Raw genomic sequence first — 126651 nt, 5'->3', positions numbered from 1 at the left:
AAAAGGAGTCATTTTACCTTTAGTTCTTCCATTTCATGAAAGGGTTTTCAAGGTCATATCAGGAAAGGGAAGGAGCAAAGTGCTTATGGGAGTAAACAGCTCCAGTAATTTTCATAGTATTTATGAACGTTAGATTGAGTTGAAGTTTTGTAGTTTCGCAGCAGCAAACAGCATCTGGCTAAACTTTAATTTTGCTGCTGGTTAAAAGAAAATTATGAGTAGTAGCTGAAGCAATGGAAAACTGCAGAGCATTACAGCACGCTTCTCTTTAGCAAGAGTTGTTCTACATGCACAAGGCCAACTACAGTTTAAAAAATGAAACACAGGATTCACTGGGATTTGGAGGCTGCAGAAGCAAAGACTTTAAATGCATCATTTCAAATGCTTCATTGCCCTAATACAACACTTTGTTAGGAACCTGTCAGCTCCCCAGGTTTACAACTCAGTGGTCATATCTGTTAGCTGGTGTTGAAAATAATTCCCCTCAGAACACTTGAAGTTTAATCAGACTTTTTTTTTTTTCTCAAAACCCTTCACTGAAGCTCAGATAATCAGAGAAGAAATGTTTCTAGGTGTAAGCTCTTAGAAATGAAAGAGAGAAACTATATTTATATGTTTACTCTTTCTTGCCCAAGGGTATAATCAATTTCAGTTGCTTCAGTCTGCAGATAGTAATGATATTTAGGCAAGAGCTACACTAATGCTGTCTGGTTTATTTTACAGGAACTTTCTGAGATACAGCGCCAACAAGCAGTCTTTTGGCTTACAGTACCAGGCTGAGAGTACCAGGCTGCTCTCAGGCAGCAATCAGCATCAGCAGCTCTCACTGCTTTTTCTCAGAACTTTTTTTGGCTGAACAAAGTTTCTGGGCTTCCTTGCATTTTAGTTTTTTGGTGATGCTTCTGTTTCTCTCTCCTCTTGCTTGCATGCATCTTCAGCCAACATCAGTGCTCTGCCTGTATGTATATTCAGCCTATTAAATGACTTGTCCATCCTCAGAGTTAAAATTTCTGAGTAACTTTGCACCTGTAAGGAAAAGGCTTAAACTCCTTCCTTCATTTTTTTTCTCTTTTCCTTTTATCTCTTCAGCCATGTTCCATTCAAAAATAAACGCAGAGGCTGATGGCCTTCCTTGTACCTCTCAGCCTGGTCTAGCACACCTTCTGGTCCAGGGAGAAACTCGCATCTATTGCTGCCTGCCTGGTGTTACCTTTTTACAATTGTTTTCAGAAATTCAATGCTGCTGTTTTCAGCTCAGTGCCAGTTTAGTGTCATAAATCAGCTGTCAGTCTCGTACCATACTCCATTTGGCTACCGTCTCTCCTGGAAGAACCATCCTCCTTTTGACAAAACATTTCATGAGCAAGAAGGAAACCAATGAAAAAACCTGTTGAAGCCTCTTTTCCAAAGCATTTGAATCCTTTCCATTCCAACAGACGCACACCCATGAATCAGCTCTCTGAGTTCTTCCTGCTGCTCTAGTTGAGCAGCACTCAGCAATGGCTGGTGCACAGCTGCATACTGCTGGTTGCATAAAGGCTCACTTATGCTTTATTTTCCTACCTGGGCACACTGATTTGAGAGTACAATCTCACTTACTCAGCTATTCAGCCTCACAGAACTTGGGAACATTTACTGGTTTGTATCCCTTTGGATGTACCTGGCCTCTGGGCAAGAAAGTTGGTAAAGCAGGGAAGACAAACACACCTTTTCCTCCTAAAAAAAAAAAAAAAGGAAAAAAAAAGAAAAAACACTACAAATCAAAAAAAAAAAAAAAAAAAAAAAACCAGCCAAGCAAAACAAACAAAAAAAACCACTGAAAGTCTTCCCTAGCTGAATTCTTCTTTTTCATTATTAAAGAGTTCGCTTTAGGGCTGGTGATTTATTCCTGAGGAGAAGTTCAAGCTCCTGTTACAGTTCCTAGATCCAGTTGGGTAAAGTTCACGTCATCTTATTAATTTACAGTTGTTAGCCGAAATGCTGCTCCATTAGTTCTGCCTCCCTCAGCTGTTTACGGTGGATGACAGCCAGGAGAAACTCAAGTTACACAGCACGTTTCACACCCTCACCAACCATCTGTGACCTCCTTTCACTAATCTTAATCGGAAAATCAAAGTCCCACTGTGGGTATATGGATTTCTGCACAGGACAGTTTCTGTGAAGCCCAACACTGGCGTCCCTCTGGACAGGGAGAGCGTACTTCATTTGCGGAAAAACATGGCATTGAGTTTCTGGAATAAAACATTAAAAAAAATCCCAATGAAGGTAATCTTAATCCTGAAGTTTATAAAAACTGCACCCTACAGATGGCTTTCCCCCTAGTTAGTCTAATTTTTAACCCTTGCATTCTTTTTCAAACTAATTTTTCCATTTACACAGTTTGCAGCTTTCACTCTTACGGTTTTATGGTGGTGGTGTTTTTTTTGTTTAAACATACACTGATGTATATGTAAAATCATTTCTCATTGCCTTCTAAAGCTAAAGCTTCTTGCAAACCCAGTTCCTATGCAGCAGTTCCAGCACACTCCTTGAAAAAGTTTATATTTTCCAGAGTACTGAAAAAACTAAGCTTAATGGGAGGAAGGGATAAACAATTGATGTTTTCATCCAAAAATACCTTTACTTATATGGGAGGAATTACAAATAAGTAACAAATCTTCTCATTTCCAATAAACAGTTTTAGTGTCACCTATGCTTGCTTAAATTATAATTTATGCAATTATTATTTGCTCATCTTTGATTAGTGAATTTTGATACATAGCATACGTAAGTCTAGAACTACAGCTTGTAAATGCTGATTTATTCCACTGAGGTTATAATGTGAGTTGCAAAGGTATGAAGATATCGGATCTATTATGGCCAGAGCTTTTTTTTTTTTTTATATATATATATATATATATATACTAAAGACTGCCAGCATATTCAGATCGTTAGTAGCAACTACAATTAAGCAATTAAGTAAACAAGCAAACAAATTTTCCACAAGTTTTCACCCTTATCAGAGCTATGCTGAGCTAACCAAGCAGTTTTCCTGCAATGTTTCTAATCAGCAGTTTCAACACTGGCAACCTGAAAGCAACTACGAAGAATAAACTGATTTTTTATTAACGTCTACTGCCCAACAGTTGTTTTACAATTCAGGAACTGTTGGGCATTTAAAAAAATGCATTTCAGATAACTTCAGCTGTTTCTGGTTACATTAGACAACTATTTATGTAAGGAGTTCAGCTGTTTCCATTATCTGCTCCTTTGACTGCTTTTCTTTTTATTCAGTAACAGCATAAATAAGTTGCTTGCAATTATTATTAATAATTAATTACCTTTGGATGCTTTCTGTCCTGTCATAACTAGTTATGGTGATACCACCTCCAAAAAGAAAATGCTTGGATGTTGTGTGCCATGAACCACAAATACAACAATCAAACCCTCTGTCCTTTGAGGCAAATGATATATTTGTAACCCATTAAGTGGTTTTCTTCTAATACCACTCCTGTTAGCAACGTTTAATTTAGGTTTCCAGAAGATCAGTTCCACAAGTTATTTTAATTAAAATCAGACATTAAACATTTGTTTTTCCCCCTTCTCAGCATTTTTTAATCTTAGTTTCAAATTACTAATGGCCAAGACATCAATATGCTAAAATTACAAGCTGGTAAAGTTTCAGTTTGGTGCCTAGTTAGGTGCTTTGGGCTCTAATCCCAAAATAAAGATGCAAAATGTAACTGAGTCATAACACATCTAATGTATTAAGTCCCACATTACAACTCTAGAAACTAGTCAATCATTCTTCTGCTTAATTACTGAAGTTTGTTTAGCATCATCTATATGAAGAATTACTTCTCCAAAAGAAAAGCTGCACACTGTCACAACACAATCATTAAGACAATTCTGGAGGAAAAAAAAAATCTAGTTGGTATATTTCCCATATGCTGGTGCAAATGGATCTTCTGCAATGCTTCCTTCAAAAAATGTTCCCATAAACCCATGTCAATGGACACTATCACGCTTCTTTCATTATCAGGCAATGGTGTCTTGTGTTGGCTTATTTTGCTTAGGATTGATAATTGCAAGATATCAGTTTGCAATTCTCTATACTGTTCCAATCAAGATTTTTTTTCAGAGAAAGCAAATCCCAAAACAAACTCAGACTGACATAAAGATACTAATTACTGTGAACGCCAATAAAAGGTCCTCATTTAATAGGATGCTGAACACTTGTAAGTGCACTTTAAAAGGCCAACAAATTACTGAAACATTCTTAGAATTACTTTCTGCCATTACTTGTTTGCATGCTATTGCTGCTGAGAGAAACAGAAACATGAAAACAAGCAATGTTAGGTTTAAAGATGACTAAATATTTCCATACTGAACTTGGCAGTCCAGACGGAGGACTTAAAAGGTATGAGAAGATTTCTATCAAGACACAATTTAAAAACAATGTAGTAAGAGTGTAAACAGAATTTGATCTTTTTTAAGAAGAACACTACTCACTACTGAGTTAGCAGGCCACATGAAGTTAAGTGAGACTATCTGCAAGAATGAAACAAATTCCTTGCTGTGAGGTATTCAATTTACAGTTCAACATTAATCTTTCCAATTTAAATACCCTTAAAAACATAACATTGTTGCTTTACCTGGCTCCATTTTGTCCTACTGTTAAGTTTCCATCATTATTTTTATAAAAGCACCATTTTGAGGTTTACAATTAAGATGTTAAAGAAAGTTGTTACAGTAATGATGCATACTGAGTGCCAGTTTTAAGGTGGAAACAGAAGCACGTATCAAGTCAAAGACAATGCATCTTCAGACAATATGGTAATTTTCCTTCTTGCTGTTAACTAGCTTGTGATCTTAAAAGTAATGAGAATGACATGCACGTATTAATCCTTAAACTGTTTGCGCACAAACATTACAGATGGCTTTCTGAAAAATTAAGAAGTAAACAAGCATTAGCCATATAACATTTTTATTTTACTATATTGACATTTTCTGCACAAATATTTTAGAGTAAAAATAGAAAATAATTGTTTCGTGTAAAATTACCAAAAAAATGCAAAACAGAAGAAATACATAATTTTAGCAGAGTATAAGTGTCTTTATTTAAAGAGTAAAAAGTATGCAAAAAACCTTCTGTTTTACAAAAAAATGGGAATATTCTTTCTGTGTTTTCCTTCTGGCAGCAACAGAACAACTCTTGACAATATATCCTACATCTTTTATTTCATTGAAGACATCAAGTTAGTCACAGGTTTTTCCCTCAGCTGCAGAAAATGTGACTGATTTTATAATTGTTTAAAAGATTTCTTCTTTACCAATTAGAACAAGGTGGAAAAGCAGATGATCCCACAATAAAGAACCAAAGGACTGTATCATACCCACTGAAAAGCTTCAAAATAATAATCAGATGTATTTACAAAGAAAGTGTGATATCAGAACTTCTCCCTAGAGGGCTTATCATGTAATAAGAACATTCAGGGGGATAAAGTATTGATATTACATTTCAACTTTGCTATCAGTTTATCCTACTGCAGTCCAGTTCTATTTAGTAAAAATATTTTAAGCTCTTCTTTTTGTACTGTATTTTAACTTTAAAAGGCCTTTCATGAACTCTGCTAAATATAACTAGTTACTTGTTTTGGACTTTTGTTTAGTAATGGAGCAGTGTTATATACATCATTGCTGCCACTGAACTATCAGCTTTATCTTATTATTAGTAAGCAAATCTACATCTATTTGCGCAAGTCACCTCAAACACTTGCCAACTGGTGGAATTAGACTATTTTAACAGTAAGAAGTGGATTGACAATTGACCTCTTGTGACAGACACATACTTTGCTCAGGGTTTAAAAAAACTATTAAAAAAAAAAAGCCAACATGCTTAGCAGATGGAGTGCTTTAAGCACCCAAGAAAGAAAACAATATTAAGAGTTATTGAAAGAATCTGTCAAGAAAATGTTATTGTCAAGAAAATGTTATAACTGTGGAGGTAACGAAAAAAGTAGACTAGAAATGCATGCAAGATTTCTAACGTATCAAAAGCTATCTGCAGATGAACATCCACCTATAAAACAAAACAAGTCTGTCCTCAATACATTTTTAAAATAACCATAAAGAAGAGTATTCTGTATTTCCTGCCTTCTGACTGCAAGCATGACCATTCCTTTTCAGATCAAGAGCAACAGCCCAGTGCTCTCACTACTCAGTATAAAGAAATTTTATGTTTAGAAACTCTCTGTACAAGCACTTTTGATTTAAGGTTTAAGGGTAGCTCACTCTCACAGAATTAAAGGCTTTCCCTTAACCATTTTCATTTTAATTAACTGTGAAGTGTTGGGAAGGGGGGGGGGGGGGCGTCAATTATGAAAAGTTGCAAAATATGCCTTGTGATGTAAATATTTACACTGTTTAATAACATGAAGGGGCAAAACCAAAACAAAACCATGCTATTTTCAGACATCAAAAGAAAGTCCAATCGGCATCAGTATAGAAGCTCAAACATTGCAGCCTACTTTTTACTGCACATTTGCATGAACTACTCTCTATACTAGTGTCTCAGAATTCAGATTACATTCCAACTATTTCTATTCATCATCCAGACTTCGAATTGCACCCAGCTCTGGAGCATGCATTTGGCTTATGAAGCTTCAAAAACATCATTTGAAGTTCAGAAAGAAATTAATTTTAAATAAAAGTTACACATCTTTGTATTTCTATATATGTCAGACTGTACAATAATTTGGAAATCGAACTTCAGTTCTCTTTAAAACTATTTCCAATTTGCATTTTGTTTCTAAACAGGAAGGGACTACTGACTGTGATTAACTTAGGTCTTCAGTTACTAAGGTTGACTACCATGCAGGTATAAGCACCTTGCAGAACAGAGCATTAAAAAAAAACCACCAAAGCAAACTACTCTTTGGGCAAGGGATATTTTTTCAAGTTTTTGAATCACCTGATGGGGGGGGGGGGGGGGGGAGTTGTTTTTTTGTTAAATGTCTAGCATCAACAATGTCTTTCAAAACAGGTAAGTACTTGCCCTCATATACGCATATTATCTACATATTACAACGAATACTCATAATTGGCTTTTCACCTAAGCCAGATCTAAACCTGGATCTCCTTCTTCAGCACAGATCTTCAGTTCGGTCTAGTCTTAGTTTGCTTTGCTTATAAACACGGAAGTCATTTTAAGAACCTAATGCTTTGTAATGTTTAATATGTCTTTCAACTCTGCTTGATTAAATGAGAATAATGAACATGTTTAACTTTGAAAGCATCAAATTCCATTTAGTAGTTCAGCAGAGAACAAAAGACTGGAAAGAACTGAATCCAGACAAACTGATCAGCCTGCTTACTGTATGTACTTCATTTTTGTTAAAAGCACTGCAAAAAATATTTCGTAGAGCTGTGGGCACAGAACACTGACCAGTTCGACTTCTCTCCCCAATTTCAGACTGTATACCACAGAGGCCCTGACTCAAAGTTGCAGAAGCTGCAATGATCCCTTAACTTACACTGAAACATATGCTGTTAAAAGATCCAAATTTATGGCAATCCCAGTTCTTTGTAGAAAATCATGCACTGTATTGTACTGTGAAGAAACAGAAGAAGCTTCAAATTCTGATAAAACTAAGAGCAACTGCTCTGGTTATACAGGAAAGGCCTCAGGCTCCCACTTTTAGGTCCTAGTGCTTAATTATCTTTCTCTGTTTGCAGGGATGCTGTAGCTAGTGCTACTGCTGTAACTGGCTGAGCAATGCCGTGAAGCTGCATCTTGGCCAGTTTCTTTTGCTCACATTCTGTTACCAACCGATTCAACTCTGCTGCGCTGTATCCAATGAGAGTTTTCAAGTCGCAGACAAATTTGTAGACAAACCTCTTGCCTTGCACTTTGCAGATCATGTCTCCATCATAGTAATATCTGTAAAAAGAAAAAAAAATCAAGTTAAGTTTTCAGCATCTCTAACTTCCATAAACAGTCACTTACTTAGCGACACTTGGACGCTAAAACATGAATCCTTTGGACATCAATATTCTCATGTGATTTCATATGCTGAGATATCATTTAGTCTTTTTTTTTTCCTCCCATAAGAAAAGGGAAGAAGGTTGAAAGTTTTCCCTGCACCTTGATATGTTAGGTGGAAACAAACCACAATAATTATATTATAAACTGTAGAAAGCACCAAGACCATTTTTAAGCTGGAGAAATTCAAAACAGCTTACAGGGATAAGGGGGTAAAGTTTATATAGCGCTTTGCCTTAATAAAAAAATGTTATCTCCTCCCTCATTATTGTCCTTTGCCTTCTTTATTCACCTCTGCTTTTCCGAGACAAACTGTTTATGTTGGAAACAGCTTGAAAATTAGCATTGTGGTTTTTACACTACTAAAAACAAGTGAGAGAGTGACTTTTAAAGACAGAACTATAAAAGCACACTTTTTTTTTTTATAGTTAATACTTGCTAAACAACATCCTCTGCTTTTACTTACAACTAAAAATCATTTCTCTAACTATGAACACTTTTTACCTTATGTCACAGAAGAGTTATCACACTGAACAGAGATGCAGAAAAGATAACAAACCCTATATGACTCATTGCACTCAAGACACATTACAGTATAAGTATTTGGTTAATACCAATAAAATAAAGAAGCCAGCATTTACAGTTTTGTTGCTGTTCTTGTCTGACTGCAGGGATTAATTGAATGCACATTTTATTTCTCATTAGGAAAACCTAAGTGGTTAGGACATAACTTGGACTTGATGAGCTTAACAAACTTGTGATAAATTTGAAACAAAACAAAACAAAACAAAAAAACCACCACACAATTTAGTTTCCTCAAAACCATCACCCAGATGTTGTATAAGATAGCCCAGATTTCTTGACTGCCTAAAACTCAACCCTCTGAGTGACATGCTGGTACAGTAAAGATATTTCTCATTTACCATCAAAATCGAGTCAAGTAAAAGACTAACTTCAGTTTCCGAGGTCTAGGGGAAAGTAGGTAAGTTACTAAGAAAGAAACTATATTTTTTTGGACACTTCAAATTCAGTATTTATGCAAAGGGCCAAAACCACTCAAGAATCCCACATCTCGTGATAGAAACAATCCAATTAGGATTGAAGCTATACAATATATATATCTGGTATATATATTAGTATTATGTTGAATTAGTATTACATAATATATTAGTATTATGTTGAATACACTTCTGGTTACAGCATTTGCCTGTTCAAAACCACAAACAAAGAGCTAAAATACCCATGCAAGTTTAGAAATTCTTAGTTGCTGGATCTTTTGGAGTTGCACGAGCACTTTGTTTCAGAATAATAGAGGAGATGAATTCTTTCTCTTCAAGTCTCACTTCCCTACTGGGTAATTAAGCAGATGCTGATTTTAGAACATTCACCGACTTGTATGTAACAAAAAAAGCTGCTATTCCTTTTTTTCAGGAAGATACTGCCTGATTTTCCTGCAGCTGGGCAGAAAATTTAGCACATTTAATATCAACATCATTTCTGGTACTAATCAAAATTGACATAATGATTTCAGTACATTAGTAAACAAAACATATTACCATTTTTGTTTTAATAAAAGTTTGGCTTGACAACAGTGTTTATCTCAGTAGTAGTAAGAGGCATTAAATATCCCTTCAGACTTTCAAGTGTTAGAAAACATGTCAATATTGACGCAGCTGCCAAAATGGCAAAACTTTGTGGAATGTGATTTTTGTAATTCTGACTGAAATATAAATGCAAAACTTCTCTAATAGTGATTTATGCAAATTACTATGCAGACATCTGTTTAATATCCCAGCGAAAAGAGTATTATCCCAGAGTTCTTCAGCTGCCTTTGAGATCTTCTGCATAGTTTGGTGACAAAACCCCAAAACCATTAGCATCATTTATACGATCTGATGTTCCAGAAAGTTTTGAGTATACCTTTAGTGCATAAATGAATAGATTCAGAAAAGCAAGCAGGAAATATGGGAATGGTATTGGAATGATAGAGGCTGGGGACTGTCTGTCTGGGGAGCAGCTCTACCTACCAGGGGAAAGGCCCTGGGCACATGCACTGACTGCAAGCTGAGCACGGACCAGTAGCATGTCCTGGGGGTGGAGACAGCCCAAAGTGGCCTGGGCTGCACAAATAAAAGTGCGGCTAAGAGGTGAAGGGAAGTCACTACCCTTCAGTTGGCACTCATGAGAGCATATCTAGAATACCACGTTCAGTTTTGAGTTACCCAGTACAAGAAAAACAGACAAACTGAAGCAAGTTCTGTCAAGGGCCCTCGTGATAGTTGGGGCTGGAGCACTTCCACTGCACAAAGGTTGAAGGAACGGGGCTATTTAGCTCAGAGATGGCTTCAAAGGGACCTACCAGTTAGACAGGTCCCAATACCTACAGAGAGGTCACTGAGAAGAAAAAGCCACACTCCTCATAATGGCACACAGCAGAAGGACAAGAAAAAACAGAAAAAGAACAGCATGAACTGAAACAGGAGAGGTTGAGACTGGATATGAGGACTTTTTCCCCCAGAGGACAGGCAAGTAGTGGGAGAGGTTGCCCAGTGAGGTTGTGGAGGCTTGTGGAGGATTCCAGATCTGCCCAGAAATAGGCCCTGAGCAGCCTTGTGCCAGGTTGGACAACAAGCCTCCTGAGGCCCTTCCCAGTCACAGGATTCTGTGATCCTATGAAAAAAGTAATGCTCTAATTTAAAATATAAATATTAAGATTGCAAGGACAGCCATACAAGTGCAGACTTAAGATCTAATCTATCTAGAACAGAATAATTACTCCAACGAACCAAAAGCAAATGCCTAAGGAAAAGCATAAAAGTAGAGAAGATATATAATGCTCTTCCTTGCTTTCAAAGACCTGGGGCTCAAGAACTTCTAGGAGTTCCACCTTTCTGTATTTAATAACCCTCAAGGTATTTTTTTTTCATTAATTTGTCCACCTGCCTCAAACTCATACAATCATTTAGACATCTACAATAATGCGCCTAAAGGAGTTAAAAGACAAATAAAAGGTATAGGCTATATATTTGCTGCTTGCCAATTTCTTTTCATGCCTCCTGTTCATGTAAATGAGATAGGGAGCAGTCATTCTTTATAAAACCATGAATGGCATAGTCAGTAGCTTCCAACCTCCCCCAGTATTAGCATCATTTCTTACAGAGGTATATTTAAAGAGAATTTGATATTTTTTTAAACAATGATAGATGAGTTTACTTCCTTCTAGAAGGATAATGTAGCCAAAAGTGTAAATAATTAAAAGTAAATCTTGCATCTGACTTCAACCGATATACAACTTTACTCATATAAAGAGAGTTCTTAAAACTGCTTAAATATTTATTGCTTAATGCCGCAAATACCTTTCTTGAAAACTGATCAAGAGAAATAGATTTAGCCATATCTGAATACGAAACTCAATCTTAACTATTTAAGAGAACTCGGATGAATTTTCCAGTGCTTCCAGAGACCAAATTAACTGGGAAAAAGGTATAAAATTCATCTATTCGCATTCTTCCGCACTCCCCAGCTACACTGTCTACAGTGATTCAGAAATACAAATTCTTTTCACCAATGTCAAACTACAGAAATCACGATGGAATGAAGACAGCCTGAAACAAATCATTACAGAAGAATATCTGCTTTATACCATAACACAAGCAAGAGGAACATGAACAAATAAACTGCAAAATATAAATCAATAATTCAGAGTATTCACATATTACGCATCTTTCCCCATTAATGAGCATAGTTTGGCATGCTAGTGAAAGCATAAATGCTGAAGATGCATCAGAAAAATAAATATATTTGTGAGCTGCACAAATTGACTGTCATGTCAGAGTTCAATAATCTTGAAAAAAAGTTTTCAAATGTTCAAGAAATCATTGCACTAGCTGCTACAAAGAAAAGTATGATCTAATAGGAAGGAGTATCTTCAAAGGATCTGTTTATCCCCTTAAAAAAAACGCACCCAAGACTTGCATTATGATACTTGGAGAAAAAGTAGTCAAGAGGAAACAAAACATTTTAGACCTGATCAGTTTCTAAAGTTTCTTACCTCAAAGCCCGACTAAGCTTCTCATAGTTCATTGTGGGTTTGTTTTTGCGCTGACCCCATTTTTGTGCAACCAGTTCAGGTTGGTTCAATTTAAACTCTCCTTCATCACCAACCCAAGAAATACAGTCCCGAGCATCCTTGTCAGTGAGAAGTTCTAATAAAAACTGCCACAACTGGATCTGGCCATTGTTTCCTGTTGAAAGAGGAATAAAAAGTACTACTTGAAATGGATCTTGTTATGTTCCCATCAAGGCTAAAAGTTTTCAACCAACATATTAAAGCAAATAAGCACAAAACGTATGATGGAAGGAAAATTTCTTCTCCTCTACAATAAAAACACCACAGTACTTCCTTGCAAAGTCACCAATATTAGTCTATGCAAAAAGAAACTGAGTATTATGCAAAACAAGACTTCTCATATACTTGTTTCTATAACTTAGGGAAAAAAATTATGAAAACAAAGTGACAAATAGTCATTTAGGCACACATCCGTCCCTGAAATAGAACAGATTTAGCACAATCTGTTTATTCCTCTTCAGGCATACATACAAATACATATATTTTTTTCCAATGATCGTTTATTCTCTAACTTTCTACGTGACATATTAGCGATAGGAAAACAAAAAATACCCACAAACCACAGCTTAAGTCAATATAACATCCTTCGCGTACAATCACTACATTTCTTTTTAACTCAAGTATATGCAATTAAATTTCTGAATTCTCAATGAGATATAGATAGCAGACCTAATGCCTAAAAGAAGAAACCCAGAGTGTTTCCCACTGATGTAAGATAATAAATTCTGGGCCTAAAAATCGTGAACAACAAAATAGACTTCCAAATAGACTTTCTCAAAAAAAAAATTTAAAAAAAAAGGCTAAAAAAAGAAAAGGATTTAACAGAACAAAGGATTTAACAGATCTGCAGCAGTGGAGAGAATCAAAGCAAAAATGATAGCAAGAAACAAGAATTACATGAGTTATTAATGATCAGAGGGTATATATGAATACCAGTAATTCTGAAAATAAACTACAGATTTAGCTTGCCATTTTCCAAAAGGTGCATTCACTTAACAGAACAGACATCTGAAGCTTGCTAGATTCTGAGGCCATCAAAAAGGAGGAAGGTCAGAGCTGGACAGGGGGAGGCAAACAGATCAAGCAGTAGCTAGGCTAGGTTTCTGCAACATACAGTTTATTTTCTCCCCTTTCTGCAAATGGAAGGTGGAAAAGTTAAATGCTGGAGTAAGTGCCATGCAATGGTTTGAGAGGACAGACCGTTAAGCTACAGGAAGAGAAACAATTGTGGGCATTTTATTTACTATGGCTAGCTCTATCTGCTCCATGTCAGGAAGATTCAAAAGCTGCGGGACCACGTTAACAGCGTCTGTTAGAGCTAACGAACCTGCCGAGTTTGCATGTGCTTGAGATATGTTTTGTAGGTAACAGTCCCTTTTTTGTATCTATATGGATTTTTCTACAAACATAACCAAAGTGACAAGGATGCATCCTACAAAACTATAATTCAAATTAATGAGCATTTAGCTCATTTGCATTTTAAAAATAATGTAGACAATACCTGTTCTGTTCCCAGGGGAACTTCTATCTTCCCCAGAGATCCTTGGAGCTCTCTGTACTTTAGCTGCCTTTGCACTGCTGTTTATTACTTTAATGGTGGTCGGGGTTGCAGGCTGTACAGATGCTGGAATAATCTGCACAGCTGTAAAGCAGAAAACATTGCAGAACATCAATTATAAATTGCTGACAAAGAAACGTCAGATGCATAGGCATGTATTATTTATTATCTACATTATAATATTAGGAGCTAGGTTTTTTTTCCATTGTTAAAAAGATACATGCTGTATAAATCACAATGCTAAGAATTAAAAAAAAAATTCCACTTAAAGTGGAAACTCTGGTTTTAGAGTTGTAGTAAAGATGCTACATTGTAAATATAACATTATAGATGTGTCCATTAAAAAAATCTCATGTTTTTAATTTAAATTTTATGCTGTTCCCATATGAATTACCTTAATGCAATCTTCTCTACAGTCACTGTGCAATCCTTCACATTTGCTATTCAAACAGCAATGAAATAACCTGCTATGGCAATGGTGTAAGAGGACTCAAATGCCCCACCTTAGGTGGACAAACCCAGGACACAAACCCAGGAGAGAATACATAGTCCATCTATGTAATATGTAAGCTGCTTACAAGTCTTCTGAAAACTGATCAATTTTAATAATTGACGACACTGTATTACAACTAGAAGAAAATTTCAAATATTTTTTTCCTTGTATTGCTTTCCATACAAGTCCTCTCTTTCATACACTTTCAATTCTTTTTGGAAATGCTTTATTTTGAAATCAGAATTGATAAATTTTAATTTATCCATTCAGTAATGCAATATATAACCTAAAATACCAAAACCTCTCAAGTCCTCAAATATGTATCCCTAGACCACAAATCCTACCGTACAAAATAGGTTAGAAACTTCCATAGTTCACGTCATACAACATCTTTCAGCCAGTAACAACATACTGAGAAACCAAAAATTTTGCTTTTTAGTTTGATGAGAGGAGAAGGGGGGTGCATTTTAAAGAAAACTACTCTCTTTAGTGATTTTCTGACTGTTGTACCATTATGGTGTGGAACCAAAGCATAGTGCCAAACTTGCAAACGGTTAATTGTATAAACTAACTGCTGGCAGAAATACTTACGCTGATCAATAGTAACGGTTGCTATTTCTCCAGAGTGTTCTTGGCTAGCCAACACATCTGCAGATCAGAAAGAAGAACAGTTAAGTTCTTATTCAACCCACAAACTTCAAGTCTACCTTCATCTTCACTTGAATATCAAAAACTTTCATATTTCACAGAGGGAAAAAAAGCTAACACTTTGTATTAGTTTGCAAGAGACATGCACAGCTCATGGTCTTATAAGTATGTACAAACATTTAATGTTTGTTATTCAACTTTCAGAAATAAGTACGTCCATGATGAATTTCAAAATATCTTTTTCATTCTTCATCCCCTAAAGCCATTAGCTATTTAATGTAAATTGAGATTGAAATAGTTTATTCTGCCAAGTTATATTCAAGCATGGTAAATCTAAAAGCATACTAATGCACGTACAAATGCATCGCTTATCAGTCAGGCTGTGCACAGTCTAAGGATTTCATTGCCTATGCTTAATACTCTTCAATTCTATGTGAGACAGAGATGTACATTAAATAACTCACAATCAATATTTAATTATAAAACTGTCCAATTCAGGAGAAGCACGAATTAAGAATCTTACAAAAAAAAAAAAAAGGACTCCGTCACTACTTCCTCCCTCCTAGTTATGAAGTTTAATGAAAAATGGGGAAACTGTTTAGTATGCAGACATGCTTTGTAACAGCAGACATTCTCAGTAATACCTCCTGTTATCTTGTGTTGATGCCCTCATTTATACTGCTAATATGAAGCGGAGAAAAAAGAGCTGCTCACAGCTCATTTCATTTTAAGCAAAAATAAAAGAAGAGGGAAAATGAATTAAGTAAAGTCAGTTACAGAAAAATATCCCATACACTTTCGAAGAAGTTCCAAATGACTCCAGAGAATTTCTCCACGTGGGACTCGCTGGAAGAAGTCCTCTTGAGTGAGGCTGCAGAGTTCACGCCCAGGAATGCTGAGTGCATTAAGGTCAATGTCTGACATGCTGAACTCCTTCATCACCCACACCACCCAGTGGAGCACCTGGTCTGTTGACCACTGCACAGGGTCTGGAAAAAAAGAGGGAAATGAAACTGAAATACATCCCATTGCATAGCACACAGTTCCTCAGCACTGAGGGTACAGAGGCAGTCCTTACTGTAATTTACAAGAATGAAATATGCATGGCTATCGACCCACAGGGTTCAAACAAGAGTAACCTAGCGCTTGTTTTTTCCATGTGACCATCTCTGAAGACCTTTTTCAACCTTTATGTAGGTGTTTCTTGTTATCTTCCTTTTTTTTTTTTTTTTTTAAATTAAAGGGCCTGCTTCTACACCAGTCAGTGCTTATATTCAGTCAAAGTCCTGCGATGGTATGTTTTCAATTATAAAATAACTTCCATAAAAGTAAATATGTAACATCAAGGAGATACACAGTTATCATGACCCAATCTGACTGGGTAGAAAGTTGACTACCCTTAAAATGCTGATGGAGTGGTGTGGCTTGGTGGACAGATGGAAGGGATAAAAAATGGGATTTTCTTTAGCAAAAGCTTCTACATCAGAACTACACATGACATTCCTCAAAACACAAAATGACATGTTTTCTTTTTTCCATGGGTCTTCAGTTTCAAAAGAAGAGTAGGTGTCTCTCATATCAGGATGGTCCTCCTCCAATACATTGATCTGCTTGGCATTACAATTAAATATTAAGTTCTAAACTCATTCAACATTATTCCAGTTCCTATACTATTTAAAATCACAGTACTTTTGTTCAAGACACTGGAGAGCTAGCTACATGTCCTGCACAGTCCTGTGACTTCACTGGAATTTTTAAACACTTTCAAGCACCTTCCTTTTCAAACACACTCCAGTTCTGCAAGTCTGCTTACAGAGTACAATTCAACTTCAGACGTGTGAAGAGCTTTATCACTAACATACACATTTTTAAGGAGAAGGAAGAAAGACTGCTTTCTGAAAACTGCAACAACAAGAAGGTTCTGGAGCAAAAAGCATCATTTTAATCAAAGTATTTGAAGCTTTGATGATGATTCTCTTTAGCTTTCTCCTGTGCAGAGATATTTGTATTGCACTTACCCACACCATAACAAGCCTCCTCAGAGGTACCAGAACACTTTAATTATATAAGTAAAGTTAATTATCATTTATGAAAAATACGTGCAACCCCCCCCCCAATATAACCTCTCCCCCAAATATAAAACCAACAAACCCCAGTAGAACCACTCCCTACCCCAACATATGCCCACCTCACAACCAAACATTATTACCATAGGGTATCCCAAGGTGCTCCTGCTCCTTTCTGTAGCCTTCCAGTGCTGCGGCCCATCGTGTCACCTGTTCGGACGTCTCATCTGAAATTGTTGTGATGTGTTTTGTTCCATCTAAGGTTATCACTTGAGCTTCCTCAACAAGGTGAGCTTCAGCCTCTGCATGATGAGCATCTGGATCAATCACTACCTCCACAGTTTCCACAGGCTTCACAATTTCAAGGATGTTTAACTTGGGCTCTATCCCTAGGCGTAGATAGAACAAACAAAATGATAATAATGCAAATACAACGAAAATTGTTTAAAAGCTTTGCAATTAGTAAGTGTGAGAATCCTTAGGAAAGAAGCGTGATTGAAAAGAATGATCACTGTATTTCTGCAAGTCTCCTAAATGAGAATTATGTAGTCCATTATACAGAATATAAAGCAAATATAAAGCTGTCCCTCTTTTCTCCTCTGGTATTACAGTTTCATCTTTTTTCATAATTCTGTATGGATGAGCATGTGGGCATATACATAAAAATTTGTGTTTTTTGAGAAACATATGGAGCCAAAACCAACCAACCCAACCCCCCAAACAAACAAAAAAACACAAGCATCTGCTTCCTTCCCCCCACCAACAGGTATTACTTTCAACCTTTACAGTACTTCCCCACCATCTACGTAAGTGTTAACATTTTCTCTCAAAGTGTCCTGCAGGAAGCAGTGCATTTGACAGCAAGTTAAAAGAAAATTTAAAAAAAATCTTCCAATTTTTAGTTTTATCAGCTATTCATTTTTGTTTTGTTTTAGTTCTGTCACTTAAGAAGTTTGACTGCGGAGTTGGAAGATATGCCTGCACTCTGCAACAAAGAACTCACTCAGTAATGCCACTAATGCTTTGTGTCACCATCCCTTCTGTGGTCTCCCGAGAATGCATTTTGTCCAACTTGTACCTCACCAAATTTCTGATGTTGTATAGAAGATTTTGCCCATCATAATATGCTAAACTAACTTCTTTTCATTTTTCTGATGTATCATTTCCATGATAACAACAAAAACAAATGCACTTCTTTAGAAGATTTACATCAAACATGTCTGCACATTCCTTCACCACTTCCAGGGGTGTGTGGATCTGTAAAACTCTATTTTATTGTTTTATTTTGACTTTAAAGACATTGACTAGAGTTAGGTAGTTGACGAGGAGGATTCACAGAACGTCACACTGTTAGGATAACCTCAGCATTTTGTGCCATGAGGTACTACTTGGTGTCCCTCCTAATTGATACTAAAGCTTAATGTGACATGTTGATTCTGTATGTGACACTGCCTTAAAATCTAAAACCACAATTTACTCAGTTTGTAAAGAAGAATAAATGGAACACTTACCCATAGTGTAGGTGAGAACAAACTAAATCTTTTTGATAAGTGTAGACTTTAACAGCAATTTAACTTGAGACAAATGTTAGAAAGGGAAAACTACAAAGACCATAAGTACATCTTATTCAGCTGCAAGGTTTAATGAAAACTTGTGAAGACATACAAAGTCAGTTATATTTGCCCTCCCCCCCCCCCCCCACTTTTTTAACCCTACGCCACTTGGGGTAAAACCATAGTTTTGCTGTTAAAATGACTGTCTGGTGCGTTTCATTGTGCTCATGAACATTAAATATACTTTCTTCTCCCACTGCGTGATTTTAGATTCAAAATCAACTGAGAAAATTACAATTAGAAAACATGGTACTTTTTGGTACTCTGATTCAAGAAAGGGTTTATTTTTCTCCTTTATCAGAAAGTTACTGTGGATGCAAGACAAATACTACCCTTTGTAGTAAAGGAATGAGGTACTCCTCCTCTTGGTGATTTGATCATTGTCACATTCTGAAAAAACTGACAACTGTGCTGCTGACAACCTTGCTGTCTGTTACCTGTTATTTGCCAAGATAGATTTTGTTCGTAGTGCTGTCAATTCAGCATCTTTTCCAAGCGCTAAAATAGCTTAAGAAAAGTCTCCTTAAGTATGATAAACTTCTGGTATTATTCCTCTATAAACCTAATTAAAACTGTACAATAATCTCTGCTGAAAAGTACTGTTTCTCCTTTAAAGAAATTCATTTTAAGTGTATTTAAAACATGGACCCACATGCTGAGCAGTCTACCCTGAAGTGACACTCAAACTTAAAGCTCCTTATTATATTTACTACTTATGAATGTACTTTTAGCTATGTAGAAATAACTTATTATTTCAAATCATTTTTTGCAGGCCTACTTCTGCTTTTGATTACCAGACTGCAAATATCAGAGCTACTCTGTTTTAATGTTTATGCAACGGATTCACACCAAAAAGTTCTAAGGCCCAGTGAAGCAAAGAAAATAAATTAACGGGTACAACATACAGCAATATGAAATTACGGAAGTGAAAAGAGATGTACACAACCAGTAAGCGATGGATTAGATGAAGAAACAAACATGAACATAAAGCAAACAAGGACCTCACTTAGGACAGTAAGTGTTTAAAGTAGGCCATCTAAGCTTAAGGTTCAGCACAGGCTTGTTTGAAAGTAAGATAGACGCGGGTACGGGAAACACTAAGGGTTACGGTTCTATTTTTGATCTTCAAAAGAGAAGAAAAAAGCTTCTAGAGAGGAACAGTTCACTATTGCTCCACAAAATAACTCCCTATCTGTCAAATAACTACATGTCAAAAGAACTGTGAATCTACTGCTTTATCCACAATACAAACATGGAGATCAGTGATAAATTTCTGTAGAGGAATAGGCTTAGAAGTGTTGTGAAGTAACAGTATGCCATGTAATCTAATGCAACATGAGATCAAAATGAATTCACTGGTTTTGTCTGCATGTTTTCACATCTCTCCCTTTATCAGCTTTATAAGAAAGTATGTCCAGTCTTTATGTCTTCTCTTCTGTGGACAGCATGTAAATTGTGGGACACAATGGTATACAATGTCACATCTCAGAAGTATAAATTGGTTGAAAAATACAAGAACTCATGGAGTTCAGCTATCAAGACGTCTAAATGTTGCCTCCAATACAAGCCCCTTCACTGCAACCTAGGGTAGGACTGATCTGCAGGCAACCTGGTTTAGTTCTCTACATGCCTGGTATTAACTACAGCCAGAGAGAGGGCATTAGCCAAACTGCACCTTTAAACTAAATCAGCACGGTTCACGCTACCCTTACGAATCCTTCTTTTTCATACTAAAAATAATAAAAGTCCAGTTATTGCTAAAACAGTTTAGAAAACATGGTCACATGAGGAGTTACACACTTAAAACAGGACTCAGTCTTCAGGTACCTAAATGCACAGGACCTCCCATCCTTATCACTGCTTAGTCCTAAATCTCTGTAAATACAGCACAGCTACGTGCATACACTTGCTCAGAAATTCCGGGAGCAGCTGAACACTAACTTCTTACGTCAAGCATTCAGAAAGTCTGTGGAGCAGCATCTGTTCAGAAAAATGTTAATCTTGCAGGTGTGCTTCGGGCATACGTAAAAGAATTGTGCTCAAAGAGCAGCTACAGATACTTTCATTCACAAATACTCCCTTGACCTGTTCAAGTTTGTACTTGGTATGTGAACAATTCGAATGCCAAGTTAACTGAACTACCCGTTTGTATACCTCACAAACAAGAAACAAAGCAAAACGACATTGCCCAGATACATAATACAGGTCTCTCTTCTCCTATTGCTTAAACCAATCTGACAGATTGCCATTCCCTGCTGCCACTGTTAACTCCTTCAATCTTAGGACCTGTCCCCCACAGATCATCACCGAGCAACAAGTGTGATGAGTATTCCTATTCTACCTTGCCTCTACTCCGGTGATTAAGGAGGTAGAAAACGAAAGAAAGATTTCACCCTGCACCATACCAAGCACTGGAATTCACCACTTTTTTTCCCCCCTTTTCTCCTCCTTTCCTTTCCAAAAAAAAAAAAAAAAAAGGGGGGGGGGGGATAAGCAAAATAAAAGGTCAGAATCAATTTTAGCATATCTCAAGAAAAAACACCAATCAACCTTTACAGTTTAAGGTTGGCAAAACGTTAATCTGATATTATCCACAGTCAGACAAGCAGGAGAAATCCTTGATCTGGTATTACTCGTGTCTACATAAAAGAAAGTCAAAAATATTCTCTATGGAGGCCTTCAAAATTAAAGATTCTTTCATATTCTTTGATATATGATGCAATGTGGTTACTTATCTCTCCATAGACTTGCAAGAAGCTTACTTGACAGAAGAACAGAACAGGGCTACACTCGAAAATAGCTGTTCCCACAATTGTAGGAAAACCACATACATATCCATTCTTCAAAATAGGAGAAAGTAGTTAAAACAAGGTGGAATGAAAGAACGGCCTTTTTAGTAAAAAGATTAAACAGGGGAAGTAAAAAAAACCACAACCTTAAACATTATGCAGTAGTGGCAATGCCAATCTATTAAGTGCACTGCAACCTTTTTGCATTTATGCTAATATTTCATCTGCCATAACTTATTATAAGATATCTTTGTATGAAATACTACAGAAGAGCTACAACAGACTAGATTCCAGTTGGTGTTTATTTCTTTGAATTTACAGATGTATAACCAAAATCTGATAAAACATGTGAACTGACATAACAGCTTGTCTCTTAAGAAATATGAGTCCACTCCAGAGCAAGGATTAACATCAGTGAATATCACTAGCTTAATTCTATAAAATGACACAAGCTGGGGGAAAAATAAATAAATAGCCAAAAAAATCTTTCAGTGAGACCTCATTTGTAGAGCAGAAGACAAATACAGGAATGGCACAAGAATCGTTTTTTTCCCCTCTAGCTCAAAGGGACACTGCAGTCAGAGTAACAAGTTCATCTCCTCTACATTACTTATATCCATACCATTTATTTTGTCATTTTCTGCTATACTTAACCACATTCAATAGGCAGATTTCTTAAAAGTTGCTCACATATCAAGTATCATGACCTGAAAAACAACATTGAGGACTGTTCTGATGTTATACAAAAGTACTTAATACTAAGATGTTGCTTTTAACAAGGGGAAAAAAAAAAGCTCCTTTACATATATGGACATGCACCTCACGTTTATGTTAAAATAAAAAAAGAAAGCACAGGAAGAAAATAGAAGCTAGTAGTGAGAAGATACGTATCACCTGCATCCTTCTGAAATTGGAAGGCTGAGCACTGCATACTACGAGCTACTGGACTTGAATTAAGAGCAGTTATTCTAATACAATAACTGAAGAATATTTCTATTTATTTTTAAAACAAAGAAACAAGAAAGATACTTCAATCCCTATTACATATGGGGAACTGAAGATTCAATCTAGCACTTGACACCTGACACTTAGCATTAAATACAAATCCTCAGTCCTAGCGAACACTGTTTGAGTACAGTTTAAACAGACAGGCTTTCTTCTGTCTCATCTGTGCTGAAGTAACAGCAAAACAAAATGTGATCCCCAAATTTTGCTAATGTACTCTGATGTCATTAATTCAAGAACAGATAATCAAAGATACCCTACTGCAATAGGAACTTGTTTCCACTGATGACTTCAAAATACAGCAACATCCATAGCTGTTTCCCAGAGCCCAGTATGGACACTGTTCTCAGCAAGTGGCGGCAGTCCTTCGACCCAGGCACATCGAGGGGGCAAAGGAGAAGAACAGGACACGAAGAACAGTAAAGCTACTAATTGCTGGGGATTCAACAACGGGAAATCCTGGTGCAATTGGTGCTACAAACAGCTAGAGACATGCATCAACAGATACCTACCAACCTGTTAAATGCCCCTCCGTCTTAGTGGTTTACCCCAAGCTCCCATCCAAAGAAAACAGCTGATAGTGATCCTAGCCTTTCATACTCATTTTCAGTTAACTACATATACTCTCATAATCTAATAATTCACAAGATACACGAGCTCGTACTCTTCACAGAGATGACACCATTGCCTACCTAGACGAAAATCCTTTGCTTGCTTAGATACTTTGTCTGATATGAGTGACTACTAACCTTTAATGAAAGCCTTATACCTTAGGTAATGATAGCTATTTGATCCATATATTTTGCTTTGAAATTGATACAAAGTTTCCTAAGACATTTTGCATGGAATCAGTTCATGACATTTATTTTAATTACTTCTACGTATGGCCACAGCACACAATGAAAAAGACATTCTGAAAATATATTACCATCAATTTACAACTAGAAAGAGTAGAGGATTGGGTTTGCTCACAAGCACTCCTACAGTATTAACCAGTCTGTAACACAGACAAATGTAACTGCTTACCTTGCCTAGATATTACTTGCACACTGAGCTGTACCGTTCCATCTGTTTTTACTCCTTGGTCAAAAAGGCTTCGATCTGGGTCCAGCTTGATAAAAGCAAACAAACAAACAAAAGTATTAGTCTTAATGTTATAACAAACTCTTATTCAGTTAAACCTTGGGCAGTTATACTGTCTAATATATGGTGATGCTTGTAGAAATAGGTGGGCAGGGAATTTTTTCAAATATTGTGCTACCTATGCGCCTGACTACCATAAAAATCTTCCTGCTTTATTCAGATTCAAAACAAGATTAGACTCTCAGATGTTCGGACAGCAACAAATGATGTGGGATACATCAAGTCTTTGCTTATACAGGTATTGTCATTGCCCTCACACATCTTTCACTTAGTGCCTTTTTTTCTTTTCAGGTTATATTATAAAATATAAGCCCCCAAAGTTTTTTTGATGTTATTCATACTGAATTATAGCATGTACATATTAAATGATTTGATGATAAGGAAGCTGACATAAAATTAAACACTATATTGCAATGTACAAAATTAAGTGTGAATTCTGTGAACAACGGAAGAAGGGGACAAAGTAAAATGTTTCTCTGGTAAGAGTTGAAATCTGCCATAACCTCTCAATTTACCTGGATATCTTGCAGGCAAATTTCATGTGCATCCAAGGAACACTGCAACCTGGGTTCCAACAACTTCTTAAGATTTCCAATTGGTTCATTGATATCAATAGCTTGACTCACAAATTCTGCTGTGGTGTAGGTTTGCTCAACGATGCTTAAGTACCAAAAGAAAACAATAAATCATTACCTATATGTTAACAAAACATGCACAATACAGACAGTATAGGATAGCTTAAAAAAATAAAGGTAGAAATAAGCTACATAAAACAATGTAATATTATGAAATCTTAATACCACACAAGGAAACTCCTAGTTTGGGTAGAGTGTAAATTGCCAAATTTGGTCCCATTGATTTTACAACTGTGTAACTCTTCCTTTTTTTAAAAAAAAAAAATCATGTCATGGTTCCAAAGCTAGGCTAAATTCTTTTCAAAACAGTGTTTTCAAGATACAAAGCTATGATTAATTGTACATTGTACATTGTTAACCTGCATGTAGAGTAAAATAATTCTAGTACCTTCCGTAGTCTGTATTTAAAAGATCCATGTTAAAAAACAAATACAAAAACTTAACAGGTAGGGAACAAAGAAAATATCCCCTCTCATACAGAATAACCATCCACATCTTTTAACCAATCAGCATAAGGATAAGCTTAAGACCTACAAGAGATGCCAGAAAGAACTACAGCAACATGTAACCTTGAAGGAAACATTATTTAGATATCATGGTTGTCTTGCATTAAATTGATGACACTATTGGCATAGGCATTCCGAAATAACAATTTACAGAGAGGAAATCTGAAAGTATATGGACACAGTCAGGTCATATGTAATAAAAATACACAAGGAGCTCAGAATAAGGAAAAAATAATGAATGGTTTTGAAACAGTTCTCCAGAAAAGGTTCTTACAGAGCAGGTCATCTACCAGCCTCAGTTATTTCTTCCAAATGCATTAACTGCATCTCTGTATTTTCAAGAACAGTTGTGAAAATTAGGAGGGAAGCTCTCAGAAGAAAAAACTAGGCTGAGGTAACTACAGCAAAGTCAACTTTCATATCTACAGTTTACAGGGCCCTGTTAACAATACAGTCACAATATACAGCATATCATTTCTGCTCCTTTAAAAAAGGGATGCTGAATAACAGTAAAGCAATGGACTGGAGAAACTGAAAATTTTTCAGTATGTGTAAACACACTCTACAGACACGAAAGTCGCAGAAAGAAAGAGAACTATTAAGAACATAGGAAAAGATAAATAAAATGGTTTGGGATTTAGGCAATTAAGATTATAATAGAATGGGGGATGAGAGGCTGGAGTGCAGCCCTGCAGAAAGGGATTTGGGGGTTCTGGTTGATGGCACTTTGAATAGCAGTCAGCAGCTTGTCCTGGCAGCCAGGAAGGCCAACCGTACTCTGGGGTGCATCAGGCATGGCACGGCTAGCCAGTTGAGGGAAGGGATTGTCCTGCTCTGCTCTGTGCAGTTTTGCGACCCACAGTACAAATAGGACATAAAACTATCAGAGAGTGTCCAAAGGAGGGATACAAAGATGGTGAAGGGTCTGGAGGACAAGACATATGAGGAGCAGCTGAGGTCCCTTGGTTTGCTCAGCCCAGAGCAGAGCAGGCTGAGGGGGGGCCTCATGGCAGCCTGCAGCTCCCTCACGAGGGGAGCGGAGGGGCAGACGCTGAGCTCTGCTCTCTGGGGACAGTGACAGGACCCGAGGGAATGGCATGGGGCTGGGACAGGAGAGGGTCAGGCTGGGAGTTAGGGAAAGGTTCTGCACCCAGAGGGTGGTCGGGCACTTGAACAGGCTGCTCAGGGTAGTGGTCACAGCACCAAGCCTGCTGGAGCTCAAGGAGTGTTTGGATAACGCTCTCAGACACATGGTCTGATTTTTGGGTGGTCCTGTATGGAGCCAGGAGTTGGACTTGATGATCTTTTGTGGGTCTTTTCCAACTCAGAACATTCTACGATTCTATGAAAGCACTATACTGGTTTCCAATAGTGGCTACACTTCCACTTCAAGAAACCACCACTTAATTGCATAAGAAAAATTGAAGAGAGCACAAGCAAAATGACAAGCTTTGTATCCAGCAAGAAAGCTGAAAAACTATGGAAGTGATCAAGTGCAGAAATGTGGAGATAACAGCGATCCTGTTACTTCGGCCAGTTTCAAGTTACTTCTTTTTCCTAGCTAGAAACACTTGCACTTATTTCATAATCATGGCCATCTCTGAAGCATTACACAATACCTAATAATAAATCTGAATAACTGAACTTAGTGTGTGCAACCACAGATCTGAAATCAATAAAATAAACCAAATAAATAAATCATAGCCTAATGATCCCCCAAAAGTGAAGACAGTACCTACCTTTCTTCAGTGCATTCCTGTTTCTCAGTTCCATCAATTTCTATTTCTATCAGCTCTTCTGCATCTCTCTTAGTCATGGCTAAAACGTCTTGAAAACAGACCTATGAACAGAAAAGATTTTTTTTCGTTAAGTCATAGACAAACAAAACTAGACAATGTTTTGTGTACTATCCTAAATTCTTAAACCAAATACCTAGGCAGCTTTTTAAATATAAGAATTCACCTAAAAAAAAAAAAAGAAAGGAAAAACAAAACCTAATACAGATTTCACAAAGTATATGACAATACCCGTTTCTCATACGAATGTTCCAGGGGACAAATTCAGGACTCTAAACAGAGATAAACACAAAGTGCAAAGCTTTGTTTCCTTGGAAGCATCCCTACTTACTGAATGCTTTTGGAATAAGCCAAAGAACTTATTAAAGTTCTTTGAAAGTTAATGCATATTTTTATGCTATGTATTATCTTCGTCTTCACAACAGCTAGAAGAGGCTAGCAAGGTTTCAGTCCTGGAGTCATTCTTTCTGATGGACTCATTTATCCCAAATCCAACTGTTAATATGAGACTTAAATTCTTCTCAAAATGAATAGTGAACAAGTCATGCAGTTTTACAGAGGTTTAAAAAAAAAAATTCAAACTGCGCATCTCATCATGCCCTTTGAACACTATTATGTAAAATTAGTTTTGTTACCAGAAGAAATCAAGTGCTGTATCTGGTGTCGATCTGTAAGAAGCTATGAGGGCTAGACAGGAAGTAAACAGCACCTCATTAACATCTCACCACCAAAACCAGAATCTGTTCCACTCTCACATCTAGCTCTGTGAAAACCCCCTGAGCTGTAAGGGATAGGTTCACTGAACTTTCCATATCACCTAACTTCGTATATCATCCTCATGCTAAATGGGAAAGAATGAAACACCGTTTCTGAAGAATGTAGACAAGCTTAACCAAATCTCTGAAGGAACCGATGCTACAGGTGAGCTGGTCAACCGTTAAGATTTTTGGAAATTAACGTTTGAGCAAAGTACCTTACTGAAATCTCCCAGGGAAGCTAACTGGTACTACATACAAAACAAAACAAACAAACCTCTCATGTGTTAACAATCAAATTCGAAAAAAAAGAAGTAAAAGTCCAAAACAACAGGAATAAGTTTTTTTTTTGTGAGGAAGGGAGTTTACCAGCAAGGCCGCAAAAACGGCTGGGTTATAATTTCTGCTCTTTGACATGTTCATGAGTTATTTATTAGGAATCTGAAGAACTCTTGAAAGAACTCAAGATCTAGAATGACTGATGAAAGAAAATATTCAAGATTGGTAAATGCAAAGTCATACGCATTGAGTAAATGTTACAGGAACCCTGTAACTGGAACTGTATAGAATTAGGTAATACATTTTGGAGTCCCTGTGGACTGGACTCTGAATTGGCAGCTGGACTAGCAGCAGTTCACTCAATCTCCAAAGGCAGGTTGCCTTTTTACGTTACGCAGTTGCATCTTGCATGCTATGCAACAGCCTAACTTCTACACTGGGGAGGTAGAAAAGGTGAGCGCAGGCACAGACAGCAGGTAGCAGAAGAGGAAAAAAGATGGCTCCATTGAGCACAAATGCAAGAAAGGGAGATGGCAGGGTGGAAAGAGGAAGAATAACATTAACAAAATATGTGAAGTCATAGAACAATTTGGAGAAGACTAGTGGGGAAAATTATTCACTCGCTTAAAGAGCGAATAATAGACTCCTGATAACATTACCAAGCAGCACATTTAGAACAAAACAAACGTCTCACAAGAAGTCCAGTGAAACGTGTTGCTACAGGACTGTGCAGAGGCTGAAAGCACGCATATGTTCAGATGGGACTACACAAATACACGCAGACTAGCTTGCCAGAAATAACTACAAAGAAGAGAAGGCTATCATGCCAAGAGTCAGCTTAGAGACTCTCCACAAGAAAGATGCACAGCTAGACATCTAGTACAGCAACTGCCTAAATCACTAAAAAAATAGAAGCAAAACATGCAAGAACCACTGCTTGCGTTACTTTTTTTGAAAGCACTGATAGCATACACTGTCCTTGGTAAGCCTCCTGAGCCTTCTCTAAGGAATAATACTGAGTTCTCAAGTTCAATACAAGGGAACTCAAACAGCCTGGCTTGCTAGGAGGGTCAAAGTGGAAGCAATACTGCAGCAGTAGCACTTATTTGGAGGAATACACAAGGTGGTACTCGCAGCCTTCTGACTGCTGCAGTTCTGTTTGTGCTCCCCAGCCCGTAAGGCTGTGAGACCTACCCGTTAGCAGGCCGGAACGCGTCCGCAGCGCCAGCCGCCGACCTGCGCCGAGACAAGGGCGGACACCTGTTAGCAGCGGCTCTCCCCCTCCGACACACACCGGCGCCTTCCCCGGCTCGGCTTCCGCGGTCAGGGGCGAAGCTCCATTGTCCCCCCGGGGCGGCCTCTCCTCTCCCGGCCCTGTAACGCCCGGTACGCTCGGTGAGCACACCGCCACGGCGGGGCGCGCACCCCACAGCCGCCGGAGCCCCCATGCACGGCCGGAGCCCCCCTGCGGAGGACATCTGCGCTCGGCTCCGAGGGCACCGGGCGCCCCCAAAGCCCCATCGCGCCCCCATCGCCCCGCTTCTCCTCCGTGTCCCCCCCCCCCTCCCCGGCGCCGTTTGAACCCGAAACGGAAATGAGGCCGGCGGCACCGCGGAGAAACGGAAACAAAACACGGGGCGGCCCCGCGGCGCGGCACGGCTCGGGGCAGGCCGCCCTTACCCACCGCCGCTCCCCCGTGCCCGGCCCGGCCCGGCCCGGCCCGGCCGCACGTTGCTGCCGCCGCCTCCTCGCCTCGGCTCCCCCCCCGCCGGGTCCCGCCGCCCTGCGGAGGCCGCGGCGCGCGCTCGCGATTGGGCAGCGCGGGGAGGGCGCGCGCGCGCGCGCCGAGGCACCGCCGCCACCCCCTAGGCCCGGCGGGAACTACAACTCCCGGCGGCCCCCGCGCACAGCCCGGCCGGGCCCCGCTCCCAGCAGACCCCGCGCGGCGGCGGTGGAGGGGCCGAGGCAAGGTGACCGCGGCGGGCGCTGGCATCGTAGGGGCGCCGGGGGGGGGGGGCGTTAATTAACGGCTAATTACCCCGTGTACGCACCAAATACCGTATTTACGTGTTTATATCAGCGGCGGGTGTAGGTAACTGTGCGTTTTTGTCCCGTTTTTCAGCCCAAACGGCAGCGCCGCCATGGTTCTGCGCCAGCTGCTGCGCGTCCCGGCCCTCCTGCGCGCGGCCGTCCGGGTGCAGCTGCGGAGGAACGTGGGGCTCTCGGCTGTGGCCTTCAACAGGGCGAAGGAGCTCGACCCGGTGCAGAAGCTGTTCGTGGACAAGATCCGGGAGTACAACACGAAGAGCAAGTGAGTGGTGGTGGTGGTGGGGGGCTTAAGACAGGGGGCAAAAGTGGGGGAAAAGGTGATTTTAACAAATTATGACATAGGTTAACGTTGTAGTTGGGCCTTGCATCCTGCAGGTGTGCTCCTCTGTCAGCAGGCAACACCTTGGTAGGTGCTGAGATCACTGGGAGCAGACTGAATTCATTCAAATGGCATCCACTTTAATTCATACTCAAAACTTGTCTCCCTCTGGTAATGGAATCAGAATACCCCAAGCTGGAAGGGATCCACAAGGATCAGCCAAACCAACTCCAGCTATGCTTCTCTTGTCTTACCTAGTCTTACCTCTTGCACACTTCCTTATGCAACCAACCACTGATTAACAACCCTTTGACGGCATGAAAGACTGTAATAGGCATAATGCAGGGAAACTGTGAATAGCAGTCTCTTGTCAAGTTTCTCTTTAAACAACCTATGAGACCCCACATAAAGCTGGATAAAAGCATTTCACGTAATATACTTAGATTTAAAATTGGAAGGCTGGCATAATGATTTGTTTTCTTTGTAGAATATAATACTCCAGTGCAGTTTTTGCCGACAGACTTCTTTGGTACAGAATGGTAGTTTCAGCAGGATGTATTCCCAGGTTTAAAGCTAAGTTTAGAGCAAGGGTTTAAGTTTAGTTTTTGCATTTTGAAAGAACACCTGAAACCACTGACATATTGGCTGATACTTGGTGATATTTCTTCTCTGTTGGTGGTATATCTTGCTTTAAGAATACATTTGGAAGGTGGTGTTGACTGTGTTGAAAACAAGATTTAAGTCCTTTCCTCTAGTTCAGGAGAAAGTTGCCGTATTAGTGCATTGACCATACTGAAAGAGGTTTTTGCTTGCTTACAAAAAATAAAAAATAAAATTGAGTGGCTTTAACTCTGCTCTGAGACTCTTCTGAATGACAGTTCTTGCTTTCCTGCAACACTTATTGATACTGTCATGAGCAAGAGAAGGCTTGCAGTTGGAAAGCTAACAGAAAAGGTACACCTTTTTCTCCCCCTTAAAGAACAACTAATGTCTTCCTTCGTAGGGAGTTAAGGCACTCAATAGTTTCTTGCACGCTGTGGAGCATGAGTAATCTGTGGATGTACTATTTTAACTACTTTATACATGGATCCCAAGAAATTCCTTTCTGAATCTGTATGAATTCATGGTGCCCTGTCTCTTGTTCTTTTTGCTTGTTTAATATTTAAATCATGTTCTCTTTGCAAAACTGAAGTTAAGCTTTTCTAAGATCACTAATTCAGAAATAGTAGAGGTACAAATCACAGTTTTGTCAAGAAGTCACACCTGGCACAAGTGAAATGCCAGAGCCCTGCAAGTCTGGATATTCATTGTAGTTTTGTGTCTCGAAAGGCTGCCTCTGTAGCTTGGATTTTCACTATTTGTAGCAGAAAGCCTGCACTTACCCCTGAGAATGTTCTTTATCTGTAAGATCAGTAGGCCCTAAGGTGTGTCTCATCTCGATTTTTGGAAATGCTCTAAATTATTTACTTTAGTTGATTGTCAAAATGGTAATTCATAAATTGCCATGAAAATGTAGAACTTCCACATAAAATTTCAGAACTGAGCTGTGTATCAGAATTTCTATTTATTTTTTTTTTTTTTAGGCAAGCTGGAGGGCCTGTTGATGTAGGCCCTGAGTTCCAGAAAGACATGAACGAATCGCTTGCTAGACTTCAACGGATGTACGGTGAGGGAGATCTAACCAAGTTCCCAGAATTTAAATTTGAGGGTGAGTTAACAATCTTACTGAACTTCTGATTGCAAATAAAGCAATGCTCACTAACTGGTCTTCACATAGTTAATTCCCTTTTAGTTTTTATCTGGGCCATTAATCTCACTGAGATACCCTCAGTGAATATCGTTATTTTTCCAGTTCGGATGTGAACTTACACTGAGGCTTGACCAGACTTGCAGGCAAAGTGAAGTATCTTAATTACCTTTCACAGGCCCTAAGGAAATAGCCCCAAATGGCCTGTTGTTGGCATCTTTATTTCTCCCCAAAGAGGTCAGCAGACTGTAATTTGAAAACCAGTCTGTATCATCCGAACTGTGGTTCATAAACTTTGTAACCTTAGGATGTAAAGGCAAACTTTTTGTTTTATGACAGACTCATTTTTGTTGTTTCTTTTACTTTAAGAACACCTCAAAATCCCCATTGCTCTCAAGCAGCCTTACCTACAGTCAGGTTGGGAAGGGGGGTAAGACATCTTTCCCATAATCAGTAAACAGCCGGCAGCTGGGATTCCACAATATTTTGTAGGGGGCAGTGTGTTGGGTTTACATGGTGAGGTTTGGGTAGCAGGGGGCTGCTGGTGTGGCCTCTGTGAGAGGAGACCAGGGGCTGTCCCCACATCAGGCACAGCAAGTTGCAGCAGGCTCACTGCAGGGCAAGGCTCAGCCCATCAATGGCACTGGTGGCACCTCTGTGGTTTAAGGAAGGGTTAAAAAAAAAACTTGCATAGCAGCTGTGAAAGGAGTGAGGAAAATATGTGAGATAAAAAATTCCTGCAGACACCAAGGTCAGTGAAGGAGGGGGATGCAGACAAGTCAGAAACAAAGGAGTGAAGTTGAGCCTGGAAGACAGTGGATCTGTAGGAAAGGTGTTTTTATTTTTTTGTTACTCCCTGTCCTATTCCATTTTTCATCGGCAATAAATTAATCTTGCACAGGTTGAGTCTGTTTTGCATATGAGGGCAACTGATAAATGATCTTCTCTTTATCTTGAGTTCGCTTTCCGATGAACTCTTTCATCTTATTTTCTTCTCCTGTTAAGGAGGAAGAGAGTGAGCAGCTTGGGGGGTACCTGGCAGCCAGCCATGGCTAACCCCACCACAATCAGTGACCTGTAATTCTGATCAGACTAACCAGGAATTGTGGTTTAGACCAGGAACTCACCTTAATTTTTTTTGGTGGTATTTCAGTTGGATTGAGGAAGAATTTGGTGTCAAATTCTTACCGGTGCAAATAAAACAGAGCATCTGTCAAGTAGGATCTATGGTGTTTCTTTTTTTCCCCCACAGAAAAAAAGGTGTTTCTTTTTTTTCCGTTCCCAGTTTTAGGGATTTGGTTTATTTATATTCAGCTTTATTTCTATGTGATATGTGAAACAATACATATTAAAGTTCAGGATTGTTTTTCTTTTGTAATGAAACAATTTATGTGGCAGTAGGAACAGATCAAATAAATAGGGGGACACCATGTTACCCATTCTTTTATCACTGTTCTCTGTCCTTTAATCAACTTCAACACGTTCTCAAGACCGTGGCTAGATGCTTTGTTTTTTCCTTTAGTGAAGATCCCTATAAACTGAGTCTTACCTTTCAGACTCCTTGTAGCAAAGAGAACAGGCATTAATAGCCGCTGTGTCAAAACTCTTACTACTTTGAGTTTGTGCCTTTGGCATCAAGAATTTGTTCCTCATATTTTTTGTATAACGTGGAAATTATCTTTTGCTGAGTGGAGTTGACGTTGTGCACTCCATTCACTTAATTAGCTATGAGACAAGAACCAAGAGGACAGAAGAGCTTGGTTGCTTCTTCTTGTATCAGAGCTAAGTTGGAAGTAGTAGTCATGTTGTCTAGTAACATTCTGGTTGATTTCTTAAGTTCCCCGTCTGCCTTTTTCCCCCACCTCACCTGTTGCTAAAAGGTGTTGCAGTAGAGTGTTACGAGGGGGCACGTCTGTCTTAAACCACACTATATGCAACTGTAAGGTGGTAAGCCCTGCCTCAAGTGTAGTTTGTTCTTTAATGCTACTGTGGTGGTTTAACAGCTGATGGGCAGCTAAGCACCACTGCACAGCTCTTTAACTGCCCTCTCCTCAGAAGGACAGAAGAGAAAGAGAGCTTGTGGGTTGAGATGAGGACAGGGAGATCCCTCTCCATGTAAGTGGAGGTGTCGACTACAATGTACAAGTCTTGGCCTGCCAGCTGAAAGTTTAGTTGTCTTTAAATAGCAGATGAATGGTGGTATTTTAGGCTGGAATAAAAAGAAACTAACGTGGCTTCTCCCTTTCTCTGCCCTGCTTCTTCCTCCTTTAGAGCCCAACTTTGAGGAGACTCCGAAGTGATCTCTGCCGGTTGTACTCCAGACAGCAGTGTACATCCAAGGAGTTGCTGAACATGGCATCAGTTGTAATTTAATAAATGTGATGTTTAAGTTTGATTTAAGAAGTGTGAAGTTCTTACGTGTATGGGGATCCTAGTTAGCTTTGCTTATCAACTCCTACAGTTACGGAGGCAGCAAGTAGCGCTTCTCACTGTTAACTGCTGAACTCTTTTGGCAAATACTGGTTTAGTGCTGATAAGATTATAATCCCAATGGTGATGCACCTGGAATAAACTATTTTTTTTCTCCTGAGTTTGTGATATGTCAAGCTTCTGCAAGGAAAAAAAATAATCACAAGAGAACCCTAAATCTGTAGCGAAGTCCAAGGGAGGTGAAGGACCTGCAGAGCCAAAAAGATAGGTACAAATGTGCTCATTTTACACTGCATCAATGAACGTGAGTGATGAAGGGTTACCCTTATAGAAATGACTGAAACCTGTAAATGAGGTTGTGGTGTTTAAGCTTCAGTCACTAAACTACTGACACACACACATTTCAGGTTCTTAAGAACTATTTATTTGTAACACTTCAGTAATTAGGGTCCAGATACTACAGCTTCAGTTGTGCTGGTATGGTTCTTTTCATAATGCAAGTTACATATGCAGTCCACAGAAAGAGACGCTTCCTCGAAGAAGAGATGCTGTAGGCATTTTATATTAGACAATAAAACAATGTTTGGGCCTCCATTACAAAGCAGCTTTGTTCTCCTAGGATAATGAGTTAAGGTTTGAGCAACTACTTACACGCTTCTAGATGGCTCTGGCAAACCCGGTACATTGTCAAAGTACTTGTAAGAACAGAATCAGAACTGGGGGACAGTTTGAGACCTTGACAGGGCTGGAGATCTGAGTAGTAAAAGTACTGGTAACAAGGTCATCTGTCAAAATTATTTGGATAGACTATGCCAAGCTCCAAGCGTGAATCCTTTGTTGCTGCACGTGTACATCAACAGAATAAGAAGTCATCCCACAAATTGACTTATATGTTCAACTTAGCTGTATCTTTAAGTTAAGGGTTTGTTTTTTGTTTGTTTTTATTTTTTATTAAAAAAAACAATTAGGTTGACTAGATTTAAACAATAGCAATTCCTACTTTCCGTGTGTTGTACATGGAAGCAATATTTACAGAGTAGAGGTCAAAAATCCCTTTGATATTTTTGTATAACAAGTAGTCATTTGATGTCCCTCACAGAGGCTGAATCTTCTAGATAACAAAGGACTTGGTATGCTTGAAATCCTAAATGAAGGAAGGTAATAGATAAGTAATGGTTCAAATATTTTAACCACATTAACATTTAATGTGCATTTCAGAAGAAACTCAGTCATGCAGGCTGACAATAAGCACACCTGAAACACTGTCAGTATATGCTCTTTCTATAAAGGAAAGCCTATAGAATGTACTGTTACACAGAACAGAAGTAATACCCTATTAAAAGGTAAAAGTATCATCATTCTTCAGCATGCTCTGTTTTGATTAAAGGATTGGGGTAGCTTTCAGAGAGCTTTTAAGCCTACTAGTGTAGCCTTAAACTGTAGATAGTGAAATTTTCTAGTTGAAGCTTTAGTTGGAGCTTCATTCTTTTTGCACCAGTTTGGAAAGCTGGAACAATGTATATGCAATTAAATCATTTGAGCTCTTTCACTGAGCAAACAGGAAAAAAAAAAAACAAAACACAATTTTAGCTTCCATATTTAATCAAGCCTTTTTAACCAATATTAGTCTTAAGAGGAACTAAGGCCCCAAATTTCTGTCACTGCTGCCTTGGTGCTTGTTTGACTTTCAGTTTCTTTGGTTAACTAATATGCACAAGCACATCAGAGTGGAACTCTTCCTCACAACAAATGGCATGCTTAATGGACAATAACTATTGTTACTTCCCTTTCCCCAGGTGTTAGTGGCATGTAGGGTTTTGAGTGCATGCAAAAACATCACAGATCTAAGGAATTTTGATGGAACCTGAAAATGTAAACACACTACTGAATGCAAAATACTTGCCTTTTCACTCATAGCTTGAGAGTTGGACTTCTTTCTGTTAATAGAACAGGAAAGGAAATTAGGTTAAACAGTGACTTTTTTGGTGTTTGTTTTAGCCCTTCGACAACTTTATTTATGAATGCATTTGTCCTGATTTCCAGTAATGCTTAGTTTTTTTTCTCTTAGGAAAAAAAATAAATTACAAAATCTCTAACAAATCCACTGAATGCTTTTAGACAGCTGTCATTATCTCATGAACCACTGCCAAATTACCTTCCCTAGGCTGACCCTTGAAGGCTTCCAGTTATGCTTTCTCTAATTCATGACAAGTATCACAGTATTTTAAAATAGTATTTTTCCTTACTGTATTGCTTTTTACCTGCCGTTACCTAAAAGCAGTAAGATAAACTTTAAAATCAACAAATAAAAAATGTGGAGGCCACCCAACCTCCAAGAGAACATGATTTTAGTCTCATGTGGGAGCACTAAAATAGATTGAGGAATTCTGACCTGCTAATAAGAATTACCTAGTGGCAATTTAAGTGCATTAAATAAATTCATTCAAATTCAAAAGGAGTAGACCTTACAATATCTCTTCCAGTCATATTTTTACAAAACTGAAGTAATCTGTAGTTATGGTTCAATTTGGCCCTGAGCACCTTTTATCAGGTTTTGATGAGAAAAAAACTATGCCTCTAGCTGAGTTAAGGGTGTACACCATAACTACAAAAAAATACTTGTCTCTGCACATTTATCACAATAATAATAATTCATTTTCTGACCAGCACATTGGTTCAAATGAGGAAACGAGTTGGTGTGCCAGATCAGGTTTATTTCAGCGTTCAAAAAAGCCACTGTATGAGAATCAGAACAGAAAGACCTTAAGCATCACAGTTACTAAGTCATCAGAAATGTAAATGAAATTTACGGTGACTTGCATATAATTTGTATAAAAAAAATTAAGATACTTACTGGGAAGAACTTTCCTCTGCGGGGGGGAAAAAAGAAAAATTAGCACAACAGTAGTTTCCTTAAACTTGTTTGAAATATTAACTCATAGCTTCAGTTTCTAAATGAAATTTCTCATGTTGATGTACTGAGTTTGAACAGAAAAAGATTAGGTTGCTTTCAAAGGTAAATGTTCTAAGTGAGCGTGGATTCTAACATCAGCTCTGTTACCCTGTTACTTTCAGGCAGTGGCCTTTCTCACTCTGGCATTTGGGATCCCTTTTTGCTGTGCTGAACTCTACAGGCACTAACACAAATGCTATGGAGACGTTGCTTGATGTCAAGCTTTTGCGAGAAATCCTCAAAAGCAAGTTTTCGCCATGTGCACTTTCACCGCAAACCAGAAGAGGGAGCCAGTAAATTACTTCATCAGAACTCAACTGCTCAAAAAACTGCTTTTGTACTCCAAGTAAGCTTGTACAGCTTGTTTTCATGGTGCCTTTCTTTTCCATGCCCTCTCGAAACTAGAGCAAAGAGGCTCTGGAAACCAGGGTTCTGTTCGTTGCTTTACCTAGACTGCTGTCTGGTGGACTTGTGCAACTGTACAAACATCTTCATTCTTACAGTATCTTTTATGGTAGAAGTAGGCAGAACAAAACTGCACAGTAAAGTTGCTGTTGTGCTAAAGAGTACTTTAGCTTAGGACCATGGAGCTACAGTCTTCATGAAAAGGAGGATGTTACAATCAGCAGAATTACAGCCCTATATTTTGAAACAAAGAGTGATTTTACTGTACTTACTTGTAAAATAACCCTTTTTTTGGGCATAAAATACTCCAAGGCCACATAATGCCATTACCAGTGCCACGAATACTACAGCAGCGATGATACCACTTACATTAAGGTCATCTGTAATTATAAAAGAGAAATCCAATGCTATAAATTTTAAAAAGTTCCATTAGCTGTTGTTTTTTGTTTGTTTGTTTGTTTTCCTAATTAATGCAGGTTCCTTTTATATTTATGGGTGGATTTGGCCCAAGGTTTATAAATTAGTTACCAACATGCAGATGTGGATAAACTGTCTAAAAGCATTGCTGTATCACAGCCACAGTAAGAGGAGCGCTTCATACACTTCAAATCCTTACTCTGACACAAAAGTAAGGGAACAATAACAGAGGTCAAAGGATACCAATTTCTTTTTATATCTACCCACAGTAAGTATTCAAGTCGTATGTCTCAAAGACTTCAAGATATTTTGCCTTAGTCTATTTAAACAAGTGTTTTCATACACAGTTTGCCTAAAATAACTGAAACAGCTGGTGAGTGTTGCGTCAGTCCTGAAGAACTCTTCAGGTGAATTATTTAAAATTTAATGTTTTTTAAAATTGTTTTTAAACAGCAAGGCTTTTCAATTAAACACACTGAAGGCCAAAAAAAAAAAATTAGCACATATACCTGAAGTTAAATTTTACACTGGGCTACTGAAAAGTGCAGCCATTTCTATTTTGAAGATGACAGCCTATGCCCATTTCCCAATATAATCCCTAAATGCTTCAGACAATCATCCATTTTAGCAAAAAGAAAACACCAACAAGCAGAAAAAAATTTTTTGTTGTTATTTGATCTGTTTTTGTTATATGATGAATTACTTATTTGGATCCTGACTTTAAGCATATGTTAATACATAGTTGGGAATTTTTCCACCAAACCTATCAATTTTTGTGCGCTGGTTGACAGCAGTTCAGGACTTGGGTGAATATTTCCACAGTAGAGGAATTCTCTCTTGGTAGCTTGTAGAATACTTGCTTATAATCAACCAGGAATTCATTAAAAGCTTTAATACAGTGATTTTCAACTAAGTTATAAGAAAGCACCAGACAACTTCTTTATGGAGTACTAGCAGGAAATAGTAAAGCTTTTGTGCGGTATTTGTTAGGACCTTTTAGAAACTTTAAACATCTCATTATCATTTTTTTTTTCATAGCAAATTTGTAACAGCTAATTTTATATTTTGCAAAAACATTCACACATTTTGGATTATTATAGATTCTGGCCTTCCAACCTTTGCAAAGTAACTGTATTAGTTAACCAATATTACAATTCACCTACACTGCTCAAGTAGAAAAGAAAAAGGCAGCAGGACTTTTTTTTTTTTTTTTTTTTAAGTCAGTGTACATTCCATGTTCCTCTGGCAGGTATGAATGAGTTTTTTTTCAGCTAAAGCTCTGATCTGTTACACAACAATCTCACATAAATGCATCTCAAAAGGGAGGCTATTCATTTAAAACAAACAAACACCATGTAACAACAAAAGCCCCACAACACACACACAAAAAACCATCCCAGAAACAAACAAACAAAAAGACAGTGAGCGGACTGGTACATTAATTATGCTGTACAACATCCACAAAACCATTCTGAAGCGTTAAGGACCTCGTATGAATACTGCTGCTCTGTGACATTCAGTGTTTCGCAACCTTAATTCTGGGTACTGCAGTAATTGTAAAGTACTCAACTAGGTGCTTTTTTTTGTGAAACTCAGTGAGACATATTGCTGCTAAAAAGGAATGCTTTAGGTAGCCACCATAACTATGTATAAGGTGCTCTAATATATGAATATTATTCCTCCCCTAAAATGCCATTATCAAACAGTAGTCTGTAATTCAGTCTTGTCTTCGTTTCTCAGCCGCATCATGCAATGAAATCATTCCAACTGCAAGACTGCTTTCTGCCCCTCTACGCTCTGACACATACCGACTTGCATTCGCCTCACTGAGCATTTCTGAGGTAATCCAATCCCATTGGAGGCTTCGCAGAAATACTCTCCAGTGTCATTCTTTGTAACGGTGTTAAACAGCTGTTAAGACAGAGTCCAAAACCATTATGAGAATGGGGAAAAACACAAAAAACTGAATTTCCTACAGCACAGAAAATTTGACATATCAACAGTTAATATTTTTCCAAAAATACGAAAGACAGAATTTCAGTCTCACATTCCTTTTGATTCTGCTCTCTAGTCACATCCCCTAATACTTAATTTCAGATACTGGTCCAAGTGGGCATTTTAAATTGATATTTTAACTAGATAGAGCATATCTAAAAGGAGATTCTTTTTCACTGATTAACACTTTCCAGTAAAGTGTATTTTCTTAGACATGCTCCCATTTCAGAATCCCTGAAATCAAAACATTGTGTTCGTTTTACAAAATAAATAAATACCTAATAAATACTTAACATGGTAAGTATTAATAAATATTAATAAATACTTAACATAGTACAAAATATATTTTCCAAGTTTTTTTCCCCCAGAAATGCCAGTTTCTCTGTGATTCCAATGGAGAAATGCTGAACTGCTTTACTTATGAAATACTATTGATGTAAAAATTCAAGTGAGAAAGCAAAAAATGGATGCTGACCTCATGTCAGTTCCTGTGCTTCTCTGTATTTATTTTTGTAATTAGGCCTGTTACATCTTCTCCCTTTAATATATCCCATACATTAAAACTAAGATTTTTCAGAAGCGATTAGTAATTTTGAGTAGCCCACTGAATTTCCACAGTGTACTGAAAGATCCACAGCACCTCTGAATGATTAGACACACCGCAGTTTCTGAATTTGATCATGCACAAGAGCAGGATGTCCATAGAATGACCCTTCCAAAAAAAAACATCAGCTTACATTGCACAGTAAGTGGTATGTAATTTTTATTTTTAGAAGGATCAGCTATAATGCCGCGCAGGGGTAGAATGGAATGAGAAAAAGATGGCTAGTTCTCGGGGGGAACATAACAGAAAACACAGCTTACTTAAAGCCACTACTCATTCCCCTTGACAACAGAAGTACAAGAAGACTGGAACCTTTAAATGCCACTGGATTACTGAGATTCTGGACTGCCCTTGGTGCTGCTGCACTTCCCACTGAAGTGAATGAAGTTGCTATTTTAGATTTTAAGGTGCTATCAAATACAACTCCGTTGACATACTAAGAGATCATTCTCACCTCACATGGGCTGACTAACTGACAAGGTGAAATTTGTCATTTATTTGCTAGATTCTGCTCATTTATCATTACTACAACCTTATAATTCACCCAGCTTGCCTATTACACTCAATCTCTATGGCTTGTCATTGATCTGAGGCAGAAACTGTACCTTATACACGTTAGCACATTTCAGCATGACATTGATCTCTGACAGAGACCTTGTGCCTTGGATTAAGCCAAGGAGCATCACTGTACAAAACAGTAAATTTGGTCTTCATAGCTGGTTATTACAGAGTTGTTATGACACTTACCAGAGTGCCGGACTTTTTATTCATGGTGTAAGTTATGTTTGCTGTTCTAGCACTGCCTGTTCCTGTCTTACCCAGTAAGGCAACCCCGTTCTTGTACCACTGGTACTCAGACGGAGGGGACCCCTCAGTTTCCTTACAGCTCAGTTCCACCACTGTTCCCGTCATTGCAGAGCTGGGTACCTCACATACTGGAGTAGTTGGAGCAACTAGAAAATTAAATTGCACTTGTTACACAGTCTTATCACTACTGCCTATCTCACAACAGTTTGAGAGTCACAGAGGAGGTGAACTTGTGCACGTGCTTAACAACTACCACAGCAATGAACAGAGAGGCTCTGGAGACAGGATGGAAGGCAGAGTCCTGCTACTTGAAGAGCACTGTAAAATTCGTGAGTTGCCAAAAGCAGTGGAAGGCAGAGGTTTGCTCCCAGCCTCCCCCACCACATGCTGTGTCATCCTGTCTCCGATCTATGCATATTCACCCAAACCCTCAGGAGCTTGTTCCACTCCTCTGCGGAGGCCTCTGTGGGACCTCCTGCTCCCAGACAGAGGAGGGATGTCTCAGTGAATCTGGAGTCCAGCAATTTTTTTTTTCCTCACTAATATTTAAAAACAGAAGTGGAGAAAAGTAAAAAGATTTTTGTATTAAAAAAAGTCTACTGTGTTTTGAAAAGCACTTGTCAGAAAGAATTAACAAGACTGGCCATCATCACAGCCACAGTGTGAATCTTAAATAGAAGATGAAAAGCAATTGTCTACCAATTTCATTTTAAATTAAAAAAAAAAAAAAGCATACTCCTCCCCCTGCTCCCTATCAAGTACCTGTTTAGCATTTTTCTTTCATAGTTCTCTGAGCAGTGAAAATCAGTGTGGAAAGCGTTCAAATGCTTTCCTTAGGTTTTGCTGGAGTATTCAGAGAAATTTCTGTCAGGTTCTGCATCACAGATGCAGGACAGCTCTGTCATTAATATGAAGGTCTTTTTTTCCAATTTTTATTACGTCAACAGAAAAGGAACTTGATTTTATTTTGGTACCTTGACTATCCAGAAGAAAACTAATGGTGACAAGGAATGCATGTTACATTAAAGGAATGAGTAGCACTTTAACAAGTATTCATAATTTCTTCTTGGTTGACTTTAAAATAAAAAGCAAAAATTCTAAAAACAAAACAAGACACACCTAACTCCCATAAACTTTCAAAAAGTTTTGTGCACAAGACGCACTAACACCCACCACTCTCTTCAGGCTCCAAGATCTCAACTTTAAGTTAAGAAGCTACATTTTAAAAAGGCAATCTGTTGAGAGAGTGGAAGAAGGAAGGAAAAAGCGTGGTTACCTCATTGGAGTAAAGCAAAAGTTTGTGAATTTATTATATTTTATGAAGAAATTTGAGACAGTTTTTAAATATCAATTATTTTTCTAATAAGAAATACAGAAACTTCCGAAACAAATACTTACTTTCCTCCCTATAAGGAAAAAAAAAGAAAACTACCCACCAACCATTAATTGACTGGGAAAAAATAGGAGGGACAATGGAAGAACAATGTGCTCAGTATTCAGTTTTCCCTCCCTTCCTCAAATGGGGAAAAAAACAAGAAAAAAACCACAAATAATAATAATAAAAAATAATAACTTCTGTCCTGTAAATAAAGTCCACAGATTGGTAGCTGGCATTATGCAGACACTGCAGCAGTTTCTCCTTCCAAAAACAGGAGGAGATTGTAGCATTGGAACGAACTGCTGCTTTGGAATATTTGATAAGTGTTGACAGATGCTGACTTTCCGGTGCCAAACATCATGATCAGCTTATCTAGATTCTCAGCCACTGAGTGACTTCAGTTTTTGTAGAAACAGATATTTCACCATCACATGAATCAGCATACTTGCTAACTTCTGACAACAAAAATACACATTTATATCAATAAAGAAACTAGTTACATTCTTTGAACTACGTTACAGAATATGAATCCATGCATGAACATATGTTTATAACCCAACCCAAGGAAGACCCAAAAATCCTACAGGCACACACTATACGGACAACCCTGCACGCAACACCTCTTGCCATCATTCAATTTCTTTACGGAAGCCCAAATAAAAAAAGTTTCTTTCTACCCAATACTGTGAGAGTAATGGTAGCCTCTCCTAGGCGTTGCCCCTCTTCACTCTTTGCGCTGATTTCACAGCGGTAGGTCCCAGAATCCTTTCTAGTCACATTTCTAATACGGATTCCTGTATTCAGCATCTCTGCTCGGTCTTTAAGATCACCTTTAAGAGAGAACAAACAGCGGTTTCTGGTCATCGCTTACAGAAACCATCTATGTCTCATTGGCTTGCTCTGAAATCACATACAGTTTATGCACTGTTGCTCATTTATTCAGTGTTAGTCATCTATCACCAAGGAGCAGCACGTAATCCCCCTCCCATGACATTAAGAACCTTCCATAAACTTGTCCACTTAGTCCAAAAAAACACCAACAACCTCAGTTCAAAAACCTATGTCATTTTTTTGTTGGAAGATGGAATACTTTTTTTTGGTAAACTGTGAACATTTCAAGAAATCATGTATAGATGTAGTCATGTGACAAAAAAAAAGATAATTTTCCACTTGGAGGGATGGCAATCACTAACTTATTTCTCTTACAGAAATGATTCTTACCACAGCAAAGTATTTGACATTTTAACTTGGCAAGAAAAAAACTGAAGGAATTAGCAAAAGATATTGCCATCAGACTTCCTACAATGAGATTTTCTTCATTTTACATCTTGTTATGAAATTAAACTTACTTGCACAAACAGAATCATGAGTTCCAGCATCTTTTAAAATGACATATATGCAGAAAAAAACAAGTTCATCAACAAGATCAACACATCTTGCGAGCTCTACAAACTAACAAAATTGCTGTGGCTTTGTTTTACTTCTCAAGTAATATAAATATGTCTTTATTTACTTCTCTTTATTTGTCGTGTACCAGAGACCCGTATTTTCTTCAATACATAAAGCTGTGGTATGTCTTTTAAAGAACATATAAGCAGAAATTCTACTTCTGAAAAGTAGATACAAATAATTTAAAAGGTACTGCTGAGTTTATATTTTAATGTATATAAAAAATGTTGCATTATTCATATCTAAGCTCCCAGATCTACAGGAGGTTTCAGAAACCTCTTTGTAAGATAGGAGTGCAGAGCTTTCAACAGTTTTAAAGGAGTTTATGTTTGAATGTAACTTCATTTTTGAAAAAATTCAATAAACGTGCAGGATCATTTTTCTTAGTCTCCAGTTTTATTTAACTTCATTCAAAATGTAACTAACCACTGAAGATTTTATTAAGAAAAGCTTTGTTTTCCCCTGAGGAAATATTCTTTTCCTCAGAAAGACTGATGTTCAGTTCAGTACAAGAGTCATGAGCATCCTCTTTCAGTCATTTTCCTATTATTATTCCCCAAGAAACAGTTGATATATATGCTAGAGAAGGGCATGTTAAATGATCAGTATAAGCTTGCATTGTCTTACCTGTAAATTCACCATTGTAGTACACAAATGAAACTCCTTGAGACTGGATTTTCTTCCATTCTACTCTTAGACTCATCCCTTTTGAAAATTTGTGCTTGCAACTCAGAATAGCCTCTAAGGAGGAAACAAACAAACGAACAAACAACAACAAAGGAACAAAAAGCAAAAGAGAAAGTTAGAGCTTTCAGCATTGTATTGGTACACAATCAGGTTCCATGGAATTAACATTCCCCCTTCATATATCTTGAGCAGTCAGCAAGGCCCAGATCTACTCCTCACAGCGATGTCATCAGACTGTCTCCAGATTTATGCAACTACACAGGGGAAACAAAAACTACTAATTTCCCCATTAATTAGGTGGCCTTTGGATCAAAATTCACACGTTGGATGAGCAGAGATTCTGTACTACTACCCTCATTTTATGTTTCAATATTTTTGTCAGTGAGCAAACCACCATTAAAAAAGGACGCTGACCCAGTTATCGTCTATATTGCGAATTACCATTCCGAGTTCATTATCAGTAGTTTACCCAGTTAAATATGTAACTTAATGCATATGAAAAACATACCAGTAAGATGGTTAAATGTTCTAAGTAACTTGTGTATTTAGTTACAACTTCATGTTGGTTATTTTAAGGGTACATGGAAGGTGAGAGTCTGCTTCATTAAGGTTATCCAGTCAAGGACTTTTTCAATGCAAAGGTGATAATAATAAGGGGGCAGCAACAGACAAAAACACAGACACAAATATGACAGACAGAACACAATGACAAAGACCATCTGTCTCCAATTAAACTGATGGGCCTGTGGTGCCAGCGAGTGCAGTCTCTGTGTCAGCAGTAGGAAAGCCATGGATCTAAGGAGTGTGTGTTGGCGAGTCCAGAAGCACATGTGCCTGGAGTGCCAGGCTGGAAGGGATGGAGGGGAGGGGACTGAGTGAACTTGGGGCCAGCAACTGGGGTCACACTGGGGGTGTAGGCACCCCCGAGCCTATGGCACTGGCTGCTGGAAGTGGAGGTGTGTGGTGTATGTGCCATGTTTGTATCTTTCCCCAAACCTGGTGTGCCTGGGGGTACGTAGCTCACTAGCAAACCTCAGGCTGGGTGAACTGGCAAGTAGGAAGCACAGGGTCCAGGCAGGGGTAGCAGGGCTATCCATGCCAGGACTCAGGAGATCCAAGAACGTGCATGTGCTTCTGAACCCAGAGAGTGTTGTATGAGCACTTCCACCAGTGAACTCCAAACTCCAAAGTGGAGGAATGATGCTTGGTCTTCTACACTTAATGTTTTACATGAGCCCAGGTAGTACTACATGTGGGTGCTGCTGAAAGCAGTGCTTTGTATGTGGCAGTCTGCACATGCATCTCTGGTATACACACTGAGCCTTGCTACTGACTGAACCTGCAAAAGGAAAAGCAGCAAATGCATTTGTCAGTTTGGGACAAAGACCCCCAGGACTCCAGGCACACTGGGCTGGGCTCCAGCAGCCAGGCAGTAAGACACCATTGTACACCGAGGCTGAGATTTCAAGAGTTACTGATTTTTACTATAGTTGCCATAGCTGGGTAGAAACCAGGCCAAACAGGTCAATTGTTCTTTCTCCCTCGCAGCAGGGCATAAGCACATGCCATCTCTAATACGGAGCTTACATCATAATAACTGTGGCCTATGGTCAATGCTAGAGTTACGGGCGAACTGAAGAGAGAGAGAAGATGTGAGCTGTATAGGCGAATTATCAGGAGAAACTCAGCATTTCAGTAGTTCCACTGTCAGTGGAACAGCATGCTGGAAAATATATATATATTTTTTCTTTCCTCCAGCAAATACTTTAAGTCAAAGTATTATTAAGAATTGTCTGGAATCTTTCCTCTGATACTGTTTCCAGCCACACATCTGACTGGCTCTGAATCTGTTAATAAAGTGAAATTTAGCATCTCCCAGGAGTTTTTGCAAAAGAAACAAATACACCATTGATCTCAACTGCTCATCGTCCAATACAGGTCAGAGCATCACGGATCAAAGGCCTTCAAAGTTTTGGCAGTGCCTCTCTAGTTTTCAGGAAGCAAACATCCACTGACCAAACACACAGTCCATCTGCATTAACTGTCACCCTCATTTCCAACCTCATTAAAAAGGGCTGCAGTGTGATTAAGAGGTACCAGCAGATCTACCCCTTCACCCCTTTGTCTCATTTCCCAGGTCTGTTCTGTGGAGAAACAAAATGTTTCAAAGGGACCAGGCTGGTGGCCTTGAGAATCTCCCACGGGGAAAAATTGTCCAGACTTGAAAGAAAAATTGGGGCAGGAGTGCATTCTTTGCCAGAAACGTGTTACACATGCGCTGGCTGCTACGAAAAACATGCTGTGCACTCAGGAAGCCTGAGGTTCCTGACTTCAGGTTGTGTGGATGGGTGGAGGCTTCCTGAATCTTAAGATTTGCAAAAGTTTCCTTTCCATTTTGTTTTTGTATCCTTCTAACAAAGAAAAGCCATCACTCAAGCTCAGCTTGCTTTTGCTACTGACCTTGTGACAGCTGGCCCCATGAGCTAGTCTGTATTAGCTGACACAGAGACAACTCAGCTGAAGTGTTCTCAGCTTAACAAGTCACCTCTGTCCTGAAGGAGCTGCCCCTGCCTTGCATGCCACATTATCTTCCTCTCAGAAGATGCTAGTATTAATGCCCTTCCACTGATCTTATCCAGATAAAAGGTATAGAATGGAAGATGAAGAATAAACATGGAACAGAGACATCATAATAAAATCCCTCTTTGGTTATAGTTCCCTTCTCCTGCCCTTTTTTTTTTTTTTTCATACTAATGGTATCAGTGAGAAGTATTTTCCAGAACAGGTCTACTTGATTTTTATTATGGTGGACCCACAGGAAGCTGTGCATCAGCACACGATCTACCAGTCTGGGAAGAACCATCTGGGATCTTGGAGAGGTCTGGACAATGTTTACTTTGGATATACGTCTGGTTCAGGCCTATCATTTGATTAGCCCTCCTCAACTGTACCAGGAGTTGGAAGAGAAAACAAAAACGCATTTCAGATCAGCTGCATTTAGATGAATAGCTAAGTCTATCAGCTGCTACCGTTCCCTTGGTGCTGCTACATATAAAGAAAAGAGCATAGCTTTTAGTTATCTTAAACTGATCTCACTCTATTGTAGAAATAAGAAAAGAACAAAGTACAAGCCACACATTTTTTAAAAAAAGAGAAGACAAAGAGAGATCGTGAAGCCAATCAAGCTCCTCTCTCCTCTGTCCTGTACTAAGCTCTAAATGTATTCATTTTTCTTCCTCAAAAGTGACAAAAATACTTAACACAGCTGACAGTTTCAGAGATCACTATTTCATTATTATCTCAGACGGATGAATAAAGCCTAAACCTCAGCAAACAGTTCTTTTGATTCCCAAATTCCCTTCTCTCTGCATTCCAAACAAATGCAATAAAAACAAAGAAACCCGTAGCCTACAAACCTCACATACCTACACACTACTAGCATCTCTTTCTCACCTATCCAAACATCAGGTTTTCTTCCCTGCATCCTTAACTTCAGTATCTGATTATTGAAAGTGATTGTCTTTATAGATAATAAAATACATATGTATATTTTAAAACAGACATTCTAGTCATTGGCAATTAAAAATAATCATTAAATCACATATACCAAGAATAGCTGATTTACAATTGTTCTCCCTCTATCTCCTTTTTTTTTTTAAAGACATTAGTCTTTAAAAAGATAATTAATGCATCTCTTTTCTATCATTTCTCAGCACTTTACATGGAAGGAAACCAGACAGATGTTATAGAGTGGAATATCAGGACTGAGAAACAAGTCACAGAATCATAGAATAGGTAGAGAAGGACCTCTGGAGAGCATCTAGTCCAACTCCACAGGTAACCTAAAGTGGGGACAAAACTAAGGTTACAATAAAAGCCAACAGAGAGAGTAGAAGCAATACTCCCCAGGAAAAAGGAAGACAATCTTAACTGCCCAGCTGTCTACATAGCTTGCATGTATTTATCCCATGTATTTTTAATCAGAGCAATATGCATACTGTACCCTTAAATTCCTCTGCTTTTACATTTTTGTTATCCGTTTCAATAGAAATTCCAGTCGCCTTACGATCTGCAAGGGGACAGAAAAAAAAAGACAATTCAGTAATAAACTTGTACTTTCATAGGTGCTTCACTAGTTACAAGCAATGTTTTTGAGACTTCCTTACACAGGACGGATTAGATATTCTCTGCTAGGGAGAGCATGGGGACTAAGAGTTAGAACAGGACTGGCCACATGGGTGGCCTTGAACAATTTGTATCTTTCTCTCTCTGTCCTGGCACCTGTAAAAAAAATAGTAATATTTCTCTTTTACAACGGCATGATAATATTTACATGTGAGAAATACTACATAAACAATAGATGTTGTTTTATACTGTGGCAACATCTCAGTCTGTTTTTAACTCTGGAGACTTTATTAACCTATGAGCATATTTTCCATGGTATTTCTATTACAAGGCAGGCTTGTTTACTGAAGAATACCATGTACTACTTCTCCAGGATAACAAATGCAAGCAGTAACTGGAGGTTACCTTGAATTCTCCTTAAACTGAGAAGAAAACATAAGTCAACATTTCTATAGTTTTATATGAAACAGATAAAAACAAAAACAAAAACAAACAAACAAAAAAAAACAACAAGAAAAGCATACATTTTTGGAATTTCAGTATACTCAATACAAGAGAGACCCAGACAAAATGCATGAAATCACCATTAGCCCTGCATTGATCCCCACCAAGCTACCCTCTCCCTCGCTGCATCTCATTATACATCTTCTCTTGAGAGCTGCTCTCCTCAAGAAAGGACACCAGTGTGCATTCCCTCATGATTCAGAAGTATTCCTACAGGGCAGAACAGTCCATCAGTTTTTCTGGTTACTCCATGGCAGGCAACAAGTCTACCAAGTGGTTAAAACTGCTCATTAATAGATAAATACAGTTCCTTACACAAGTTTACATTAACATTCTTTTCAAAAGCATCTCAAGTTCCAGTGGTTTAGACTGGTTTTGAAGACAGCATGGACACTCATTTCATATCCCATTTCCTATGTCTGCATCAGCCAACTGAACAATTGCTACAGAGGGTATGAACAACAACTGTGTCCCTCTCGCCATGAACAACATTTAGAAATATGGCTTGTTCAAAATAAGAGTATAATGTTCTCTGACTGACAGAAACTAGTTTAGCCTTACTCCATTTAATCTAATCTCATCTCACTATTTGCCTCTCTTGTGTGTACAGACCTCCTTTATTCAAGAATCAGTTTCTCGCCCCCCCATTATGCATACCCAGGACATCCAATGTTGATCTGAAGACATGAACAGATGAAGAATCCTCTGCTTCTTACTATTTTATTTTGATTGTTCATTACTTCTGTTAAAGTATGTTCCTCATTTCTCACTTGTGTGAGTTTATTTGGCTTTCAGCTAGGGGTTCTCAAACCTCTGAGTATGCCATTTTCTCTACATACAAAGATACTGTCAATGAGTCATTTCATGGTTTTCTTCTCAATTAGAGATCATCCCCTGTTCAAGTGTGTCACTGCAGATGGAGTTCTCCATCCAAACTGTTCCTGTGGCCATCTGAGTCACGGAGCAGTGATTAGAATAGCTATCTGAGTCCCCACCACTAAAGCAGTTGCTCATTCATGGCATCCTGTAGTGGTGGGTTGACCTTACTTAGCTTGCTGCCAGGCATCCACCCAGCCGCTCTCACTCCACCTCCTTAACTGGACAGAGGGATGAAAAAAATATGAAAAAGCTCATGGGTTGTGATAAAGGCGGAGACATCACTTGCCCATTACACTGCTCCCCTCACCGCCCCCTGCTGTGCGGTGTTTGCGGTCCCTTCCCCAGGCTGCCCCCGAGGCGAGGCACCGCCATCTTGGCTGCGGGGCCCGGCCATGCCCTGCGGTGAGGCTGTTGGGGCCAGCACGGGGCAGCTCTGGCATCACCTCATGCAGCGGCCCCACAGCACCCCACTGCCAGCACCTCGGCACCCATACCCAGTACACCTGTATTTCTACTCAGAGATGCTGCTTCCTACACATCTCACCACCTTCCTCCAAATGAAACCCCAACATTTCTCATTTCTACAAGAATATAGCTTCATACTTAGCAACAAAAAGTGAATTTTCACATGTACAGATTACCAACGGATCCAAATTTGTGTGTTAACTATGCTGTCCTACAATACTCTTTAATTGTATTGTCATCTTTGTGTCACCCCAAAATAGTTACAGCAGAGTCTGTAATATGAAAGTATAATATGAAAGTAAATACAAAGTGTAGATGACAATTTAAGCAATGCCATTTATGTTCACTTATAATACTAAAATAGAGAAAAAATATTTCCATTACAAATAGTGCGTGCAAATTTTTTCCACTCGATCCAGAAAGGAAACTTTCTTGTTAGACTTTTAAAAAAAGAACACAAACCACAGAAGGAACCCTGCTTACACCAGAGGAGGGAAGCCCTCCTCTCCTCCAGCACCTCCCAGAGTAACAGCTGCTCCTGCACATACACACAGAGCACATCTCTTTGATTTTGTCTAAGCTTGGTCTAGAATAAGGGCTGAAATAATTTTCCTTTTTGCCTATTAAGCCTTATTTAGGTTTATGGGAAGAAAATTCTCTTTTTATTTTTACCCAAACTATACTGTTTCCAGAACAATTAAAAAAACAACATGTCCTATACACCAACAGATAACAAATCATGTTATCTACTGAAAGAATATCTTCCTTCACATTCTCATGATGGGGGGGACAATTTTGTTCTGAGGCCCTGACAGCAGGTAATGCTTTGGATGCATTTCTAGGACTTGTTGGGGGGAGGATTAAAGCCATTTATAAATTACTGGCACATCAACCATCTCTTTCTGGACACAAAACAGCTTGAACACATGCAGTCCAACACTTTATTACATCCACAGTTTCATAAACCTGAAAATTCTCTCTCTTCCTCCATAATACAGAAGTCATGAAGCTCATCAATGTGCTTTAAGTATTCATGAGTTAGAATACACAATAAGAAATGTTTTATGACTTCTGGGGCAGGATCATGGCACTTATTTGTATGGAAGTTATCATTAAATTACTTTGTGTAGCTTGTATCATGAGCTTGCAATTGTACCAAGTCTGTATAATTCCTCTTATATCAAGGGAATTACAAATGTACAAGGACTCTAGCATGCAGTGTAATACATACAAAATATGCCAGAAAAACGAAACGAAAAAAAAGAAATTCATACTCAGCATGCACACAGCCCTCCTCATCACACACAAACCACACATATACATGCTCCTCTTCAAGCGGTGCTTGAGTCTGAACTGTAAATTAAGCTGGTGCAGAGACGGGTGACAATTAAAGCTTGATCGAGCAGAAAAACAGAAGAGGTCTTCAAAGCTAGAGTACCTCTTCCTTAAAATGTCCTTTCAGAAGTGTCTGCCAATTATTCAGAATCCAAGACTTAAGCATTGCATTTTAATTCACCATATAAAGAGCAATAGAGAAAAGATAACAGATTACTGTACCACCAAACTTTTTGTTCATCAGATGCTTTTATACACAGATTGACGCCACCCCCCCCCACACACACTCTTACATGGGAGCAGCTTCATTTGTTTAGAAGTAGGCCCACAAAATGCACGCTTTCCATTTGATAATCCCTCACAGAGCTGTAAACTGACGCTTGGGGAATCAAAGAAAAGCACATTAGTCAAACCAAATCAAAGGAAACAGTGGTGCCTGGAGGAAATTACATGAGAACAGAATCAAAACAAAGTTATAAGTACAAGAGAAAACACAGCCTCTTGGTATTTGTTTTGCCAACTTCTAAGTAACAGGTGGCCTAGGGCAAAGCTGAACAAAGGATTTCAGAGGATACTGAAGGTTTAGGAAGTCCGATGTCCCGAGAATAAAGCGATAATGCAGACAGTTCTCTTACCGTACTCAACCACAGAACAGGAAGCCAGCCGTTACTTAATCAAATGACACCTTGAGTCTTGCCATGATCTTGTCATTTAAACACTCCCATGGGGCTTGGCTCTTCTGTTGCCGAATTTTTCCCTATGAGAAGTACCCATAGATGGCATAGTCCCTAAATGGGGGACAGGAGAAGAGAAGCTACCTAACTGTGGACAGAATTTGTTTATCAACTCAGAAGAGAGTAACTCCCATTCTCCTTAGGAGTCCAAAATATGGTCGCTACAAGCAAAAGGCTGCCATCCAGCTCAGGATATCGGCAGGCTAGAACAGTGTTACCCGGAGGTGGGCGAAAAACAGGCATCCAGGGCTCACACCACAGGTCTGACCCAGACATGTTGCTGTCACCATTTGAGTGTTTAAGCTGCTTTTGTCTTCCATCCATTTTGCTTGGTGAATGCTAGCCTCCATCAAAAATGTTGGAGGGAGCTCTGGAGTAGTAACAGCCTCCATGACTGCAAGAGTCTCCAGAATGCGTGCCAGAGTCCTTAACTAATCTCTGAAATCAGTGATTTATGCACCAAAATGTAGCCGGAACTGAGTGAAGTAGCCTCATTAGGAAATATAAATAGGGCATTAAGTGCTCAAACTTCAGACAAGGGCTAGAAGAAATTACCAGACATGATGGGAAAAAAAAGAAAGAAAGAAAAAATCTCCACTTCCGTCCTTCATTTATCTTGAGTTACAAATATTCTTGAATCTTAATAATGACAGAGCAGGGTTTACTTTGGGCAGAGTTTATATGTTTCACAAAAAAAACACCCTGCACACCTTTAGCCACAGAAAACAAATAAGGTAGCAGTCTCAATTCAGGCAGAGGCTGTAAAGTGGTAATAAAGAGTCCACTAAAATCCAGATGCAGATTGCAAGTTTGTATTTTACTAGGTGTGTTGTGACTGCATAAAGCATAGTAATCCAGGGAAGAAGGCACATTTTTGGGTTGACAAACTGGGTCTAAAACATAAAAGGAACCTAAGGGGTTTCTCAGCCACCCCTGTGCTTATGCGGTAGCTGTCAGCAGCACTGTTGTAGTGTTTTGGAAACTGCTGGACTTAACCACGGCAAGTTTTAGTCATTCAGGCACTGGAGCTGGTGGTAATACATACAGTTCCTGAGAGTATCTTAACACACTGTGAAATACGTGGCAAGATTTTAAACACTCTTATTGGCTAATTAGGACATAGCCCTTGCTGATGTTTTTAACCACGAAAAAATACAAACTAGAGATCCTACTTCATGTACATGTGTTATCCACGCGTCAGTGGCAAACGAGAAGTTCTTCTACTAGCTTGAAGAAACTGCTTTTAATTTAGTAAAGTTTCTAAGACTCTACAATTATACGGAAAACTGCTCCTCAGTATGATGCAGTGCTGGTTTCCTGGCACTACAAAGAAGTTGTTCTAGTTGCATCTGTGCTCTGCTAGTGTTTCGAGCTGAAGGAAAAACATATGACTAGTTATTTTCACTCCTTAAACAGTACTAGAAATGCAGTATCTTGGCCTTGACTCTTGGGATGACAGAGGTACAGAAGCAGCAAGCTTTTAGTTATTCAGAAGGCACAGAGAATAAGGGGATAGGGAAAGAAATTCATAGGCAGAGTAACAGCCTAACTTTTATGCCATAGAAAGTGCCTTTTCCATAACTATATCAATAATCTTATGAAAAGCCTTATAAGGTACTTTGATTTGTGCACATAAATACCTGATAGCCTTCCCTCCTTCCCACACCTCCCCCTTTTCTACAAGTCCTCTTCTAATTCCTGATGAATTTCTTATTCATGGAGAAATGGACTAGTTTCTCAGAGCATGGGAAGAGAGTTGGGAACTAAAACCAAAAAAACTGCTAAATCCAGTTATTTGGTTTGGCTTCTCTTTTGGAAGAGCAACTATTAGAAAATTAAAATTCCAACTCTATAGCTGAGTAGTATATGACACACAAAAATTGACCTTTCCCCCAATCCCTGCAAAACAACAACAAAAAATTTCCCCAAGCCCTAAGGCATTTTTTCCCCCTTCCAGACCAGGCTCAGAGCCATGCACTGAGTAACGGAGTAATCCTCCCCTCTGTCTGCTCCCATGAGCAAAGCCATACATTTGAAGCTGATAACAAGGCCAGCATCCAGATGGTAGGGTAGTTAGCAATCTAACATGCAGACACATTACGTGTCTTGCTGGGTAAATCATCAGACACTCTCTTCACTCTTTTTCATTAAAAGCTCTCAAATTCACAGCAAAGGCAGTCAGATTCAGAAGAAAAAATTGTCTACAGATACCCAGGTGAGACAAAGCAGTCAAGTTTTCAGGTGCCTTGCCTGCAAAACCTGTATCATAACAAAGCAAAGTGTACTTTAGGCTGGTTTCTCAAAACATTTCAGAGTAGTAGGTTGTTTCAGAAGACAACTTAGGTTAAAGTGACAAAGGGTTTAAATGGCCAAGCTGCTCAACTTCTAGTTTTCCTTGGATTTACTACTTATTGTACATCCAGAGGTATAGAACTTAATACAGAAATTTGCTGTTTTATTTAATATAGCATAAAAATAAAAACGAAAACAATTCTTCGCACTCATCTGTTAGCAAAGTCATTTGTTTCATCAGTGTCAGTAAAACTCTGCCTTTGTGATGGAAATCACATGAGAAGCAGAACAGAGAACCCTGCGTTCATCCAGCTGCGAGTTATCACACAGGGCAGTAACAGCGTTGTCAGAAAGTGCCTCGGAGTGGGATTTCTACCTGCATTGAAAGCTGGTATTGGATGATCTCAGGAGCTCTCAGTCCCACAGGAGGGGGAAGAGCTCTTGTTATAATGCCTCAATTATAGAGCAGACTAGCAAAGAAGTTTTCATCATGATGCCAGCCTAGGGATGATTTAATGCTCAGCTTCGTGTGAACTGCTCAGTACAATATGAAAGGCTAGCACACCAGCTGATGATGCCTTTACTTTTACTTTAGAGATATTTTTACTTATCTAGAAGGTCAAGAATAAAAAGAGACTGTAGTTTTCAGAGTGAACTATCTGAATTTACCAGCAGTAGTCCCAAGATTTTAAGATCACGTTAATGATCATTTCGGAGCACAGCCCCAAGGACAGTCGGCCCTGGCAAGACTGAACTGGAAGTGCTTGTAGAGGAAAAAGCAAGGAGTAACAAACAAGTGGCATGGGACAAAAAAGTAGGAGATTATTTAGGTCAGCCTTTCCAAAGAAACTGAACACCAAAGTAAATGAATTCCAGAGAAACTAAACAGCCTCCTAAGTGCTTTCAGCAGACCCGACACAAATTACTGTGTGACACGGTGTGGGAAATTAAAAAAAAAAAAAAGAGAATGTTTTTATTTATAATCAAAATGTAAAATTCCATTCCATTCAAAGTTTTTTCTTTTTTTTTTTTTTTTGCCTCCTCTTCTCCTCATGTTCGAATTCACAGCTTGCACAGGTTCAACGCAGCACAGACTGTATCCCAGCAGACAGACAATCCAGAAAGCCTGTGTTATTAACCAAGCATTTATAGCTCTCACTTTCACAAGACTCAAACCCGCTGCTCCCCCTGTCTCCATGGAGCCTGTGACAACAGGGTATGGGGTTTTGTCCCAGCCAGGCCCCACAACAGGGCTGGTTTCTCGCTCGCTGGTGCTGCTCCACAGCGGTTTCCACAGCAACTGGGCAGGGCGCACAGGCAGGCCGCAGGCAGGGCCCCGGCTGGCTCCCAATGCTTGCTTTGAGGTGGATCCGGATGCTGAAGACTTGTGTCTGGTGCCATTGGGTTAAAAAAGACCATTAGAAGGGGCTACGCGAGGAGATGTCTCTTTGCCACTGCTGTTGCACATGCCTCATGTAACACAGAGCAGCGGAGTTGAAGAAACAGGTCTCCAGCTGCACTGCTGGGTGCAACGCTTCAGCTGAACACCAGCCTGTGCAAATACCTCAAGAAGTTGTCATAGCATGATGACCGAGTATACGAAACAAAGCTGGGTCCCCGGTGCAAACTGGCGCGATCCTCTGAAGTCAATAGTACCAGGCTGATTTACATCAACCGTAAAATCAGCCCTGAAACACACGAGAGACGAGGAAGTGGAGAAAACAAACAACCCCCACCAAAAACAAACCGCAACAATTACAACAAAAAAAACTAACACAACAGAAAACCAACATAAACAACCCACAACCATTCAGGCAACATTTCCAGTCAAATTTCATGACAGATTTCAAGGGTCTGCACCAGGCTCAAGTGACTTTTGCTGGAACTGCTGGGCAATTTCAAAAGGATAAACACTTTCAAGAAGTTGAGCATTTATATACCTGCAAATACACACAAACCTAAAAAAGCCTGAAAACAAATTTAATTTGCTTTCCAACTGTGACAGCCAGCATTAGTTATGATTCCAGTATACACCATGTAAAACTGGAGTTCCTGCTTGCTCAGAGCCAGAGGAGTCATTTAACTCCCTGAGCGTAGGATCCTATTTCCAGATTCAAGGAAAACCATCAGGCCTCTGGGATTTCCAAGCATGGAAGTAGACTCCACATTGTTCCAGTGCGGGAATGTCTCTTTCCATAGGTAGTCTCATCCATATATTCCGGAACCAAATTTCCTGTGCAACTTCAGTCCTTTCTCAAGTTTATAACAGTTTTTCCCAGTAGGTCTTCTCAACCCCTTTTTGATTAACCTAAGCATTTCTACAAACTGCACTGCAGGGGATGTGTACATATTAAGTTCTGGCTTTTAATGGTAAAGGAGCACATAATGAGCCAGAACTGTGCACTGCAGAGATCCCAAGTAGCAGGTGGGATAGCTCATTAGACCAACTACACCCAAACGTCTCATTTTCAGAAAAGTGTAATAATCAAAACCAAGTCAGCATTGTCACATGTGCCCCACTGAAAGAGATGATCCATCTGAAAACTGGTAGCTTAAAAAAAAGTTTGTCTCTGAAGGAAGCATTCACCCAGAATATACTTCTATGCTAATAGGGAATGGATGCAAGAACAGCTCCTTGGGGTGAGTTTTTAAAGAGGGCTTTGCACAGGCTTCCTTCCATTCAATTTTTGCTGATTGGGATATACCATGACTTCATTCTAGCTTGTGTGCCCATTAAAAAAAAAAATCAAAGTCTCACCAAAAACAGTAGAATACTCTTTAAATGGATATACTCTCTGAGAAGCTGTGTAATGCTTTGTGAATTTGGGATTGAGACATTTCCAATAGGTGGGGGTGGGGTGCCACTTGACTGAATTTCATTTGAACCATGAGTTTTAGGACTGCATCATGCCTTGATCAGCAGCACAGAGCTATGTATTCTTTTTTTTTTTTTTTTCCTCCAGACTACAAACCAGACTCTGCTAATATGAGCTGCAAGCACAACGGCCTCTTCTCTCTTGGCCAAAAGAATCTGGTGAACCCTTCCTAATTATCTGCACACAGTTTGCCAAATTAGCTCATCCCGTTTTCATTCACACATGATCCCTTACGCTGCCAAGTTTGCTCAATTGTCTCTTCCTGCCAGAAGCAGCTAACGGTCATGTTTGATGGCTATTACTTTCAACCAACATTGTGGTTTACAGTACAAATACACATCTTTAGCCTTAATTCTGCAGGCCTTTAATAGACAGATTAGTTCTTCAATATCTGATTTTATAGGAGCACCTTCTGGCATATTTATCTGAACAGGACTGAAGCCACTCCTTTGACTCAATTAAGGCTGTTACATATCAAGAGGAGCTAGAACAAACAGAAGATGTTTTGCACACTGAAAGGAGAAGGGTGATTAGAAGAAATCCTCCGGAAGCCAGAGCTAGGAACAATAGGTCACAGTATAATAGGTGCCAAATTTTCCTTAAAGGGGATGAAGAGAGTAAAAAGCAAACAAAAAACCACCTTAAAGTCTTCATCACATTAAAAGCTATACAAGCAAAACAACACATGGATATTCAGATTAGAAAACACTATTAGAAAACACTAGAAGAACACTGGAAAGTTACACAGGAAACAGGAATAAACACAGTCACTCTGTGCTTTATTTATTTTTAAACCAAGCGTAAATGTTAACTCAGTAATCATCCCAGCTTTTCAACAGAAGAGATGTGTCAGGAGGCACATCCTTGAGAATATTTGGGTAAGGTTAGTTAACAAACAATTCTGCTGCTTTCGTCAGAAGAAGGGCAAGCTTAGGAAGCAAGCTATCATTCACAATTCACTAGTTCGAAGCTTCACGTAATATGTTTTGATTATCTTGTCAGCCAATACTTAAACTAAGAAAGTACCAGCTGTTTCACTGTCACAAAAGTAGAATGAAAAAAGATGTCAGGAATTCTGTAATATAAAATAAATAAATAAATAAATCCAGGGCACAGAATAATTGTATAGAAGACAAATAGTCTTGTCAGAATCAAATAGACAATCTTATCATAATTCAAAGACAAAGATAATACCAGGAACCCACAGAAATAGGAATTCCGTATTATCTATGCCATTAGATATTTTTAGAATAGAAAGTATCTGATTAATGATTCAGCCCCCTGGCCCATCTTCTCAAGTGCAACAAGTGCTTAAAAATCTGGTGGTTACAACAGCTGTATCTGGAATGCTCTATAGTTCACATAAGGTATATACTGTCAAAACCCCGTATTACATTTCTAAAATGCCTGCTAGAGTCAATAGATCGATACGTTTCATGGAATCATGACTTCCAGATAGGCACATCAGCTGCCCTAAATTGTTTTGCCATTTGCTTTGCCTACTTCTGCCCTGTATTATCTTTATAACCAACTCCTCCTGAGATATTGATACTCATGTGACACTATTTTTTCCTAAACTTAACTTTCCAGTAGAAATAAGACTAAATAATACCAGTCTGGAGTACTCAACTCCAGCTAACTGATTTCAGTTCAAGGACCTCTCTTTTTGAGAAAGGTATCTGAGGAACAGTCCAAGGACTATGCTGGCATAAAGATTATACAGGCAGGCGCACATCAGCACGAGCACTGCAATCACATGGAATCCAAACACAAAATGAAGTCTTCAGATTTCAGATCTAAAGTCACAGAACAATATTTTAGTCAGGTGAGGATCTAGCACATTTACCTATTTATTTCCACTGTTGTTGCAAGGCTGCGCATCTTGCATCAAGCCCGCACTGTACAGAACTAGCATCAGCAGAGAGAGCTCTGAATGGTCAGGAAGCCAAGAAAGGGAACAAGATGGTTTGTTGAACAATAGATAGCTACCTGCATTTCTCTCCTAGAAAGGGAACTCATCACCACCTAAGTTCCGCTCAAAGCACCTCTGTTAAAATAAGCCTATAAGCTTTTATGCTTTGTGTTGCTATGCTGTGAGTGCCAAGTTATGTTTTAAGGCAGCTAAGGGCCAGGTTCCTTACAAGACAAAATGAATTACTCTTTCACAGAAAAAAGAGCATCCACTTCAGAGCTTACAGCTATGTGAATCCTTATAGCCAAGTCTACATATACCTTCCACTTAAACAGTCTGATTACTTAGCCAAGCCCCTTGACATATTCGGCTGTATGAGATTTTTGGAAACTTTCTGTCCACCCTGCATGCTTCCCATCCCAAAGCAGAGGCAGCTAAAGGTCACGGACTATCTACTTTTCAGTCACTGCAATTAGCAATTTAAAATAATCAGATTTCATAGTACATTTCTGCTTATAAGTCTTTGGCCCTATGGACAGCACTCCATACATTTATAGGGATTCAAATGCAGCATCTAGCCACAGGATTGGAACCTTAACAGCAAAATCATGCTGTATTTTCTTCTGATTTTCAGATTTTTTACCCCATCCCAAAACTGAAAGGGATTTATATATGTACAACTTCTATATATGTACATATTGGCCACAAGCTACACTGTTAGTTCTACTGATATTATTGATATTATATTGGTATTATCTCACTGTCTTTGTATTCCATGAAACATGAAGATAATTCAGCTTCAAAAGAAGGGCAAATTCCTCCCTACCCCCTCCCAGTATTTCCTTAAACGCTCGCAACAACTGATCTCTGCTGGAAGCCATAGATACAGCATTGCTTCAGAATCCCACTCTGCCTCCAAGTTGATCTTTTGTTTTGTGAGCAAAATAAAATAAAATAAATCATACATTAACATAGAATCATTTGTTAAAGGTGCCAATAGGATCCAAAATTCAACTTTGCCCGCCCCCCCCAATAACTAGATGAAATTAAAAACTGTTTTGTTCTGAGTTTGTCAAATACTAGGCTAATCATAAATACTACCTCATTCCCAGTTTTACAAAGTAGTGTAAAACAATCTTTTGGTTTTAGTATACTGTTACATAGTTACTAGATTCAACTGTTTTTCCACTAAAAAAAAAAAAGTATCTGCCTTAAACTTTTATGATATTTTCCTAAGAGAATACAAGCTTTCTGGGACTTTTTTTGTGGGACTGAAGACTAGCTTAAAAAGATAAGAAAAATCCTTCTGCACTGCTTTGTTGTTCCCTAGAAGACATTAAGTTTGCTTTAACTCGAGAAAAATACTCTGCACCTGCAAGTCTCTCAGCTGCATATGTAAGAACTGGCCATACCAACTCCTCTTTCTCTATTTACATAGCTTTAAAAACTTTGCAGAAACTTTGTTTAAAAGCTTATAAACAGACATCACTTCATTATTCTCTCACAAAAGTCAGTGTGTTCTCCCAACAGCTATTTATGTTAGAAAACTAATGCATATTGCAAAACCTGGACAAAACCTTTGTAGCAGTGTATTCTCTTCCCTTCCTCCTCCTCCTCAAAAAAAGGAGACTAAAAATTTGAACACAGCTGGAAAGCAAACAGCAACTGTGTGGGCTGTTGAGAGTTGAGGACTTGGCTAGACATGCAACTGGAACACAACTGAAACATATAAAGTATTCGGCAACAGGGGAAATGCAGAGCTGAAAACAATTTTTAGTTATGTCTCAATATATGCTGCTGATTCCCTGTCGACAATCAGCTTCCCCAGATGCCTTGTATGTCCTGGAACATTATTTACTGAAAGGCTCCAAAGACAAGTGCTGTAAGTACGTTATCTTCTGGAAGTACCCGTCATTTCAACAACGCTTGAACCCAACACAGAGAGAACTACATTTACTTTTCATACTTGATACAGAAGTCTCCTGAAATGTTTTAATTAGTACTGTTTGAATCAAGGAATCAAGTGATGTCCAGGATGTAGGTCTTATATAGAAAAGGGAAAGAAGAAGAAATTGACTTAAAATGGAATTATGTGAAGGTCTCAGACTGTACTGCAAGAAGCAAAACCTTAACACACATTGCTTTGTGATGTCTAAGCATACTTCTGCTATGGTGCGCATCTGCATACTGCTCTTTATCTCCTCTCCTGGGCACCAACTTTGATGCTACCTATAAATCTGGAGTCCCTGAATTTGTTTGCTTTACTAGTCACTCCAATACTACAAATGCAGTATCTTAAAAACCTTATGGGCTCTTACTATTACCTGGCTGTCCCAATCTCCCCCTCCTCCTGCCCTTTTAACATTTTCAACTGCTGTATTCAATATTGAAATATTGGTTTCCTTCAATATCGATTTCCTTTCAGGACCATCTCAAATGATTACAACATTTTTGTGCATCAGTAAATCACATTACACCTGGGAGGACCATTATGTTGGTCAGCAGAAAGCAGTAGGGGCATTCACTGCAAGACACAAAGAAAACTCAGATACTGACTGAAAATAAAATACATTTCATTCATTCACATACAAATATTTACTGGCATTTAAATGGAAAGTTGTTAAGTCTACTCATACAATACAGACCTTTTCTGCACAAACTCTTCCAATGTCTAAGCATTGCTATTAACAAACTTTTAATTGGACTTTATGTGGACACTGGGGGAGGAAGATTCCCCCCTCTCCCCCCTTGTCTTGCTTTGGTATTCTACAACTTGTGTTTTTGAGATAATCCTCCTCTGTCTAACAACTCCTACAGAGTTAGGTGTTTCAAACATCCGAAATGAGCCAGAGTTGTTTGTGTGTACTATAAGTCCCTGACCAGTTATAATCTTCTACATCTCAAGCAATGAAATATACATGTTTATCTACTCGAGGTTGCAAAAATTTGTAACTCAAGATTTAGAAGAGGGTATAACATCTTAATTGGCAAGACATCCTCATAAAAATTGTTTAATTGAGCAGTATTTGAAGTCTTTAGTCATTGTTACGTGTATCAGAGAAAGCACGCATTACTGTCTGTAATTAACTTTCAGGACTTTAATTTAATTAAGAATTAACTTGCACACCTGTCACATACCGTGGGTCAGCTGGGTGCTTTACTCTCGGCAGGGCCTGACTTACTCCCCAACCTACCTTTCAAAGTCAGTATCTCAGGTTTGCAGGCAGGCTCAACCTGGTAAGACCAGCAAGCGGGGCTTGGCAAAGCCCTGTAGCGCCATGCACAAGGCCCCCGGTGCCCCGGACACACGCAGGCCTTGGCATGGCAGGGCCTGTGCGCCTCGTCCCCGGGCACTGAGTGCTGTCAGAAAGGCTCCTCCATCATTACCTGGGCAAGCAGCCTTCCCAAATACAGACATACAGCCCATGGTTATTAAATACACAGGACAGCCCGCCTGAATCACATTTTCAGAAGTGTTTACCACCAACAGTTTGAACAATACCAAAGTTGTGTTAGTGCCTTGTCACGCTACCCAAAACCCCAGTCAGTCTGGAGTAAGGGAACATGAAACAAGAGCCACAAACAAGAAGCCACAAATTTAAGAAAAAAAAATCTCATCTTTGTGGTTTACCAGCTTCAAGACTAGGAGAAGGGTCAGAAAAATCAGTCTAGATGCCCCAGTACTCAAATGGCAAAACCCAAGTGTTTGCTTACGACATTTTATAGAAACAGGGTACTTGAGCACAAAAGATAGCCATAACATGAGCCTGAACACACCTACACACACTAAAGATATCATTCCAGATGATGCGTTTTGGCTTATTTTTGCCACTACAGCTACTAGAAAGCTTCAGTTATGAACCAGTGACAGGTACTGTCCATACACTCAAGTGGTAAGTTGCTGTCTAACTCACATAGTATTATTCAAGCTCTGGTCTTCTATGCATCACTCCCTCATATGTTTACAAGTATGCCAAGCATGAACATCTCTCCAACTCCAACCCAACTCCGGTCAGCATACACTAGCCCTTACCATACTGCCCCCAAGAACTTCTCCCAATTCATACCGGACACTCAGGTATGCCTTATATAAACATTTTGGTTTCTGAATTATATATTAATTTGAGCAAGAATGCATGTTCCATCACTACCTCCAGTACTATGTTAGCAGTTTGCAAACAGCAAATATAGCTGCTATTGTTAACATTATCTGGTGCCAAAACAACCCTATAATCCATCACTTCCCATCCGGACCACGTTTTGTTTCACCTTAAGCCTGATCCAGTGGTTTGGACTGACTTGAGTGTCTGTTAAACCCTTACAAAGTTAATCCTAACAAGCTAAGTAAATATCTATCTTTTGAAACTTCATACCTGTAGGAACTGTTCTTTCTAACTCAACTCTGACCATTTCTTACTTTTTTAAACAGTCAGGATCAAGTTATTGCTATTACAATGCAAGTTGGAGATTCTTACTGAAAACTGCTGAGTTTAGAACTCGCAGAAAGTAATCATTCAAAAACAGCTTATTACCATATTTTCCCAGCATGTTTTCCCCTGCGAATAACCTTTGAGAGAAACTGGATGCCTCCTTAAATTCCTGTTAACCAAGGGGGGCTACGCTCATCAGTGGTTCAACAACTACTGCTGTTGTGTTGCTTGCTGTTGTTCAGAAGTGGCTATTTTTCCCTTCTTGCCTCTCCAAAAGCTCCTTCACCTTCCAGTGTATGTTAGGAAGTGACAAGTGAATGGGACCAGATGTTCAGCTGCCAAGCTTACCTTCTGCCTGTTTTAAAAAATCATATCCAAGCACTCAAGTGCTCCACAGTATGCTGTGAGCGTAAAGGTGACATAAGTCATTAGAGCTTTCCAGAAAAAGTGACTTTGGAAATGCAGGTGAGCACAAGTGCTGCCGATCATCCAAATGCTGCTCCACTTTCATTTTCTATCCCATTCTTTGGGATACTCATTTCCCAAAGACTACTATTTAGATGAAGGAAACGTATCATTTGTCTTGATTACAAGACACCATAATATTTGCTTTAAGCTTCCTGTGGTAGTATTACAACACAGTAATGTCCAGCACTTCAAGAAAGATGTGGCGGGCTTTTCTGATGAAGTGTTTTGTTAAAACTGATAGTTCTTAGAGAATTAATCAGGCTGGAAAAGGACACGTCAGAAAGTAAAACTGTAAGAAAAATAGTCTTGCAAAATTAGTTTTCCTTGAGAGGAAGAGATGAGCTAACAGTAAGAGAATTACCAGTAAAATAACTGCCTTTCAGTTTCCACATAACATTTCCCTCAGTTTCCATTAAAGCATTCACACCATTGGATATTAGCCACTAAATGGGAAAGTAAGAACTTAACCCATCTATCTTCCCAAATATCCAATGGTGGTGTAATGTTATCATGGTGGAGGAAGAAATCTCAACCAACCAAACAAAAAAGCAGCAATAATTTAGGGTCCCTGTGGATATATGTGAAAGACTATCTATTTTAAGCAAGTGTCCTTGTTTTACATTGTTCCATAACTTCAAGGGAACCTTAATTTAGCCATTCCATATGGCCCTCGCAAATAGCCTGCAATGACAAATATGAATGTCTATCTCACACTTTAATTGTTTTGATGAACAAAATATTTATATTGCTGTGTGGATACATCTTACTAATCTTCCTTTACCTAAGTTTTCACACTGGACTGACCTCTAGCATTGTTATGAGAAAGCATGACACCACACTTTACTTACTCTGAGAGAAGTAAATGGGATTGCCTCTTGTGAGGAACTGATTACAAATAGACTGTCTTCAGAAATGCTCTGAGAGAAAGATGACATTTTAGAGTTATGGTGGAATCTAAGTAGATTGCAACAAACTTTTAGATCCTGATTTCAGAACTAAACTAATAATTGTTTCTGCCCCTGCAAATGCACTGACAGCCTAAACCTACACCTCCCCATCTAACAAGGGAAGCTTGCTTACTGCTACTGCAGAAGATTTACATGGATGTCACTATGTCAATGTCTGGCTTCGGTGAATAAGCACCACTATTATACACTCGTGAAATGGTATGAGAGCTGAATTTTCTTTAGCATTAGTTGTACAAGAAGATTCTCCCGTATGTAAAAAGAGTTGTCTCTTTTGTGACCACCAGCACTTGAAAAGAAACAAGAGAACTTGGGGTACCCTTTGAGGAAGCCATACGTAAAAAAACTCTAACAATTTCAGTGTATTTCTTTAAAAACAGGTCTGTACATGTGTCTCCCCAATAACATTTGGGGTTAGGCGGTGGCCTCAGACAAGCTTGGTAGCTCTAAGTCATGAAAGATGAGCCCACAAGTTTTAAGTCAGTTAACTAAAGAGAAAAGATGAAGTCAAAGTTCAAGTACTTGTGAGTTCTTACTCATTTGCTATGTCATCTGCCAATTCCTGCAGCAGAACCTGGCAGCCAGCACGCTGCTGCCAAAATACTCTATAGTAGGGAATTCAGATATCATAGAGGAAATATATTAAAAAAAAAGTAATAATACTTGGTGTAATTCAGTTAAATAGTCAACAAGAAGACCTCATCCAGGCTCAATCAGATTTGCTAATAACAGTGGTAATTTTAACTCTCATCATGGATGCCAGATGCCCTGTGGTCATCACAATTACCAGAAATACATGTCCTATGACATGAACAAAGAATTGTTGCAGCATTAAAGCCGAGAGAACAGGACCATGAAGGCCAAGCAACAGCAAAAGCAAGTCCACCACCTGCATACAGTCACCTTAAACAGAAGAAAATAAGGGGAATTGTGACTGTCTTGACTTGACAGGTGCATTTCCTGCTTCCCATATGCAATGAAGGAAGGCATTCATCTTCATTTTTTCTTCTGCACATCCAGTAGCAGGCTGTGGGGCCAGTAACCTGAACTAAGGATACTGCAGGGTAAGCCAGGACCCAACTCTCTCTGCTGGCCGAGAAGAGGGAGACAAAACCTTACCACAGAACATCACTGCTTCTGGGTGAGTCCTGTCTGAAATGGAGATCCCTTCCCAAGTAGAGTGCCTAGATTTTAAGGGAGATAGTCTGGCTTGTTCAAATGCAATGAAAGCCATGATTTCTGAAAGACTTTCCAATAAGGTCACAGACAAACTTTCCTCTGAGCCCTGAAGATCTAACCAAGAGGCTGGAATTGTGAAGACAGTAACAGAGGGAGGAACCTGTCTCCTTTCCAAAGGCAGTGAAGGTCTTCCAACCAAGTCCTCAATTTTTATCTTTTTTGGGAGCACTCTATTATCTTGTGCAGTGTCACCACAGTTCTAAGTGGGGAAAAAAAAAAAAAAAAGTTAGGCTGAACATTTGAAACAAATGCCACCTTCTACAGTTAATTTTCATTTGCTTCTTGGTATTTAAAGCCATCTGACACCCTATATTATGGTGCCTAAGAGTCTGTGCAGGTTTGTAGACCACTAGCCATCTATAGCAAAGAAATGTCACTTCTTAACTAAAGAGCAAGAGAAGGAACCATCCTTGAATGTCTCTTCTGGGGTCACCCCTGCTCCCTCTCCAAATAAAAAAAAAAAAAGGCAACATGGTTCATAGCCTTATTTTGTAGAGATCTTAGAGAAGTATGCAGCCTTGCAAATTTAAGAAATCCCATCTCACCCAAATACGGACTCTAATTTAGAAATCATAACTCCCTACAGAAGTTAATCCAGCAAACACAGAGGGTTCAATAGAAGACTGGGGGCTGATAATATTCTCAACATTGAGAGAATATTATCATGTGTAATATGGAAAGCATACTTTAAAGACTTCTAGCTCCGCTGTCATTTCCTACAACTAATACAGTCATGCTTTGTAAGTTCTTGGAGGAGACTGAGGGTGGAGACGTGACTTTTTTGACCTAGAAACCTCTGTATTTGGCTGAAAGATTCCTGAGCACTAAGGAATGTTTGTTTTAAAGCCAAAATAAGGTGAGGTTTTATTTTATTTTTTTTTATTTATTGCTGAATCGAACTATCCCCGTGAGCTCCATCAAATGTTTATGTAAGACTATTTATCGCCTCTGCATTGTCCTCGCACAGACACGCTGTACTGAATTTGTTTTCAGCATCACCAGCTTAAACTTAATTTCTCACTTAAAGTAATGCAGGAAAAAGTCAGCCCTAGAAGATTCACAAAAGGGCTAGTTTATCAGTATATACCATCTCCTCAACAGTAGCCATGACTATTAATAGCAATCATTTCTGTAGATTTTCTAACTCTCTCATCAACAGAACTCACAAGTCTTACCCTGCTGCACCTTTTAAAACTTTCACAGATAACACCAGTTTATTGATCTCACACAGACTGAGACTATGATTGATGATCTCAAACTCCCTAACTTTTCCCTAAATTAAAGGTCAAAGATAGGCTTTAACTCAAAAGAAACCACTACTTCTACAGGTCAATGGTATTTCTTAGCAGGTTCTCTCTATAAAGACGTAATCTACCTCAGCACTGTTCTTGGCTATGCTGATTTCCTATGATCAACTTACACGGCTCTTAATTTCTACAGCTGAATTACCAAGCGAGCTCTCTACACCTGCTCCACAATATAATGCTCACACGCTTCAGGTATCAACCCACTTCTTTCTTTTCCTCCTTAGTGGGGAATGGGCAGAACCCCAGTCCTGCATGAGAAACTACTCAATGCATACGTCTGACTGGGATGCCGGTATTACTCAGTCTTATTGTTCATGTGAACGTACTGCAGCCACAGGAGGAGCAGCAGACTCCTGACTGCCTTTTCTGCCTGCATTTCCTCCAACTCACACAAACAATCAGCATTTGCACACCCACCTACGGTTGCTTTCTTCACGTAGCAACTTCTTATCAGCACCTTGCTGGTAAACTGAGTTCGCCCCATCTGGCATTTTCTTGAGAATAGCGAGAAGAAGAGTGAAAAAAACATGAGCCTGCCAACAATTTAGGCACCAGATCCACTGTACTGCTTCCAAATCATCCTGTAACATTTCCACACTGGTCAAAGCCAACACCATCAGGGGACACAATAAATCCAACAGCTGAGCAGCCTGAACACGCTGAAACCAGTCACCAAAAAAAAAAAAAAAAAACATAGCAGCCTTATTCAGTCACATATACCCCATGAAATGAGGAAAAGATCAAAAAAAAACTTCAAAAAAATTCATTATATGAAAGAGAAAGTCTGCACCAGCTGCCCATCTAAATAAACCAAGTTTTCCATAAGGTCTTGTGTAAGTGAAGAGAAAGGAAAAGAAAAATTGCCACCAAACTGAAACTGTAGCAGTGTATATGTCATTTAAAAGTCTGTCCTCTTAGGACTCGTTCCTCCTCTGCAAAGGATTTTCCACACACACAGGTTTCTGCTAGGTGCAGAGTTAAATACAAAAACGCCCAGCATCAGCACCGTCCCACATCCACAACAGACTGAGCACCATTCGGGGCTCAGGTCTTACCAAGACCGTGCCACACAGTTCTTTTCAAAACATTATTTCCACGTACAGCCTCTTTCGCTATTGCAACAGCGGGACACGAGAATACAAGAGGAGTACGGTGAAATGTGACTTGAAAGCGACAGTCTCATCACAGGCAGGACTGCCACTGGTAACGCTGTGTATCGATTCACCACCTCAGTGCAGCTATTTTTCACTCACTTCCACGTGCTTTCTGAGCGGGGCAGCTTTTGCCAACTTATTTTAACGCTTCCTCTCGCTGTTTTTAACGAGTTAGACAACAGGACCACAGAAACACTGCAAACGCAAGCCTGCTCTGGAGCTGCACCAGCCCGTGCCGCCAACAGACACCGCTCTCCCCGTCCCTCAGGGGCCAGGAGGGGAGCGCAGCCCCAGTCCTAGCAGCCGAGCAGAGATGCGGGGGGCTCCTGGCGGCGGCTTTGGCGTCCCCCTCGCCCTGCCCGTGGCGCCCCCTGCTGCCTGCCAGCACTGGTCCGGAGCCGGGGCCAGGGCCGCTGCCCCCCTCCCTCCCGCTGCCACCTCGCACGCCCGGGGGTGACCGTGCCGCCGGGGCGACGAGCCCCAAGGCACAACAACGCGGGCAGACGGGCGGACCGACGGACGGACAGACGGACAGAGCGCGTACGTGCTCCCAGGGGAAGGGGCGCGGCGACTTACAGCAAAGGACCCCCAAGTAGCCGAGGAGCAGCAGGCGGAGGCTGCGGCTCGCCATCTTCCCAGCAGCGGCCGCTCCCCCCCACACCCCCGGGCGCCAGCGGACGATCGCCGCGGGGCGACGCCGGCTGCGGCGGGGCGTGGGGCGGAGGGGGCGGCACGGCACGGCACGGACCGGCCTCGCCTCGCCTCGCCTCCCCTCAGCCGGCGCCCGGCGGGGGAGAGCGGAGCGGGGGCTCTGCCCTCGCCCAGGCGAGGCGGTGCCAGGCTCTGGGCGTAGCCCGCGGGAGAGGCGGCTCCGAGCCGGTCCCCCTCGGCCACAAAACGGAGGCGGCTTGGGGCTCGGGGGTCCGCTGGGAAGGACGGGGCAGCAGGTGGGAGCGGGCGGGGAGGTGCTCGGTGGCAGGGCACCGAACCTTGAACCCGCAGGGCACCGAACCTTGAACCCGCAGGGCACCGAGCTGTCAGACCCACAGGGACAGGGACGGTACCAGGACGCCTGGCTCCCAACCCCGGCTCCAGCACACACGCATACAAACACACACAAAGGTGTGAGCTCTTCATGAGCTCAAGGACGTTTCTTGCCACAGAATAAACGATAAACTTTTCGTAATCGAAGCCAAACTTCCTAAAAGCTTATACTTGTCGCAGGAGAGGTTCCCAGTCCCTGCCTGCATTCGCTTCCCCCAACGAAACCCACCTTGCATGGAGAGGAGCTGGATAGAAGCAGCCCTAACAGGGTGAAATTGTGAAACAAAACTGCAACGGGGATGCTGCTGACAATGTGGTGGTGAGGTAGCGCTTGTCAGAGTCACAGTGAGCCCTGCTACTTGTGCAGCTGGGCTGGCCGAAATACCGTGTACTGTAGGGTGCATCCCTAAACCAACAGAAGATGAACCACGCGGTCACCTTCAAAGCCTTCTTTATTGGGAGTTTGTATTAGTTTAGGAAATTATTCATTAAACATACACGAGCTGCAATGGCCCTTTAAATTTACGAATCAGGGAAAATTCCTCATCGTGACAGTTAGTGGTGTATCTGAGTCGTTTCTAATGATATCTCCAAATATATTACTATGGATGTAATATGGTTCTCTAACAGGAAAAGTATTATAAGTATTTGATAATCAGAGTAGCAACACTGGCTATATTTTTAGACTATAGCAAAATGAGGAAAGATTATTTATAAAGCATCTAGCAGCTATTTTAATGGAGACCAAACAAGTAGGATGCCATGATACTCTTTAAATCTTCTTAGCTTATTTATCACCTGCAAAAATGTATATAGAATACAAGTAATATTTCTGAAAAATAAAAGACCATATATATGTATATATCAAGTATGTATCACCACTGTATGGGAGGAGCATGGGGGAAAAGTTATAGAGGTGGGGAATATTAGGAAAGAGAAGTGTGGAATTAAGTTAAGGGGTAGCTTATAGGATAGCTACTGAAGTGAATATAATGGCAATGATTTGATAACGAGAATGAAGAGGGAAGGTATCCTGTTAGACATCAGGATGAAGTTTAGCTACAGTAGTGTTTCCACCCCAGTAAATATTCAGTTATAATTGCCCAAATACATGGAGTCATATATAGCATTTAATTTGGATTTCATTAGCATGACTCATACCACAGTAAATCCACTTAAATGCTTTGGGTTTATATAAGCATGAGGTCAGAGTAAAATTCCTTTTTTTTTTTTCTTCACTATTTTGTTTCTCTTGGAAGAAAAAGAAATATCTAGTGTACAAGATTGTCTCCTCAACATTTCTCTGTCTTTCTAGTACAGTTTCACAGTGTTTTCACAGTTTCTTTGCATTCCCCTCTTTTATTTCAGCAATAACTGGATCATGGCTTCTCTGCTTGCTTTATACAATTGCTGGAAATACAAACAATTAAATATGAGTATTTTGAATGCATTTACAGAATGTTTTGGAAAAAAAAACACACTTACAATGCATATAGTTCACTTAATGTATATACTTTTTCTGTATTTGCTGAAAATGGTATTCTTAAAAAATCTGTAAATACTTTGTTAGAAGAGTACAAGACTGCTATCAATATACTTAATCTTTTAAAGTTAAAAGCAGTAAAACAGTAAAAATAGTTTCATTAAAACAACACAGAGAGCCCAACATGAAACAGTTTGTTCAAAATATTCCATTTAACAGTTATTCTGGGAGAGCTTTCCATGCAGACTCCTTTTTAGAATAATAAAAATAGTCTATAATTAGCATCTGCACAGAGAATGCAGGTCAGATAGCTATCTTATTTTGTAATAACTATTCTAGTCAAGTTCTTTGCATACAAAAGCCTTTAAGAATTGTGTGGAAGTGTAATATGATTTCAAACTTAGCTGCTTCTTAATGATTTTAGTAATTCATAAACCAAAAGTTTACACCTATTTCATTAGATGACGTGTTAGAGTAATCCACATTCTTACATTACAATGGAATTCCTTCTCCATTTAATGAAACTATAGTACAACTGACTGCTGACAATAACTTGCTCTAACATTACAAGTTTACCTCTTCTGTTAGGATATCACCACTGTGTTAAAGAGCTCTGTGGAAAAAAAAAAAATAGGGTTTCAAAAGTTAATTTGCAAAAACTCTCTGAAATAGCATAAGCCAAAACTCATTATTTTCATCTTAAGAGTGTTTAACATTTTCTAGTTGCATGATGATAAAATCAAATACAGAGAAATTAATCTATATTTAAAAAGACTCCTTTTTGTGATTTCTCCATTCAGAATGTCTTGTTGTTGTTTTTGTTGTTGTTTTTCCTTTTTTTTTTTCCAGTAGGAACAAAACCACCCTATATTTATTTTGCTGTGCTGATTTCTAGAATAACTTTGAGTTATAATGAAAAAATGAATACAACAACTTAGAAATGCTGAATTTGGCTTAAAGGCATTGCAATGCAAATAATCACATTACAGATATGTAAGAGAGGTAGATGATTATGATTCCTCATCTTAAAAAAAAACAAACTTGTAATTGGGGAAAAGTACCGTGCTACAAGAAGAGAACTGGCTGTTTAATTAACAGAAGAGTAAGATTTAATTCCTGTGTAATCACTCATTTATCATGGCTTACAAATACCAAACTAGAAGACAGTCATGGAAGAACTAATGAATATTCATCCTTGTACTGCCATCAAAAATAAAAGTTTAATGGAAAGCCGTTCTTCCCCACTATACCATATTCAGGCATAAACCTGACATATTTCAAGTTTACTTCTTGACTTTAAGTAGACCAGCTGCTGTAACCATAGTTTCATGCAAGCAACTACTTATTTTTAATCTGGTGATGGTAGTATTGCTGTATCTGTGAGTAGGTCATCTCTTGTTTGCGGAGTGAAACATCAGGGAAAGCACAGAGGATTATAGGTCTGCACTGCCTTTCCCTTTTCTTCCTGTGCTTTCCTAAGCCCATTTTCTTTAAACTTCTTTGTGTCTCTAAGCTAAGCTATGGTAGGCCACTGAGACTGCTGTTAACTGGAAGGACTAAGGGGAAAGATTTAGGATATGGAGCCACTGAGGACAAGAGGGAAAGACATGCAAAAAAAAGTGCTCCTATGCAAAAGCATATCCGTATCTTCATATGGACAGTAGCAGGGATGATTGTTATTGCAATTTACATTACTTAAGTTTTGATCAAGAAGATCTGTTTGAATATAATTCCATACTTAGAGATAGAAATGTTATGTTTGAGGTGGTCAGAGATGCCATAGCATATGTATGGGTTGAATCTATGTGTACACCAAATTGTTGTCATGTATGTTCTCCTAAGTGCTGAAGACTGGAGCAGACAGCTGTAGAGTGATTGTTCTGGTGTGATCGGGGCACAGCAATGAGACAAGTTGATGGAAATCTATTTTGTAAAACTGCTAAAGCAGATTCCAGTTAATTAATGAGCTTAATCACCAAAACACATATTTCACACTCCATGTAACAAATTTTAGTTCTGGAAAACATTGATCAATATGCTATGTATTTTAGTTTGTGCCCAGACTAACAGCCTGGACTACATTGAATCAATCAGTTTGAAAGCTTTGCTCTAAGTATGAAGAAATATTAGCAAACGTGTAAGTATGTGATAGCTACACTTTAAGGAGTAAGCTTTTTCTTGTGCAATTTTAAATGTCACCACACCTAGTTTTTTATAATGTTCTGAGTATTGCTCTAACAGCTGTCCATCCTCCAGATACAGTAGGCCTTGTCTCCTTTCTAATTCTGTGGCATTTTGTTAATTTGTTTTGCTGCTTCATGTTAATTGCTTTAACTGCTGTCTGGAAAAAAAAAACTGATTTAGCTGGCGGATTATCTTCTTGTTTTGCACTTTGAAACTGAAAACTGCAAGTAGAGTTTTGAGAAAAGAAGAAAAACAAAACAAAACAAGCAAAAAACAAATACTTTTGTTTTCAATGAAGCTGTCGCTGATGGCTGTTTAGAGACAGAGTATGCTGTAAATTACTTGCCTTGCTATAATGGAAGAGATTAAAGCGAGCGTTGTGATACAACATAATATCTCTATGAGATTGTCAAAATGTTGCATATCTAATGTGGCAGCCAAGCTAGAATCAGGAAAGAGAGAAAATGTGAGGCTAAAAGAAGAAAACAGTAATACATTTTACTTGTTCTCAATATATTTTTTTTTTCCTGAATATCCCCCCAATCTGTTGTATAGTTTTATCTTTGACTTGCAGAGTACAGTATTAATGCTGTTTTTTCAACTGAACTTGAAAGATTACTGTCACTGAGCAAGCAGCTCAGTAGCAATCAAAGGTACATTTCTAAAAAAAATCCACCAAAGTAGGTGGCATTGTCGGATGTTTCGTGATTCAGCTTAAGCAACAGTGGAGAACATGATAGCAAGGATGCTGATGACGGTAGATTCAGAATTGTATTTAAAATATTTTGCAAGAACATGTAGTTATACACGACACTGTCTTGCAAAGAAATTGCTGCCTCCAGCCATGAATTACTGCTACCACCTCAGTTGTGCACAGGCATGTGTATATGAAGCTGTACTTTAAGACAGGTCACTGAAATAACACAAATAAAACCCAAATCCCTCAGAAATACTCATTCTGTAACGTGTATCTGTTGAGTGATCTTGTGTTCAGCAAATTGTAGGGCTCTGCTGCACTGGTCTGCCCAGAGGGTGAGTGGTAAGAAGTGAGGGAGATGGGCACACAAAGGGGCAGGCTTTGTTAGGGCCATGCTGCTCCTGGAGTGGTCTGTCAGCAAGCCCAGGACTGGGCTGGGAGCCACGGGGCCAGCAGCAGCCATGGTTTGTCACGTACAAATTGCCTCTGGGTCACACATGGTGGTGTAAGAGCACCAACAGGATTCCCATTGCCTCATAGGGCAATCTCCCATTTTCTGCATGCTATGAAATACTATTCATGGTTTCCCTGAAAGTCAAACAGTTTTATGAAGACTTATGCCTTACAATTATTTTTGGCCAGTTTTTCTCTGCTTCTATTACCTGTCCCTCCTCCATACCACAGACATGCTTAGTGTTGTGACATGCTAAAAGCCTCTGGCCTTCAGCCAAACCCTTCCCAGCGTACTTTTCAGTCGGAAGGCCTTAGTTTTGGGGCACTGACAGACAGATCAATAGCTCGGGGATTAAAGCAGGCCCGTAAGCCCCCCGCTGGCTGCTGGCAGGGCCATGCTGGGCAGCTGAGCATAATCCCCAGCCAGGCCTCAGCTCAGGCCCCAGCATTGTGGTGGGTTTGTGATTTTTTTTTTCTATCACAGAAGTCTCAAGTAAATACACAGAAGTAAATGATGTTACAGTTGTGAGCCAGCTGTGGCGTCATGTATCAAAAATGAGCTTGAAGACTGAACTTTGTAATTAACCCCAGATTGATGCCAATGTTCTTCCTCTTTTCTGCTTTTGTCCAGGGGCTGTAGATTTGGCAGGTGAGCCCTGAGTGAAATTTCCAGCAGCTTCAGATGTCTTTTGATTTCCACTGGGGGGTAAAGCTTTGCACTGTCACTCTGAGGCCAGGGATTACCAGAACACAGAGGGCTATGGCCATGCTCCTCCCAAAGCCTGCAGCGTGCTACAAGGCCCAGGAGGCTTTTCGTCCTCATTGTACTTCCATAGCGGCACCAAGCAAGTGGAAGCAGGGAACAGATATGCTACCACCATTTTCCTGAACTTTAATAAAGAGTTGCATATATTCATACAAAAGATTTAGAGATTAGAATTTAAGTTAGAGAGACTGTCAAAGTAAAGAAATGTGCAGTATCAAATGGAATTTTACTCTAGTCATTCAAGTCAAGTGAACAGCACATTCAAGAGTGACAGAATAGAGCTTATTTCTTTTTCATTCTCCAGACATTTCAAATTGACATCCTCAGAAACTAGAATATTCTTCTTTCTATATTCTTATTATACTGTACGTTGAAAACGTTTTTTTTTTTCAATTAAAAAAAGATTATGTGATGTAATCAGTGACTGCATATGAATCCTCAAGCCATAGAATAAAAAGTTAATAGAACTGGCAGAGTTGAGCTATAGTGGTGTAAGTACTAATAGCATCTTTGTGTTTTCTGAGGACCTTTCACCTCAAGACTATAAACTGTTATATACACACAACTGTGTAGCCTACAATATGCTCACTGCGCTAAAAAATAACTTGCATTTAACTTGTTTCAAAAAGTGAGGAAGCACGATGTTTGACTTGCCAAAAATCTGCCTCTATCAAATAACATGATGAAGGGCAGCACAACCACCGTACACTCACACCTGGTTTTCTGGATGACAGCCTTGGCGAGTAGGGCTGCCAGCACCAGGTGCCGCAGCAGCAGGAGCCGGCAGCCCTGGGGCTCACCTGGCTGCAGCCGATTGCGGTTGCAGTGGAAAATTCCCTGCCCATTACTGTCCGTGGCCGGTATTAGCACATTTAATTTTTTGGATGCCGAGTTTAATTACAGCTTTTTATTTATTTATTTTTTGATGGCACTATGTCAGTGTAGCTGTTTTGACGCTTGCATTCTTGGTGGCTGTTTTGTCTTTGCCACTGGGGGATCTGGCTGACAACCATCAGAATTTTAAGACATGGGAACAAATCCTGAGTTATTTCACAAATTTTAACTTTGCCTGGGCCTCGCTCCCGGCCCCGCGGTGCCGCCTGGCGGCCGAGGGCGGAGCGGCGCCCGGAACCGAGCCGCCGCTGCCGCCGTTTCCGGCGGAGCCGGGTGGAAGCGGCACCGGGGCGGCGGGGCTCGGCCGCAAAATGGCGGCGCGCTGGGTCGCGCGCTGCCTGCGGGTCGGGCGGGAGGGACGCCGTGAGTGGAGTCGGGGGGGCCGGGCCGGGCCGGGCCGGGCCGGGCCGTGTCGTGTCGTGTCGTGTCGTGTCGTGTCGTGTCGGCTGCGGGCGTGTCCCGCGCCCGTCGCTTTCAGGGGTCGTGCTCGGGGCGGCCGTGCACGGCCGGGTTACCCCTTTACGCTTATAACGCCAAATTAAGCCTTCGCTGCTTAAGAGGGTTGCTTCCCTTTGCTTGTTTGTTTTGTGACTTTAGGCATGCTCGTTAGCAAGAGTTGCTGAATGCTCACCTTTCTGCAGAAACTGGCTTATAAGGAGGTTTCAAAAACTGTTTATTGCTCACTTTAGATCATTTCTTCTACCAGGGTTGATCTCCACACCAGCAGCTTCTCGACTGACATCGGAGGAAATCATTCAGATGCGCAATGAGCTCTTTACCAAAGAGAAGGAGAGACAGCTATCTCTTTATCCACGAATTGAGAAAATAGAAGTAAAGTACACTGGAAAATCTCACCCTGGTAGTTTGCTTATAATGAACAAAGCCTTGTCTACTCCATACAACTGTGCCATGCGTAAGTGAACGGGTTCTTAAGCTAATGTGCCACTGAGGATGAAAATTATGCTGCCTGTTGAAGTATTTGCCTTCCAGATTTGAAATGTTAATATTATAGGCATTGTAATGGCCAAGGTAGGGGACGTGCATTCAGAGTATTTGTATTTAAGTTTACAGTACATTTGTACTGTGAACTTCGTGACCTAAAATACATCAGCATAAAATGATTAATTTTTCTAGACTCTATCTGCAGCTTATCCTTCTAAGTCATTTACAGTAGTAAAACACTTGCAGATTGTTGTTACAAATGCAGGGGAATAATTTGCTGACTCTGAAGAGTAACATTAATAACGGTGCAATATGTTTTTCACTTTTTTCAGACTTAAGTGAATGGCACTGCAAGAAATCTGTGCTAGCTCTTGTGGATGGTGAAGTCTGGGATATTTATAGACCCTTGACCAAATCATGTGAAATTCAGTTCCTTACGTTCAAAGATGAAGATCCAGAGGAAGTAAACAAGGTAAACTTTCATCTTAACCTCATTGCAGGTGACCCCGATTGCTGCTCCTTGATTTTGTATGCCCCTTTTAGTTCCATGTCCATCTGCCTCCTTGAACTTTGTTGTTGTGAAAGTTTCAATATTTTTAATGGTTGGTTGGCACCTCACAGTTACTGTTAGTTGGACCACAGTGCGGGCTAGCTGATGTGTGGACATTCTTTTCAACCTATATTCTTGCATGATTCTATGATTTGAGGTTTAAATATCCCAAGGGAAACATCTGGCTTGCCTTTCAAGTGCAATTTTGATTATCTTGATCATCTTTAATCATCTCCAAATAGAAGTCTACATTCTAAAGAAAGTAATGGTAGGGTAGACATCTAGGTTTGTGCCTAATTCAATGAAATGTTGGTGGGTTTTTTTGGATAGCTGATGTTCATCTGGTATAGGTTGCTAGGTTCTAAGTAATACCTCTGTGTTTTGTAATCCTCTTTATAGGCCTACTGGCGTTCCTGTGCCATGATCATGGCGTGTGTGTTAAAGCGGGCATTCAAGGATGAGTACTCTGTGAATCTGGTTAAAGCTCCAGAAGTGCCAGGTGATATAAATGTTTTACTGTTGATCATCTTGTCTTTCACTGCTTCTTAAGTGAGTGTGTAATTATGTTACAAAAGAAAATCAGAGGCTCTTTTTCTAGTGTTTGAAGGTACTTAGCATTTTTATGTATATTAGATGCTGTTGTTGCAGCCTTTATTTGTATTTGATGTGATGGGTGCATTGAAGTAATACAGAATTTGTATTTGATTATGTTAAGTAGCTGGGCTTTAAACTGTGACAACTGAGTGGTCTCTACATAACTGCTAAGCTGTGTGTCCGCTTTGAAGGCCATCGAATGGATTGGAGAAAAGACAGGAGCCTATCTTCTGAAACTGTTTTTCTATATCATTTGATATACTGAGGATTAAATCTTAGATCTTTGCACTCTTTCCAGATTTCTTTTCTAAAGTTTTAGCTTTGCACTTTTAAAATGTCCAGAGTCTTACTTGGCCAGAAATTATCAGTGGGGAGAGGGAAGAAGTTGCAAGGGAGTCTGTGGTCCTGGGTGCTCCATTGGAAGAGTAATTATTAGAACAAGAATCTGATGTACCAGGATTTCTTTAATTTAGATTAATCAGGCTGAAAACAATTTATTCATTAATGTACGGAAGATTGGTCTGTAAGGTAACTGGATTTCAAACCACTTTGGACCACATAGATTAAGTTAGTAACTTAATGGCACAGTCTTTTGATTATGAAGTTACATGAGTAATATATTTAGAAGATTTGATATGTTTCTGTGAAATTTGCCTTAATAACTATGTAACCTTATGATTTGATTAATATGATTAATAACTTGAGTTATTAAAAGTCACCATTTATACATCAAGCTGTAAGATTATTGAAGTTGGTTGCTAACAATTTCTGTTCACCTGTGACCTAAGATTCACTAAAATTAGAAAACACACTAGAAAGGAGGTTACGTGGACTTGATGACTCTTGTGGGACCCTTCCAACTTGGGATATTTTTTCTTTTAAGTAAGAGAGCCTACCACACAATTATATATTTGATATATAAGAATGTGGTTTGTTGTTTGGAGTCTTCCTACGATTCATTCCTTTTTTAGTCTTTTCAGCACTTGTCTTGATTGGTAGGTTTAGAGTGGATATTTCAATTCTACCAGGATTTGGAATAATCTTGCATACACTAATTTGTGTCATTACAGTGTATGTGTAGAAATAGCATTGGCTTACTAGGTTCATAAGCTTGATTTTTTTAATATGTCAGTAGCTTGATAAATATACACAAAAAGCACTCTAACGACTACCACAGAAATTTGTGTTAAATGCATGTCATGGATAAACATCTTAGTTTAGCTCTAATATTGTCTGATTTATCTATGCAATAAATTCCTCTTTACAGTTGAATGGTGCAAATTTAGTATATGATGTGAAAATACTGTGAAATATTTTCAAAGTCCGTTGTCTTTTTCAGTGTTTGTGAGAAGCAGTTTTGGGAAGCAGTATAGTTTTTTTTGTTTGTTTGTTTCCTTTAATGGGTGTATATTATATAAACATTAAATTAAAGCACATTTAAAATGAATATTTCTCATTCAGTGAAATTAAAATGATACAGATTTAGTCTGCTGGTTGACTGTATAATCACAGCTGAAAATTTATACTTTATCGATTTCTTAAGATTGTGTTTTTCTTACTAATTTTCTTACATCTGTAAGACTATAATATGGCAATGAAATATGTACTTCATTACAAATATGAGTATTTTTCTTTTTGGAATTGGAATTGCAGTGATCTCTGGAGCTTTCTGTTATGATGTAATTTTGGATAACAGACTGAATGACTGGCAACCAACAAAAGTAAGCACAATAACTTCATGCTCAAAAAGTTCTGTAGCTTACATTTTTGTCCAGTGTTTTCTTGGCAGGGGGAGAGGTTAGTGGGGGGTTTGTTCTTTTTTTTTCTTTTTTTTCCTCCATTCTTTTCATAGGGTATGTCTACACCAGTATTTTATTTTACATGAGGAATACACTTCAGAAACTAAATCTCTTCATTTATCATATACTGGCTCTTGCTGAAGAGTGCTCTCAGCTCACAAACTGCATTTCTTTCAGATGCAATTAAATACAGAGCTGTCCTCCAGATACTTACAGGTTTTAGGCCTATAGGGCTAGAGTAGCTGTGATCTGAAATACAATTCCAAAAACAGTTGGTGTGGCTCTTGGGACCTGAGTGCCATCCATGTTACTGTACAGATCCACTCCTGCTTAACCACTCTTGCCTGGTAATGGAGATGTGACCATAGGCTTATAGACTTTATATGAGTAGAACCCTCTGACAGTAAGGATGTATTTTCATCTATTAGTTTACAGCATAATCAAGTCATTGTTGTAAAAGAACCGTGAGCACATTCAGCTGAAACTCTTCTTAATAGTTTGCTTATATTTCATGCTCTCTGCTAAATCTAATCAGCTACAAACTTCTATAAAATCTAATCATGTACAGACTTATAACAGTTTTGTAGCTGGTGTGATCACAAATGTTTTACTTGTCTGGTGCCTATTCTTGTTCTCATGATGAAGCATCAGCAGAGGTGTGTGTGGCTAACAAAGCAGTGTTAGTCCAGTACAGATTTTCTTTTTCTTCAATATGATCTTGTAGTTAAAATATTTCAGACTAAGTTACTTTATAAGTGACGTAGTAAATGCAATTTCTTCTAATAACAGTTTCTTATTTATCAACAAATCTGAGTGTGCAAAGCTTTGGTTTTTGGATCAAAGCAGTGAATTTCATAGTTACTCCGTAGTTTTTTCTTTTGATTCCACCAGATTGGAGGTTGTTTATAACTGGGGTCATGACTATGGGAAACAGGATACACAACTGAATATTGACCATTGGCAAGACCCCACTTGCATATATCATGTTAGGAAAAAACAAGATGTTTAACTCCGATTAATGTATATTGTTTCTGATGGAAGAATGCATATTGATTTGTTCCTTAGCAATATGTTGCTGATAAATAGTAAGCATTACAATCCTACAGCTGTATTCTTATATTTAGGATTAATACTAGATGGTCCTTATCATTTTGACTAATATTTAGTGTTTCCTATGCTCTATCTATTCAGTACAGCTGTGAAACAGTGGTGACAATTTTATATGTTTCAATTACTTTTTAGGACAACTTCAATTCTCTTACAAAGGATGCTAGTAAGCTAATTTATAAAGACCTGCCGTTCGAAACACTGCAAGTTGAAGCAAAAGTAGCACGTGAAATGTTTCAGCATAACAAGTAAGTGTATAAATTTGCCTTTCTTTTAGAAAGGTAATTATAAATTCATTTAAATCTCTGCATAAGATGTGATAGGTGAAGTAAGAAGGTACACGTCCCACTGCTCTGATTGCACTCAAACACGTCTCCATTGTCTTTGTTCCGCTAGCTGATTACATTTTTAATGTTCTCTCCAGAGGCCAACACCTTTACTGGAGGTAGTTTTGTGAGAAATGGAAAGGTTGTAGACTTCTAAGTTTAATATTGAGCTTCAAGATTTCATTACTTTTAAACTGGAGCTCTGGTGATTAGACCTTTTGCATGCTAGCTACCTTAAGCTTTTGCTGAAAGGCTTTCATATTCAAGTTTTTTCATATCTTGGTATCTTGAAATGCAGATTTAATGAAATGCAGTTTTTGAGCTCTACAGAAGGAAAATGGGTAAAATACAGAATCGTCTAGGTTGGAAGAGACCTCCAAGATCATCTAGTCCAACCTCTGTCCTAACACTAACAAGACCTCCACTAAACCATATCACTAAGGACTACATCTAAATGTCTTTTAAAGACCTCCAGGGATGGCGACTCAACCACTTCCCTGGGCAGCCCATTCCAGTGCCTAACAACCCTTTCAGTAAAGAAGTTCTTCCTAATATCCAACCTAAACCTCCCCTGGCACAACTTTAGCCCATTCCCCCTCGTCCTGCCACCAGGCACGTGGGAGAATAGACCAACCCCCACCTCTCTACAGCCTCCTTTAAGGTACCTATAGAGAGCGATGAGGTCTCCCCTGAGCCTCCTCTTCTCCAGGCTAAACAACCCCAGCTCCCTCAGCCGCTCCTCGTAAGACTTGTTCTCCAGACCCCACACCAGCTTCGTTGCCCTTCTCTGGACTCTCTCGAGCACACGCTGCACTGTTATAGAAAGGCATGTTCAAAACACTTTTTTTAGCTGACAGACCACTTAAGCAATGTTTTGGAAAAATTAACTGGTCCACAGCTTTTCAGTGGTTGGAGAGAAGTAGGGGAAAATGACAAATAATTTGACACTTTGTGAACCAAAATAAAATTTTGCTTGAAGCTAAAGTTATTACCAAAATAAATAGTACTTTTAGCTTAATAATATTTATGTGATGTACCAACTAACTTCTCTTAATGATGTTGGTTGACAAGCATTTACAGCAGGTAGGAGCTGAGCGGACTTCAGATAACAACTTTAGACATTGTATTTATGTTTGTAGAAAGAGCAGAGACTGCTTTTTGCCATCTTGCAGATGACCAGTTGTTGGTGTCCACACATTGCATAAGACCAGTTTAGGTGATGAGATAGTTTCTTCTGGACTTATATATGATTTAGAAAAAAATTTATTTTTCTATGTAGTAGTAGGTTCATTTTATCTTTCTGAAAAAAACTCTGAGAGAGCATGAACCTCTGAAAACATATATGCTTTATGAAACATATCAATACACACTGGCATATAAACTTAAGAGTTTAAATTTCTTTCAGTGCTCTCATAAATAAGAACGTAACTTTAAGAAATGCTCCCTAAATCAATCTGTTAAGTATTCTTACAAGAACTTGGTGTTAAAGGCTAGAAATTTTAATCTTTTTTTTTTGTCTTGATCAGATACAAAATCGAGACGATAGAACAGAAAGCTTCTCGGAACATGGAAGGAATTGTAACATTACATAGGTGAGCAAAACTGAACTCATTCTGTAATATTTCACTGAAAAGTTTAGTTGTATTGCAAGTAGTATCTGCAAGTAAAAAGAATAAGTTATTTATGATGGCTTTTAATTTAAAAATAAAATCACATGTTCAAGTGTTGGAGATGGGAATGGAGCTGACTTTTGGAATGCAGTGTAAGATGTAAAGTTCTTAGGCTGGAGGAAGGAAGCTTTTATTATAGCTCAGTCTTAAAATTTGTGACTCACTTAGGCTGGTGATACTCAGTTTTCCAGATGCCTAAACCACATTTGCTCTAGTTTGTTCAGTAAGAGGGTAGATGGGCTTGCATGTTGATTGCTGGGAGAGGTTTGTTCTGAGTATCCTTTTGCTGTACATCTTCCTCTTGTCTCTCAGTTTTCTTAATTAATTGGCAACTTTCCAGGACATGAAAGGGAAATACCTGTGCAGGTAGTAAACAAACTGTTCTTCAGAATGTGTGATCTTGGGGACAAATCTTTTTCTGGTGAACGACAAAGTTAACCCACTATTAAAGTCAACGTGACTTCAAAAATTTGAGAAACTAATGATTATCTTTCTGGATTTGGGATTTAAATTTTGTAAATTCATTTTGGGACATTACGTGACCTGTACGTTTACTTCAGGAAATCTAGAAATGCTGAACTGGGGACGTGTTGAAAGGTGTTTTGGGATTTGCGTGGATTTTCTTTCATCTTGTTTGAAGTGTTCTGTAGATAGGATTTTGCTAACCAAAAATAAATAGGATTGTAATTCTCTTTGATTATATTTGTCATAACATTTTTTTTTGTTTTTTCATTTCTTGATTCCGGTCAGGTTTGGTGACTTTGTGGATGTTAGTGAAGGCCCTCACATTCCAAGGACAAGTTTCTGTTTCCAGTATGAGATAACGGCAGCCCACAATCTTCAGACTAACCAACCTGAATTGATAAGGAGGTTCCAGGGTGTGTCTCTACCAGTCCATTTGAGGGTAACTAATTCATTTTCTATAATTTTTCTTTTCTTTTGAAGTTAGGGCATTTGGCATATTTTCTGGTCTTTATTCTATGCTGTGACTGTAATAATACAGAGATGAGAGGAGGATGAGTAGCAGATGACCTCAGAAAGTGATGGCCCATGATGATGACCTCATTGGGCATTTGGGGTTCAATTGACTTGGAACTATAGCGGTTATGGAATCAGAGCTTGAAAGCTTGCATCAGAGCACCCCAACATTTTTTTCAATACTGAAAGCATGATTTTGGTTGCACAATTGCCGCATGGCTATTTCATTACCCTTGCCTTAGTGAATTGTTTATCGTAGTGCATGCTGATCATCTGAAATTGAGGCTGCTGACAATGTTCATTCATTCAGGAAAGAACAGAACTTCGAATTGACAATCATGATGGAGTCTTTTATGATACCAAAATAAGATTTGCTGTTGTTACTAAGTTTTATCACTAATCTATCTTAAGGAAAGGCTCTGCAAAAATGTAGCTGGAGGCAAGAGTCTTCCCATTCCTGTTGACTTGTATTGTCTTGGCCTATGGTCTAGAACATGTGTTACTGTCTCCACTGGGGAAGTTTACAAGAGAGAGGTGGGCACCGTCTTCCTTGCCTCCTTTCTATGTACCTTTCCTTATCATTCCCGGTCATAAGATTTTAATGTCTATTTTTGCCCGTTACCCCCTCAATGATTTCACACAGTGGATGGATGTGATCAATAAATGTGTATTCAAGCCCTCTTTAATCCTCCCAAAGAATACGGGCAAACTGGACACTGAGGTAATACGCCATAATGTCTGAATAGAGATTGTTACATATTTTTTACATCATTTCTATAAACCTTTCAGAATATAATCTATAGTAAGATATTTCTTTTTTTTTCCTCCAGTAATATCATTTAATGACATTTATTACAGGCTCACCACATTGTGTGGCACAAACTGCTGGAAAGGTCGAAGTGGCTGGTAAGTCTCAGCGGTGAAATAGGACTTAAATATATAAAAAAAAAAAACACAACACAACAACCTCTGATAGAGTAGCATTTGAATGATTAGAAATGGATAATATCCTCAGTAACATATCTTTAAGAATAGAAATGTTAACAGGTGAAGAAAAATTGGATGCACATGAAATTTAACTGCTTTGTAGTAGAAGATTTTTCTGGTATTGTTTTTGATGTCTGACTGCTGAAGTGCATTGTACCATTCAGAAAAAACATGCAGTGTTCAACTGATATTTTGTACTATTTCAAATAATGGGAGCAAATTATGTCAGGCTTATCTATGACTGAAGCTGTCTGCTTTTTAATAGTCCCTAAGATCTTTTTAATTACCACTTTAAACTACATCAGTATTTTTGAAATTCATCTCTAGAATTTATGTTGATACTACACGTGTAGAACTTAAAATATTTTTTTCCTGTTTTAATCATGAACACGAAATAAGAAAACTAAAAATTGGAGTAATGTATTTATACTTACCTAGATTTGAGGTAATAGTAAGTTTTCTGCCACAGGCTTGAGAGAACACAAGCAAACAATACTTTTAATAACTAAATGCAGGGATAAAATCTACCATTGGGTGAACCTAGGTGGAAACTACTGGAGATGAAAGGAAATACTATCTCAGTAAACTGCATGAATGCACTAGTTTATTTTTCTCCATTTAAAATCTGCATGGAAAATAAAAGTTTCTTGCAAACATTCTTCTGTCAAACAGTGTTACAAAGTTGAAATGGGCTTATCCAAGAGAATCTTTATGCTGACTGAATAAAAGCAAAAAGGCAAATTTTTTCCATAAATGGAACAATAAAATATCAAAAGCTGCATATAACCAGAGACTGACTTTCAAAGCATGATTAAACCTAGGGAATTGTTATGAGAATTAAGTAGCAGATGGTTTGAAGTCTTCAGAACAAATATTTTATTTACTTTTGTGGCGAAAGAGAGAAAAAATATGGTATGCCTACTGAAATTTGTTAGCCAAGGATGTTCTCAGAGTCTAACCCGTAATTTTTTTTAAAATGAAATTAGTTTGAAGATGCTTCTTGTCCAGATTGTTTACTTCTGGATACAACAGTTGTCTTTCTTGCTACACTGACAGTGTGAGGGGAGGATTTCCAGGATCTAGAATTAAGTCATGTTTAATAAAAATAACAATTTCGTTATTTTTCTGCAGGTCACTGAAGAGAAAATTGTGGAAGCAGCAGCAGAAAGTCTTGAGGAAAAAGGTGGAACTGAAGAAGAAAAAACTTTATCAATCTAAATTAACCTCTAAATGTACATAATAAAATGTTTGGTTTTTTACATGGCTTATTTGTGCTACATATTAAACTGTCTTCATTAATTCAGTTGAATTCCATGGACCTGAATCATGGATAGGTACAAAGCCAGCATCATACATTTCAGCCTACTTTAATTTCAATTTTCTGTCCCTGTTAGAAAGGCATGGATTTTTTTAAAATCTCATTTGTGTTAACTCATTTTGCAAATCATTATCTCAAGAACAATGATATGTGTCCAGATATTGTCCTTTCTGATTAGTGTGCTTTAGGCATCCTTTTTTAAGTTGATACAATTTCAAGACCACGTTTTTAGGCTAACTCTTTACATGCCGTGTTTCTTGCTGGAGTTTCCCGATGAAATTCCACTGATTTCTTTGCCTACTACATTAGAGACAAATAATGTCTTAAACAAAAACTTCCAGAAGCCCATAAAGGGTTACAAAAGGGTTACTTCCCAATTTTGATTTTGTCAGAACTGAAATTAGATTATTTTGTATTTGCTGTTCAAAAGACACCATTCAGTAGCTTAGTGCAGAATTACCATTGCTTTATGAGTACAAAAATAGCTGAATATAGAAACTGAAAAGTTCTTTGAGGTTATTAATTGTCTGCTGTACAAGAACAGTTAATATCACTTTTAACGATCATTTTCCAGAACAGTACCAGGAATGTAGTCTTATGCACATCCCCACCATAGTAAGATTTATTATGCATTTTCATTCTTTGGTATTTAAATGCTGTGGCTTCAGTTAAATTTTACAAGGGGTTTTTTGCTGGATAATGTTTTCTGACATTTTGTGTTTTCATCACTAGCTCATTAGAGCTTCTCTCATACCAGAAACTATTACTATGTGAAGTGCAAATATTTTCTCTAAATTTTATCCCGCTTACTACTTTTACCATTAACTGCATTACATGCTTTCTAATTGATTGATACTACAGTTTTGCAAGAGCAGTAAAACATTTAAGTAAGGAAATCTTACCTAGCTTAATGAATCTACAGTAACTAATATGGAAATAAATGCTAAATGTGTTAGAGCACAGAAGAAGAAATACAAATAATAAAAGCTGATGAAATTGCACAAAGTCTACTTAAGTTATGTGTCAAAATATGTTTGCTCTTAGGCATTTCTGTGCTTGGCACAATCTAGCTATTCAAATTTACTGTCTTACCATGAAGTCTCTCAGTATAGTAACAGACTACGCCCTCTAGTATAGTTTCATGTTAAGTGCAACACATCCTTGAAATATAACCCACACCCGCCCAGATCATTTGAAGAACTTTTTTTCCTCTCAATTAGTATTGCAGATGATTCTTTAATAGTGTTGACTTTAAAAAAAAAAAAAAAAAAAAAGATTCCAGATACAAGGTTTACTTTACGAATACACCCTCACATTCTATTTATTTTCTTAAAGACTAGAAATGATCTCTCTACTGAATACTTGTTTCTTTTGAACCTAACCTGGAGTATACTTTGGCTTTGGATCTGTTGCTCTGGTACTACTGAAAAAGCAGACAGTGGTGAGAAAATGTGTGCTTTTTTTTTTTTTTGAGGTACCTGCTGTCTCCGACTAACCCACATTAACCCACAGTGAAGTGGGAACTGATCTAGGCCTCCTATTCTGAATTTTAAGCCGGTTATATACCCAGCTTAAAATGGGGGGGGGGATGACAACCCAACTTTCATAGTGTAAAAAAAAACAAAAAACAGAAGGCAAATCGCTAGGCTAAAAGGTGTAGGGAGTGAATTTCTCTGTCCTAGCCTTTTCTGGTTGACAGCTGCTCAGTTGGCAGCACTGCCGCGGGCTGCCGGCACTGGGCAGGCCTCAGAGCTCTGGGAGGCGAGGTGCTGCCTCCCCGTGGGTGAAGCTTTGGGAAGGGGACTTTGCAAGCGTGGAGCTATGCTACTGAGAACTGTTGAGACTGTTGAGGGCTGCCAGCTGAAGTTTACTTGAGATTAAACCTTTATTTTTCCCCCCTTCTTAGGAGTTTTGTTTGTAAGAAGGTGGGAAGGTGAGCTTCTCCAGAACTTGGTGCTAACTCGCATCTTGGCTTAGGTGGTGGAATCCAGAAGGCAGGTGCTCATCTGGGAGAGGTTGAGCTGGAAGGTGTGTTTGGAAAGCAGTAGAAGACAATAGCAGTTAAAAGAGAATCAGGTAACAGAAGGTAGTGTCTGCTTCTCTCCTACCACCAGCATAATGGTGACAGCACTTTTCAAAGAAGTAGATACAGATTCAGTTCCATATCCAGCCAGAGAGGGAATCAGAGCCATGGTTACAAGAGGAAACATCTGTGGGGTTATTTTGGGATAGGTCATAAGTTACTCTGAAGTCTCTGTATGAAGCGATGCCATTATTACGAAAAAGTCCTGAATTGGACTAAGCATGAGAACAAATGTAAACACTGCTCAGTGATGATGGCATCCATAGAGCAACAGGGACATATATATGGTCCTTGAGCTCAGAGCCTCCTGTATTTTATCGTTACTTTTAGGCATATAAAATGCCAAAATTGTCTACCCAAGAGGAATGTTAAATGGCTAGGCTATGATAATACCTCATTTGCCTTTTTGCTCTAAAGATTTCTGATCTTTTGTTGAACTGCAGGGTGGCACCCACCTGGTTGGCTGTTTGGGATCTTTGCTCAGACACACATCTGGAAGTATTAAGTGATCTATGTACCAAACTTAAAGCTGTGGAGTAGTATAAAGGTACCACAATGAGCTTGGGTATGGCAGAACTCTGTCTGGGTTTAGAGATCTGTGTGTCATGGAGCCTGGGCCCATCTTCTACATTGGAAATAACCCAAAGAAGCCATAGTAGGTCTGTTCAAAAAGAGACAAGAAAGTAGATACTGTTGTTTTTCTATGTTGAATGCTATAATCTAGAGACTACAGGGATTAGGGGAGAGTAGATAGACAAAAGACACTACAAGAGTGAACAAAATCATCTCCTTAGCTATTTCTCCCTCTTATTAGTTTCCAGGTTTAAAGAGGAAGTTTTTACTGTGTTCATTCAGCAAAAGAAATGCAGATCCAGCTAGAGGTAAGGAAAATTCTAGGAAGACACCATACTACAAAATACAAATGATGGAGAAAGGGGAGGACAGGGAGATTTTAGGCCAACATACATGAGCAAAAGACGGTACTAGCCACATTCTGATTACGGGGGGGGGGGGGGGGGGGGGGAGGATCTCTAGCCTTCTTCATTGTTGTACATCTCCATAGTAGCTCCATTGCTTTCCACATTCAACTTGTGCCACCTCTACATCGTGTTTGAAAGAAAGAAGATGACCCTAAACTTTTACAAATTGCAGAAAATTTGCTCTGAGCCTAGGACTCTTGAGCCTTCCCTTTCATTTAATGGTTTTAACCAAAACTGAAGCTTTGGACCATGGTTAAAGCTAAATAGTGTACTGATTGTATGAGGTGATGGTTGGAAGGTTGAGCTAAGTTTCAGTCTTATGTACACATTGTCTAAACAAATGAAATTTTTTTTTTTTTCAAATAAATACTCTGTAATCCATGTTTTCATGGATTTTGGAAACAGAAAAGACAATTATGATCTACTCTGGCTTCCTTCATAACAGAAGGAATTAAATGTCAAGAGAGATTTTTTTTTCATACTAAGGAAGTGGAATTCTTCCCTGGGAAATTGTACACTTTTGACTGATGAAAATGCTCAATAATCAGTAGACATTGAGTCCTTTATGAACAAGTGGAATGAGCTTTCTTTTCTATTATAACCTCTGGGAAGCAGTAATCTCTTCACTGCTGTTTGGTAATTTAGCTAATTTACTCAGTTTATCACAATATTTTTTTATACTTGAAGTTAGTAAACTTGCTAGCGCAGCAATATTATTTTATTATTTTTCTTCCTAAAGGAGTCCAAACACAGGAACTCGATATCATAGAGGCATTTGATGGGAAGAATTGGTAGTGTATATTTCTTGAAGAACACCAACCATCTGAAAATGGTAGTGCTGTCACGCTGTGGTCTTTCATAAGATTTAACCTCAGTAATGTACAGCATTAACATTTTTTTCAGAGTAAAAATAAAGCCTTTTTTTTTTTTTTTATACCTGCTAATATAATATCTACAACTTAATGTGTCTGTTTATCTGGGGAATCAGCTATGCAGGAAAAAAAATATATAAATGGTATAATGACCATGTTTATACTTGCTATTTATTTCTTAAGTTCACAGATCACTCTTCATTTACTTTTTAAAGAGAGAACACATAAGAGAACGTGCATATGATTTTTCTAGTATGAGTTTTCCTCCTTAAAAATATCCTTTCTATGGGCTTGGGTCTATATAGGACAGAAATGGGGGTTCCAGGCTGGGTAGTGGAGAGGTAGGGTGAAATGAGTAAGTTAGATCTGGTCACTGTGTGAGTACCATGCACTCACGAGCACTGAGGTTGGCACTGTATTCCAGGTACACAGCTCTGATGTTGACTAAAGGCTCCGAAGAAGAGAAAAAAAATCCCTTACTGGCTGCAGGTTTGGGGTGCCGCACAGTAAATGAGTCTTCTTTTAATACAACAAGGATCTAAGTAGTAGTATTTTCCTTTTGCAAGCACATAAAAAATGTAATTGCTTTAATTAATAGTCCATTTTAATCTGTACATTCGATGGGAATTTAACTTCTGGAGATAAGCTCAATACCATCTTCAGATTTCTGCATTTCACAGAAGTCTTTGCATTAGGTTTTCCTCTTTGCCACAGCGCGGTTCTCCACAGGCTCTGTAGCCATGCCAGGGCAGCTTCGGCTTTGCCACCAGTTCACTGGTAACTGTGCCACCGAGAAGGAAAGCAGTGGTGACCTGCGACCCATGAACTTCAAGCACCTAGGAGCTCGGGGACCACCTTGGCTTTATGAGAAGAACCAATACTTGCCTCAAATGGATGGTGAAATCAAGATGTTTCACCCTAGACTCAAAAAATGAAAATTTCTATCGACTCGTCTCTTCCTCCAGAATTTCTTCCCCACTTTCAGAACTAATATTCCAGCAAAAGGAATTGGAATGTGTCTTTTTTTTTTTTTGTAAAACAAACCAAAGAACTAAAAACGAAAAACCAAAACCGAACTGTGCTTCACAGCGTTGAGAATCCCCCCTCAGAGCTATGGCTCTGACTTTGGAAGGGATGAGCTGGCTTCTGCATTGGGTGGGCACAGCCCCTAGTTACATACATCCCCAGGGGAGCCAGTGACCTTACAGCCTGATTCGGAAAAGAGTTACACCCTGCAGCAGCCCTGTCTGAGTGGAAAAACTGTGTTCAGTGAGACTGTTCATATGTGAGACCGTTTTATATGTGAGGCCATTGATTCATAAGCGTTTGCGGTCTCAAGTTGCTCTGTAATTACACTGCATGCCGGGGGTTCACAGTTAAAACAGTGGGAACAGAAAAGTATATACATATTGATACAGCACAAACATTAACCTTACTTCTTTTCTTACTTAACAGTGAATGCTTTGGGACTTTTTTTTCCCTCCTATGCTCCCCCACGACTACTCATTAAGCAGATTTAATTAGAGCATAAGATAGAAAATGTTAAAGATTGGCTCTGGCAGTTTTTGCGTGCCTGTGAGTAGTCAGTATCTATCTATTTTGACCTTCCACAAAACAGATACAATGATAGTTTCGTATCACTTAGGAATTTCTGGAGATCTTTCTAAAACCTTAGAATGCACTGGCAATCGCAGAGTAAATAAATATATTTTCATTTTCTCCTAATGACCCATTAATAACTGACAATCAAATCTCAGAAAAGCATTTTTGGTTAGTCTTTCTCTAGCATAGAATAAAATTCTATAGAAATTAATAAAATACACACTTATGCATGCCAAAAGTTTAATTCATCGAATTTCTTTCCTAAATAAAATGAAATAATGAAATATTTGTGTTGGAAATAAAAACAGAAAACCTGAAAAGCAGTAAAACAAAATAAAAACCGGTTGCTGAGCTCAGAATATTACACATTCTACATCCTACTAAGGATTTATTGATACACAAAGATGCTTTTTTTCCCTACTTTTTCCAGTGCCTTTAAACCTAGCAAACAGTCTACCAAGCATGTCTGTATGCAGAACAACTTGTCTTTTTACAAGTAGAGTGGAGGTTTTCTCGGTGTGGTAGTGACTGATTCATGATTTCTGTTCTCCTCCCACAGCAGCACTTTGTTCCATGTGAATTCTGGTAAGAGGCATGATACAGTGTTAATGCTAACATGTAGGAGTCAGTCAGAGGTAAAAACCCCTATCACAATTAGCATTAACAACATACAGCCTACAGAAGAACTCCAGAGACTGGAGTATGAGACATAAAGAACTGAAACCACCGTTTTTTCCTTTTGATATACCTATAAAAAAAAAAGAGAGAGAGAAATGCACCTAGAAATTACGTCAGAAAGAGGACAGACATCAGAGTAAAAAGATAAAAAGACAAAATAAATTCAAAAACTTTTAAATACAAAAGAATCATCTGCTATATATTTAGAAAAATTCAACTCTGCAATTGTTTTGAAGTTATTTTTAAGAGAGAAGTAGAATACATTCACTATTCTTCTCTGAGGGACTTTTATTTCCATCCTTCTGTTAATTACATTTTTGTGCTGCTTTATTTGCATTGAACAGAAGGAATATAGACTATAGTCTTTCCCAATTTTGTGCCCCTTTAGGTACCAGTTAATAAAGACTTCTAAGGCAAGCTTCTCAAAATATTAAGAACCCAAAATAAATATGTGATCAAACAGAAATTGCCTGGATTTATTTTTACGTAAATAGACAAAGTGCCCATCAGGAGAGCTGACTGCTTAACTTGATAAAAGAAAGAGAGCTAAGAATTAATCATAGTTTCATCAGTATGCCGTGTCTGTGATTAAGCAACCAAAGTTCCTTTGGATTCTGGAAAAAGTGAGTAGTCTGTGGAGAGAAAACCTGCTGGATAGATTTAGTTACTGATCTGGGATCCATGGATCCATAAACAAGCCTCCTACATCCTTGTTACAGTAGACTAGAATGAGATTAATAATTGTTTCTGTTGAGTAAGTATATTGTTTGCTAATCTCTTCTTAATATTAAACAATCTCTGATGCTTTAACCATAAAATTAATGAGCAATGATTTGTTTGACCAGAATTTAACTTTTTTTTTTTTTTTTTTTACTTCTTTCAGCCTATTATGACCTCTCTCCTAAAAACAACAAAGGAAAACATAGTTTTGTGAATAAATAATACTATAAAATATTTCAAAAATCTGCAAAGAAATCAAAAAATGAAGTAGAAATGCACTCAACAGAAGAAAGATTAGAGAATCCTGATTATATTATTTTTTTTTTCTTTACAATTTTCAGTTACTTACATCAGTGTTAAGGATGGAATAGTTGAGACAGTCATTCCAAACGTGTAAAAAGGCCTAAGTAATGACCAGTTACTCCTCTGCTAAATATGTCTTGATTGAAATATATTTTCCTTTTTTCCATCCTTCTAAAATAAAGTATCAGCTCCTGGGCAAAGTTCAGGCTTAGTTGAATCGTTTGCTTTCTGCTTGTTCTCCCAGTAACAACATTTTCAAAATAAACATTTACAGTTATTTAAGAAACAACTAACATGAAAAACTGTATGGGAAATGAGACATTATATATGACACAATTTTGGGGATCTTTTTTTTTTGTATGTAAATTTAAAGAGACTTATGTACATTTATAACTTCCCTACTCTAACTAACACATGTTTTAAGAGGAAGTTAAAATGTCATAGTAAGACTGTGATCTAATTTAGAGATTTTAGGGAAATTACCTTTCACTTTGTGCCACTCTAAATGAAACCAACCAAGTATATGGTTGTGATAAGTAGGAGGCAAGCAGAAATTCCAAGATGAATATAAAAATTCAGTAGGCATAAAAAAGTGGTTTAGAAATTTCCAAACCTCAAATTTAAAATGATGATTCAGAGCTCTGTTGAGTGTTCAGGCTAAACTCCTACTGAAGTCAGACACTGAGACCTGTGGGATTACATTTGCATTTGTGGGCAATGAAGTGAACAGTTTCTAAACCTGCACATCAATACTCCTAAATGGTGTGTGAGGGGGTCAGGGGTGCAGTTCAGGGAGGAGGATGGGAGATGCAAGATAGAGTATCCATTGTGGGTCTTTCTCATTTTCTCTTTCTCACTTTCTCTCTCTCTCTCTCTCCCCCTTCAAAGAAAGCAACCAAATTAATTCTGTCAATAAAAGCCATTGAGTGGATATTATGGATTGAACCTGCTATAAGCAGGGATTGGGATGTGATGACCTTCGGAGATCCTTTCCAACCTAAATTATTCTGTGATTCAATTATTGCACTTTTAATGTCTCTAAGTCCCTCACTCCTTATTCACTTACTGTCACTCAGTGGGTATACATCTTTAAGAAAGGCTTGATGAAAAATGCCTGTTCCTCTAGCGGGAGCCCTACACTGGCTTCACCGAGTTGGACAAGAGCTTCAGTACAAGAAGTTTCCATGACTTCAGAGTCTGTTGCCCCAAGACTAACATATTTGTAAATTTGCAGATCTTAAATCTATTACACATTACTAATTTTTACACCATGCTTCCTAAAAACTAGTTCTTATGTATCTTTTTAAGGTTTGCTAGAAGCTCTATAAGTTTTGCTAAAAAAAGGATATTTTATCTGTGGTTTGCAGCAGCTATTTGTGGTTGATAGCACTTTCCTCTTCATTCTGCTTTTTACTGCATTCGGTGTTGGAGAAAGAATATTTTTGAAATGGATGGCTTCAATGGATCTGATAATTGTTTCTCTAAAGAAGCTGAAGGATTGATTTATTTGCACTTGTCTACTTCCAACATTACTGTTGAGCAGTAAGGGAAGTGAAAGGCTTCGGGGAGCAATAGCTTTCTGCAGCTTTACTTCTGAGCATCAGCTCTTCTAGGCAGAAGTGGGTAAGCAGTTTGTTACAGCCACTGACAAGCCTTTGTCTTTGGTGCTTTTCTAATCCCATGGTCTTGGATTTAAATAATGGGATAGTTTTGCCTAGACTGGCACCCTAGCATTTTAATCTTGGGTTTAAGAGCTGCATTGCATCTCTGAAGTTGCAAACTGTTCTGCTTCTATGTGCTAAAGGAAAAAAAAGAATCGTGCTTTATCCGGAAGTGGTGAGAAATGGCATGTGTTTCCTCTTGCTGAACCTTTGTAACAGCCTTTTGTACAGCTGTCAGATTTCCATTACATGAACAAATACATGCATTGCTGCCTGTCTTCTCACTCAGCTCTAAAAATGTCGCCTTGCTATCAATGGAAACGATGATCATCTACTCATGCTTCAACACAATGAAATAAAATCCCCCATTGCTATCCTCACAACATTAATAAAGAAAAAGCTCAAAAAATCTGGTGTGATTTCTCTCTTCCTCTTTCCAGCACTCACTCTTCCTTCAGTTACTGGCATCGACATAACATGTTTATTCTCCCTATCATATCAGCTGATCTCTTTGGTCATCAGCTCCTATCTACTCATCTACTCTTCTGTTCCTTCATCTGCTCTAGTGACCTCAGAAAGATAAGTGTGTTTTAATTTCATTTTCAAACTTCACATCTGCTTTCATTGCTATTGACTCCACAAAAGCTGCCCATATTAAAACCGATCTCTTAGGCTAGACATTCTACCCCTTGTCTGACCTACATGTGAAAATGTTCCACCTTGCCTTTTTGTGCTTGTCCTGTCTTGGTTCTCCTTCCGCCTCTGTGGGTGGCCACAGAGTTGTCTCTGTATTTCAGAGCCTTCACTTAAGCATTGCCTTTGCCTGTTTCTCTGAGATGTCCCTCTGGATTTCTTAGTAGCAACATTTGACTAAAGACATATAAACTGCAACACTTAATTTTTCCTCCAGAGTCATCTCTGCTTCAGTTGTTCTCCATTGGCATTCAATTCTTACCACCACCTCTTCTGCTGATAACATACAGAAGTGATCTATTCCACCAGAGATGTTCCTTATTATATTTCATCTACTTCTCCTCACACTTTTTTTCCAGGACACCCTCCTTCAGACAACACTATTTCTCCACAGTTCCTTTTTCCTGTTTCAAATACCTCCTAAAGGTCAGCTTCTCCTAGGACAGCTTCAAGAAATCTCCTAGTGCTTTCTGAAAAGCCTGTGGGGCAGTTGGGATAAACTGAATGGTTAGATATTTTGAACTATAAACAGTGAAAAACAAGCGTTAAAATAATAGTAAAAATTTACAATATTTCTCTACTCTTGTATACACATACATGTATTTAATTTCCTGTCTGTCTTTGCAGTATCCTTAGTATGTGACAATGTTTATCTCTATTTCTGTTGCAATATTAATGCATCTGATTAAGACTTTACAGAGATTTGTGGCATTACTGGGAAAACGAACAATTTTTACAGACAATAATGCATAAAATAGCCTTTCTCAACATCTTCCAGAATATGTGAGAATGGACATCACATGTATAGCTTTCTTTTTATTTCATGTATTTTTCAAAAAAATATTTGAGGCACTTAGTCCACTCAAGTGTAGGTAGCTCATTGTTCTGTAATGTAGGCATTTCCTTGGTCAGTAAAGTAGACATGATTAACCAGTTTGTCCACATATTCAGCCTATATTCAGATTCCTTTCAGAAGGAGTACCGCCAGTACAGTTCAAACTACTTAATTTAAGTTCTGCATGTGCTCATTTCCACACCTGTCCATTTGAACATCACTCTTGTCCTCAAGGGTCTGAGTGGACTCTTACACTGGGACACTGGTGGACTACAAGAATCCAGCTTGTTAGTCTAGTTATGTGATTATCCATCGGTCAGCTAGAGGGGATCCTTTGGCATGAAGATGTAGTAAAACTCAACCTTTTGTCTCTGGATTGGTAGGAAGAGGACATGCCAGCTTTGATAGTACTTTCCAATATGAACTATCTATAAAAAACACATGCAGGTTAGGAAACTAATTCAAACTCTTCAGTATTTGGTAGCCAGTTTAGAAAGGATAAAAGCTATCTCTGAACAGCAAAAGGAATTTAGGTCTTCCTTTTGGGGAGCCTCATCATTGCAGTTGTGCAATCACCTCCATTATGAAGCCCCTTTTCAGTGTTAGGGAGAAAAGACAATTCACCAAAGCCAGCGATCTGCAATGATATCTGTTCACAGTCATGTTGGCGGAACCAGACTGTGATAGACTCTAGATCTTAATGCTTTGAAGTTAAAGAATAGAGACCCACACTGACCACAATAGGCTTTGAAACAGACCTGGTGAGCCCTGGTCTGTTAGCTGCATTCACTTGTGTCAAAACCAGACATAGCACACAAGCACAATGCCAGATTACCTGCTCAAAATTAACTGAAGGCCTGATACTGGGAGAAGAAACTTGAATGAGCTTCGAGGTCTTGAAAGAGATGTGCCAGTGAGCAGACTATGTGAATACCTTTGTAGGACACACGGGGTGAGACTCACACCACCCAACTGGAACTATATAAAAGTAAGGTCTTTGGCCTGTGCTATCTACCTATGTATTGTCCTTAACATTCAGCAAAGAGAGAGAGAGATGGAGAGAGAAGTGAGCACTGGCCAGAGGTTAGCGTGCTTCACCTGTTTTATCTGTTTCTTAGAGTGTGACAAATTGCCCTCTGGAGGTGCGCATTTCCTTTAATTTTTCAAAACTAAAATTTGGTGTGATATGGAAGAGTGGCTCTTGAATGTCTTCCTTTGCAGTCATGAAAAAAAAAGTTTTGTACAGAATGCAACCAAAAACAAATTGCCAGTTTCAGAGATGTTTTTACCCTTGAATAGCAGAACTCTAATTTGACTAAAAAAGAATCAGGGTTGACAATTAATACAATTAGCACATTCTGTAATTCTTTTGATTACCTACAAACGTCCATTACACATAAACAATACACCATAGGTATTCTGTATGCATTTTCAGAAGTATTTTAAATCATCTATTTGCATCTAATTTATCAGAAAGTAAAACATTAAAAAAAAAAAACAAAAAACAGAAAAATACAGAATTCAAGTCTCTTACTTAAGATACTGGAAAAGCTACAAGGATGTCTATGTAGGTAGAAGAGGCTTTTATCTGCTGAAAATTTACTTCTAAATTAAAATGTCCTCATTAGCTCTATTTCACATTGTGGACCAAGTAGCTGGAAAATTCTGGAATATGTTTCAGCTATTTTGTCAGTTCTATAAATTAAAGACTGCCATATTGAAAAGTAATAAAATAAATGATTAATGTTAGATACTTGCTGCCAATTTTGAGTTCAGAGCAAATTTTTATGACAAAATTAAACCTCAGAGTTTTCACCAGACAGGTATTAATGCTGAGCAGGGAGCCGCTGTTTTGTCAGTATGGATGTGCATTTCAAGAAAGTTGTAGTAAGTTCCTATATGGGCTTTTAAAAACATTTTCATTTTAAAAAGAATGAAAACAAACCATATCTTAATGATGCAAGTCTAATGGGTATATTTTAAAGAAGGCATTTCTCTGTTGCTTATTTATGAAGTAAGGACAAGAACTGGTCCCATGTCCAAAATTAGCTGTATGGCCAAGTTTGAGCAAGTCAAAGTAGTCTGTACAGTTACTTTTCCCCACCCCAGAATCTCTATGGCAAGCTGTAGGCAAGAGGAAAACTGCAGTTTAGTCATAGACCTCTTTCAAACAGATAACCAAAACATTGCAGAAATTATATTCCATATAGCATGATCTTCTAAACTACCCATCTCACAGCAAATAAAGGAGGAGTGCAGGAGTTAAAAAGCAGCACGCATCCACCCCCCGTGTCCTCCTAGCTGTCTGCAGACACCTTTCTCATGCTCACTGTGCTCTGAGCTGCATGAGGTGTAACCGCTCGCAGAAGTGCACGCAAGGACACCAAGGGGACTGGGTTTGTATTCGCTTTAGACTGGTGGTCCGTGTGTGATTCAGGACAGCAGAAGGCATATTTCTGTCAGGATGCCTGTCTATTTCTGTATTTCTGTGTTTAAATGTTTGAAGTTTAGCCTGTCTGACTCTTCATGCTTCTCAACCCTGTCCTTGGGCCCCTTCCCTTGGCCTGCTCCCATCTCCTCTAACATATGATCTTCTCACTTAAAAAAAGAGCACACACAAAAACAAACAAAAAAGCCAAAGAACCAAACTGAAAAACCTACCTGCTATGAGGCAGTTTCTTTACACAGAGATGCAAGCAAAACCAATGCAGCAAGAAGGCCACAGACTTCCTTTGTTCCATCTCACATGTTAACCATGATCACTGAGCTTGGGCTGTTTTTTTTTTTTTCTTTTTTTTTTTTCTTTTTTTTTTCTTCTAGAGAGAGCAAGAGGGAAAGAAGGGGGGGGGGGGGGGGGAGAGACAGAGAGAGAGAGAGAGAAATAAGGCAAACAGAAATGAAAAAAAAAAAAGCAATTGAGGCAGCAACAGTTGCCCCAGAGGTCTGCTGATCTGGCTTGTCGCCTGATATCCCTGCAGCATGTTAGGTGAAGAAAGCCCGCTCCAAACAACTTGAGACCCTTTATAAGTCATGAAGGTGACTCATAACTAACCGACTTGCCTTGCCTTTAGTAAATCCCCTGCCTTCCTTTTCTTAGAACAGAGTTTAAAAAAAAAAAAAAAGAGAGAGAGAGAGACAGAGACAGAGAGAAAACCCAAGGAAAACAGAAAACTCCAATCAAACTGAGGATTTTTAAAAAAAATACCACGTACTTTCCTTCCCTCAGACAGCTTGGCATCAAGCTTTGAACTGAGTAATAATAATAAATGCAAACGATTGTTTAGTAGTGACGGACGGTACAGTTAAGCAAGTTAAGGGTATGTTGTGCGAGAGAGAGTTCCTGCCAGTATCATCACAGACCTAAGCTGGAGAGGGAGCTCACCATGGAGAGCTGTTTCTTACTCTTCTTTGTGCTTCTTTTTCATCCACAGCTATTCTGCATGGACTCTTCATATCACAATTAACCCTGGCAGATCCGGACAGGAATAAAAAAATCATAGGCGGTTTAAATTCTCCTTGTCCTCAACAAATGTGCCAAGACACCTGACAGCTGTAGATGAACAGTTGCAAACCTATAAAAATAGGGACAAGTTCTAATCAAATTAGGGTTCATATGGAAGACTGTAAAACAGTGGATTGTGAAACAGTGCTATTAAAATTATATGTGATTTTTAACATTCTTTACAGTCTCCTGCAGATGATTTGAAAGATTTGTTGGTCTAAATGTACAGAAGATACAACTATATACAGTTTTTAGGTTCTGAACATATTCAGAAAAATCCAGCTTATATAAATTTCCTGCAAGAAAAGGTGTGGCTGTTACCTCCTGATTTTCCTCAGTAATGGAGGGTTTTGTGCTCTCAAAATGCTACATTTTCGCTATAAATAACAGAATTCCTTTTGCCTTTCCTTTTGAAAGTTCAGTGATTTCTTCCAGAAATATTTTCTTTTCAGAACTCATTAAGACAGCTGAAAGACAATAATTCTGTGTGCCAACCATTGAAACATAAGGAAAAAAAAAAAGACAAATCGCATCTTACACACACTGGTCTTCTCTTTGTTTTAGGTGTATAATTTGAAATGTCTTCATTTTCCCCGTTGAGCCCATAGAAGTTTTGGGTGCTTGTCTGCTAATCCTGTACTCACATAGTTACATCAGGCCCTCATGCCTCATTAACAACATGATGGATTTTGGCTCCTGTGGTTGTAGAGAGAAGATAGATGCTGTATGTATTTGCAACAGGGATGTTTCTCTGACATACCCCGACGGAAGCAGCTCTGAGAAACACAAACCTCTCTGGGACCCTCAGTTATTTTTATCTCCAAGGTCCCCTGCCTTGGGGACGTTGCCATCACCCCAGATAAGCCATGCATGCTGCTGGAGAAGAGGGCTGTGGGTGGGGAGAGTACGGCAGTCACCTTTGCTGTTTCTTTTCTATGCCTGTTGGTTAGACGGAGATGGAACTTCTCTTGGGCCCTTACCCAGGAAAGAGAAAAAATACTGAGCTGCTCATGGTCCTCTCCCCTCTGTGTCTCCTCTTGGTACTTGTTGCTGTAAGGCCAGAGTTTGGGGCCAGCTTCCATGAGGAAGAGGAGAGTGACTCCGTGTTAGTGAGATTAGACCCTGGGATTATTTCCAGTTTGAATATACTACAACACAAAAACCTTAATTTTTACCTCATTCTCTTTAACATGCATTTTTACTTGATTTCCGTATAAACTGGAAACTTACATTCCCAAGGAGAAGAGGCATATGCAATCACACTGGGCGTGTGAATGTCTGTGTGTGTCGTTCTCCCCTCTGATGACTTGAAATCATGGAGCAATTTGAATCCACACTGACGGAGGGATATCTCAAGGATATGGAGTTCCTACAACTTTTGTGAAAACAATTGAGCAGATTAGGAAAGGCCTTATTCAAATTCCCATTTGTGGAAAGGATGGTAATTGGATTTCAACTGTTATTAAATATTACAGAAGCCAAATGGGAACTCAATTACAAATCCATAGGCAACCAGATTTTTTTCATTTTACCAATAACAAAATGACCTGATTTGTAAACGATTGCATTAAGTGCCTGAAAATACCAGTCATTAGATGATTGTGGGTTGAAGAACAAATACAATTCTACAGTCACTAAGAACAATATGCATGGGTAATTTAGCAGGAAAGCTGTCAATTAGGCATTGATTCCTAATCATGGGTAGTGTAATTAGGGCTGTGTGTGCACAACTGTGTTTGAAGGCAGGCAAATAATCAGCTTCAATTGCCCAGACTGACAAGTGCTGTGAGGCAGTTTGGTGCCATTGCCATGGTCCAGGACCCACCAAGGCTCTCCCTCACTCTCTTCCTGCTCCTCTAAGTTTCACTCCCTAAACTCTTTTTTGCTTCTTACAGCAATTGTTGCCGTGGTTCTGCACTCAAGTACAGCGCAGAACCATAGCATGGTCTCCTGGGAGAGACAATTGCCTCTTGGTGGGCACAGCAAGAGACACCTTGCAAGAACATCAAAAAGGACCTTCAAAGTCATTAGAAACATTCAGTCTTTAAAGTATACCATATATTTTTAAGTACCTGGAGTACTTCTTGTTGTCCAGAGTACTCAGAAACATAAGTGACGTTGCTAAAGATGGTCAGGTTTCCTGGCTACTGTGGTGCTCTATGAGATATGCATGACCAACAGAGGGCAATATGTCCATACAAGCAATAGACTGGTCCAAAACCTATGGAAATCAAGGAGAGTTTGAGCTTTGTATAACACCAGTCAGAGCCATAACTCTCCTAATTTCACCTGAGAAAATCGCTAAAACTCTTAATGACATCTGTCAGAGACAGCGGCGGATGACAATTTGATCTCTATTAGAAAATAAACAGACAATGAGAAAGGTAGAAACACCAAATTTAGTTGTGACTGTTTAATGACAGAAACGTTACCTTCAAAGAGAGCCTGTTCATGAATAACTACAGGTATTTAACATTTGGGTTACTGGAAAAGGGAATAAAGGTCTAGAGGCAGCAAATTATAATTAATTGCAGTTTTCTTCAGATTTTCCAGGCTCATCTTCTTTTACTCTTTGAAATAAACTGTTTATTTATTTTATCTAATGACTTTTCTGAGCTGAAAATTCCAAAATTGCTTAAATTAGGATTTGCGATAAAAGCCAACTGTAAACTTATATTCTGAATACACTTTTAATACTTTTATGGAAATTGTGACATTGATTAGTCAAGACAGTTTTGAACAAAAGTTCTTAAAAATGTAACATTTCTATTACCAAAATTTGTTCTATGGCTTATCAGTTCGTGTCACACTAACATAGAAATGTCTAAAACATCATCTGAGATGGATGTATGAAGCTTTTTCAAACTCTCTGTTCCTGTTCTCCTCCAACCCTTCACAACAGCAACATGTGCAGTCCTGGGTCTTAATAGCAATTGATTTGCATTTACATGAGAACAGTTTTTTGTTGTGGGCACCATAATCTTGCTCAAATTGCTCTTTAAGTGTCTATCATTGTGCCTGTCACTTGTGATACTGAAATCGTATTGGTAAGCCACAGAGGAGCCAGAACGCGATTGCTCAGGTCTCTGCCTTTTCTGACTCAAAGGTCATAAAGTCCTAGAAAGAGCTTCAAACACTGATAAACAGTGCCCTCCCTTTCTTTACAATGTCTCTTGTCCGTGCTATGGTGATGCTGTTTCTAAAGCTGCCACACGAGCAAGGTGTTCTGGGTGACCTACTTTCCAGAGGGACTTGTGGCCATATCTGAGGAGCTAGAGATACCAGTACCTCCAGAGCTGGAGGGGCTCAGGAAAAACAGCTGAGCTGCTCATGGTCCTCTTCCACTTGTGTCAAAACTGACAGTGAGAAATTCAGGAGGACATGCCAGAGCAGTAGGCTGCATAGACCTTGGAGTGCAGCTTGGAGGAAGCACCAGTGAAAAAGCTGGAGTTCTGGCTTCAAACATGAACTCCAGAGCTCCTTTGTTCGAGGCTCCAGAAGAAGACAACAGTGATGGAGAAGGCTGCTTAAAAAGCTACATCCTAGGTAAAACAGGTTCCTTCTGTCTTTCAGGAAATTAAAAGACTCGTTCCTGGAAAGCAATGAGAACTGGAAACAGTAAGGAGGACTCCAGATCAAAAAGAGAATGAATGTTATTGTGAACTGCCTTTAACATTAAGTGTTGGAATGGACTATGTTTTTAAAATATACATTTTAATGCATCCTGGATAAGTACAGGTGTGACTGAATTTTTAAACTCATGTATAGTTAAAAATATATAAAGAATGCCAAATTACTGAGTGTAATTTCTAAGGGCTCTGAGTTATATCCAGACATCAAAGAATAGTTTGGATTTGTATCCTAATGGCATTTCTCCTAACATTGTTCTCAGCTTACAGTTACAGCTCCCATAGTTTTTGGATATTTTCCTTATTATAGCCTTTTTTTCTTAGGGGAGAATTGACACCTTTATATTCCCAGACTTTAAGTAACTTTAATTTCTAGCAGTTCTTTATTTTTTACTATCCTTAGCATCCATGCTTTGTCCATTTTGATGCTACAAAGAAAGTCAATAAAATATGTATAAACTGGAAGTCATTTTTATATACTGGAAGTCCCTTTCCATTATTTTGTTGGTCATAAAAAAAAATGTTTTCCTTTCGAATATGGAAAAAGAGAGGGAATATGGATATTGCTACAAACCATAGAGTGGACATAGGACAAGGTAGTTGGATACTCATATTCCTCTATCCAGCACACTTCTGTAATCCTCAAATCTCACTAACATTGTGGGGGAATGCAACATTTTACACCAATAAAATTTATATTGTGATTTCTGTGTGTGCTGGATTTCTGGAGCTGGCTGGATTTCTGCTGTCCATTTGTTGAAGTGGGTTCTGCCCACTTCTATGGGAATCATTTCTTTCCTCCAGCAGACTAGCTCCTTACACCACAGGCAGTGCCAGGCCATATACCAGGCACTCAGAGCCACGACTTGATGAAGAACAGCCCTGAACGTGGCACAGGGATCCGCGGCCTGAAACTTACAAGGGAAAGAAGGAGTAAGGATGTAATGTTGCCAGGAAAAAAATGCTGCAAAAGAGGAGAGCAGCCAGGTTCATAGCTCCTCGACTGACTATCAGAGGAAATGCTGAGAGGCTTGGGGCTGTTCAGCCTGGAGAAGAGAAGGCTTTTAGAGGGTATTTCAGTCACCAAAGTCCAATTTTGCCACCCTTCCCACCTGAGCGGGGTGGCCGAGGTGAAAGAGGGCATCCTGCTGCGTCATCCAGCTGCCTTGTTGGGTGGCCCCCATTGTCCCCTCAGCGCTGTGCCAGGGGCATGGGCATGGGCCAGGGGCAGCCCCCTGGGTCTCTGCACTGGGGGACAGCTGCTGAGAAACGTGGTGGCACGGGCTGGTGGTTGGTAGTGCTGCCTTCCAGCATGGTACCAATAAAACACTTCACCCTCTTTCTCAGGAGGCACCAATTGAGGGGAAACATGACAGGGAGAAGAGGAATCTCTGCTGGGTTTGGTAGGGGAGAAGTGTAATTGAGGGAGTGGAGCATGTGCTAAATAATGAACTACTAAAGGATGCTTTCATATCAGAGTTCAGAGAAATTGAATTGGCATGTATTTCCTTATGGTTTCTAAAGAACTTAAAAATACGTTTTAGGAAAAAAAATGTTTTTTAGGCTCACAGAAATTGAATTTGGCCTTATCAAATGATTTTGGCTGATTTTTGATATGGATTCATATACTGCAAATTCTTAATTTTAATTTGCAGCACCAAAATAAGATGTTTGTAAATAAATATTTACAAAAATATTTTGTTTAGATAAAATGGGTGAAACATTAATAAAATCTTTAAAGTTAATTGTTTTAGATTTTAATTAAAAGAGTTGTTTTAAATTAAAGTAACTAAAAGGAAATTGAAATAGGTTAAATGAGTATTTGTAAATATTTAGTAGCTAAAGTATTATTTTTAGTAAGCCATTGGATCCTGTTACTGAATCATACCACCTTGAACTCTCCTGATGTTGTATGTGGTCAGCTACTGACTGTATGTAATTTCCTTTATCTTCTTGCACCCTCATTTTTTACCACTTGTAGCAAATAGTAAAGCTCCCAAACAATTTCATTTAAATAAAAGCTGGCCCTTTACCCCTTTCTCTATCCTTTTTGTTTATGACAGAAGTTTGGTAAATCCATATTTTGTTTATTCCTTATCATATGAGTGCTGTTTAACTACAGAAGTTCTTTGCTATCTAAGATCTTTCCCCTTCAGCTATGTCCCTAATTACGTTAGCAAAGGATAGCCATTAAAAATATGACCGAGGAGGTTAATCACCACAGAAGTGTGCTTAGCCTGTGTTGAAGCTAGGACTACAGAAAGATGTGTGTAACCTAAAGCAGGGAAAGTTTTATATTTATACTATTATTATTATTATTATTATTATTATTATTATTATTATTATTTTAATTCTTTTCCCCTCAGTCTTGGTAGGCATGGGCTGAAGGGACTCATGTGACTCCGGCTTGGAGAAGCTATCTTCACAAATTGCCTAGGTCCCCTAGAAGCAAAACCTTCTGCATATGTCTTAGTTGGGAGCCAGAGATAAGCTGGTCAAAGAGTCTAGATCTAAAACTAGAAGAGAAAATTTTCTCCCATCCTAACCTGACTGTTGTACTTGCACTTTCGCAGAGAAAGGGAAAAGAAATCAGAGCAGTGAAGAAAACTGTGACTACTTTCAGTGCTGTGGAACCTCCTTCTATCTGCAGGTTATATGCTCTGTCTGTATTCATAGAAAGGTAGGCTTGGCTTACACGGCATTTGAGAACTTTATATTCCTTATAATAAGCACCCTGAATTACTAGGGCAAGTATGATTTTTATGAGTTACACAGAAAAACACACACATAAGTGCTCACAAGCAAAGATCAGATATCAAATCCTTCAATCCTTATTCCCTCCTGAAAAATCAGAATTGTGTTTTTAGGAATCAGAAGAATATTTGCATTGCTTATTGATCAATAAGAAAACTGACAGTTTGTGGAATTTATTTTTTTCAGAAGTATTATTGTATTTTTGAAAGTGTTATTATTATTACTATTATTATTATTATTTATTCTTGCTTTTACCAGGATAAGTGGTTTTAGCTGTGAAACTGGGCTAAGGGACAGTTGACTTTGACAACAACCATTATCTATGCGAACTTCTTGAAAAATTACAATATACCAGAGATGCATGGGGGCACATCTTCAGCAAGAACGGGGGAAGTAGCAGAGTAGCTGCAATTCAGAATTTAGGAAAATAGAAGACTGAGTACCAAGCAAAAGAAAGGCTAACGTAACCCGATGTTTCCTCACAGCAGAAGAGTAGGCAATGTTTTATCTAAATTAGATGCTATCTGCAGCTATTTGTGAGTGCCACTTGGAAGTAAAAATCCTTTCTCCAACATATGACCTATTTTTCTTTTGAAGGTGGTTCTCATGCTGTTTCTCTCTGATTTGCTTTTGTGTACCTGTTAAATGATTTTGTTCAGTCATTTTGCAGTGTAGCCAAACACAGTGAGATAAGGCACGGAGCATGGAGTTCCTTCCTACATGTTATCATTCAGTGGTTCTGACAGTGGACTTCTGCTCATTGTACAATATTGCACAGTTACAAGATTTATTGGTGAAGAACATGACAGTCATAGATAGTAGACAAAAATTTCTGATGAATGGAGTTAATTGTATGCAATGGGATCTTGAGTCTCAGATTCCTGCTTACCTCCATGCTGTTTTCTCAGTTTTGGACTGCAGAGTACATTTTATTCATGTAAAATATCAGCATCTTTTTGAAGTGAGTAGGTGTTTTGATAAACCATCATCTGCAGGACAGAAAGAATTATTAAGAATTCCACAGTGCAAGGCATCTTTATTACAGTTCCAGGCTTTCTCTTTGTCTGGATGTCTAGGGAAATTTAGATAAGAATTATGAATTTATCTAGCCTTATTCAAAGCTCCTAACTTGCTGCAGTGTGTATATCACTCTAACAATCTAGCAAGAGGTTTCAGCAAGAACTAAATCAGAAATATCTCCCAACTGTTGAAAATTTAGAGCTGAATCTGAGCTCATGGCACAGCTCTGTTTCAGGAACACACTGGGCTGTCAAATCAAGAAGAAAAACAGATGTTTATTCCCTAGGCTAAGAAAGTATGTTAATGTTTAGTATGACAATTATTATTTTGCAGATGTTAGAAACACCAATATGGTAAAGAAGGACGACTCATGAAAACATCCACAAGTATCTTCTGTGGATAAATAAGAAACAAAAACAAAAATAAAACCACCCAATGAGTATAAATAAGATTCTTAAAGAAAAAACCCTTCCCCCAGCCATTGCTGTTTCCCATTGAGACTGTTGTTCTTTGTTCTAAGGCTACGATATGTCATGTATTGAAGGGGTTAATGGATTTTATCTGCTTCACTTGTACTCACAGGAAAACTAGTTAGGTCAATTTCCTGTAACATAGAGAGCTGTATCACAACATGAAACACTCAGCTGACAGTTTTATGGCAAGAAATGGAAGGAGCAGATCTGTGAGACTGTGCTTCAAAGAGAGTAATGTGGGTGGGGAATTTTTACAAGCTGCACACAAGTTCAGAAATTTCTGAAGAAGTTAGTGTCCAATCAATTATCTTTGTTTCTGTAAAGTACATGGGATTTTGTGCTTTTTTCAGTGATGAATATTTCCTTCCCAGAATCCACTTAATGACAGCATTGGTTGTTACTACAGCGGCATGGGATTAAAAAAAAAAAAGAAAAAAAAAAAGAAAAAGATTGCCGGGCAGTATGATAACAACTATCTTTATGTCACAGAGAGAGAGAGATTGCATGAAAAAGTATATGTTTGGATGTCTTCTATACTCTTTTATGTGGGTCAGTTCCTAGGAAAAACGAATAATTTTATAAATATAAGCCTGCTAAACATGTTGTAAACATGGCTACACAATTTTTCTCTTTAAATGTCAATAAGGTTTATTAATAACAACAGCAGGAATAACAATAGTAACAGTAACTAATAATTTAATGCATAATGCATATACTGAACAACAGTAATTAAAAATTCTTATTAATTAAAAGTACTCTCCACTCAATAAATGTATGAACAGTTAAGTAAAACAAAAGCAACACATAAATAAGAAAACTGAAGTGCGGAGGGCTGGTTTCAGTGAGGTTACAGATCTCTGAGAAAGGACTTGAGGCAGAAGAGTGTCACCCTTACAGGTGTTACTGGGAGCAGAAACTCATCAGGTTGAGATCTCACTAACCAATACCATTGTAACTACAACTATACTCCCATTTCACTTTTTAGAGGAAAAAAAAAATCTACCATTTTTCAGGTTTCCAATCTCGTGGCTGCAAGGAAGGCTACATAGGAAGGATGTTTCAGTGCCACGAGGAGATGTAGGGTTCCTACCCTCAACTTTCTCTAAGTGGCAACAGGAGAGGGCAACAGGAGAATTAGAGTAAGCAAGCCTGGAGGGTGTGACAGCATGTGTTACCAGCATCAGGTTGCCTTGAGAAACCAACTAGTAATTATGTGCCTAAAAATCACATTATCAAGTCACATCCAACATAGCCTTCAAAGGAGAGGCTGTGGTCTTAAACGGGGCCAACAGTTTTACTCTGAGTCACAGCCCCAACTGTATTTTCTTCTCAATTGGAGGAGGAATGAAGAAGGAATATCTGTCTTTTTCAAAAGAAAGCAACATGATCCTGCACCAAGAAAAAAGTTATAGCTGCATTTGAAACAAATTGCTAACCAGTCCTGTTAGGATAAATAAGATTATGCTTGTGTCCATCAGCTGTAGGATCTGGATTGCTTCTTCCCAGCACATTTCTGGAACTGGAGAAAGACAAAGAAAAATACCCCAAACCAGAACCTGTCTCAACAGCAAACACGTGAACAGGGAAGTAGCATTACATCTAATAAACTGGCTAGCAGTGTGACAGCGCGGCAGAGTACATCTTTATCCATGCAGATCTCAATTCTGTGAATGATCCGTTATGCTTTCAAGCTAATTCATCAGCCTGAATGTGCCTAACACATAATCATCCCTCTGCAGAGCAAAGCTGAAGGTGAGATTCACAGAGCAGCCTGTGCAATGCAGTTGGCAGTCTGGGCTAATCCTCCAGTTGGTAGCTGGGGATGGTCCCTTCTCCCAGCAGCCGGCAGGCTCTGGGCAGAGATTTGGGTTCCCAGGGTGTCTCTGGTAAACAGGGGTGGCTGGAAAGTCCCTCAGGGCACTTCCCTGTGATCAAGTTCAAAGCCCAGGAGCCAGAAAAGCTCTGGCTTCAGCAAAAGCTCTGTATGTCTCTGAGTAGCAGGGGACATGAAAACTCAGTGACCAATGTTCTTCTGCTCTCCAGAGCTGCCAGAGTTTATGCTCAGGCATCTTAAAAGTCTTACTTTAATTTGGGGCAGTTTGGTTCTCAGATGGTCCTAGTGGGAGAGATGTGGTGCTCTGGGGCCACGAGCCTCAGTGCATGCAGATCCCAGCAGAGAAATGAGGTGGCAGGAAACCAGGGAGAATGATGCTTGCTATTTGCTGAAAGTCTTCTGAAACAGAAATGTTTCCATGAGGTTTATGGTCATCATAAAATTTCACTATGGTGCAGAATTCTTTACCAGCTCGAGGTAATGTCTCCATGTGCAAAGAGCTGGAGTCAGAAGCAAAATATCAGAATACTGACTTAGAAGTGGCAAAGCAGGTTTTTCTGTTCCTTCATGTGTTCTGCATTTTAGGATCGTGTTTTCGGCGTGCTTGTGTGCAGCGCTGAGGGCTTGCAAGCTACCCTAAGTGAAAGCTGAAAGTCTGATGCTATTGCAGGATTGCTGAGTCTGAGTTTGTTAAGAAAAACACCTAACTTCCCAACACACCAGTGCTACAATCTGCCCAGCGAAATGCGGCTACTGCACAACTTAATTGAGCTTGTTTTTGTCCTTCCTTTCCCTGTATTCTCCAGTCCTGTGGAGAGAAGAGATGACAATGTAGAGCAAGAAAGATTTAGTATGAGCCAAAATATTTCCCTGTCACTTTAGTGCCATGTAGTAGTTGACTGCTCAACACAAAGTGAGACCTAAGAGGGAAATAGTCCATTCTACTTCTTTAAAACACCAAACGACTATGTTGCTGTGTATTAGATGCTCACAAAGAGACAAATGGCTATGAATAACCAGTCAGTGGTCCACAACTGAAAATAATAATAAAAAAGTTCCTCAATGGAAGCAGCCATTTTGGAATGACATTTTAATGTCTTAGGCATTCTTGAGCTAGTAAATTTATCTGGGAGGCTGAAAGACCAATTAATATTTTTCCAGTTTTTGTCAGCATGCACCAAAACACCCATCTGTCTAAAAAATTTGCTTCCAAAGCAGCGCTGATGAGATGAAAAGGGATACAGTTCCAGGAGATGAGACAAACCAGTACTGGTAAAACACATCTACCTGAAGGAAGCTTGGGAGGAGGAAGCTGGTTGAAAATAGGAGCCCATTTCCTCTAGGACTTTTCGCTATCAAGATGTAGCTTACTTTGCCGTTGGAGGTTTTGAAGGAGATCGTTACAAGCGTGTACATGTGTAGACATACATCCCTCCTTTCCCCCCCTGCCTGGTGCAGTGTTTGTGGTAGGCCATCAGACAACTGTGTGCCATATAGGCAATTCTCACAATACTAAACATATATACTAATGATTTTCAGGAAAGACAAGACAATGTCAGATGGAGGACCAGTAGATTTGTAAATTACTTTCTGATTCAAGAAGATATGCATGGTTACGTACACACACACAAACACATGCACTTACTTCCAGAGTCCCTACAACTCCAATGAGGACTTCCTTTCTATAGGAAATATCTACATCGTGACAGAAAATGAAAACCTTCATGTGTAAATATTACCTGCTTCTCTGAAATTTCATCCTGTGAAAAATGAGCATTTATGTAGCAGAGCCTACAACTAAAAACAAGAAACGTACTGAGTATTTTCATGCCCACCAGACATGTTTGTCTCTTTTCCAAGTGACATGGCTTCATATGCAAAACTTTGAATTTCTAAAGTGACTCACAAAATGAATGGGGGCTCTGTTTATGCTTTCTTCACCTTGTTAGCAAAGAATGCCAAACCACTGAACGTTAGGAAGCATTCCTACTTCATTTCTTAGAAGTTTTTGCTGTTCCCCTTTCTAATGAAGGCTGCCGTTATAGTTGTATGTCAAGAATGATTCATATAACACAAGATAAGTTTACATATGCCTTGCTTTGTGTGCTTTCACTTATTCATAAACTGACACACTCATTCTTGTTTTAGATTTGAATTCCTGGATCAGGATGCGTGCTCGTTTTCTCAGAGGAAGACCATTTATCACATTGCATCACATTTTATGCATAACATTTGTCAGCTGGGCACTTCGATGCTTTACCTTAGATAAAAACAGACATTCAAAAAAGAGTTCTAAAACACAGTGTCAAGATTCACGTACCTTTATCTTCTGTATTTCATACTACAGGTAGATGGTTTTATCTTATGTGTACTGCTGAATTAATTTTACTGCTTTATGTGATTGATAGTCATTTTTATAGTAACTTTTTGCCTGGCAGCTGTGGGTGGTTATCTACCAGATTTCCAGAAAACTACTTCTAATAATAAATATGCCAGCATAAGCTACTGTTTTTTTTGAAAATCCTGGTAATAGGTGCTAGGTATGGACATGGCATATGAAAACTAAAACTGAGGAAGTTTGGATAAATGCGAAAGGTCAGTCCTTGCTTGAGACTTGCTGCACATCCAAGTGAACACATTTGCTAGTGCCCATTTGTTGCCAGGGGCATTTGCTTTAATGGGCTTGGGTCATTCTATGGGGAAGAGGATAATAGTGAAGTCCCTTTGGGCTTGAATGCAAGCAGATTTGGACCTTTGGCAGAGGATTCGTCTTGTGTAAGATGGACTTTCACATCTGTGTCTGTGTTTGTTACCTTGGATTCTCTGTAAGGTCAGTGGGAAGTAACAGACATTTTTGGAGACAACTCATCTGGCCTATTTTAGATTTCTACTTTAGATGGAGATGATGTGTACCCTAGAAGACCTATCTATCTCCATGACTGTACAGAAAATCTATACTTTTATCTCAGATGCTGAAGTCTACTTTACTTATCTGTATTTTTATCTGAAGCCTACTTAGTCTAGACACTTTTTATTTATTTATTTATTTATTTATTGGTGAATCCTACTCATAGGGCCCAGGACAAGACAAAGATTAAATGGAAAAGCACAACCAAGTGCACTAAACCTGGTATCTGCCTCAAGCAGGAGGTGCTACAGCTATAGTGATTGAGACCCAGTACTGATTAGCAATATTAATAACATAAACACATTTACAAAGTTTTGTGGAGTTATCCTAAAAAGATTTAGGTTGTGTATTTATTTTGTATTTGGCTTTATTTTTAACATATGATGTTGCAGACAGGTACTCAAATTTACTGTGACATGATCTGAATATAGCTGTAAGATTTCACAATTAAAAAAAAGTCTCAGGAGAAAACATCTGAAATCCATTCATTAAAGCTATTAAACAGGATTTATCAATTTGCACTTTTATTTAAGACAGGTTCAAACTAAATGTACCTGTAATGATCTGTATTTTCCAAAGACTGTAAATATGGGGAGTGGCTGGACATCTTCTGATGCCGAGAGAGAACTCTTGGCAGGCAGTGACTATAGCTAACTGGTGAGTTTCTTATTTATGGAGTGCAATGTAAGGAAATTTATCTTGATCTAAACATCAAAACTGTCTGTGGATATTCATATGGAGAAGTCCAAACTTTGATGACTGTATTTGACTTCTTAAAGGCATGTCATATTCATATGATCAGCGCTGTTTAAAGTTAGACTGGATTTACTCCCTGCTAGTCCACTCTCCTCAGTCTAGCAAAGCCACAGAATAAAGGGGATGATAGGGCAGGAATCAAGTCACACCCTTGCAGAAATGTAATTTATATATCTTTTTATTTATTTATTTATTTATTTATTTTTAAGATGTGCATCTAAGAACCTACTCTAATGTTGCATTCCTACCTCCTGGTAAATAGGTAAGACAAAACTTTTCAGTTTAGGTTTCGAATGAAGGAAGGTGGCACCTGAAGAATGCTCCAGAGCTATCAGCTTCAGCAACACTCCAAGTTTCTTGACCAAAAAAAGAAAAATTTGGTTGTCCAGATGTTTCTGTTATGGCAACAATGAGGATCTTGTAGGAGAACTGAATTAATTCATGAATCAAATGATATTTGATTTGAATGTCCACATGAACACATTTGTATTACTTTAAGTAAGGGGAATATTTTTTTAACATTCTGAAGTGTAGACTAGAGTTACCCAATATGCAGGCACTATGTGCTGTGCCATGAAAGGATTCGCCTCACTTGAATGTCACAAGCATTGCATGCTCCTGAAAAATTCTGTTGCTCCCCTCTTTCAAACAGGAAATGCCACTTAGCTTTGTCAGATTTTTTGAAACAGGACTGTGTTGTTACCATGACATTTGCAATATGAAGCAAGACTACTATATCCTGACTATCTTCTGAGACATGCACAGGGAAAAGAAGAATACTAATTAAAAAGAAAAAGAAAATTGCCATACTTGGATTTCACCCCTGGGAAGTGGGGTGACCAATCAGGGCTAGGTGCAGTGAGAGGATTGGTATCTGAGCTCATTGAAAATGAAAGATGTTTCATTCCAGTCAATTATATCATGACTTTACTGGAAATTTGTGAAGCTCATTTCTTCCTGGGAGTACTAGGTAAATTAATTTCTCAGCTGAATGTCAAACACAAGTGTAATATTTAATTAAAAAATACAGAGATAAAGCTTTCTGAGTGGTGAGCATGCTTCCACTGATTATTTTTAAAAACAGGATATGTGTTCCAGAATTTTCAGGTGGAACAGAGTTGCTGAGAAAAAAATAATATATATATATAAATAAACAAAAGCAAATTCTGTAATATCATCTGGAATATGTAACTACATGTTACACTGATGGAATATGAAGACAGGTTCTTGCAGGATGTAATATGGTATTAACAACAAATAACTGTTAACTTGTTAGTTAAATGGATTCTTAAATGTAGTTTATTCAAACACATCTTGTGGTATCTTGTGGTACTTAGGGACGTGGTTTAGTAGGTATTATTGGTGGTAGGGGGATGATTGGACCAGGTGATCTGAGAGGTCTTTTCCAACCTTAATGATTCTATGATTCTATGATTTTAATTTTTTTTTTTTTAATTCTAAAGTCCATACAGCATATACCATAGAAATAAGAACAATTTATTTTATTTGAATATTATGTAATATTAATAAGGTTTCACTGGAGAGAATAATTGAATTTGTTAATGCTGGTCTAACATATGTTGTAGATAATGTTGTATCTATGGGAGACACCCACTTGTTTTAGTGTGAGTTTACTTTACTGGAAGCTGGATCCAATGTATGAAGACAGAAAATCCCAACTACTTCTAAAAAAAAAGCTATATATATATCATATATGCACCTTTGCAATCTGTATTCACTTAGACGCATTGTGAAAATATACTGTTAAATTTAATTGAAAGTCTTGCGTAACCTAATTTTTTCTTGCTGTCAACTTATTCACTATTGTCCAATGACTCAACAAGTAGATGAGTGATTTGGAAACAGATTTCTCTGTTTGAGGTAGACAATTTCATCTGTCTTTTTTTTTTTTTAAAAATGACACTCAGGTAATATTTTTTATTCAAAATTTAAAAACAGGTCTCAGAATGACGAGCTATTTTGAATTGCAAGCATATGGAGTTTTACACAAATGTCCCTTCTCCATGTTTCTTCTCAAGAAATGAATCTGATTTTTGCAGTGGCCTGCAGTCATTTTAAGCCAAAAGTCTTATTAAAGTAATTGGTGTGGAGTCTGATATATCTCTTGGGAACGCTACAAGGAAAATCTAAAACTTCTCTCACTTTTACACCTTTCATCCTGAAACTTCATTTAGTCAAATGAAATTACTCAGGGTTCTTACCAACCACAGGGGAGAAGCACGCTCCTAAACATGTCTTCCACTCTCCCAAAGTGATGCCTTCCCTTTGTTTTAGCTGGGGCCATAGGCCCACCATATTTCATTATGTTGACTTACGGCCTCCAAATCAATACTGATCTAAATACATACTGCAGTGTTGTGGCGTGAGCAATGTCTAATTTAAGAAATTGTCTTTTGGATAATGAAATGGTCAGGTCACACTCATATTTTACTTAAAGCAGTCTTCAGGTTTCTTTCTAACTCCCTATCTGCCCCTGTTGCGTTCACATGGGTGTTAACAGTGGTTTAACTAAAGCACTTTTTAAAGTATACATCTTACTACCCACTGGGCAGTTTTGTATGCAGTCAAATTGTAAGACATGATGAGAGACCTAAACCTTCAGTATTTCTTGGCAGAACACATGTGTGAATGGTTCCGTGCACAGAGGAAGTGGGAACCAGTCTGTTCAATGTGTCAGAGAAGAGTATATCTAATCACTTTTAATGGAGCATTGTGCATGGTGAGAATAATTATATTTGCTTGTGTATGTTCTCACAATTTTATTTATTTATTTTTGATTAGTTCATTTTTAACTCCTTAGATGTACTTCAAATTATCTTATTCCAGGAGCATGTCCAGGTAGAATATCAGGTATGTCACCAACATTCTGTATTTGCGGAGCACTCCTCAACGTGACATTAGGTTGTCTAAGCCCTACATCTCACTTTCATTCCCTGGCAGAATCCTGTTAAATGACCTCTTTCTTTGACAAATACTTCTATGAATTTTGGAGACTGTTTTTGGTAATCATAGAAATGGTGATAACAGTGCTTGACTTCAAAACAATTTTTTAGATCCTTTGAAACGCATACACAACAAACGCCATTGCCTAAAGGACATTTGCGATTCAGTTTTGGTTTGGTAATGTTTCCTTCTTTGGATCTACATTTATAATGAATTGCTTTTTGGTATTTCAAGGCCACTAAATCACAGGTGGATAGAAAAGATAATACTTATAAGAGAATTGTTATTTTCTCTGGATACCTACATGCCATTAAGTTTCCTGATAATTCCAGCTGTTTCTTGTGTCCCAGGGTGGAGGTGTCTTACTGTTTGATGCATGAGAATGCAGTTCAGTGGTCATACTAGTTTCTTGTAATTTTTTTGCCTTTTCATCTCTTGACATTTGCTTACGTTAATTTTTGTGACCTTTGTGCTTTTGTCACTAAAGAGAAAAAAAAATCAAGTTTGCCACCAGACTAGAGGCAACAATTACAAACACATTATTTATTTGATATATATTTGCTTTTACTGCAATCTTAGAGTTAGAATGAAGGAAAATGGCTTACACAGAGGGGACTTTCGGCTCAAACACATACAGAAATAACTGCAAATGAGGGCTGTGACTTAAAGAGCAACATAATTTTTAGTGATCTTACAACACAGATGTCTGGAGCCTAACATGTCTGGTATTGGCTAGGGCAGGTTGGACCATTGCTGTGATTCATCCGGCAATTCTCAGATGATTTTGTACATTGAATGGGGATTCCCAGTGAACAAGGGTAATTCTAAAAGAGTGCTTGTAAGTGAATTTCTGCATTTCAGAATATTTCTGACCTCAGGCCATTTGTAAAGTCCATCAGGACTTTATCATCCTAAATGTGTGTCTGCCAATGTACTCACTCTGCTCCCCATTCACGTTCCCTCTGCCCCCAATCTGTGGGGATTCTGCACTGTGCACAGTGTGAGGGAGTGATGTCTTCCTATTAGTGCAGTAGGAAGACAAAGACTAAATTCTAGAAGCTATTACTTCTGACTCTCTCATTACACAAATCGCTGCTCTTTTCCTAGCATCCTCTTATCCTAACATCATTTTGTTTCTTCTGAACTTCCTTTTCTCCATTCCTTTACTCCAGGAATTACTCCTTCATATTATGCTCACTCTCACTTTTACTTCTACCTCACAGATTGGAGCATATCACTCTCAGCTCATTCCCCCCTTTTAGTTATCTCCGTCATCAGCATTCACTTTCCTAGACATTCATCTAGCTCCCCAACTTCTACATATTCCTCCAACCTTTTTTGTAATCGTTGCTTTACATCTATCCACAACTTGTTTCCTTCTCTTTCCTGAGTGACAATGCCCATCTTCTATGGCATTTATCTCTCAACTGTCACATACATTCACACATAAAGTAAGAAAAAAAAAATTCCACTTTCAACTGTTCTGCAGTTCTCTTAATATGGACTCTTATTTCACAAACCATGCCTTATTTTTGGTGATGGGGGGAGTTGATCTTATCGTGTCACTAACATTCTTATTTCAAAATATACAGGCTTTATTTAATGTTGAGAAACATTTTGAAAACTTTAATCTCTCCTCCAGCTCCAACTCTTATTCTGGATAATCCCTACGTCTGCACATCTGTCCAACATGTCAAAGCTTTGTGTTCTTTTATGTTATATATTGTTTTTCTTTCAAACTTTTCAGAATCTTCAGCTTGGGATGTGGAGAACTACTCTGTCATCCTTAGTATCCTCATGTTAACATTTACATCCTCTCTTTTTGTAGAGCAATTTTTCAACCCTTTCACCTTCTCCTTTCTCTCTTATTTCCATGCTTTCCTCTCAGTGTAGGATACCATCCCATTAATCCTGAGCCTTGGCTCAGTTCTTAGTGCCCGCTCCTTTGTCTTTGTTCTTTTGCTGTTGTGCAGTTTTGAAAGAAATCCAGTTCTTCCTTCAATACAATTTGTTCCATCCTCCATCAGCTTTTTCATCTTTCAGGCCAAGGAATAATTTTTCCCTATTGGGTTTCATGTCCAGAGATACCACTTCGATGCAATCTTTTATTTCTTACTTTACTATTGTTTTCCTTATCTCCACCCTTGATTTTATTTTTCTTCCTTTTATTGCCAACCTCTCTCTTTTTATCAGAAACAAAATTGATGAAATCCTGTATGATCTTACCCCTCTAGGGTCCTTCGATTATTTCCTACCCATTCCCATCAACATTTCAGTGACTGCGAAAGACTGTCAAAGCTGGCTCTGGAGATTGGGCATCTGAAGAATTGGCTTCTAAAGAATTTTTGAGATTCAACAGTCATGTGTGGATGCTACAGAAGATACATGGAGAAGAGAAACAGAAAGAAATCAAAATAGCGTTGTTTAAAACAGCCTCTGTAACTACTGTTCTGGCACTTCTAAGGAGATGAAGCTTGGTTTTGGTTCAAGAAGGCTAAGTGAGCTAGGACATCAGTTCTAAAAGCTAGGAATAGATAAAGAAAATGTCTTAGAAGCAGACTAAAGTAAATTGCATTGCAAGACCGAATCTGAGAAGCAGATGAACACGCAGTTGTGTGCTACAATCCTAGTCTACTGATAAACCATACTGAAGAATTTGATGATCAGGAGTGCACTGAAGCATGCCAGAATACGCTGTGTTTCCTGCTTTTTCTGGGTGTCTCCTTTTCCTTCAAAAACCCCTCTGTCTCATCCTGAAGTGAAGCTGAAACACCTATAGAGTAACTCTGTATGTGGAAGCTCTCAGGGTAGACATAGCTAATAAACTGGTGAACAGGATGTTTGTCCTGTGAAGGTATTCCAGGCACTCGTTTCAACTCAGCCTTTGTTTCAAGTCAAGTATTCAGATTGGAGATGAAAATTTATTACTGATGTTTCAGTTTACAGCAGTTCTGAAGAAAAGCATCAGGTTCTTCAGTTCGTCTCGAGAAGTCTTTAACTTTCATTCCTCTAGAGTATGGGTAGGCATGGGTTGCCTCTGCTGGGAATGGAAGAACAATTATATTTATTGTGTCCTTGACTTTCAGGGGATTTTTATTTAGGATAAAATATTTTGCCTAAGTTACTGATGTTAAAGACACTATTCTTTTCTTTCTTTCTTTCTTTTTCTTTCTTTCTTTCCTTTCTCCCCTCCCCCAAACACACACTTTGGCTAGACAATCGGTATCTAAAAGCATGGCAGACAGGTTTAACCTATTTAGCTAAAGGAAAGAGAAGTAGATTATGGGACCAAGCTTATGGGACCAGTGGTTGCAGGGTTTGTGCCTCCACCTGGGTCAGTGCCAGCAAGGTTTGGTGGAGGCTATGGTCAGGGAGTTTCAGATGCACAACTAAACTGTCCTTTGAGGTTGGGCAAAGGTGGAGATTAGATCAAGGACTTATCTTTGGGATGGGCGACCTTAGTGACTAATGAGGGATGTTTTACAATAGGCCAGCAGAATTAATACCAGAAACAAATAAGATACATTTGAGGGAATGGGGGCTGAGAGTTACTAAAAAACATTAACCTGTCTTTCAGATCATCTTGGCTCAGTGGAGTTCCTCACTAAACACTTACAGAACAAGCTTGACATGACCTCAAACCCATTCACAGTTACCTTTGTAAACTTTTAGAAAGCAGTTGATACTTGAAAATCTGCAGGACAGTGAGTACTTCACAATGAGAGGAAAAAAGACTCTGGGACTCTTCTTATCACAAAATACTGAAACAAGTAATGAAATAATTTATAAACACCTGGAAGAAAACAGGAGATAATCTATGGCCTGTATAGATTCATTAAGAACAAATTGTGTCAAGTAGCTTCACTCACAAAGACGAACATGGCTTTGTGCTCGGAAAGGTGTTTGATATTACATCCTGGCATAAGTAATGCTTTTGACACTTTCTCACATGATATTGTCACAAGCAAATTGGAGAAAAATGGTCTAGATTAAACTGTTATAGAGTGGGTACAAAGGTGGATGGAAAACTGTTCTCACAGATTATTAATTAGTCATTCAACACCAGAAGAGAAGGCTATATTGAGCAGGGTTTTAGTAGCCTACTATTTGCTATTTTTATTAGTGTCTATGAGGAAAGAATAGAGAATATGACTCTTAAACTTGCAGATGACACCAAGTACACTAGAAGTGTACTTCATTCAAAGTGCTCCTGACAAACTTGAGAAACAACCTGGAAAAGAAGGGTGAAATGCAGAAAAGACAAATGCAAGGTTACGTCCTGAAACTAAACTTTCTGGTGTTTTCATTATATACTTAGCATTTAGTGTGTATGTATTTTTCAACCAGAGTAATACTTTCAATGTTGGGCATCACGTGCCATGAAGAACACAGAACAATTGGAGAAAATCCAGAAATGAGCAGCAAGTGGTCCACATCTTAAAGCATGTCATGTATGATGAATACTTGAATGACCTGGGGTTATTTAGTCAACAGAAGAGAAGACAGAGGTATCAGTTGGTAACAGTCTTGAAAAATGTAAGAAACTAACAGAAAGAAGAAAGAAATAATCTGTTCCCTACATCTTTGACACACAAGACGAGAAGTAACAGACTTTGAAGTCAGAGAGACTGGGGTAAACTTAAGAGTTAAAAACAACAGCAACAAAACAACCACAAACACACGCACAAAACAGATGTCTTCCAGGAAGGCATGAACCTTATAGCTTTGAGGCAAAAGCCTTATGGAAAGACATCACCAAAGATTTTCAAAAACAGCTGTTAGAAATGATATAAGTATAATGCTACAGCCTTTAAGGCAGGTGAATGGACTCTTTTTAAGTCCATTTCTCTCCTAGTTTCTGTAATACAGCTTTTTACAGAGAAATCAGAAGGTACTGCTTAGAGAAGTATAAGGTTTGAATTTAAGAACTGTCTTTTGTGCTTCCTGAGAATGCCTCTTCAGGTAGGAACAATCATGTTTCTATTTTGCTCTAGGTAGAGATAGTTATGCCAGTACTTAGTTTTGTACCTATACAAAACCATAGTTTACATGTACCTGTAAAACCACAGTCTGGCACAGCTCTATCCATTCTGATTCACAATTCGCATTTTCAGGCAGGGTGCTGACTGCACTAATAAACCATAAAGGCCCTTGCCAGTCTCACCTGCACCCTCCATCTACACCCAGGTGTCAAGGACCTCCAAGGTCAGCCCGAGCCCTTCACGCCTTCCTGAGCCATGGTGGAGAACTGCCTTGGCCCTGCCTGTCTATACAGCCCTTTGATTGAGCCTTCAGTCTGTGGACTGGCTCCCGGGCTTGACTCAGGCACAGCCTCACCACCAGGGACTTGCCCAGCAATTGCAGGACCTGATCCTGGCCACAACCTGTGATTGACTCACTGGGTTGAATCCAGACCTGCCTTGTTGCCACAATGCTGCCATAGTGGTCTGGCTTCTTGATTGGACCTGGCCACCGCTTGTGAGTCTGTCCTGCTCCCTTGCTCAGGTGCCTGGACGTTGACTGGGGATCTCCCTGCAACTCCTGACTCCTGTCCCTTAGGTGGGCACCCTGCTTCTGCTGCTCCCAGGGAGCATGGTGTCTGGCTGTGCAGGGCCTCACCTCCACAGGCCCTCCTGAGGCACTGCCCCATGTGTGGGCACTGATCTCCCCGCAGTCCCCTCTACTCAACCGCAGTGGCACAGGTCCACTTTCCCCATCATACCCACCCTGTGCTCACTGCCCATCTGTGGCTGCACCTGCCCATCCCACATCTCTCATGTCACGTGCCTTTCCCAGTTACTATCCTTAGGCTTGGTATATGTCTCCTGAAATTCCTCCACCTTCCCACAGCACTTAATCACTCTACAGCAGATCCCTGCTGAACCCAGACCTCTGCAAGATGTAAAGACAGACTTTGCTGGGAGGGGAGGCTCCTGCTTAGCCCTGTGGGCACAGACAGGCCTGCCTACAACTTGGGCTCCTCCAGTTGCTCCAGGGCCCAGAAGCTCACACCAGCCCTGGGGTCATGAGCTCCAGCAAGGTCGCAGCAGGGCCAGGCTCCAGTTCTCCACTTCCCCGGGGAAATGCCTAGTGTCCAGGGCAGAAGATGCCTGAGTGTCCCTGGCTGCCCTGCTCCTGGCTGGGGTGGAGAGCTGAGACCTGGCTGTTACAGAGAGCCCTTGGCCTTAGGTCAGCATCTCCACGCTGCCTGTTTGCTGACACCCATCTAGAAACAAACATGAATGATGGAAAGGTTGTTCTGTGATCTTTAACAAGCTGTGAAGGCTGTGATTATTTCATAGCTCAAATAAGTATTGTGGATGGCTCTCAGAAAAATAATAATTTCTGTTCAGATAGGCAGTGCACAGATATAATTCGGATTTACCTATTAAAGTACAGACCTCTTTAAGTACTATTTTTATGTCTTTCATAATGCAGTCTTGACCTCTTATGTATGTCATACCTATTTTCAGGGTCCTGAAGTATTTTGCAGAATTAAAGGGGCAAAAAGGGTCAGGTAGGATAATCTGCATAAAAACATTATCAGGGAAGATGTATTTTGATTATAAATTTCCCTATCATGTTAGGCATTTTAAAAATGCTTTTTTTTTTTTCTACAAATGACATCAGCTTGGAAATAACCTACAACTTCTCTGGATATAAGAGATCAGCACACACTCCCGATAGTAGTATTAATCAGACTTTTCACTTCTGTTATGCATACCTCTGGTAGTACAAACAAAGTGAAAATCTATTTGAGCTATGATAAAAAAAAAATAGGTTATATATGATGAAGAGTCTTAAATTATAATTTAAAGTAGCATGCATTAAATTCCTGAGGGAAAACAAAAGCTGCAAACCACAAATTCAGCAATGGAGTTATATTGTAATTTCAGTGTAGTCATTTCTTTCTTTAACTTGGAAGCATATGCATAGTGTTTTTAATCCTTAAATCTTGTTTGTGCTGAAAGTAAAGTAATGAACACTAACATCTATTAAAAAATGTAATGTTTATATGGTATTTCTTTTTTCAAAAAGTCTTGGAGAAAGTGAGAACAGAAATTCTAAAAAAAAAAAAAAAACAACACCCTAGTTATACCCAGTTGTTCCCTTCCCCCTCCAGTCCTGGAAACTATTACTCGAGTTGTTTTCTTCTTCTTTATAGTTTTTGTTTGCACTTTCAGTCTCCTGACTGGAAAAGAAACTGAATACTCACATGAACTGAAGAAAAAAAATTAAAAAGGAGGGTTAATATTTCTGCTTCAGAGAATGAGGAAATAACAGAAAAGGTAGGGAAAAATCATGTCTTTAAGGGATTTCCAAACAGAGTTATATCAATCTTTAACAAGGAAGAAACTGGGAATATTTCAATTTTTAGGAACATTTTAGTGCCAAACTGCTCATTACTCTTTGTATATTGAGTTTTTGATCATCTTGGAATACCTAAAAGTGCAGAATTAAAACACATCTGCTACTTGCCAGAGCCCTGCCTCCAGAGAAATCTGACATCTGGTGTCAAACTGTTCATTTACAATCCACTTACAATAATAAGTGGCAGACATTTTTTGATACTGGAGAAAGAATAAAATTATAAAATGCCATGTAACCATGCAATACGGTAGAAGAAGTGATGTTCGAGGAGATCATACTGATCTCTGAGGAACAGCAACAGATGAATGAAAAGGTTCTTGCAATGAGGAAACACGTAATTTTTTTTTTTTACCAAGTGTGGGTGCCTAACAGAGATGGCTGGTTTCTCTGCATAAGAATTATTTTACATAATTTGTTAATGTGGACTTTTTCTATAACTAATAGAGAAAGATAGGTCCTGTTAGTTGTTGATTCAACTTTACTTTCTTACTGACCTTTTTAAAGATGGAATTAATTGGTACTTTTTGGCTATGGCTTTCTATGCTGGCTGTAGAAGTCATCTAGATGACTTAGTGTAGGAATATAGGCTTTCTTGGCTCTAGATTTTTTTTCCCCCAATAGGGCTAATGGACAAACATATTCTGAATTCCTTTCTGCAGGAGACAAATTTAGGTTTGCGGTCCAAGTTATTCCCCAACTACTGCAGATTTGCTGTCTACAAATGCTCAGTGGGATTTGGGCAGCTATCCCTGAGCAAATTTTTAATTTGCATTGCTCCCCTCTTTTTCTAAGGGAATAGAGAAGAAATTTGGTTCTGTTGGTCATTCCACATGACAACTTGAATAAGATGCAGGCAATGCTGGAGTATTCTCTCTTGCAACAGTGGATAGGGATATCACACAAATTATAGCCATGCTTCTTCAATATAGTTTGCTGAACGAGGTACAGCAAGGTCTCTTGCATCTGCAAAATGAACTCTCTAAGCTTCCACTGGGGGGTTTACCTTGCATCACATAGGACACGGTGGGGGCGATAGCATCCAGATCTGGTAGCTACACATTCAACTAGTTGTTAGCTTTGGACTAAAATATAAGGCTATCACTACTGAATGTCAGAAAAGTTTACAATTGACAGTGAAAGATTCTGGCTTCTGTCAACACTTTTTATACCTGTCTCACTGAAATCAAAGCTCTTCCAGCCATCTCTGCAAAGTCTATCTCAAGTTATTTCCCTTTCATTCAGTATAGTGCATCTTCAGTGTCTTCCTTCTTTGATGTTCTGGAAAACTCACCAGCCTTTGCTGATTTCCTTTGTTTTCCCCTGTCCTGAAACCCCAAGTGTTTTCCCTTTATATATGTTACTAGCAATTGTGAAATACATTTAGCTAAATTTCTTTTAAAACTTTCTGAGCATAAAGGTCCTTTGCATAACTTCATGCATTCACCACTGTGCTACATACACCAGAGAAAAATGATTCTGTGGGGCTCTAATTAAAGTTTTTGAAAGAGAAGGAAGTCTTGTTCTGAAGTATCAACGACAGGTCAGTAAAAGGATTGTGCACAGAACATAATTTCCAAAAACCAGAAGCTCCTTCTTTCTTGGTTGTGCAGGATCACTTTCCAGTCCCTCTTAGGATGCTTCTTTTCATATGTTGTGATTTATCTTCTCCCTCTTCATGTCTGGGACTTCCACAGTACTTTTTTCTTTCCAGGCCTAGCCTTCCTCTTTACCAACTGGCTATCAAAATAGAATTCCCTCATTAAGGCAATTCTCCTTTGAAAGTCACCGTTACGTTCTTTCCTCATAAGTTTTAAATGGATTCAGTTTTGATGAATTTTCTAACTAAGCAATCCCTCAA

At 38.9% G+C, this 126651-nt stretch overlaps 4 protein-coding genes across 11 annotated transcripts; 2 read left to right on the top strand and 2 right to left on the bottom strand.

Annotated features, from left to right (window-relative positions):
* Positions 1-5074: 5074 nt before the first annotated feature.
* Positions 5075-29225, bottom strand: GABPA (GA binding protein transcription factor subunit alpha). 5 transcript variants are annotated; one of them, XM_035545626.2, is made up of 11 exons: positions 29123-29225; positions 28633-28812; positions 26348-26448; positions 23983-24127; positions 23351-23435; positions 17061-17306; positions 15646-15840; positions 14795-14851; positions 13654-13794; positions 12075-12267; positions 5075-7921 (listed from the first exon to the last, which is right to left on the bottom strand). In XM_035545626.2, the coding sequence occupies exons 3-11, from the start codon at positions 26422-26424 to the stop codon at positions 7693-7695; spliced, it is 1368 nt and encodes a 455-aa protein (XP_035401519.1). In that variant the 5' UTR covers positions 26425-26448; positions 28633-28812; positions 29123-29225; the 3' UTR covers positions 5075-7692. The 5 variants fall into 5 exon arrangements, with proteins under 5 accessions (XP_035401519.1, XP_035401518.1, XP_050567012.1 ...); XM_035545625.2 differs by having other exon boundaries at positions 29119-29223; XM_050711055.1 differs by having other exon boundaries at positions 28633-28674; positions 29123-29203.
* A 53-nt stretch (positions 29226-29278) lies between these two features.
* On the top strand, positions 29279-33948 carry ATP5PF (ATP synthase peripheral stalk subunit F6). Of its 3 annotated transcripts, none has more exons than XM_035545631.2 (4): positions 29279-29408; positions 29561-29749; positions 31390-31514; positions 33825-33948. In XM_035545631.2, exons 2-4 carry the CDS (start codon positions 29580-29582, stop codon positions 33851-33853), a joined length of 324 nt encoding a protein of 107 aa, XP_035401524.1. In that variant the 5' UTR covers positions 29279-29408; positions 29561-29579; the 3' UTR covers positions 33854-33948. The 3 variants fall into 3 exon arrangements, with proteins under 3 accessions (XP_035401524.1, XP_035401526.1, XP_035401525.1); XM_035545633.2 differs by having other exon boundaries at positions 29311-29403; XM_035545632.2 differs by having other exon boundaries at positions 29394-29432.
* A 141-nt stretch (positions 33949-34089) lies between these two features.
* On the bottom strand, positions 34090-70077 carry JAM2 (junctional adhesion molecule 2). 2 transcript variants are annotated; one of them, XM_035545628.2, is made up of 10 exons: positions 69940-70077; positions 48682-48747; positions 44619-44732; positions 43220-43372; positions 41105-41310; positions 39567-39669; positions 37614-37721; positions 36838-36853; positions 35887-35920; positions 34090-35127 (listed from the first exon to the last, which is right to left on the bottom strand). In XM_035545628.2, exons 1-10 carry the CDS (start codon positions 69992-69994, stop codon positions 35095-35097), a joined length of 888 nt encoding a protein of 295 aa, XP_035401521.1. In that variant the 5' UTR covers positions 69995-70077; the 3' UTR covers positions 34090-35094. The 2 variants fall into 2 exon arrangements, with proteins under 2 accessions (XP_035401521.1, XP_035401522.1); XM_035545629.2 differs by lacking the exon at positions 36838-36853.
* A 7057-nt stretch (positions 70078-77134) lies between these two features.
* On the top strand, positions 77135-87098 carry MRPL39 (mitochondrial ribosomal protein L39). The gene is made up of 10 exons (XM_035545627.2): positions 77135-77247; positions 77591-77797; positions 78159-78298; positions 78776-78875; positions 80624-80691; positions 82012-82124; positions 83729-83794; positions 84623-84776; positions 85709-85756; positions 86969-87098. Exons 1-10 carry the CDS (start codon positions 77196-77198, stop codon positions 87053-87055), a joined length of 1035 nt encoding a protein of 344 aa, XP_035401520.1. The 5' UTR covers positions 77135-77195; the 3' UTR covers positions 87056-87098.
* Positions 87099-126651: the final 39553 nt, after the last annotated feature.

The sequence above is a fragment of the Cygnus atratus genome, chromosome 1 (assembly GCF_013377495.2).
Source record: "Cygnus atratus isolate AKBS03 ecotype Queensland, Australia chromosome 1, CAtr_DNAZoo_HiC_assembly, whole genome shotgun sequence".
Taxonomy (NCBI): Eukaryota; Metazoa; Chordata; class Aves; order Anseriformes; family Anatidae; genus Cygnus; species Cygnus atratus.
This window is presented reverse-complemented; position numbering and strand designations above follow the sequence as displayed.

Coding starts and splice junctions, on each gene's coding strand:
- JAM2 (XM_035545628.2), bottom strand. CDS start 69,994: ATGGCGAGCCGCAGCCTCCGCCTGCTGCTCCTCGGCTACTTGGGGGTC. Junction 48,748..69,939: donor CTACTTGGGGGTCCTTTGCT/GTAAGTCGCCGC, acceptor GTCCCCTTGCAG/ATCGTAAGGCGACTGGAATT. Junction 44,733..48,681: donor AAAAGCAGAGGAATTTAAGG/GTACAGTATGCA, acceptor TTTCCTCCTTAG/AGGCTATTCTGAGTTGCAAG.
- GABPA (XM_035545626.2), bottom strand. CDS start 26,424: ATGACTAAGAGAGATGCAGAAGAGCTGATAGAAATAGAAATTGATGGA. Junction 15,841..17,060: donor GCACCTTGGGATACCCTATG/GTAATAATGTTT, acceptor CTTTTTTTCCAG/ACCCTGTGCAGTGGTCAACA. Junction 13,795..14,794: donor AACCGTTACTATTGATCAGC/GTAAGTATTTCT, acceptor TCTGCTTTACAG/CTGTGCAGATTATTCCAGCA.
- MRPL39 (XM_035545627.2), top strand. CDS start 77,196: ATGGCGGCGCGCTGGGTCGCGCGCTGCCTGCGGGTCGGGCGGGAGGGA. Junction 77,798..78,158: donor TCCATACAACTGTGCCATGC/GTAAGTGAACGG, acceptor CACTTTTTTCAG/ACTTAAGTGAATGGCACTGC. Junction 84,777..85,708: donor CTCTACCAGTCCATTTGAGG/GTAACTAATTCA, acceptor CATTTATTACAG/GCTCACCACATTGTGTGGCA.
- ATP5PF (XM_035545631.2), top strand. CDS start 29,580: ATGGTTCTGCGCCAGCTGCTGCGCGTCCCGGCCCTCCTGCGCGCGGCC. Junction 29,750..31,389: donor GAGTACAACACGAAGAGCAA/GTGAGTGGTGGT, acceptor TTTTTTTTTTAG/GCAAGCTGGAGGGCCTGTTG. Junction 31,515..33,824: donor CCCAGAATTTAAATTTGAGG/GTGAGTTAACAA, acceptor TTCCTCCTTTAG/AGCCCAACTTTGAGGAGACT.